At 35.8% G+C, this 144,179-nt stretch overlaps 6 protein-coding genes across 8 annotated transcripts; 5 read left to right on the plus strand and 1 right to left on the minus strand.

Moving 5' to 3' along the window:
* The first annotated feature begins 20,159 nt into the window (after nt 1-20,159).
* On the plus strand, nt 20,160-22,865 carry LOC128223198 (uncharacterized). Its single transcript, XM_052932489.1, has 2 exons — nt 20,160-20,473; nt 21,487-22,865. The coding sequence occupies exons 1-2, from the start codon at nt 20,160-20,162 to the stop codon at nt 22,844-22,846; spliced, it is 1,674 nt and encodes a 557-aa protein (XP_052788449.1). The 3' UTR covers nt 22,847-22,865.
* Nucleotides 22,866-28,430: 5,565 nt separating this feature from the next.
* Nucleotides 28,431-33,935, plus strand: LOC128224550 (uncharacterized). The gene is made up of 3 exons (XM_052934428.1): nt 28,431-28,875; nt 30,210-30,359; nt 31,284-33,935. The coding sequence occupies exons 1-3, from the start codon at nt 28,644-28,646 to the stop codon at nt 31,445-31,447; spliced, it is 546 nt and encodes a 181-aa protein (XP_052790388.1). The 5' UTR covers nt 28,431-28,643; the 3' UTR covers nt 31,448-33,935.
* Nucleotides 33,494-36,627, plus strand: LOC128223199 (mucin-2-like). Its single transcript, XM_052932490.1, has 2 exons — nt 33,494-33,502; nt 35,428-36,627. Exons 1-2 carry the CDS (start codon nt 33,494-33,496, stop codon nt 36,625-36,627), a joined length of 1,209 nt encoding a protein of 402 aa, XP_052788450.1.
* Nucleotides 36,628-39,144: 2,517 nt separating this feature from the next.
* Nucleotides 39,145-45,266, plus strand: LOC128222769 (uncharacterized). Of its 2 annotated transcripts, none has more exons than XM_052931886.1 (4): nt 39,145-39,253; nt 40,999-41,286; nt 41,867-42,016; nt 44,477-45,266. In XM_052931886.1, the coding sequence occupies exons 2-4, from the start codon at nt 41,013-41,015 to the stop codon at nt 44,659-44,661; spliced, it is 609 nt and encodes a 202-aa protein (XP_052787846.1). In that variant the 5' UTR covers nt 39,145-39,253; nt 40,999-41,012; the 3' UTR covers nt 44,662-45,266. The 2 variants fall into 2 exon arrangements, with proteins under 2 accessions (XP_052787846.1, XP_052787847.1); XM_052931887.1 differs by having other exon boundaries at nt 39,155-39,253; nt 40,889-41,286.
* A 4,056-nt stretch (nt 45,267-49,322) lies between these two features.
* Nucleotides 49,323-95,503, plus strand: LOC128223200 (neurogenic locus notch homolog protein 1-like). Its single transcript, XM_052932491.1, has 26 exons — nt 49,323-50,397; nt 52,056-52,213; nt 52,826-53,009; nt 55,967-56,104; nt 64,013-64,147; nt 64,728-64,853; nt 65,436-65,561; nt 65,870-65,995; nt 67,203-67,316; nt 67,834-67,959; nt 73,858-73,992; nt 74,392-74,520; nt 75,313-75,435; nt 76,319-76,435; nt 77,915-78,079; nt 79,283-79,396; nt 80,041-80,073; nt 80,155-80,280; nt 81,234-81,362; nt 82,146-82,274; nt 82,390-82,563; nt 86,741-86,865; nt 87,477-87,595; nt 88,157-88,435; nt 89,572-89,741; nt 93,888-95,503. The coding sequence occupies exons 1-26, from the start codon at nt 50,340-50,342 to the stop codon at nt 93,923-93,925; spliced, it is 3,396 nt and encodes a 1,131-aa protein (XP_052788451.1). The 5' UTR covers nt 49,323-50,339; the 3' UTR covers nt 93,926-95,503.
* A 2,462-nt stretch (nt 95,504-97,965) lies between these two features.
* LOC128224765 (uncharacterized) lies at nt 97,966-117,362 on the minus strand. 2 transcript variants are annotated; one of them, XM_052934789.1, is made up of 9 exons: nt 117,170-117,362; nt 115,340-115,432; nt 109,891-109,987; nt 105,904-106,031; nt 104,823-104,978; nt 102,010-102,159; nt 101,263-101,363; nt 98,959-99,014; nt 97,966-98,584 (listed from the first exon to the last, which is right to left on the minus strand). In XM_052934789.1, exons 1-9 carry the CDS (start codon nt 117,222-117,224, stop codon nt 98,215-98,217), a joined length of 1,206 nt encoding a protein of 401 aa, XP_052790749.1. In that variant the 5' UTR covers nt 117,225-117,362; the 3' UTR covers nt 97,966-98,214. The 2 variants fall into 2 exon arrangements, with proteins under 2 accessions (XP_052790749.1, XP_052790748.1); XM_052934788.1 differs by having other exon boundaries at nt 102,010-102,162.
* Nucleotides 117,363-144,179: the final 26,817 nt, after the last annotated feature.

Consider the following 144,179-nt stretch of genomic DNA (forward strand, 5'->3'; position numbering starts at 1 on the left):
AACACAATCTTGTAATCTAAAATAAACACAAGCTTTACATTGACTCAATGACAAGTATTTCCAAACCATTTTGTGATTTAAAATCCATAAACACCACCGACCGAACTTGTGAATCTAGGTCACCGGTGTCAACTTAGAAAATTAACTTTCGATTTCACCATTCCCACTTAGTGCACTGTTATTTGATATTTAACCATAAAATGTTATAAAATGTTTTTCTCACACATAATTTACAGATATTTGTGTCTACTAATTCGATGGCAGCCGCTGACACTTTTATTTTTTATCTATAAACAACAATATTTTCATGACCTAAATTTGCGGGGAAAAACAACAATCACGTGACAGCTATTGTTTGTGTCGGCTGTTAAATTTGCCAATGTTTATTGCTATTGTTATTTTAACAGCTCCTGCATATTTTAATTAATTATTTCATACAAAGAATGACTGCTATCGTCAATTCCGCCATTGCCAACGGCGCTGCCATAACAGTTGACTGGCTCACATACTATCACTATAAATTGGCGAATACGGCTACGGAACAACAAACCAGTCAAAATCGACTGCATTCGTACTCTTACCGTTCGTTTTTCTTTCGTTTCGCACCAAAATCAATACGGTCGGGAAAATAATTTGGAAAAAAAAGTGAAATTCATTTTTTATTTTTTTTGTACTTTTCGGAAAATTAGACCCGCCGGTTTTGTAAACCAATTTATATAAAAGTAGTGGCCTTAGTTGTGAATTCAATGAAACTAATCGGTAATAAATGTAATATTGTCTCTGAGTTACTTGAGAGAAAGTTCTTCGCCTCTCGGTATTCCGGAACCGTTTTCGTAACATTCTGAATGCCTTGGGTAGGTACGCCGCACCCTATGAATAAAACAAACTTGATATCGATTCGATAACGCACCAAGCAAACATAAAGAGGTAATTAAATACATTTCATTTACAAATTAATCATAAATCTGAGAATGTTTGAAGTTTAAAGGTCAGAGAAGCTGTTTTGAAATTGGTGATATGGTTCTTGTAAAGAATATTGGTCTGATATAGGGAATCACAAGTTAAATTCTGGTATGATTTGTAAAATCCTCAAAACCAATCTTTTCCCTTCACATGTGTTTATATGGCTTAAATGGTAAGGGATGAAGATGAAGAGGGTAGTTGAGTACCCGAAGTCGAATGATTGTCATGTTCAAAAGTATATTCTTTGTAACCATGTGTCGAATCCTGACTCCCAAGCTTAAATAACTAATTCTTACATAGTAATCATTAAAACAGTGAACATACGTTTAATAAATAAAACAAATTTTAAAAAAAGGAGAAAAAAATGCGCGAGTCCTATACCTGTCGTTGCTGCATTTTGTTGGTCTCTTCAAATGAATCGTCTATACGGTTTGCAAGCTGGACAAATGCTGCCGTACCGCCATAATTCGGAAACTGAAGTGTATAAAATATCAAAATGCGACAAAATTTTAACTGACACAGTATGTTACGGTGCGATATAAACAACTAATAGATCGAAAAACTACATGTGCATGCACTTCATTATTTCGCTCGCTTTGATCGTCATTTATATAATCTTTTTGAACCGAACACTTGATTATAAGAATGGTGATGTTTTTGTGCGTTTGGGCTATTTTTCGTACTCGATGTTTCCGGCCAATAGATTAAGTAAGCATTGATTGGTAGTGATGGAACTTATTGTTTAGGTAGCTTATGTAAAGAGATAGCATGAACTTACTAAGACAGTTGGAATCAAGTTCAAGGTCACTATCACTAACAATATAAAATTGGTTTCCGCCTAATAACAACCGTTTAGTATGATATATAGTGATGAAATTGTTCTGTAAATAGAGGAATTATTGATAGCGATGAAACTCAGTATGTAGGTTGCTTATGATAATAGCTTGCGAGGAAATGCTTTTGAGGGTGGCTTATTTTTTATTATATAAAATATCATATTCAAAAGTGGCGAATTGTTAGTTTGCACGGTAAATATGACATTTTGTGCGGTAAATATGAAATATTTTCAGTAAAATAAAAAAAAAATGCTTTAAGAAGTATAAAAATGTTAATTGCATAATTGATTTCTCCCGTTGGCCACCAATTGGATTTTAGGTCCCGCGCGGGGTTTTGACAAAATCCTATTTGAAAAGTTTCCATTTGAGCCGAAATTAGGAAAGAAATCAGTTATTTGAATTTGGGACAGAAATTAGTTATTTTTATGTATTTAGTACTAGATAATTAAACATTTTATAATTTATTAAACTTAAAAAAATGATTTTGTAAAAATGGTTCTCCAATTGGGGAAATTTCTCTATTGGGAAATTCCACAGTCAATTTCTGTAGATAATATCCATCCTATAGAGATAACAAAAGTTTGAGATTTACACAGTATAACACAATATATGTGAAGAATAAATGTATATTAAAAACTAACGTAGGATTGGGAGATGGATGGGTTCGAGGTTTTCGTTACTAAACAAAATCGCAAAAAACACAAATGTTTTCTGGACAATAACTTTTGAAGTTTAAAAAGAGTTGAAAAATGATGAATCGTGAATAAAGATTATGTGAAACCACAGATTGGACTTGTTTTTGAGGGTGGTGAAGGAGATCAAATTATTTTATTTGTTAGGTTTGAGATAAAACTAAAGATTTGTTCACACAGCAGACAACTAATTTATGAGTACTTTTCACAAGGTTTGATAACAGCGAAAACAGCCGTTTACTATTTTGAGCTTTTTCGACTTCCTGGATAATGATATTATCACGATGACACTGGTACATTAAACTCATATTTTTTTCTCGTCCATTTTTATTCACATTTTCAATCCGTCAGAATTCCAATATGGCGGCGGTGAGCCTATACAGAATTTGTTCTTCATGGCACTGTATTTTGTAATTTGTTGAATCCGGCGTATTTCAGTTATGTTTGAATATATCTTCCCAGTTCCAGGGTACTGATAGGAAAACATGTATTATCTAATTTAATGAATTTTGAAAGTAAATGTGATATTTACATTTTGTCCAATTAAAGGTTTGTGTGGTATTTTTTGATAACCCTCGGTACATTAAAATAAGGAGGGAGAGACAGATGGTTTTAATTTGTCTATCGATACTTAACATTGAAATTCTCTGAATAATTTTGTTCCTGGAAAACTAAAAACTCGTCTTTTTCAATAGCACTTCTCAGTCTAAAAATAAATAGACAAATATACAATACATAAACAATTTTTCCACTAAATGTAAGATTCACGCGTATTGGACAGTACGATATTAGTTTATGTCTCCCTCGAGGGAACAACAATATAATGTTCGTCTATCAGTTATGAAATGCGACAGGAAGTTGCGAGTGATATAATTACGACAACGATATGATATGATAACCACATTCAATGCTTTGACCAATTTTAGAGATTTTCATTATTTAATATGTTTGTTTGTTTATATTTTGACGACCATTCGGTAATTTATCATATTGTATTAAATGTATATTTGAAGAAATGAAACTTGATAGCGATGAAATCAGAACTGGGTATCGGAGCAAAAAGCCTTATATGAATGGCAAAACAGAGTGTCGTAGATCAGTGCAAAAATCATGTTTTGACTAAATAATTGAGTAAACTAAATGTAACGACGGTTTGACGATGATGCATGTAGTAAAATTATATTTTTATAATTTTGCACTCTATTTTGTATCATTTGAATCAGAGGCTATGTTCATTATTGTCAAACCGCTGGAGAATGAGATTGCCTGATGCAGAATGTCGCAAAAAGGTCATCGGTCGAATAGATGTTTCCAACGTCAAAATACCGGCCCCTCAACAATATGAGACGAAAGTTTAGAACTAAAAGATGTAGAACAAAATTACTGTATTGTAATACAAACCAAAAGTACTTTTCTGGTTGCAGTTGGACACAAACATAGTATGTGTTTTTAACTATTACAAGTGTTCACTTTAAAATAACCGAACGTCATTTCCTTACATGCTGATATGATTATCTTTAAGAAAAGTATACTTTTATTGTCTGAATAACAGAAAAAAAATAAACTTAACCACCAAAACGGCGTCAGTTTCATTGATAAATGTGACATAGAAAGCCGTTTTTGAAAAGCCAATTTCGTTACTCTGTTTTATCTGGTTGCATTGCTTTGATTTCACGACGTCGTATTCTAAAAGTAGAATGTCAAAACAACGAGGTAAACTTATTTAACTGGTTGCTAAGAAGTTCTAAGTTACCCACTTTCAAATGGATCTTTTGTCATGACTTAATCAATATTCCGCAATAATTGTTACAAATGACAGTAATTATATCAATATTTTGTTTCCGAAATACCTACATCTTCCTCTCCAATATCGACGTCCACAGCATTTGCGAGCTCCCCATCCATTGCCGTAAATAATGAATTTATGAATGAAGATTTCCCGGCTCCTGTGGGACCCACTATCACCATGTTATACCCTTTTCCATTCATTTCAAATGTTTCTAGTTGATGCAAGTAATGTCGCTCGCTCTACAATAGACAAGCACATTCGTGTAATTGATATACCCCACCTAATTTAGTAAAGTAGGTGGAATGGAAACATAAAGTGCGCCTGCAGCGTGATGATTATATTGGATTATAATCATAAAAAAAAATTTGCAATCGTTTAGAATCATTGAATATTGTATATAGTTTAGCACGTTTATCTAAGATTTGACATAGGTTTGGCTTACTTAATATGACCTAGTTTCAACTTGAACAAGATTTCATCGAAGCACATATTCTGATAAGGGTTCATGAAGATTGTAGCTGATAAATTGCCTTGATGATTGTTTCAAAAGTATGGATTGACCTCAGGACCTAGTTTTAATCCCTTGGGACCCTAAGTTACCCATATAACATCAACGTGAACATTCCGACCACAGCTTGAATAAAGTCGGATCAATCAATACAAACATTTGGTTCCCGACATGTAACCTAGTGACCTGCGTTCTGACCTCAAGAGACCCAACTTGAAATTTGTCCATGACTTAATGATGGAAGTTTTTTTAGATGTCAATTATCGCAGAAATGCCCTTGTTATAAGTAATCTGAAGCACTCTTGTAATATGTGATTTAAACATTTGTTTTAATGATTTGGTGTAATTCACCGTGATACCCGCTATGACATCGAAATGAATCAATATATATATGTGTGTGTAACCCGGTGCTAATTTGCCGTTTTGACTGTTTCCTTGATTTAATATTATGTTGTGAAATTAGCGTTTTCATGCACGGAGATTTTCGTGAGATGTTCTCACTTCAAACATTACTATTGGGAGACATCTTGAATTTTACCTTTTAGAGTAAGGAGTTTTAGCATTATGATATTTGCTTAACAGTTCACTGACAACATCTCAATGGGGTGAGATTGGAGACGATCAAGAGACTTTCTATGACATTTGGTTCCACATACCAGTAAGTGTTCATTGTGTTTATGTTAAGGTCATGCCTAACTATTTTAGCATTATATCTATTGGTACGGCCACTAGACGTATTAGAACTTCAGTATTATTTGTGTACAAGATTACCTGAGGTAACATGTTTAATAGTAAAAGTATAAACATGCAATGTATAATTATAACTATGTAATTATTGTTATTCCATTGTCTATTTTCAGTATGTTATATTGTAGAACGACACGGTTGTGATTGTTATATGAGTATCATGGAATACACATATGATGAAAAGATATTATAGTTGTCGATTTATCCGCTTCAACCTTAATCCACCTGGACATTAAACCCGAACCCTACACGTCGACTCTAACTTTATATATACTGGAAATGTCGGCCTTTTACATATATAAATTACAAAAACAAGCACAGTAGCCGAAATATTAAACATAAACCCCGTTTAAAGGGCACTGGGTAAATGCCAAAGACATAGAACACAAACAAACAATCACAAACAAGAAACATGGAACAACAGCACAAAACTCCACAAACTACACAAGGAACGGTCAGTAAAATGTAAATTTACTGGGGGTTTCAACCAGTTTGTGTGCACAACCCCAACAAACCCGACTTTTAGTTGGACACAAACAATTGCATGAAATTAGAATGAAATGAATGTATGTACTATTTTATTGTATTGATAACTAAAAGTTTTCCTTTAATGGTCTAAAGAAAGAACTAGATTTTTTTTCGGACTGCCAACATTACTAGATTCTTAGATATTTTTCATGAGAGAAGCCTTGTTATTTTATGTATTCACAGATAGTTAGTAAACATGCATCATTTCCTATTTCAATAATAATAGAACATGAACTTACCCCTCTAAATGACCATGCAGGCAACGGCCTCCATGGCTTTGAAAACGGTATTCCCATATTTTTGATCGTTAAAACACAGCAATAACGATCGAACTGTTATGATTAGATTGCAGCGCAATTTACACAAACTATTAGATATATATATATATATAGCTATATAAAGATAACGGGTTTTCTATCTGATATTAAATCGTTCGATTGGTTTAACTCAACTGTTAATGTATATCCATTTTTTCAAACCGAGTCCAATGATGATAATTGCAACCGCACCATAAGTTATTGAAAGTATACAATCATTCCTCAAGGCGAGAGTAAAATTTAACATTATATGTATTTGCATCACCGATCGTTCTCTTTACTTATGAGATCGCTTTTACAAACATGTTTGTCAAGTGAGGTTTTGTGCAACTATTTCAAATCTGTGAACTTTTAATTCTAACCCAAACATTTATTCATTAACCTTTTTTATGCATATGCGTGCTGTCTGTGGTGTCCTGCGTTGTGTTTCCCACTTTCACTGTCTTAGCTTAGAATGTCTTATTACATGGCCTCTTCCATGGTAGTAGTAGTATTTTTTTTGTTTTTGAGTTTTTTTTTTTTTTTTTTTTTTTTTTTTTAAGTTTTGGATTGGGTTAATAGAGGTAACGAATATCCTTGTTTATTCAAATGGACTATTGTTTGATGGTAGTCTTAAAGTCAATGACAACTCAAATACATAAGGGAAAATAACCTTTTTGAACCACACCGAAGGGCAATGGGAAATAAAGATAGTAGGCGTACGTTTGTTTGTGTGTGTGTGTGTGTGTGTGTGTGTGTGTGTGTGTGTGTGTGTGTGTGTGTGTGTGTGTGTGTGTGTGTGTGCGTTCGTGCGTGCGTGCGTGTGTGTATTTGTGTGTTTCCTATGCTTTTTTCGGAACAAATCTTTGTTCTTAGTCTCTCAATACCAGATTTTTTGACGTGCTTGCCATGTTAACGATACTTTGACAGCAACATCAAACTGCTATACAATTTTAAAACACTCGTTTTGGGATGTCGTATATGAATGCTAACATATTTACTGTGGTCTACTATAGTCTCATAAGGTAGAAATACCTTGTTTTATGCTCATTTTTTTTTCAAACAACCTCGATATCTTTCATAAGAACCATTGTTTTTGACATGTATTGATCCTTATTTGAATATTAAAACAATATTATTAAATGTGGTAAACTTTACTTGGGAGTAAAAGTGCATCTTTAACATTCTGGGGTTTATAAAAAAAACATCCGTCTAGTTAATAAATGGAATTGTATGCAAACTATGATACGCAATGATTTTTTCGTCCTATTAATTGAAAGGTAGATTTCGTAAAACTTAAAAATATATAATTATCCTTAAATCTGCACCTGAATCATTTCAAATGGGGCCAGACTGCTATCCCCTTCCTTTTTTCTTTTCAATATAAGGGCTGGATAATTGTAGTGCAGTAACCGTCATTCGGGACTTCAATAGAAACCATACCTTCAAGGTACGTATTTTACATAGTTAATGTAACAATAAAAGATAATTCGGTAACGGGGATAAACGCGGATATATTAATGTGTTATCAGGAAAAAGAGTTACAAAAACGTAATTGAGGAAAAACAAGTGGCTTATGATCTGCTCGTTAAGGACCATTAACATTACAAACGGAGAATTTCACAATGTTAACAACAGATTTCTGACTAGGACTTTAACATTGATGCTGTCATCTCAAAGGAACTGATCAATGAAGTCGACTCACCTATTTGCGGTATTTTTGTGTCTATTAATTAGACGTTGTTCACAGAGTCGCATAACAGCATGATACTTTATGTAGATTATATGGTTTGTGCTTTCGTATTCAAGGTAAAGGTCATTCATGAACATGGTAATATTCACGATTGTCTATTTTAATTAGACTTTAATCCATTGACGGATGTACGTCAAACTAATCAGTTGTAATATTCTGTACTTTATTGTCAGGGGAAGGGGAAATTGTGTCTTCAGTATTTTAGCCCATCAAATGGGCACATAACTTAAAGCGTCTTGCAGATCCCACAGAAAACCGTAGTGTCAAACTGTTGTTGAAATCAGCTCAACGAATTTGTTCAAAACTTCAGATATTGCAGCGATGTATATTTTAAGTCGGATCATATTGGGATATTTGTTAGAAAGAGCATAACTTATAGGTTAGGCAAAGTTTCTCAGTGTATTATCACAAAGGGTACAATATTAACGTGGATATATCTTATCTTGTCTATGTATATGTCAGCAGCCAGATTGACTGTTCAATCAGACGAGGATTTGTTTCAGCCAGCATCTCGTTAAAAACATGTTTCAACTCTCATTTTAAGAACAAAAAGCTAAGTCATGCTAGAAGAAATTAAAGTAAGTTCGTCTGGGTTGAAACCTAGGTAATCATTCATTGATCTGTAGCTCACCTGAAAGATTTCTGAAAGGACATGGTCTCTTCAAAACTATATCGGCCAAACATGGCTTTATTTTATACATATCAGAAAGCAGGCTTTCGGTTTCAAAAATACTTGTTATGTGATAATTCATCAGATAACTAACTGCGCTGCTGACTTAGGTCCAAATCTAAAAATAATCAGTAGGGGTTGTTTATGTGTGCCAAGTAACATGCTTTAAACCCAAAGTGCACGATTCTACCAAAATTGGCTTGTAACAGCCCCACTAAAAAGGTCTCCAAAAGAAAACAAATCTACAAATGCGTATTCTTATTGTTTGAATATTTCAAGAGCCACAGAAAACAAAAACTCTTGATAGGTTAAAATGTACAATTTATAATATAAAAATATAATCACCGACAAGGTTGAAACATGCATGTCTTTTTATAACACCGGTTATGCAGACAAAACTTTATGTTATTCCTTTCATATAGAACTATGTAAGTTGTAAAAAAAAACTGACAGCTCATGTATAAAGAACAATTTTAAAATTCCACAGACTCCCGTTTTCCTTTCAAACGTTATACGTAGATGTGTAAACTGATACTGTAGTGGACGTTATTGATAAATTATACGTCCAAATATCCAGGTTTTCATAAATAAAATCTGCGGTGGACCCAAACAATCCTTGTCTCACAATTTATAAGAATGAAATAGTTAGCTGCACACGTTATTAATATGAAAGGTGACATTGAAGTTGTGTATGCCAAAGTATTAATAGTATATAGTATATGAATTACTTATCAAACATCAACTCTCCGATATCAAACCAAGATGATCTTTGTTTTCCTTTTGGTTTTAACTGTTGTCCGGAGCTTCAAGACTTTCTCAAAACAAAAGGAGTGGAACACACAAATACAAAAACGCGTTAGACAGTTGGAAACCGGGGGTTGATTTAGCCAGAAATTTAATCTGTAATAATATTTTTTACACATTTTCTGTTATTTTAAATTCTTTAAAAAAATTACACTTATTTTTTTAAAAGCTTAATTATACATATTCGTATAAGTTTGTGTACCACTGTTGCAAAAAAGTAAAACTAGTACATGTAATCGTTTTGATTTTTTTTTGGTTCAGCGCAAAGCAAAGGTTGTTTCTCTGTTCAACTCAAAATTGAACTGTCTTTATAATGTTGATTAACTTTTTCACAACGAAAGTCATCAGTTCACATTATGTCAAGCTCGCATTCTTATTTTGTTTATCTCTTTCGGCATGCGGTTTATGATCAGCCTTTTGCCCTCGTTTATATCGTACACAGATATGATCAAAATAAGTGCGCTTAAACAGCTGATATATATCTTGACTTTCATAGGTTACAGTCATGTATGCTATGCGGAAGGACTAAATGACTTTCTCCTGCTTAAAACAAATATTATAATTAGTTTAACATACATTCGTATATTTTATGAATATGTAAAAAAACTTTCATTGTTGTTTCAAATTGAGACAAACAATGGCTTTTGAGCAAGAAGACTCAATTTTAGGTCATTATTATTTTAAAAACAAAATCCTGCAGTATAGATTGACCCTAAATGTGTTTAGTGCTCAAGGATCAAGATAGCTAATTCCCATCAAAGGAAACGTACAGTTTGAAGCGACCTAAATGTTATTTGACTTCTATCAAACAAGTTCAAAAAATGTGAATATTCTTTTTATCTTAACATGTACACTATCGCGTATTGTTGAACTATTTGTCTAATCGGTCAGTAACATATCACACGATGACATTTACATTTGTGTTTGTTTATTAACTTTCTAGTTCAAGTCTTTACAAAAATAGATGGTTGTTGACAATATCTATCAGTCATATATATATATATATTATTATAAATATGTTCATTTTAAACTATCATATATATATGATATAACGCATAACGCTGACTTACATGTACATTTTAATTATATATATATATATATATATATATATATATATATATATATATATATATATATATATATATATATATATATATATATATATATATTTGAAAGTTTAAAATGAACATATTTACAATTAAAAATCTTTGTTCAACAAATCAGCACACCATGGGAAGATTTTCTAAATGGGCATCATTTACATTTAAAAACTCCCATTACCATCCAGTTAAAACTGAATTGATGAACGCAGATTTTTCCTGGTTCAACAATCAAGATGTTATTTTTTTTATTACTGAATCGCTCGTCTTTTCTGCAGATAGTGTTTCACCATCTGAAACTTACACATTTACAAATAGAGATAAGCATTGCGCACAACGCTGACTTACATGTACATTTTAATTTAAGGAGTTAATGATATTGCATACCGGATTTCAGCTTCCCAGGGGGGGTTAATAGCTTCAACGTGTCCAGAATTATACTCAAATGAGAAAACAACTTTGTACGGGTAACGAAAAATCAAGGTCTAGAGAAACAATTCAGCATATTCTTGGCTACTGGTAAGATGGCTTTAAACATTGTAGATTTACACGGTGATGTCTTATGTGAGGAACGCTCGTCCATTTTCTGTTACATAACCATGACCCCTCCATTATAGCTACTGACCCATTTATTACAGGGACAAAATCCTGAGAATGTTTTTCATTGGAAGTACATTTTACCATAGATATTTGAAGAACTTTTAAGTTCTTTATAAAGAGAATACATATATAAAAGACAAATGTTGATGTTAGGCATCAAAGACGCGGCTGAATGGGTTTTATTGAATATTAAAAGATATCTATTGATGTTCATGAAACATTCTGATTAAGTTTCATGAATTTTAGACCAAACATAATGCCTCTAGTGTGTTCCAGATTGGACCTAGTCACCTAGTTTTTGACCCACGTGAAAAATATCGATGCCCAATTGGCTCAATAAAGTCATGTGGCAATATATACAATTGTTAACATACCGAATAAACACGGACATAGCCGAACTATGACGGTTTAATCAACTTTCTAGATCGTAGTTACTCGGTCGTCTCCGGCATGCGTAATTATTTAGACTGGTACATGCATTATGACCGATAAAATTATTGGTGTCGGGTCGATTCGGCCGAGATATCATTTCGGCCTAATCCTTTTCGGCCTACTTTTATTCATTAATGTTTGTTTTAAATCGTGTGAATTACGCTTTGAACTTTCATTTTATATCAGTTAAATTTGAATTGTGTTAATTTCGTTATTGCGACTTATATTTGTTAGTAAAATCGTATGAATTAAGCTTTGTACTTTATATCACTTAAATTTAATAATCAATTAATGTCGTGTTCAGGCACTTATTGTTGTTATCAAAAGCATAATTTAAACTGTTATTCACAATATGCCCGTAAATTCTCACATGCTTATTTACTACCACAGCTTGTATATAAATCGTTTTCACAGAAAGTACAGTCAATACAAAAACAGAGAGAATAACTTTTTTAATTTCCTGTTTTAAACATTAGGCTTATTCGTTTTATATGACGTTTTGGATTTTTTTTACGAATCAAAACGGTTATTGACGGCAAATTTTAAGTAAAGTTGAATAAGAATCGATATCATTAACAAATCTTTTTTTTCATAACTAAAATTTATTCGTATACACTTCCCTATTGACAATTGCAAACATGTATCCCTTTAGACGCGGCCTCTAATGATTGATTGTCGGACATTGTTATAAATTGCTGTTAGAACTTAAAAGTTGCAGTGTACTATCATAGAAGTTAAATGATTGAATTGCGAATAAGTAGGTTCCAGTAAAAATAAACTTAAAATGAATATATTGTTGTATTGATATTTATAAATGTAATACAGGCAATATAAGGAATAGGAGGTTTTAGTTTGAGTTCGAAATATTGCGAGTCCATTTATTAATGAATTTAATTCTAAACCTTCCGTCCGCTATCAAATTATTCGGTCAATGACACTTTATAGTAAGATGGTTTATACTGCTCGACAAAAACTGAAAGCGTCGACTACTAAATTGTTACAAAACATATATTTATAATGAACGTACAACCATGTGAAAATTATTTTCAATAAAATCAAGTCGAAATTAGTCCGATTTTACATTAAGTTGAGGTATAGAATGTAGGGTTGATGGCTAAGCATGAGAAGATCAAAATTGACAAACACGCGTAAATAAAGTTTAATATGAGTAGATAAGATAGCATGTCAAGGGCACAGTTGATTTAAGGATCCACATCCCTTATGTCAACCTCCAGTTGAATATATTCAATATGAAGGCTAACGCCCTTGTTGTTAAGCACAGGACTATAAATATTTTGAGAATTTCATGGTACAGGTTCGAATCCAAACTCTGTTTTTATTAAAAGGGACAGTTAAACATTTTTTGCACAATATTTGCAAAAAGGTTAAAGCAAATTATTTTTAAAGAACATGTCATACATATTTCGAGAACTTGTTGATTATGTTTTTAAACGTCGATGTTCAAACTTTTACATTGCATTGCATTGAGAGCTTAAATATTTCTTGTTACTCTAAAACCAAATTATAACCAAAATGTTGAATTTTAAATGAAAAGAAGGAGTTGTCTGTCTAGTGATGTCGTTTTTATCTGAAATAGGGGTATGGTAGTTAAATTAACATTGATTTTTGAAAATTATATTTTGTTTTTTAATCCAGGAAATAATACTCTTTAAGAAATCATCAAGCTGATATTGGTTTACAATGATACGCGTTATGGTCGTACTACCTTAAGACCGGAATGTAAACAGAATATATAGACCCTCTGTTATCAACGATTATCGGTTTGTAATTTATTTAAGTGTTTTAAATTTATCTTAAAACTAATAATGTACAATGTATTTGAAAAAAGATCGAATTTATAGCCAGTTATAATCGGTAACTAGTTCGAATTTACGACGCAAGCATCACTGGCCAGTCAGTATCAGTTTCGAATTATCAACGCAAGCTTCACTGACCAATCAGTAAATGCTTCGAAATAACAACGCAGGCTTCACTGAATAATCACTATCAGCTTCGTAATTAACAACGCTGGATTTACTGACCAGTCAGTAACAGCTTCGAATTTGAAACACAGGCTTCACTAACCAGCCAGATACAGCTTCGAATTTACGAGGAAGGCTTCACTAACTAGCCAGTAAAACCTTTAAACTGTCCACGAAATATTCACTGGTCAGCCAGTAACCGTTTCAAATTTTACTCGAAAGCTTCACTTACCAGCCAGTATCAGCTTCACATTTTAGTCGAAAACTTCACTAACCAGCCAGTAACAGCTTCAAAAGTTTACTCGAAGGCTTCACTTACCAGCCAGTAACAGCGTTAAATTCTACACGAAGGCGTACCTGACCAGCCAGTAAAAGCTTTAAATTTTACACAGGACGCTTCACTAACCAGCCAGTAACAAATTCAAATTTACATCGACGGCTTTACTTACCAGCCAGTAACAGCTTCAATTGCACCGCAGAGGCTTCACTGACCAGCCAGTAACAGCTTTAAATTTACATCGCAAAGGTTTCACTAACGAGACAGTAATACCTTCATTTTTTACATACAGGCGTCACTGACCAGCCAGTAACAGCCATTTCACCGCAGATGCTTTACTGACCAACCAGTAAAAGCTTCCACTCTACAAAGCAGGCATCACTTACCAGCCAAGGCTTCACTGCCTAGCCAGGAACAGCTTTAAATTTTACACGAAGGCTTCACTACAGTAGCAGCTACAAATTCAACGCATTATGGTCACTGAACAGCCAGTAAAATATCAACTTTACAAAGCAGGCTTCGCTGACTAGATTGTACTCCTTACTCCCACTACAGACAAAAATGATATCTATATATGTTAAACAAAACTTGCAAGATTTCAAATAATTGTTTAGCAAATATATACATGAAGAGTTCATTTTTAGGACCAATTTAATTCAAAGAAAAATATGAAAATACATGTTTCTAGTGGTTTACTTGACAAAAATAATGTTAGAATTTATAATTGAAAGGCTTTTTTGAATGCTCTTGAAATAATTAAAAAAAAAATCAATTGTTCCAATTGTTGATAAGGCGAATCACAGACAAGTTCTTTTCAATTGAGTTGCAATGTAAAGTAATGAGACTTGATAATCAATTAAAACCTGATCAATTTCATTTCAATTTGCACCTTATTTAGTTATCGAAAGATGACGCTTAAGCACTTACTCATACTATCAGTTTACAAAGCCGAAAAGCTTCAAATAGACTGTCCAAGATCCTGCTTTTATTTTCTAATATTAAATCGTTACCGAATTCAATTATTACAAAGTGGGTTAATTAAACTCTCGGGTTTCTTGTTGATATGAAGCACCACCTACAATATATTATCCGATCCCTCGCTATGCTTCTTTAAATATGCTGGGAACCAAACCACCAGTATATTAACTCTTGCGAACATTAAGCGTTGATCTTGCAGCTTTAATTTCCCCTGAAATGCATGAGAGTGTTTGTTAGTCGTATTAGTTGTTTTGGGCTGAAGTGAACAGACTGAGCAACCTGTTTTTTACGTGCACCAGCGTATAATAATAAACCTGAATGTACCCCGGAACATATCCCGGAACATACCTCGAAACGCAACCCGGAATGTACCCCGTAACATTGCCCGGAATGGACCCCGGAACGAACACCGGAACGTACCTCGGGACATACCCTAGAATGTATCCCGGAACGTTCACCGTAACATACCCGGAACGTACTCCGGAACGTACTACGGAACGTACTACGGAACGTACACCGGAATGAATCCCAAGACATACACTGGAACATACCCTGGAACGTAGACCGGAATGAATCCCGGACCGTAATCCGGAATGTATACCGGAACATACCCTGTTACGTTCAATATTTATGTTGTAAAAGGACATTTCCATAAATGCAAATCCTTTTTTTTTATCCAAATTCTGAAACAATAAATTGGGTTTTGTTTCGCTTGCAAAGTTATGTTACCTTTAAATGACTTCTTTAGAGTACTTTGTCATGATCAGTAGATGCCCATATAAGGTAAAGGGTTAATTGGTTAAAGGTCATAGTCGTGTTGATCTTTACTTAAAATGGCTTAAAATCAATAAATTGTGAACAGTTTGCTGTAGAGTTCTCAAAATCCGTGCGTTTATTATTTTATGATGAGTGAGTGTGTGCATTGGCCAAATACCAATGTCTTAAAATGACACTCTTATTCAAAATCAATGAATACACATCTATAACAAACATACATTTTGACTGATAAACCATAAACTACTTACTAAATAATGCATTTACGGAAAATACTTATAACTGATAACATGATTGTAACTGTGTATTTAATAGCAGAATGCGCAAAAATATTAAATGATTGGTGAATGCTAAAAGATTAACTGTGGTCTACTTTAGTCTCATGAGGTAGAAATATCGTGTGTTATGCTCATTTCTTTGAAATTAAACTTGGTAGCCTTCATAAGAACCATTGTTTTCGACATCTATTGTTCCTTTTTGAAATATTTAAACATTTTTTTAATTGAGGCTTCACTGACCAACCAGTAACAGCTTCAAATTTACCGCAGAGGCTTCACTGACCAGTCAATAACAGCTTTAAAATTACAACGCATGCTTCACTGAATAGCCAGTAACAGCTTCAAATCATCGCAGAGGCTTAACTGACCAGCCAGTACAAACTTCCACTCTACAGAGCAGGCTTCACTTACCAGCCAGTAACAGCTTTAACTTCACCGTAAGGCGTCACAGCCCAGCCAGTAATAGCTTTAAATTTTACACAAAGGCTTCACTTACCAGCCAGTAGCAGCGAAAAATTCAACGCAGAACGTTCACTAACCAGCCAGAAAAATCTTCAGCTTTTCAAAGCAGGCTTCGCTGGTTAGATTGTACTCCAATCTAAATTTCTCTTCATATACCTTTCTTAATATTATCCTCATGAATAAAACATGAGGTGCCCAGAACGAGGCTCGGATGGGTCAGGTGTAAACATTGCTGATAAGCAGAATGGCTTTCCATACTAATCCTGTTTTATTCCTTTCCTTTTCTTGAAATTTATAGAAAGAAAAATTGATTTTCTTCTGGGAATAAATCAATACATTCCAGCTACAATTTCTACATCGAGGTATTTGTCCATAGTCTTAAAGGTAAGTACTTTTTTAATCCTTAACATGCATACATAATGGAACTTCATTCACTAGAAAATCTGATCATATTTAGAGAAAGTAAATGTGTATTGAGTTGTATTGATATAAAGCTCTTATCTCAAATAAATACCATGACTTATAAGTGACCATTTACCATCTATCTGATGATCTATTTACAGTGAGTGTCTTGCAAATTGAAAATCAAGGATGTTTATCCTTCAATTAATCCAACATTAGAGTCTTGCATCTACTGTGTTTGTGTAAATAAATCAAATGTTCATACCATTCAAATACAATTTGTGTTATATCTTCCTTTCAGTTTAGCCACTCAGTCAGTATGGAAGGTAACTGGAAGTTGTTACAAATCAAGAAGAAATTCTAAAGATCCAGTTCAAGTGTACACGTAGAAATAATAAAATAAATTGAGCGCTAAAATTGTTTGATATATATTACAAGTGCAATGATACAAAATGGATTAAGCAATAGACTCAGTATATCATTATTTTAATTTCAGATAGAATTAAAGGAAAATGAACATGGCTCATGTGTAAATGTACAGAGTGAAACAGCGTCATAACCTTGAACGTTTGCTGTGGACATGACTTTTTTGTCTAATGTGGAAACGACAATCACAATGAAACTTTATACTTAAATACAGATTTGTGGGAAAATGTGAAAACAAAGTTGACATTTTCTTTTTCAATATCTTTATTTAGTTAGCTACACATCGCCCATGATTGAGCAGTGAATAGAAGTTAACGGTTCTAAACATTTATAAAATGTTAGAAACATAAAATATGAAGAGAATCCTGTATATAAGTTAGTTAGTTTGTCAGTAATGCTCAGCATGTCATAAATCTCTCTCTCTCTGTTGATCATTGCGTAATATTTAAATTGTATTTAATGTCAACTTCGATAATTATATATATATATAACAATGTTGAACAAAATATGTTTAAATAAATATGTGAAGAGGTCGCTGTGAGAATGTCCTCCCTGCTTCCACCAGGCTAAACATCTGATGTCAATGTTGCATTATCATCACCAATTTGAATCTGAAATAATAGTGAATTTGTCAACCAATGATGCAGTAATATATACCCAGTTCATGGATATAATTTATAGTGATACGATTGCAAAACATTTTACAGACTGTCATTTGTTTTTACTTATAAAAGATTTATATCGATGAGTTTTGGGTTATGATGTGGAAGTGGGCTTTCTCGTCATCAATATTATTAGGGTCGTTTCCTCACTCCAGTCAGAAACATTAGGAAGTGTTTCTTCCTTAACCATTGTGTTTTTGAAGGTGTCCATCCCATAAAGTCCTCTGTATTAAATTGACAGATGTGATAGCCAGCTAATACATATTGTCAAAGACATACAATATCCTCAATTTCATTAACCTCAAACAGTCAAATTAATTGCTATGTTATAAATGAGAGAGCTTCTTGGATTTCTTAGCCTATATCTCTTATTGTTTTTACCATCCATTGTTTTCTTTTTTTCTTCAAAATTTAGAATTGAAGACTTTATGAATGTTCTTGAATTAATTCAAAGTTTCAATTGTTCTAACTGTTGATAAGGCGGAACCCATACAAGTTCTTTTCAATCGTAAACTCTCGGGGTTTCTTGTTGATATGAAGCTCACATATGCATTTCGTACACTATCTCATCTGATCCCTCGCTATGCTTCTTAAACTATGCTGGGAACCAAACTACATAAGAATATTACCTCTTGTTGATATTCAGCGTATGTTTTGCGGCTTTTATTTCACCTGCACTTCATAAGAGTTTTAGTCGTATATGTTTTTGAAGCGAAGTGCACAGACAGAATGTAACCCTGGTTAAAGCAGCCCAGCTTTTTACGTGCATCGATGTCTGATGTGTTAGTCGCATTCGTTATTTTGGCTGGTATATCATAGATAGAGTAGCCCTGGGGGTTTTACGCGCACCAGTGTATAACAATGTAACACAGGACTATTGTTTGAAGTCCTCTAAGAAGGCGATTAGTATGCTGATGCGGGAAATCAAACCTTCGATCTCTTGTTGAAACAGCGGCTTGTGATTATGTTTTCAGGACCAATTGATGTCTTTATATATAGACTACTTAGCAAAGATGAATAACTCTTGCACTGACTAAGCGTATGTTCTTGAGACTTTCACTTCCCATGTACCGCAAAGAGTAATTCATATGGGTGTGAATGAATGAATTAAAAAATACGCTTATTTGTGATAAAACCTTTATAATGACCATAGAACCTCTTTGGTCATTTAACCATTTTTGCAATAAACAAAATATCACCGATATTGACGCCGATATGATATTCCGTACCCCGGAATATACCAGGTATTGATCCAGAAACGTATCCCGAAATATTTCTGGAACTCAAATTATATACAAAACTGTTGACTTATGCGTGGAGCAGTTGGATAGTACCTTTATCTATATTTTTGTAAGGAACAAAAGCAATTCATTTGAGAAGCGTTATACAATTGCAAGTAGAGATGTTTGTATACATTATGTCCTCTGTATGTATATTGTCAGAAACTTGAAACTTATGCCAGATTGAATAAAGTTGTTGAAAGAACGAAATACATTGTATATATACTATTTTAAAACTATTCAAAACTACAAAAGTACGTTCTTTTCCCTAAGAAATTCGATTTTAAATCCATAGCCTGTCATCTTTTGATGAAGTGCAATTCATATTTTACTATATTTCATGATTCCATATAAATCATAAATCTTTCCTTATGTCTGTATGCATACTGTTTGGGCTACTGACTCACAAAGCAAATTGGAAACATACTTCTGGTTTTCACAGTGTTAGTTCACTCCTACTCACAGTTTAAAAGATAGCCTTCCTATATGGTATCGAGTATTGTTCTCTCTGAACCAATCTGTGACCACTGTGAGCAAGAGTGGGTTCAAATGATCTCTATTTATTTTGTGGACAAAGTTTCCTAAAATACCCATCGGATATGATTTTCTGTCCCAAAAAAGGCTAAAAGGTTAATACATTATAGAATTGACAAACCCAGATGCGAACTATTTAACAAAGTTCCTGTTCACATTATACAGGCCTTACAAAACTAAACAGGAGACACGCACTGTCACAAAATAACAAAGCCAGTCTACTCATGCATGAAGTAATGTTGGTTACCGTATTGGAATACTCAGCGAAACAGAAGTAAATGATCAGCATAATGGAATAAAAATGTGTTGATATCTGTGACACAAGTAGTATGCAGAGTTTTTTTTTAATTTTTAATGAACAGTAATGTTATGATTAGAAGAAGAAAATGGCCTCTGGAGGATCATCCATTTATAAGGGATCTGACCTGATTCGTGACTACAATTGTTCCAAGTGTGAGGAAGATGACTTAAACACTGAAGCCCAACACTTCTGTCCACAATGTGAACACTATCTGTGTGACAAGTGTGTGGGCGTGCATGGGGTTTACTTCAAGAAGCATACTGTGTACGGGCGTAGAGAAATACAGATGTGGTCGGGGTTCTCCCTAGATAAATGTGACCAACACGGAGACAAGCTTAATGTCCACTGTGATGACCACAAGGAATTATGCTGCAGTGTATGTGTGGCTCTCAACCACAGGTGAGTGTTTATCGTCAGAAACTTATTGTTCCCTGAGTTAAATATCCAACCAAACTTAAATGGACACGGCATAGTTTTGAGATGTGTCTCTCCTATGTTTCGTTTATATGATAAATATATATTGCCATGAAACTTCGAAATAATTTGACTGGAATATATAGTACGTATGCATAGCAATTTTCTGCCGATGATTTTGTATTAATTGAGAAAATAAACTCGAATAAAGCCTGCCAAAATCGAAATACCCCCGGGAGCAAATCACGTTTAAACGACATCAAATATCAACGGTGCACAATCCCCCCCTCGGTATATTGCTTCAAAAGTTCAGGTTTTTCTTCAAATATCAAACGTTTCTGTTTCAACTCTTGATTAAAAAATACAGTGATGATTTCTGTATCATGACTCTATCTCTCTAATGGTTTTAATGGGAGAAAAAATGGAATTGATTTATTTTTCAATTGAATAGTATCACTACCACTCATGTAATTTAAAGTCTTTGATCAGTGACTTTTGACACACTTCTAGAGTCCTTACATTTAGTATGCGGTCAGAAAATGGTTAGTCAGATATAAATGCTGTAGGTCGCGTTGACCTTTACTAAAAAAGTCATTTGCGGTCAATAACTTCTAAATAATTTAGTGTAGAGTCCTTAAACATTTTAGGTTTATTTTAGATGACTATTGATCGTAAGATTTATTGGTCAAAGGTTATTTTCTTGAGATGTTCTTGAAAATCAATATCAAGATCAAACTAAAACATGTAATGTTGTCAGCAGCTACCACATTAAATTCACATTCTTTTATTTTATTCTTTAATGTTGTCTGCGATTTTTATCAGTCTTGTACGTTACATGATTACCGATCAAACAGTTTGACTGGTACTTTGAAGATGGATCGTTGCTAAATATCGCCAGGAAAATATGCTAAGATATACATGTTCAAACTCCAATCTTTTCCATGTGAAATTCATCCTGGCTAGGCTTATTGAGTAAGACATGCATATATGTATTCCAGGCTATGTAGCAGTATCAGTCACCTGCCTGACATGGCGAGGGGCTTCCTGAAAACAAAAGAATTCAAGCAGCTGCCAGCAGCAGTGGACCAGATGAGGAGCATGCTGGATGAGCTCAGGAATGCCAGGATGAAAGACCGAGCCTCACTAAGGGACTCCTACAAAAACCTCATTGCTGAAATCAAGGATCTCCGCAAAGAGATAAACAAGATCTTAGACGAGCTGGAGAAAAACACTGTTGAACAGTTGGATAGTTTGAGGAAAGATTTAGACCAGAGTTCGAAAGATGATTTGGACACTTGTGCCCATATGAATGACCAACTGAAGACCATGGTGGATAAACTACAGCAGATTACTGGCAAACTCAAGGAGACCAATTCTTACATCGGGTTTATAAAATGTCAAACTATGTTGAGTAAGACAAATAGTATGGTGCAAAATATACAGAAAAGGCCAAAAGAAGGAATGAAGTTCAAATCTGATGAAAGCGTTACGCAATTTCTACGAAACCTTAATAACCTTGGGAATGTTGAAATTGAACTTTCCATGTCAAAAACAACAGATACCGTCCATGTGTATAAAACTGAAAGTCAAAGTCGCTTTTCAGTGCAAATAAAAAAAGATGGAATACAATGCAATATTTCAGGTATTTGTGAGTTGCCCAGTGGAGAGGTGGTCATTTGTGATTTTATCAACAACAGAGTAAAGCTTCTGAACCAGCAGTACAAGATCATTGATCATAATGATCTTCCTGCAAGTCCTTGGCACATGTGTTATATTTCTGGCAACGAGGTTGCTGTAGCTGTTAATGATTATAATGTCCTATATGAGGTCCACTTTTTGACGATGACCAGAGGGCAGCTGCAGGCAGTGAGAAAGTTCACCACAGACTATCACATCAGTTACATTGCCCATCATCAGGGCCAGTTGTATGTATGCACCGAAAACGTCCTTTACCGATACACAATTGATGGGCAAATGAAGAACAAAATATATGATAGCAAGTCTTACCTCAACACATTGTCCAGTTGTGCTGTTAGTCCTGATGGGGAGAGAATTTATGTTACAAAAAGCTCTGACCATGAATTAGTAACACTGGATAAAGTCGGACAAGTGTTATATACATTTGAAGATCCTGAATTACAGACGCCCACTGCACTATGCGTCAGCCCCAGTGGCCATGTGTTTGTGTGTGGGTTTGACTCTCGCATTGTGTTACAGGTAGACCGGGAAGGGAGGCAGAAGTTGGCCACAGTTGTCACAGGGACTGTTTACCCTGAGTCAGTATGGTTCAGTGAAGCTACCTCCAGCCTCATTGTTGGGGGTAGAGACAATAATATCATTGTTGTCAAGCTGTGTTGAACTCTGAGCCAGATCAGGATATAATTTATTTGTATGTCCAGCTGATGTCATGTATATGTGTAAGATAATTGATTAATTAAGTGTGGTGTATACTGATCTTTTAGTTGTACATGTATCAGGTGACTTTGACGTGGATATTGTTAATATCATATTAGCATTTTTCAATGTAATTCCAGTTATACAATAGTGCAGTCATTTATTATACATTTTATTATTTCAATTGGATATGTTTATATATAGTGTATGTATTTAGAAAACAAAATTGGTACATATTGTCAGAAATATGATTGATATGGTTATTGTTTAAAATGTGAAAAACATGTTTAACATTTTAACTGCATGCACTGCAATGTCCATATCAAACATCCGCGCACACAGCGGTGACGTCATTTACGAATCGACGCGGTAGATAAAGCATATATTTGGATACATACAATTTCATTTTGCATAATTTCAAGCATGAATATGGCCAGGGGTATTATTGTGAGCACATTTATCCTAGATATTAATAACATTTTGAAATTAAATATGTTCTTTTTTGCTTTTTTCTCATTAACTTTGTAAAACGAAACATTAAGTTGGTGTGGTATAACTGAGTTTTTCATTGATTCTGAAATGTGATCACTGTTGTAAATAAGTAATTATAATATGTGCGTGAAGTTAGCACCGCAGCACCGCAACACAGCGGTAATATCACCGCAACCACGGTGCTAGCACCGAATCATCGGAATGTTACCAAAGCATATTTATAAGTATTATTTTAGTAGAGCATAGGTGTTGCTCTTGACCATGGCATAGGCCACTGAACTGCGATATTATGCAGTCTGCGGAATTTCGGTCGCATAATGTGACAATAAGCCCCGTGTTATTCAACTATTTATAGCTGAGATACCTTAAAATGAGAAAGGGTGCCACTATGACCTATACCACAGTGTAGCCTAGGCCTGAACCTAGGTCATGACATAGGTCACTGCTCTGCGATTTAAGGCAGACTCTGAGTGTTTGATACTTATACGCTAACACCGTAGACATTTCGATCAATTTTTCAATTATTTGTATTGGTGATACCTTAAAATGAGAAAGGGTGCCACTATGACCTATACCACAGTGTAGCCTAGGCCTGAACCTAGGTCATGGCATAGGTCACTGCTCTGCAATTTTAGGCAGACTCTGAGTGTTTGATACTTATAAGCTAACACCGTAGACATTTCGATCAATTTTTCAATTATTTGTAGCGGTGATACCTTAAAAATGAGAAAGGGGGCCACTCTTACCTATACCAGAGTGTAGCCTAGGCATGAACCTAGATCATGGCATAGGTCAATGGGCTGCGATTTTAGGCAAGCTCTAGGTTTTTTTTTATACTTTTAAGTTTATACCCTAGTAATTTTCCATAACAAAATCAATTATGTATAGGGGTGATACCTTGAAAATGAGAAAGGGGACCACTGACACCTATAACACAGTGTAGCCTAGGCCTTAACCTAGGTCATGTCATAGGTCAATGGGCTGCGATTTTAGGCAGGCTGTGGGTTTTTGAACAGAACGTAAAGTTTTGAATTATATTATTAATTAAATGTTGTATTAACCTTGTATTTATATATCTAAGTTTAAATTGATTGCCAGTGAAGTGTTTTTTCGTAAACATAATTAAGTTTTTCAAGAGTTAAGTCATTAAGTTTAACTGCTAAATTGAAATTACTACGCGATCTACGGCAGCGTAGTTAAAGTGTAACGATTTTTGACATTGTAAACCGTCCATATCTACCGAGGTTGTTTCGATAGAAAATGGCCGAGGAGTTCCGAATGAAGCATCACCTACACTATATAATCAGATCCGTCGCGCTATGTTTCTTAAACCATGCTGGGGACCAAACTACCTAAGAATATTAAGTATTACAAAAATGAAGCGTATGTTCTAGCAGCTTTTATTTCCCCTGAAATGCATGAGAGTGTTAGTCGTATTAGTTGTTTTGGGGGCGTAGTGCACAGACAGAGAAACCCTGGATCTTTTACGTGCCAATGTATACAAAATGCCGCTGAATGTACCCCGAATGCACACCGGAAAGTTATCCGGAACTTTACTATGACTGAACGCACACGGGGACATACTCCGGAACGTTTCTTAGATAAACCCCGAAACCTATTTCTAAATATACCCCAAAACGTACCTAAGAACGTACATTGGACGAACCTCGAAACGTGCTCCGGAATGTATCCCGGACCAAGCCCCGGATAATAACATACCACGGAACCGACCACTGAATGTACCCCGGAACGTGCCCGCAGTGAAACCTGAAAGTTACCCCGGAATGTTCCCCAAAACGTACCCCCGTAACGTACGCCGGAATGTACCCCAACATGTACGCCGAAATGTTCCCTAAACCATACACCGGCATGTACCCCGTAAAGTACCCCTGAATGTACCCCGTAACTTACCCCTGAATGTACAACGGTATGTATCACTGAACCTACGCCGGAACGTACCCCGGAACGTACCCCGGAATGTTCCCCGGAACGTACCCCGGAATTTTCCCCGAAACGTACCCTGGAATGTACCCCGAAACGTACCCCGGAAATTTCCCCGGAAGGTACCCCGGAATGTATCTCGAAACGTATTCCAAAATCACCCCGGAACGTACCCTGGAACATACCCCGGAATGCACCCCTGAATGTACACCGTCACCGGAGTGAAACCTAAAACGTACCGCGGAATGTAACCCGGAACGTTATCCCTAAATGTATCCCGCAACATACGCAGAATTCAAATCAGTTCATATACAAATGTATAGGATAATGCGTAGATTAAGTTCCTACTACCTTAATCTATAATTATATGTTAAGAAAAATAGAAATTCACGTGATAGTCATAATTTAATTCCAACAAGAGATGTATGTGCCATCTGTGTACTGTTCAATGTCAGAAACATATGCAAGATTGACGTTTTCTCACATGGCATGCTTGACCTTTGTCCTACTGACTCTCAAAGCAATTGGGAAACCAACTTATGACCTACTGTCCCCCGAAAGTCCCTTATGGACTACGTACTCCTCAAAAGCATTTTACTATTGACATTTCTTTATTCTTGGACAAACATTTCTTGGACTATTGTGTGGACACAATCTTTCCAAAATGCTTTAAATGAGACTTTGACCTTTTTCTTACTAAACCCATCAATAATGAATGTATTGGCCAAGGCCAACATACAAATACATTTTATTGGCCTTATGTCAATGTAATCTCGAACAGACATTAACATTTTAACAAATTGGTGTTTGAAAATTTTAACAATTTCTAGTCCGAAATGCTGCATTTTGGGCGTATTGTTTTACTCTTTTTCTCCTATATTGAAATAAAAAGTAAAATTGGGCGATGTTAGGGCGGCCGCCTGAGCCGCTAGTGAATTACACAAATTCAGTTACAAGTGTGCGTGTGGTGTTGAAGAAGTCTAATAAAAAAAACAAAAAAAACATAACAACTCTTCCGATTTACAATCTTAGTTTTAGTGGCATTGTCGTCATCGATAGCACACAGGATATTTAACCTTGCCTATAACTAAAGAATCGTTCAATATATTCAAATGAAACTTGGTACACACGGTGCCAGAGACAAAACACAGTTGTATAGGAAGGCCCACAGCTCCGGCTGTAATAACTGGAGAGAAATGCCCCCGTTTTTAAATGAAAATGACGAGCGTTGGAGTTCTCCCGACGACTCTCTTATGTTACGTATAAAATCATTGTTGATGCTCGACCTCAAGCCCATTTTGTAAAAAAAGTATTTATAAGCAAATAGTTAAGGCACTACAAATACAGTTGTTATATAATTATATCTGATATTGGCATTTGTCTAAGGTTAGTTGTTGTTTTTATTTTCTAAACATCGCATGATAAACTTGATCTATATTCAAAACACAAATCTAGTATTCACCGTATGGCGAAATATATACAGTCAAAACCCGTTGGCTCGAAATCGCTTGGCTCGATTTCCTTGTTGGCTCGAACTGGATGTCAAGGACAGATTTTTTTATACTCTTTATTAGCATTCCCGCTTGGCTCGATACTCGCGAGGCTCGAAGTATTTTGGCCGGCTCTTTAGATATCGAGCAAACAGGTTTCGACTGTTTATAAATCATGGTACTACAGTATTTCTCTATGTGTACCTTTAGGGAGTGATTGTGATGGTATCCAGATGCAGGGTCTACAAAAGCGATTATATAAGATGTAGTACATGGTGGATTGAAAAAAATAAGAACATGGAAAGGTATGTCTGGCACGGGTAATAGCCATTTACCTTCAGTCTACGTTCGTGCTCAATGTATATTTCAGGGCAAGTATGTGGTTTCAACCAGATGCAGGGGCTACAAGAGTGAGTATACAGTCGAACACCGTTGGCTCGAACTCTCAGATATCGACGAAATTCCCTCGAGCCTCAGGAAAATCGAGCTAAGCGGAAATGCTTACCTTTAGTATATAGAAATGGGCCCTTTACATCCAGTTCGAGCAATAAGGAATTCGAGCCAAGCGATTTCAAACCAACGGGGTTCGACTGCATCAGAGTAGTTTATGATGGGCTGAAACGTTAATATATCAGAACTAGTACAAGGAACATTGTGTAGGGATTGAATAGTCACCGTCAATCGTTTAAATTTAAAACAAATAAAGAAACTAGGAAGTTGAAAGTTCCACAACTATTTCGATTTTTGCCAAGCTTGACCTAGTCGTATTGACGAGAGTTGGGTCTTCGTATGTGTGTCTCTTCCATTCCATTTCTGAATAAGGGTAAGGGTTAGGGTAAAGCTTGCACCTTGCACTGATCATCGTTGGCATCGTATTACACATTAATGATATTTTTAAGATATCTTTTGTTTTTCTTTTCATGGGTATATTGGATTCAAACAATCGGTTATTTGGGCATTAACAATTAGTTAGTGGGCTGATTAAGAGTTTCTTTGTTTCACTCAAGGCCAAGATAAAACTTTTTGGTTTCCGTTTCAATGTATAAACATTTATTGCAAACTCCACGAGGACGTATCTGTAAATAGAAGATGACCGTTTACCTATTTAAAGAACAATGCAAGTTTTCAACATTCGATGTTAAATCTTCGAACAATGCAACGTCTCAAAACCAACTAATGGTGAGGTTGTTTTATTAAGTTGAAACATTGAAACCGCATATTATTTGTTCGTTTGTTCTTAACATGTCTGTATATATCTTTGTTTTAACGACTTAATAACACAGTAATTTCAATCAGACAAGTTTAAATCTATGTAGGTCATAACTTTCAAAATAACATGATATACTTGCAACGTTTATTTTTTTGCAAGCTTTTATAAACAAAAATCGCTCTTGTGCAGTAATGAGTAAATGAGCTGTTGAAAAATAACTGATTTTTCAAACGGATTTACTTTTATACATTTACTTCATATCGAAGAATCACGTCGAAAAAGAAGTGAAATATTTTTGCCTTGTTTAAGAAAGATCTTATTGACCAATGATATAACTAAATTAATTTAAGACGTAGAGAAATTTCTTCGGCGATGATATAAAGAAGTGAAAAGAAGTGAAATATATTTGCCTCTTACAAGGAAGAGCTTGTTGACTAATTATATATCTAAATTAATTTTAGACGTACATAAATTTCTTCAGCGATTTACTGACTTCAAAATGATATAAAGGGTCGGACATTTTAGTGGAAAAAAGGCAAATACATTGTATATCCTTATCTCAATACATCCACTTTTCGACCTATTGTTAGGTAACAAAGGAGCGTGGTTGAAATAACCAAAGGACAGAATGGCACTACTTGCGGTCCTCGTTCTAATAGCGTCCACCACAGCCTTTCTGACGGCAGTTGTCGGTCTTGGTGTACCGGTTTGGAGCGACACGACAAATGAAGTAGTGGAGACCCAGCAGACCGTCACCACCCACACGTACTCGGGCTTGTGGGCCCAGTGTACGTACAAGGAGATCAAAGTGTCGGAGAATTTCATATGCAAGTCTTACATTGAGACTGATGTCGAAGGGTGTAAGTATGGCCTTGTATTACGTCATGTATTACGACATGTATTTGCCATGTATAATGTCATGTATTACGTCATGTATTTGCCATGTATTACGTCATGTATTACGTCATATATTTGCCATGTATTACGTCATGTATTACGACATGTATTTGCCATGTATTACGTCATGTATAACAAAATGTATAACGTCAGGTATAACGTCATGTATTTCGTCATGTATAACGAAATGTATTACGTCATGTATTTTCCATGTATTACGTAATGTTTAATACATATGTTACTATATATATTAACACATTTTACAGGGATTTCGCGATTATTTGCATGACTCAGCGATTATCAGTTTTGCGGCCCGTAGAACGTTCGCACGTGAATTCAATTTTCGCCTTAAAATGAATTTTGGCGACTGTGAAATAATGTCTTGACTACATGTGTGTATTATATAATACGATTTTTAAAAATTTGATTGATATAAATACACGAAAAGGGCATTAAAGCATTTAAATCTGAATGCAATTATTAAATGCTTAAGATAGGAATATTGGTCCTTTCACCTTGTCCTTTATCCTTTGTCGCGTTTTTGTTCTACCAAAAGAATCAAATTAACAAATAATCAAGCATATCGGTATTCAACAAACGTAAACTAAGTATATACAGTCGAACCCCGTTGGCTCGAACTCGCTTGGCTCGATCTTGATGTAATGGACCGATTTCTTTATATCAAAGGTAATTATTCCTGCTTGGCTTGAATTGTTCGGGGCTCGAGATATTTTCCTCGGTCCCTGTGAGCTCGAACCAACGAGGTTCTACTGTATTTAATTATGAGGTGTTTGTTGAAAGGTATACTATTACAAAGAAAAGGAGCTTAAGATAATCCCTGCATTGTTACCGCACCTGACTCTCCACATGGTTTTCTGTCACTAGCTAATACGTCGCGGAACTCTCATATATTCTCCATCTTCGACACGGCGATGGCTGCGACTTAAGTTGTTCTCGCTAGTTACCCTTGCTTTTTTGTTTAAGACATGTCGGCGTTGCGCGCATCCCAAGCGTTCTCCATCCTCGACACGGCGATGGCTGCGAGTTAAGTTGTTCTTGCTTATATATAGTTACGCTTTTTTGTTTGTTTCAGACACGTCGGCGTTGCGCGCATCCCAAGCGTTCTCCATCCTCGACACGGCGATGGCTGCGACCTAAGTTGTTCTCGCTAGTCACCCTTGCATTTTTGTTTAAGACACGTCGGCTTTGTGCGCATCCAGGGCATTCTCCATCCTCGACACGACGATGGCTTCGCCTTATGTTGTTCTTGCTAGTTACCCTTGCATTTCTGTTTCAGACACGTCGGCTTTACGCGCATCCCAAGCGTTCTCCATCCTCGGCACCGCCATGGCTGCGACTTGTGTCGTCCTGGCTGTTATCAAACTTTGCATCCTGAAAAATAGCACTACCATTGCGAAGGTGTTGGCAGTGTGTGCCATTATTGGAGGTAATATTGAGTGTTGCTTTCCTTATATGAACACTAATAAAATACTATATCACTCCTCCAACATGAATGACGAAACGGACTGGTTACGCGGTGACCGCATATATTTCCATATTGGTTGACCAAATTTATAACGTACCTAAATGGCGGCGTCCATTTTCCGATTCCGTTGAACAAATGAAACATTTAAACAGGTTAACAGGTTGTCGACGTGATGAATACGTTACGGGTTAAGTAGGTGACCCGATATATGGGGCGCAGGAAACAATATTCGTGTTCGCTCTCACCCGATATGGTTTCCTTTGCCCCGTATATCCCATACCGGGCCACCTACTAACCCCGTAATTTATAATATTAATTCATGCTACTCATCGATATAGCTGCCGCTATAAGGTATTTTAAAGTTTGCGTTCTTTTTCCTTTCTTTCAAAAAATACGAGTTACTAATTTGAGTTGGGTTTAAAAAACGAAACTTAAAACTTGCTGACACATCTGATTAGGAAAACTCCACATGTGTTTTGTAGTTATTCAAATTCTTAGATCAATGATATCTCAATAAATAAGATGTGTGTAAGCTTATTTATACTCGCACTCGGGCCTTGCCCATTCGACGAGTGCTTCGATAAGATTGTAAGTCATTTTAGGTGTTTTGAGTATAGTGCACAGACGGGATATAGCCCCCGGTTAGAGTTACCCTGGTTCTTTAAAGTGCACCAATATATAGCACTGTCACACGGGACTGCCATTTAATGCTCCTCCCTGGAGACGATTATTATTTTTAATGGCGCGGTGGGGAATCGAACCTTTGAACCCTTGATTACTAAAACACGGATCAGCCAAAGTTCTTATAGGGCGTGGGCAAACCTTTATAAACTCAACAACAACAACAACAACAACAACAACAACAACTTTGGTTTCATTTTGCAGCTGTGTTCCTCTTCCTGAGTATGATCATCTACAGTACGAAAGTGTTGAGCGATATCAAAGCTACATTTTCCGGCGACAGCGACCTCACCGCGGGATTTGCCTTGACCATCATCGCAATAGCGTTGTTGATTGTTGTTGGAATCATCTCATGTTTTGTAAAATAAGTGAGTGAATGTTAGAAATTAAGCGTAATATTATCTCCTTGAAAGATGAGTTATTGTTAGCATATTTATAATATATTTTTTATTACAGTTACGTCATTAGTTCACTTGTTTTGTATATTTACAGCATTGATGCACATTTTTAAAGCTGCACTCTCATTGATGGACCGTTTTGACAACCTTATTTATTTTATTTATTTGTCTTAGAATGAGCCGATTTGTGCGTACATTTCTGAGAACCTTTGATATAAGACTGCTGACAGTTCGCAGTTTTTTCTTTTACGTTTTTATTTAAGCGTTAGTAACATTTTTGGCCACAAAACTTCAATGTTCGAACGTAAATATTAAAACCTGTGATCTGATATTTAGTCACCAGTCTTATTTCACAGGTTTTCAGATATTTACGCAAAATTTGGTTCATTCAAAGACAAAAACTTTTTTAATTTATTTTTTTGGCCAAAACAGTAAATCTGTGAGAGTGCAGCTTTAAGCAATATCTAACACAGTCACCGGCGGCTGCGACCTCAGAGCGGGTTCTGCATTGACCAGCATCACAAGAATTAATTCGAGGTGGTATTCGATATACAACTTATGTTTATCATACGGTCATACATCATTGACCTCATTCACTCCGTTGGCCAGTTATTAATAACAAGTTATCCGATTAGCTACATCGCTCTTAGATCTAATTAAGATCAATATTGAATACCAGCCCTGGTGTTCAGTAAAAAAGTGTGTGTCTTTTAGAAATAGGAATAATACTATCTGCTTTAATGTTGACTTTACAACAGCACTTTTACAATATACATGTATTAAGACTTATGTCAAAAGTCAACTTGTATTGTATATTTACTACATTGCTGCAACGTTTAGAGCGATTGTAAATTCATTTATTTTTGTAACACCGACCTTAAATGCTTATTGACGATGTCATCTTGTAGTCGATACATATATGACTGTTAGCATTCAACTTAAAGCTGCACTTTCACAAATTGAAGGTTTTGACAACTTTTTTTTATTTTTTGTCTTGGAATGGACCAAGGTTTGCTTGAATATCTGCAAACCAGTAATATAAGGCTGCTGACAAAAGATCAGATCGCAGAGTTTAATATTTCCGTTCAAAAATTAATGTTTTATGGCTAAAAGCGTTACTAACGATTTAAGAAAAATGCATTAAACATCAATTTTTGAACTTAATTTTTTTTCAGCACTCTTATATCACTTGTTTCCATGCATTTTCGCATAAATGGGCTCGTTTCAAGACAAACAATACAAAAATTGTCAAAACGGTTAATATGTGAGAGTGCAGCTTTAAGGAAGCAATTAGGTGGAACAGGGGTTTTTAGAATGCCAGTACAATACTTGTATAGATATACAAGACACAAGAATAATCCTATAGAGACCGCTACGCTCATTCCGTACATTCTTTTATCATTAAGATTTTACTTCATGCCATCTTTCTATAACTTATGATATGTATGCTTCAAATTGAAATTTGTGATTTCGTATGTTTTTTTTTCCATATTCTGGTGGATCGTAGTAACAGTTTCATTACGCTCATTCCGTACATTCTTAATCATTAAGATTTTACTTCATGCCATCTTTCTATAACTAATGATATGTATGCTTCAAATTGATTTTTTTTCCATATTTTGGTGGATCGTTGTTACAGTTTCATTATGTTTTGTTATAAAGTTTATATTGCAAACTATTGCTTCATTTTGCCACATCTTGATCAATTATTTCACTATTTGCATGAAATGCATACGTGTTTGGGGATAGCAATCGGAGCACCTTGGCCATTTTCCATTGAAGACAATATCTACTGTTTGCCAGTAAAAGTAGTTCGTAAAATATTTTGTGTAAATGTTTTGTATTGACGTTATATTTGTAATACTAAGTTCAAATGATTTCCCAGTGAAGTTTATTTTGGATAGATAATAAAAGTTCTTAAGAGGAAATAAGTTTTTAATTGAAATTACAACGCGTTCTAATTGCGGCGTTGTAAGCTTTCCATTACCCATTTACACCTGCTGCTTTCAATGGAAAATGGTCGAGGTATTCCAATTGTGGGGAAGAAAGATAGTAACTTATACGAGTTTCAGCCATGATCTACATGCTTATATTGTTGAACTGCCTTTTATTATCATTACCAACGTCAAGTTGATGAGACAGATCCCTATTTGAGAATATATTGCTTATTTATTTCCATAGCAACAACTTATATATTTATTTTTATTATTGTTTTCTTAAATTTCGGCAAAGGTCAATGACTATTATACTTCTTAAAAAGGTTTTGCATTTTTTAGCTTTTGGACAGCTTGGTGTTTCTTAAGTGAAATAATTTGTATTCTTTGCGAAGAAGTAAAAAAAATCCTTTGAGCAAAACATTCTTAATATGCGTGTTCAAATATCCTTAAAAGGCGTTTTAAATGTCACGTCATCCTTGTGTTGTTTGTGTTGGTTTCTCAAAATAAATTTCTAAACAGTTTTGTTTTGTCTGCTTAAATAAATCGTTACAATGCAAGATATCTAAATCCAAAGGCTTACATGACCGCACTGACGATGCTACTTCGAAATGCTTAGTGAATACTAAGAAGAATATACATTTGTAAGTTAGCTGCTTTTTTCACCCTCCAAAATATGACTTTGTACTAAAATAGGTCAATGTCAGATATAGTGTTGACCCATCAATGTAAAGGTCACACAACAATCGTATTATTCCGTTGTTTGAAATAAGGGTTTTCCCATAAATTAAAGTCAAACATCACGGCCTGTAAACGCCAGCTCCACCACTTTACGGTGGTGCAAAGAAAAAGAGCTGTCGACACTTCCGTGGTGGAGCTGTGCCCTATGTTTACATGAACAAACGTGAGTATGACTGATAATTTCATTTGACGGACATATTTCGAAAATTGGAGAATGTGGTACCGCGTAAGAACACTTCTACTGTAGGCTGGTTACTATGTCGTTTCATAGTTAAATTAACAGCACCTAGCCGTTTGTTTTCGAAATAGTTTTAAGTAAGGTTAAGATAATTCGCGAATAGTTTTGTTTCCGCAGGTAGTATGCATAACCAGCATAATGTTCAATTAATGATAAACATAGCAACTTCAGTATTTATTCCAAAAGCGTTAACTTTTTATATTATTTCATACGCAAAACATACTCGATAGCGCCATCACTACTCGACAGCGCCACCACTACGGCAACAGCGCCACCATTTTTATAAATATGTGCATTTTTCCTTTTTAAGAAGTGCTTATTAGTTTTGTTGTGTTCCGGCTTAGGTACAATACATAACAGTTATGTTTGCATGCGTGAGAATGTTCTTACGGGGTGTGTAAGCACCGAAATAATCACGTTTGTTTATATAAACATAGGGCACAGCTCCACCACGGAAGTGTCGACAGCTCTTTTTCTTTGCACCACCGTAAAGTGATGGAGCTGGCGTTTACAGGCCGTGAACATGTGTAAATGTTTTTTGAGTTTCAGAATGCATGTATAACCCAACCAGCACCACCATACCACAACATTCAGCACACCACCACAATCACACCAACACAATCACATCCCCACCACTACGACGACCACCACCACAATCACACCCCCACCACTACGACCACCACTACAATCACACACACCCACCACAACGACCACCACCACAATCACCCCCCCCCCCCACCACTACGACCACCACCACAATCACACCCCACCACTACGACCACCATCACCATAATCACACACCCACCACTACGACCACCACCACAATCACATCCCCACCACTACGACCACCACCACAATCACACCTCACCACTACGACCACCTCCACCACAATCACACCCCACCACAACGACCACCACCATCACAATCACACCACACCATTACGACCACCACCATCACAATCACACCCCACCACTACGACCAACACCACAATAACATCCCCACCACTACGACCACCACCACAATCACACCCCACCAAGACGACCACCACCATCACAATCACACCCCACCACTACGACCAACACCACAATAACATCCCCACCACTACGACCTCACCACAACCACACCCCACCACTACGACCACCACCAAAAAACATCCTCACCACTACGACCACCACCAAAACCACACCCCACCACTACGACAACCACAATCACACCCCCACCACGACGAGCACCACCACAATCACACCCCCAACACTACGACCATCACCACAATCACACACCCACCACTACGACCACCACCACCACAATCACACCCCACCACTACGATCATCACTACAATCACACTCAACCACTACGACCACCACCACCACAATCACACCCCGCCACTACGACCACCTCTACCACAATCACACCCCGCCACTACGACCATCACCACAATCACACCCCCAACACTACGACCATCACCACAATCACACCCCGCCACTACGACCATCACCACAATCACACCCCCAACACTACGACCATCACCACAATCACACACCCACCACTACGACCACCACCACCACAATCACACCCCACCACTACGATCATCACTACAATCACACTCAACCACTACGACCACCACCACCACAATCACCCCCCCACCACTACGACCACCTCTACCACAATCACACCCCACCACTACGACCATCACCACAATCACACCCCAACACTACGACCACCACCACCACAATCACACCCACCACTACGACCATCAGCACCACAATCACACCCCACCACTACGACCATCACTACAATCACACCCAATCACTACGACCACCACCACCACAATCACAACCCCACCACTACGACCACCACTACCACAATCACACCCCCACCACTACGACCACCACCACCTAAATCACACACCCACCACCACGACCATTACCACAATCACACCCACCACTACGACCATCACCACCACAATCACACCCCCACCACTACGACCATCACCATCACAATCACACCCCACCACTACGACCATCACCACCACAATCACACACCCATCACTACGACCACCACCACCACAATCACACCCCATCACTACGACCACCACCACCACCACCACCACAATCACACCCCCACCACTACGACCATCATCACCACAATCACACACCCTCCACTACGACCACCACCACCACAATCACCCCCACCACTACGACCATCACCACAATCACACCCCACCACTACGACCATAACCACCACAATCACACACCCACCACTACGACCACCACCAACACAATCACATCCCCATAACTACGACCATCATCACCACCACCACCGAAACCACCACAATCACACCCCCAATAACACCATCACCATCATCACCACCACAACCAACATCTCCAGCACCCTCACAACAACCTCTTCCGTCATTATCACCACCACAATCGAACTTCCACCGCAACTTTCATCACCATCACAACCACTAATACCACCACAATCACAACCCTAATACCACCTCCACCATCATCACCACCACAACCAACATCTCCAGCACCCTCACAACAACCTCCACCATCATTATCACCACCACAATCGAACTTCCACCGCAACTTTCATCACCATCACAACCACTAATACCACCCCAATCACAACCCTAATACCACCTCCACCATCATCACCACCACAACCAACATCTCCAGCACCCTCACAACAACCTCCACCATCATCATCACCACCACAATCGAACTTCCACCACAACTTTCATCACCATCACAACCACTAATACCACCTCAATCACAACCCTAATACCACCTCCACCATCATCACCACCACAACCAACATCTCCAGCACCCTCACAACAACCTCCACCATCATCATCACCACCACAATCGAACTTCCACCATAACTTTCATCACCATCATCATCACAACAACCCGTCTTCATCTCCATAATAACAACCACCAATGTTTAAATCGTTATCATCGTCATCATCATTACTATGTTAATAAAATATGTTATTTGGTTTGTGATATAATCTATTATCATTACTATTTTAATAAAATATATTATTTGGTTTGTGATAAAATCTAACAACGCCGTAAGTTTCAAACAAAATATTTATTTTTGACCTCTTCAATACCAATTTCACACAGAAAAAAAACACACATAAACTAAGCAGTAAGCACTAAATGAATAGTCGAGTCAAATAGAGAGCAAATATTATCAATAAATGGCAAAAGTGTCTGCAGTCCTAGTCAAATAACCGACTAGCATGACAACTGTGTATTGTCATTTCTCAAACCCTACGAATAAAAGAAGCCCCGCTCAAGAGTTCATGGAAAGGCCATTTTGTCGAATCTCGATCTCTTTGCTGCCTTGTCATCCATTTTCCAGGACATCAGAGCCGTCCTCTCCCGGAAGACGCCCTTCTCTGTGTGAATGATTTCGTCATCCTGATCACGTGATCCAAATCCAAACATGGCGACCCCGTAGCTTAGGTTAGGGGTGTAGATGTTTTCTGGGTTTTTCCATCGTGTAAGATGGCGGCTGTAGTTATTGACGGATCTGTTTTTTGTGCCGAATGCCGGGGCTGCTCGTCTGGCCTGTATCGCCCTTTCTGACGACCCACACGTGCACTTCGGATGTTTGGACGAATTGGCAGCGACAATGGAAGTGTGAAGGTCGCGCGATTTCACTCCCCCATTGTTCAAATCTACACACTGCACATTTCGGATTTTGTTCGGCAATTTTTGAATGGTGTTATCTTTACCGCCGACTACTATATCATGTTCATAGGACAATGGTCTCCTTTTCTCAGCAGCTTTGACCTCGCGTGTATGCTTCTCGAAAAGCTTTGACCAATTCTTCCTTGGTACCCATCCCTGGAACTTGATCTTCACCCCGTCTGCATTGAAAGTAAACTTCTTCTCTTCATACCAAGAGCCCGGGCTTACCAGCCTCTCCTCACAATCATAAAGGCCCAGCATCAGTACGTCTTCGATGGTGAGGACTTTACTTGGCTCGAAGTTCAGATAACGTCCGAAACAACTCCCAGGGATCTTAAAGAAAATAGTTGTATCTGTGTCGCTAAGCCTTTTAAAAGATGGCTTTTCATTGCTTCCGATGTTCTTAGGTAAACAGGCAAGGAAATATCTCCAAAATGACGGCATTTTTCTGCTGCAGCTAAACTTGCGTCTTGTTGCTACGACAGAACGAATGCTAATGACGTTGTTAACGTAAATACGGTTTATAAATACGCAATAGATATGACGTCATAATGGTTACGTATAAATACAACGAAATTACGTTTGGCAAAAAGCATCGTTTACCAGCATCTCAAGCAAATTTTAATATGAATAACATAGTTAATTCTCTTCCGCATCAATGAATCAATGAATCAATCAATCAATCAATCAATCAATCAATCAATCAATCAATCAATCAATCAATCAATCCATCAATCCATCAATCCATCAATCCATCAATTAATCAAACCACTAATCGATTAATCAATCAATCAATCAATCAATCAAGCAAGCAATCAGTTTATTAATTAATCAATCAATCAATCAATCAATCAATCAATCATTTAACAAATTAGTACATAATTATATATCTTCATTTCTTTTTTGTTTGGAGATAAGCTAAATCACTTAAAGTTCTACTTCCAAATCGTACATAATGTGCTCTTGTTTTAACAACCAGTATCAAATATCGCTACTTGTTTTCCTTTTATTGTTTTTGTCACGCGTAATTGGCGTGCGTCTAAATGATCATATAGAAAATCCATAAAATAGCACATGGCTGTATTTAATTGGTATGAGTTATATGATATCTTTAAATGTGAATTATAATTTATAACGCGAATAAATTTCAGAGGTATGAAATATATTATTTTTGGATGATGTTATTATATTGGATAATGATCATATGTGGTTGAATTCAACATTTGATTTCTCTTTACTTGTCGAATGAAAGAATACGAATAGGGACTTAATAAATACATTGGAGACATACTACTAGAGTGACAGACTTAATAAATACATTGGAGACATACTACTAGAGTGACAGACTTAATAAATACATTGGAGACATACTACTAGAGTGACAGACTTAATAAATACATTGGAGACATACTACTAGAGTGACAGACTTAATAAATACATTGGAGACATACTACTAGAGTGACAGACTTAATAAATACATTGGAGACATGCTACTAGAGTGACAGACTTAATAAATACATTGGAGACATGCTACTAGAGTGACAGACTTAATAAATACATTGGAGACATGCTACTAGAGTGACAGACTTAATAAATACATTGGAGACATACTACTAGAGTGACAGACTTAATAAATACATTGGAGACATACTACTAGAGTGACAGACTTAATAAATACATTGGAGACATACTACTAGAGTGACGGATTTAATAAATACATTGGAGACATACTACTAGAGTGACAGACTTAATAAATACATTGGAGACATATTACTAGAGTGACAGACTTAATAAATACATTGGAGACATACTACTAGAGTGACAGACTTAATAAATACATTGGAGACATACTACTAGAGTAACAGACTTAATAAATACATTGGAGACATATTACTAGAGTGACAGACTTAATAAATACATTGGAGACATACTATTAGAGTGACAGATTTAATAAATACATTGGAGACATATTACTAGAGTGACAGACTTAATAAATACATTGGAGACATACTACTAGAGTGACAGACTTAATAAATACATTGGAGACATATTACTAGAGTGACAGACTTAATAAATACATTGGAGACATATTACTAGAGTGACAGACTTAATAAATACATTGGAGACATATTACTAGAGTGACAGACTTAATAAATACATTGGAGACATACTACTAGAGTGACAGACTTAATAAATACATTGGAGACATACTACTAGAGTGACAGACTTAATAAATACATTGGAGACATGCTACTAGAGTGACAGACTTAATAAATACATTGGAGACATACTACTAGAGTGACAGACTTAATAAATACATTGGAGACATACTACTAGAGTGACAGACTTAATAAATACATTGGAGACATATTACTAGAGTGACAGACTTAATAAATACATTGGAGACATACTGCTAGAGTGACAGACTTAATAAATACATTGGAGACATACTACTAGAGTGACAAACTTAATAAATACATTGGAGACATACTACTAGAGTGACAGACTTAATAAATACATTGGAGACATGCTACTAGAGTGACAGACTTAATAGATACATTGGAGACATACTACTAGAGTGACAGACTTTTCAGAATTTATTAAGATAACTTATAATCATTTATCAACAGTTGAATGTGAATTTCCTTAAACAACGCCTTAGTAAGAAAATATAGTTTCAAATCAAAGCGCTAAAGGTATTGAATGCGGTAGGTTAATATCTGAAGTTTTAAAATACACAATCCACTCAATTGCGAGCAGTAAGTTTAATTGATTTAACTGTATTCAGCAACATCCCTCTCATTGGTCCATGAAAGGGGAACAGCAGATTTAAAAACTGGACTCCGATTCCAAGTTTTGTGTTGAATACAAAATTTATATAATAATATGCATTACAAGTAAACGAAGGCAACATGACGTCACAAAGTGGTAACTTCTTTCAAAAGAAAACTGTGGTCGTACAGCCAATAGTTTTGGTCATCCTAATCACAAGCATAACCGCATTTCTCCTGGCATGCGTGAGTCTGGGTATACCAACTTGGAGGGACTCCACAGTGGACGCAATTTTGACCAGGACGGTTTCTACTCATACTTATTCGGGGTTATGGGCGACCTGCTCCCACGAGGAAGTCCGTTCGTCACGGATGTGGAGTTGTTCATCATTTATCACGGATGGAGCAAAAGGCTGTGAGTAGTGGTCGTCTTTGTATTTATTTTGTAAAATTCGTTGCCACCTTTTGCGTGCAAATATTTAAACTTCAGCATGTTTTGGTCGTATGTTGTGTTATTTTGTTCGAATAAAAAGAAACTAGTTATTGTGCATATAACTAGTATCAATACCTCTTTTTGTGAAAACATTTCTACCAAGGCATTTTGGTCGTCTGTTGTGTTATTAGGTTTAAAGGCCAATAGCAGAGTAATTGTTCATAGATTTAGCAACGTTGCCATCTTTGCCGTACAAATATCTAAGCGTAAGCAATTTTTGGTCGTACATTTTGCATTTTGTGTCATTTAGTTCAAAGGAAAATAATAGAGTATCAGCTCATATAACTAGTACCGTTGCCATCTTCTTGGTGTAAACTTAAACACTTAGACATTTGTGGTTGTCTGTTTTGATCGTTTGTGAATTTGCGTCCGCAACAATATGATTGCAATGAAATTGGCCTAATGGTGTCTTAACAATCGCTGCTAAAACACATTAAACCCTAAGTATTACCTGAGTTGAAAGCATATACTGAAAGCAGACAGTTGTGTTTTATTTTCACAGACACACCTAGTCTCCGTGCGTGCCAAGGCTGCTCTGTCCTGGGAACGATGTTTTCCGCCGTAGTTGTTGCGGTTGTTGTCGCTAAGCTGTGCTGTTTCAAAAATGCGCAGGTCGTTACAATAGCTATTGCTGTCTGCTCGATCATCGCAGGTAAGTTTCATCGCTTCGATTAGTTTCATCGCTGTTATTAATAAAATCGCAGGTACATTTCGTTGCGGGTTAGTTTCATCGCTGAATTATTTTCATCGCTGTTATTAATATAATCGCAGGGTTAGTTTCATCGCAGGTTAGTTTCATCGCAACAATTAGTATACTCGCAGGGTTAGTTTCATCGCAGGTTAGTTTCATCGCAGCGATTAGTATACTCGCAGGGTTAGTTTCATCATAGATTAGTTTCATCGCTGTTATTACTATAATCGCAAGGTAAAATTCATCGCAGGATAGTTTCATCGCTGCGATTAGTTTCATCGCTGCAATTACCATAATCGAAGGGTTAGTTTAATCGCTGCGATTACCACAATCGAAGGGTTAGTTTCATCGTTGCTCTTACTATAATCGCAATGTAAGTTTCATCGCAGGTTAGTTTCATAGCTGCGCTTAGTTTTATCGCTGCGATTACCATAAACGGACGGTTAGTTTAATCTCTGCGATTGCCACAATCGCAGGGTTAGTTAAATCGCTGCGATTACCACAATCTCAGGGTTAGTTTCATCGATGCGATAACCATAATCGCAGCGTAAGTTTCATCGCAGGTACGTTCCATCGTTGCGATTTGTTCCATCGCTGCGATAACCACAATCGAAGGTTTAGTCTGATCGGTGCGATTACCGCAATCGCAGGGTTAGTTTCATCACAGCGATAACCACAATCGCAGGGTAAGTTTCATCGCTGCGATTTCCATAATCGCAGGGCAAGTTTCATCGCAGGTGAGTTTCATTGCTGCGATAAGTATAATCGCAGGTTAGTGTCATCGCTGCGATAAGTATAATAAAACAGGCTAGTTTCACCGTTGCGATAAGTATAATCGCAGGTTAGTGTCATCGCTGCGATAAGTATAATAAAACAGGCTAGTTTCACCGTTGCGATAAGTATAATCGCAGGTTAATTTCATCGCTGCGATAAATATAATCGCAGATTAGTTTCATCGCTGCGATTAGTATAATGACAGGTTATTTTCACCGCTGCGAAAAGTATAATCGCAGGTTAGTTTCATCGCTGCGATTAGTATAATGACAGGTTATTTTCACCGCTGCGAAAAGTATAATCGCAAGTTAGTTTCATTGCTGCGATTAGTATAATGACAGGTTATTTTCACCGCTGCGAAAAGTATAATCGCAGGTTAGTTTCATCGCTGCGATAAGTATAATCGCAGGCTAGTGTCACCGCTGCGATTTTCATCAGATGTTAGTTTCCTCGTTAGTTAGTTTAATCGCATTAGAAAGTGAGGAAATGATTAGGTGCAATATTTTTTTTTCTATTTTACGAAATAAATGGACAAGATGTGATAAAAATATTTAAAAATAAAGCGGTTAAATGTTTTTTTCGCTTGATACCTACTTCTGACTTACCATTGTATGTGCTATTTGGGGTTGTTGATAATATCGTTAACTACTTGAGCGTATACATACAACTTGTTACAAGAACTATCTTTAGTACAAAACTAATAAGTAATGTTTTGTTATTCCTGCCTTTTGCGTTCGAGATAAAAAAAACAACAACTAATTGGGCTTTTAGGATAGTCTTGCGATGTATTTCTCTGCTTGTCAAAGACGTCTTGGACTAAACTGAAAACAGTCGAGATTTGAACCAGCATTTTAAGCCTGATTCAGCTTACAGGCGTAGTCACAATCGATATGATATGAGCTCATATAAATTAACATTGTTAAGTTTGTGTCTATGATTATAAAAAAAGGCATTTAGGTGAACAATCAAAGATAAAAAGGCTCAACATCCCATTTTCTCCCACCTCAGATAAGTAGATCCAATAATGCTAGATATTCTTATCTTGCCCACGGGTGAAGATAAAATGCCCGTATGGAACTCTTTTTACCACATTGTAATTACCTCCCTTGTTGAAGACTGTCGTCAGTAGCATCAAGGAAATCTTGTCTTATGGTAATATTTAGAACGCTAATAATTTATTTCTCGCTTCAAATGTCACCATAAAACAGTTTTCAGGCACCATTCAAAAAATAATGCTTCATTCTCCTTAGAACTATTTAAAAAGACCGATTTGACTGTTAACATTAACTGGATCACTGCGCGTATATCCATGACAACCACGTGCTATCGCATATCCATACGCAATTATTTTCACTAAGCAAAAAAGAGTTCCAGCAAAAAATACATTTTTACTTAATTTTGTTTAACTGAGGTGGTAGAAAAAGCACCTACCATAGCCGCTCGTGTAAGATAGGTTCATCACGACACTCGCGCAGGGTGTTTTGCGGAAACTCGGTAAATCTCGTTTCCGTAAATCACCCTACGCTCGGGTCAGGATGAACCTATCTTACACTCTCGGCCATGGAAGATACTTATAGTCCTGCTAAAAATATGACATACCTGATTCATGTTTTTTTATAATTATTCTTTATTTTATTATTTTTCCAGCTACATTCCTGATAGTGAGTGTTGTAACATACAGCATACAAGTGCGGACGGATCAAGGTTTCAACGCGGAAGACTTCTCTACAGGAATTTATATAACTATTGTGTCGATCGTGTTTCTCGTGATTTCTGGAGTGCTTGCTATATTTGGCTACAGTATGGATAAAGGAATGGAATCCAAGTATTGAAACTAACATTAGAATGTGGCTGTGACTAATACTGTATATTTGATTATTATTGGATTAAATCAACAAAAAACAACAACAATCAAACAATGACCTTTATTTGGTATAACGGTGATTTTTATGTCTCAACAAAATAGAAAAAATATCAGATTGTATTGTATGGGATCCGAATGTTAACATAACATATTTTATCAAAAATAAATCTACTTTTACTTTTGACACAGGCAAATACAATTAGAGTTATGCAATACAGTCATCAGTTAAACGGCACCTTATTGAATTTAATGTATTATGAATAAACTTGTTTTAAGTTTGCCTCCTCATAAATGCCCTTGACAATATTCTGTTCGGGCTTTAAAATGGCCGGGTATAGAATCTGTTTAAAAGTAAACATACGATTGATATGCATCTATGGCTATGGAATAAACTTAAACCATTATACCAATGGTTAATGCTACTAAGTTTGGTAAGGATTTCATCAGTTATTCTAAGGTTTAGGGGAGTGGACAAGAAAAGGGGACGCTACAAAATACGATCACGACGTGGACACCGGTGACGCTGGATAACAGGATGGCCCCTGTGGGGCGCAAGCTGATGTTAGATCCTATATATATTCAGCCTTTTGATAACCCATTTTCAGACTTTGACGTTTTCAACGAATATATTAATGCAATTAAAATTTATGAATAATAGCTGATGTCAGATCAAATATATTTAGGCTCTAGGTTACTCTTGTTCAGACATTGACGATTTTTACGAACAAAAAATGCACTGAAAACTTAAAAATATAAACTTATAAAAAACACAGCGAAAAGCTTATTCAAGCATTATATCTGAATCAGAGGGAACTCCATCAATTTTTTTGTAGTATTCCTACAAGTGATTGTTGAAATTCTAGGTAGTCGGATTTCTAAATTATTTACATGTTATGATGGGTTTAAAGATAAACCGAAACATTACAAAGTCCAAAGCTTGGGGTTTATTCTGTTCTCATGAAAGTGTCCTGTCATACAATTGTAATAAAACGTATTAAATTCATGTTTTAACCGAACAATCTCACAAATTACAAAAAACGCTACGCTCATTCAGCCCGTTATTTACCATTAATAATTGTATTCATGTCATCTAACTTTTACATGTGAAGAAATTTTCACTTGTTTACAAAACATTAAAAAAACAGTTTCACGTGGCCACATAATCGAATACACTGGTGTTATTAGTATTACGCTTTGATCTGGAATATTGGACTCTCATGGATATTGCCAGATTTTGATTTGATTCGGCTGGTGCCTCGTGAAATTTGTATATGAAAAAAATCACTCGAGTTAAATACAACCTCCCGGATAAACTCGGCCATTTTCCATCAAAAACAACCTCCGGTGTATGCCGGTACATCAGTATAAATAGTTCGTAAAAAAATAAAAATAGCTTTAATTAATTGCAGTGTTTCAACTTGTTTGTTTTTTATATTACTTAGTTTAAATTGATAGACAGTGAAGTGTATTATTGCATAAATAATCAAGAATCATAACACTGAAGTCATTAAATAACTAGTAAATTGAAATTACTACGCGATCTTCTTACAGCGTAGTTAAATGTAAAGATTTTTGACATTGTAAATCGTCCTTATACATCCGATGCTGTTTCCGATGGTAAATGGCCGAGGTGCTCCGTATGTAAAACGCAGTGTTTATAACGCCAATATATTCGATAATGTGACCACGTCAGTTGCGCAGTACAAATAATGCGGTTAAAATGTAAACAAAAAGAAGTAGACCAAGTAGATTCAGAATATTCAGCATGTTTTAATTAAATTTAAAACCATTCATCTTAAAAACCTTTAATCTAAGATGGAAAGAAGTCAATAGTTTGAGATTGTAAAATGTACTTCGATTCCCTGTCATAGGCTTAAATATAGGGCGAAAACATGGATGTACACCAAGTAGTCGCTTCCGAATGAGTAATTTGCCCTTGAAATGTTCAAGGTCATTGGCGGATTTAGATTGAAAAAGTAGAACACGTTTATTTGTAAATTTTGCTTTCTTCGCCACAAGTAATTCAATAACGTTTTCATCTTTGAAGCTACAACATACAAGACTCCGATGTTGATCGAAGAATATGTTTTTCGCCACATACTAGACGCATAAATGTTTTCAAAATGTAAAGAAAATTCCACTCTTCGGGCAAAATTTGTTACCTGAATCGGTATTCTTCATTATTAATCCGCCATTATGTTCCGCCTTGAAACATTTTTCTCATGTTTAAACAAATAACGTCTTCCCCCTTGTCTGTAATAAATTCGACATGAATCGTGGTTCTGTCTTCAAATCAGTATCACACAAGTAGGTTTCTATCCCTCTTTGCATCGACAGGTTTATCTTTAATTGTGTTATTTCTGAGGGTGGGGATTGGCTATATCTACACCCATGCTCCGTGTGAGTTTCCAACTAATTTGGATCAACATTGTTATCGTTAAACCTGTCCATATGAAGCACCATTGTAACCACGCCCCCACCCCCAGGTCCGGGGAATAGCGGTCTTTGACATTCGGTCTAGCCCTGCCCGGAAAAAAAATCCCACGAACTCCTGATAAAACCCCCGCACCCTAGCGACCCTAGGTAAAATTGGGGCGAAGACAAAACCACCGCATTCACCCGGCACTGCTGGGCCACCTGGAAGGTAAAAACACGGCCCATTCCTCGTCTATCCCCGGTATGCCCCCGGACCGGGGCGTGGTTACAATTGACTGGTGCATAAAGCGTACTAAATTTGACAGACATAAAGTGTGTTCTTATTTCTGGGCAGAGGCTGGATAGATCCACATTGCCTCTGTTTTCTCCTCAATTTTTGTTCGCCGTGCTGACCTTTCAACCTGCCAATACACAGACAAGATATAACCCCCCCCCCTCCACACACACACACCGCCCTAAAATCGTGTTTTTTTTATTTCTGGGCAGGGTTGGAGCCTGGAAAGATCGACATTGCCTTTGTCAGATTCCCTAAATTTGTGTTCGTCATACTTACCTTTCAACCTGCCAATACACGGACAAGATATGAAAACACACCCCCACTCCCTAAAATCGTCCATATTTACTTTTTATTTTAATTTCAATACAGGAAAAACGTAATAAAATACGCCCAAAATGTACCATTTATGACTGAAATAGTGTTAAAATTGACAAACCCCTATAAAACACTTTAAAACAAATCAATATCGGTTCAGGGTTGTCCGGTTGGCGCAGTTCTTCGATTCCCAGCCTGGGCGCATGTGAGTTTGGTTAGTGGTCACCAAGCCGGACTAGGGGGTGTTCTCCGGGTACTCCGGTATCCCCCACAACACAAGACCACACTCTCGCGCAACATCGTGCCAACGTGAGTGACTTAGTATAAGCTATCATAGCTTTCTTCACAATCGTTGTAAAACATAAAACGCTTAAACTAAAACGTTTCGCCACCTCCGGAGTCAAATCTTGGAGCCGCACCTGGTTTGATCATCATGGTTATAAAAAAAATCAAATTCCTTCTTTCTTAAAACCCACCAATAAAGATCGTACAGGACATGACTTATACAAAAAATTTTGTCATATATTTTTGAAACAAAAATGGCTGACTATAAGCAAATTCTGCGTGATGGTCCTCTCGATTGTCTTATGATCCGTCGATTAAGAGTGGAAAAGGAGAGTAAACATTTGGCTTATTTCGACAATCGGAACACCTCAGCCATTATCCAACAATCAGAAAACCTTGGCCATTATCCAACAGTTATGACCTCGAAATTAATATAAAAAGGTCAATCATGGCGAAACCCACATTGAAAACGTGCGGTTAGTGTTTTCAATCGTTAAGATACATATTTAATGGTTCATGGAAGAAAGTAGTCACACAATACCGGGCCTTAATGTTATTTTCCACAGGTATTGAACCATTGAAAACATTGTTTACGTTATCAAATGGATCTACTACGCGTTACAATAATAGTCAGTATCACATTTTCGTAAACTTGAAAGCCTATTTACGAGGTCTAACCCGAAGATTGCCGGAGATGGTCGAGTTGTAACTATTGTCATTTATGGAGGCACGAGAATGAATAAAAAAATAAATATCTCTATGAGTTTCCCTCGATAATTTTGATACAACCTTGTTCATGAAATGCTTTCTACAAGACATTTATTTCGCAATAACACCTTCGTGTGTCTTCACATCGACGTTATATAAGCATTAATTGTCATCAATGAACTTACTTTGAAATAATTATTAAATATATAAATCATATAAAATATTAAAGACTTTTAAGTATGAAACCTTTTGAAAAGTATATTATTTTTCGAATTGTTATCCTATACTATTGCAAACGTTGCAATAATTTGCCCTATAAAAGTACAAAAATATTTGATGCGTCATTCTGTTTCCTATTTCCCATTTCTATGCCACGTTCCAGTCCGCTGCACACGCATTGTACTTTATTTTACCCTACTTAATGCGGTATCGAATATTTTACGGGTGAGTGGTGGTGAGCCATTTATTCCAAAAATAGAATCGATCAATGTTCACAGTCAGCTGAATACTTATAATAATTTATGAACCCTGTCCACTTATTATATTACAAGTCACGATTTTCAAATGAGTAATAATATGCAAACATATAGAAAGGATGTTTTCTTTGTGGTAAAAAGTAATAAAAAGTGAATAACTAAATGACTTCATTTGGTGAATTAGTAATATATTAAATTGTACCCGAAGCTTGAGTGAAAACAGTCGGACATTTATTGGACACCCGTTTTGTTTATCAGTGAAAAAAGATCAAAGGTTTCGATGACCGATGGCCGGTGAATATTAAGTTTTTAAAGTGTTTGAAGGCAATGAGTCCTTACTGAGATTGATATTTTCATTAAGTGTTCGTTATATGACATTTGAGATTTATATACATGTATTGAAAAGTGCGCCATGATCACTGAGCCGGAATTATCGGGATAAAAGATCTGAAACACCCGCCGGACATATTCGTTTATGAAACGGGAATACATTTTCACACAATGTATACTCTGACTAACAAAAGAAACTATAGATGAAAGTATTTGACATCGATTTATTGTGTTTTGAAACAACATTCTTGCAGCTTGTTGTATATGATAGTTGAATAATAAAATCTGTCAGTGTTTACAAATTAATTATAAATCATTAAAAATACAAATACACCGGGGATAAAATTTGGGATTTTCGGAATACCGTCGTTTGTTTTGCTGTTGAAGATTTGATTGGAAAAGGGATTATGTGCATTGGGAATTCTCAAGTGTTTGTCACGATTTAAGACTCGCTAAAGTAGTTGTAAATGTCATAGGCTTGGCTTGGTGTTATATTTTCCCAAATAATTCAAAATATATGAATCATAAGTTGGAAATAATACTCTGTTTATGAATTCTGTGGTGGAAAAAAACAGAATCAGTTGAGTTAAAAAACGGGGATTGTAAAATCAAATAATTGCGCTACGGATTAAAATAAACAAACAGAATATTCTTGATTTCTACGCATAAGAATATTATGGATACTATTGTTTAACTATTTATAATAATAAGAAAATAGAAGATTTAAAGCGATTCTGGCATAACAGAAAAGGAGGAATTTAATGACTGGATCCCAATGTAAATATTTGTACAAAACGCAAATTCAACAATAATTTGAAGATGAAACTTTTGTGGATTCTATGCTTGGCTGCCTCGTTGGGTCAAAACCTGCTATCAGGTAAGTAGTGTTATTTAAAGGGACTCGCTTATGTTTTTGTAAAACTGCTACGAAATAAAGTGTGGCAACTCATTAGGGGTGTTATAACTAAGATACTGACGGGTGGAACCCTTCAACAAATGTTGATATATTATCAAATATTGTTTTTGAAATTGATAAAGGGTTAGTAAAGCGATTCAACAAAATATTTAAAGGTTGAGTTGTCCTTATGGTTGTTTATGAATCATTGTGGGCGTGTGGTTTTGTTGTCAGTTTTCTAATTTTGCATTGGCTGTACCGGCGTGGGTTCCCACACCACTAAAACTTTTATAGTTTAAGTGTATTTTGTCTGCAATTTCGGTAGCAATAAGTAAAATAGTTCTAATATAAGAGTTTTCAGATGCATTACTGGAGAGGGGCAGGGGTGTGCAAAAACATGAGCGAGTCTCTTTAATTGTGTTTGTTATACATTATCTAGTAAGCTTTTTCATTCATTGAATGAATCTTTAATGAATGAATCCACTTATTTGCATAATTTTATTTTAGTTCTCAAGTAAATCAACCCTTAAGCACGCGATAAACACACTATGTAATACGATTGCCGGTAATTGTATGCACTTTCCTGATCCATGAATATGTATCCTTACCTACAGTTTTAAACAAAACTCAACTTTTTTGTCACTTATACATAACTTAGTTGAACATTGAAGGCTCCTGGACCGGTATTCAATATTGGTCTTAATTGTATCTAAGAACGATGTACCTAATCGGAGTATTTGTTATTAATAACTGGCCAGTAGAGTAAATAAAGTCAATGATGCATGACCATAAGGTTGACTTAAGTTAAATATTGAATACCACCCCTGAGTTAAGTTACAAACTTATATAAATTTAAGCTCCCACTATACAGTGGCATATAGCGGCATGTGTGATTTCCCCATGGCCACCACTTATTCTGTTACTATCTCGTTCCCACGACTAAGTTATCTCGAAGTCGTAGTCACGACAAAGTAAGTCGTAGGAACGCGATAGCAATTCCGAATTGCTGTCTCGTTCCTACGACTTACTTTGTGGCTAACCAAGCTAATGAAGCTAACGTTAAACTAAGAAACGCCCCGAATTGGACTCGAAACCACAACCCGGAAGTGCCAAGCAGTTAGATGAACGACGGCCTTACAGACAAAGCTAGCAAGACAACAGCAACATTGTTGAAAAAAGGATAAAAACGGCAAATGAATCAATTTATTATATACTTTCCGGTGATTTATATAGATTAATCAGTGAAATTGATATTTCACTGTTTGAAATTTTAGCCCGCTCTCGTTTCCAAATCAAACGCCAGCGTGCACAAGGCCGAGACACAATTTCAACGAAAAACTGTTTGTTTCAGTGTAAGATAGCAATAAAATCCAAACTAGCTATGTCGACGTCGGATATCTCGACTTTCCGGTTGTGTCGACTTTTATCTCCGCTCCTGAATTCTTCTTATTCTATATAAAATGAATATGCTTGAGTTGATTTTTATTTGTCGATTTTTTCGCTATGTCGACCTCCTATTTCAGTCCCTATGGTCGAATTTCACACATGGTCTTATGTCGAACTGTAGATCAAGTTTTAGGTGCGAAACAATTGTCTAAATTCTATATAAACTAAACCCCAAAATGGTATTTATATTTCAGTGGCCGGCGCCCAATACCGTCTTCTATACCTCCAATACATCCCGTTTGGAGCCGTGTACCGCTACCAGGCCCGATGCTCCCTCCCTTGCACCGGAAATTACCCACCGAACTCTTTACAGGTCACTATTATGCTTGACCGGATGTACAAGAACTTTGAGGTTGGTACTCTTATTACTTATATGTACATTGACATTTTGACAGACTCCGAACAGGGGAACTATTTTTGAGTTAAAATTCAATTCATCCTTTGATAATGGTCCAAGCACATGAGTCTTTTTAACATAAAGGTTATTTTGACAGTATTTAAACGTTAACAGAAATATAAATACATATGAACTGTTTCAATGTAGAGTTACATATAATCTGAAAAAAATGGTTATTAAACTCCGTATGATGAAATAGCAAAAAAGAAAAAAATGTCGAAAACTGACATAAACTTGGTATCAATGTGTACAATGCATTGGAACTTACTAACTGAAGTACCACATAGTTTACAAAAACATTATGTTTCGCTGTTTTTTCGTATTTTTCCATTAAAAAAGATTTCTAGGTATTTCTACCTAGTAGAATTCATTCCGTATTCGTGATTGGCTAGTGGATATTATAATTGTCCTGAGATTCGTTACAGAAAAAACTCTTATTTGGTGCCAATCTGGTGTACAGTCCCTTTAATAATCACAATCAATCGTAACTTTTTTCGGATTTACATGGTGAAACATGGATTACCCCCAAAAATGTGTTAATTATCAAATCGAACATTCTGTTTTCAGGGGTACAACTATTTCCGGGTACTCCAACGTTCCCAGAGTTTAATCTGGTATCTGAACAACACGATCACCATGCAGGAGAACTCGGCGGGCCTGTGCACGTTTGACGTCCAGTTTGATACATTAACGTCTACTGGGTCCGATGCCGGAACGCCGAGCGGCACGTGTCAGATCGGACATTTTACACGTAAGTTAGACGGAATAACGTGTCATATCGCACACTGAACGCGTACGTTAGACGGAATAACGTGTCATATCGCACACTGAACTCGTACGTTAGACGCAATGACGTGTCAGATCGCACACTGAACGCGTACGTTAGACGGAATAACGTGTCATATCGCACACTGACCGCGTACGTTAGACGGAATAACGTGTCAGCTCGCACACTGAACGCGTACGTTAGACGGAATAACGTGTTAGGGCACAGTGAACACGTACGTTAGACGGAATAACGTGTCAGATCGCACACTGAACGCGTTAGACGGAATAACGTGCCATATCGCACAGTGAACACGTACGTTAGACGGAATAACGTGTCAGATCGCACACTGAACGCGTTAGACGAAATAACGTGTCAGATCGCACACTGAACGCATAAGACGGAATAACGTGTCACATCGCACACTGAACGCGTTAGACGGAATAACGTGTCAGGTCGCACACTGAACGCGTTAGACGGAATAACGTGTCAGGTCGCACACTGAACGCGTACATTCTACGGAATAACGTGTCAGATCGGAAATTGTATCCTTACGCAAGTCGTCATTATGCGACACGCGGTCTTTCGTGGTTCTTTTAGAAAAAGCACACTATGCTTAGTATTGTTAATTCATCAAATTGTATGCATATGCAAATAAATACTTCTAACCTTTTTGACATTTCTAACCCCCAGGATGATAGAAATATGCATTTATCGCAATATCAAATATGCAGCAAAACCATTACTTTCGTAAAAGGCCCAGTATGTTTTAAGTTATGTTGACTCACCAAATTGAATGTATATCAACATAATTTCTCTTGACTTTTTAAAAAAGAAAAAGAAAAAAACCCCAACTAGGATGATAAAAAAGCATTTATCGCAATAACATACATACAACAAAACCGAAAGTATATTCTAAATTTATATCGCCCACGTATCTACCCCATTAGGATGTAACCGTTGGACATCCCATATATTTCTGTTTAATAAAGCATCTTTTGGATCTTGGGGTGGCTTATCAGACATTATATGAGGCTCTATCATTTTTATATTTGGACTTTTATTTGATCACTTTATCATGACACCCTTAAACACTGGGCCTTTGCGGAAACAACGTGTTATTTTTTGATTGATTTTACGTGTAAATTTAAGAATTCTTAAAGGGTTGGAAAATTTAAGGGGATTCGTTCATTTTGTTTGCAGATGAAGCTGAAAGTAGGCGGTAACCGGTTCGAAAACAAATGTCTTCTTAATTTTCAATACAGTTTTTATTACTAAATAATCGTTTCGTTTGAGTCTACGCCTAGCAACAGATATAACGAACATATATATGTTCTGTAACCATTTTATGACGACTTGAACTGCTCGTGTTCTAGTTATGACGACTTGAACTGCACGTGTTCTAGCTATTGACGACTTGAACTGCTCGTGTTCTAGTTATGACGACTTGAACTGCTCGTGTTCTAGTTATGACGACTTGAACTGCTCCTGTTCTAGTTATGACGACTTGAACTGCACGTGTTCTAGTTATGACGACTTGAACTGCTCGTGTTCTAGTTATGACGACTTGGACTGCTCGTGTTCTAGTTATGACGACTTGAACTGCTCGTGTTCTAGTTATGACGACTTGAACTGCTCGTGTTCTAGTTATGACGACTTGAACTGCTCGTGTTCTAGTTATGACGACTTGAACTGCTCGTGTTCTAGTTATGACGACTTGAACTGCTCGTGTTCTAGTTATGACGACTTGAACTGCTCGTGTTCTAGTTATGACGACTTGAACTGCTCGTGTTCTAGTTATGACGACTTGAACTGCACGTGTTCTAGTTATGACGACTTGAACTGCTCGTGTTCTAGTTATGACGACTTGAACTGCTCGTGTTCTAGTTATGACGACTTGAACTGCTCGTGTTCTAGTTATGACGACTTGAACTGCTCGTGTTCTAGTTATGACGACTTGAACTGCTCGTGTTCTAGTTATTTGCGTGTACGGATATTTATGTATTCTTTTGAATGAGAAAAAGCCATTCAAAGTTTGAGATTTTCTCATCTAGTAATGTAATAGATCGTGTAATTGTATACGTTCATATTCAACATTGAAAGCGAATGATTTACGGTATGGACTATACCTGGCTAATTTAGGAAACTATAGCCTTTGATCAGCATTTGTGTGAAGAATGCTCAGATTTTGAATAAGTTCACTGAAATAAATTTGAAAATAAGAAAATTTGGTTCGATGTACCGTGCAAAACGAGAAACGTGTATGGGGAGCATATATTGTGCACCTTATTATTTTCAAAATAAGCCCCAAAAATATATAAATATTGACGAACACACCGAACGAAACCCCGCGTTTAAAAATGCTTTTCAGCCTTTGATGTTATATTAATTCTATTATTATATTATACAAATCTATACCAAAAATATATATACTCATGATTGTTATATATATAAGTTATGCTTTCGTGAAATTGCTAAGTAAAATATACATGTGATCTAATTATTTTAGTATTCTTCTATTTTTATTTATTGCTTTCCAGTTGTTTACAGAGATTCATCAGTAAAATAACATTGATATTTTCACTGTTTGAAACGGTGAAAATATCAAATTGATATTTCTCATCGTTTTGAAATTATTAGCCCGCTCTTAGTTTCAAATAAAACGTGAGCGGGAACAGGGCTGAGATGGCCGAAATGGCGCATACAAATTGGCGCGTTCTTTTAAAAAAATATAATTTAATGATTTTTTTTCTCGAATTTTAGATAATAAAAAGAAAATCGTTTGTTTCAGTGAAGATATCAATAAATTTAACCTCGTGTACACCAAAGTGAATATTTCACTCGTGGCGGTGCTCACTCGGTGAAATATATTACGACCGTACACTAAACAAACACTTATCCTCTATTTAATTATCATTGTGATGATTCTTGTTCTACTACAGCGACGTCATGTTCACGAGGTGACACGAGCGACCAGTACTGCATCAACGTAGTGCGAGATCACCTTGACAACTGCTACAACCAGACGATCTTCTCCCAGTGTTGTGAAACATGTAACAACTACAGAACAGATATCGAAGGTAGGGTAAATGTATATTTTCAATCACTGTGATTTGTTGTAGTGACTGTTTTGTGCAATATTGTCATAAAGTGTATTGGACATATATCGATCCCGAATGTTGTATATATATATATGTATATATATTTATATATATATCGTATTTCTTAATGCTATAGTCTCCTATAACTCATGCAATGAGTAGCAATACTTCTTATTAATAAAAAGCTTTATCTATTATGTTGTTATAAGGTGTATTGATGAGACTCTAATAAACTATTGAAACTATAGTGTAATAAGTAGCGTGCAGATAAGGTATGACAATCAGGCAATGTTTTTAATTCAATTCAATTCAATTTAGTTCAGTTCAGCTCAATTCAATTCAATTCAATACGAAGCATATAATAAGCACAGCGAGTTTAAAGAACAACACTTCATCTCATTTTTTTAATTTCTATTCAAATCAACTCTAAAACATATTATATGTGTTCTTACATTGAGGTAACCGGCCTACAAACATGTCATTTGTTATGCATAGTGATCCCATATTATTTTTGGTAGTTTTAGACGCAGTATAGAAAAAAAACTTAATAAAAAAAAACAACAACTAAAACACCAGCATTTTTTGGACTTGAAAGATTGCAAAGAAGGTCATGTCACGTCCGATTTCAATTGAATATAAAAAGCAAAAATACAAATTGTAAGTACTTTTATAATAATGTGCATTTGGTCGTCTCGTTTACATACAAGTGAACAGCAGGTAATACCCGTTCAAATAATAACCTAAGTTGTATGGGGTCCCCAGGCATAAGAATTTAGCATTGTTTTAAGTTGGATGACCAGCAAATCGGCATAGTTGTGGGTCTGATATCTGCAGTATGTGACTGGGAACAGTACCAGTGGTACCATCCGTTTTGTTAAATTGCTTCCTTTAAAGCTGCACTCTCACAGATTAAAAATTTTGACAACTTTATTTTTATTTTTTTTTGTCTTGGAACGAGCCAATTTTTGCGAAAATGCATGGAAACCAGTAATATAAGACTGCTGGCAAAAACACAGATTGCAGGTTTTCTTGTTTTATATGTTCAAAAAATGATGTTTTATGAATTTTTCTTAAAGCGTTAGTAAAGCATTTAGCTATAAATCATTTATTTTCGAACGTAAATATGAAAAATTGCGATCTGATTTTGTCAGCAGTCTTACATCACTGGTATAAAAATATTTACGCAAAAGTTGCATCATTCCAAGAGAAAAAAGTAAAAAAAAGTTGTCAAACCAGTAAATCTGTGATAGTGCAGCTTTAAATGTCCGGACGTCCGTGCGTCATTTTGTTCTTTATTCTTACGTACTGCGATCCTTCGTTGAACATAATCATTACATAATATGTAATATATAATATGCTGTGTTAACTACCCACCAAGTGGACCAGCCACTTTTTATATCTACCGGTTCACCTGATTATAGTCACTAACGGCTGACTGCTGATTTACTGAAATAAATGTATTTGCAAAGACTAATCATTGAACAAAACTAAATATGTTGACCACATTTTATTTTTTTTAAATAAAATGCAAACACTACCATTTTCATTTATGTACACAATTGTAACCAAGCCAAAGTGATGACAGTACTCGTCTATCTTCGCCTATCTTGCATTATACTTTATAACCTCAATGTATCATTAACTTCCATTGTGAGTTTTACAAGCCAAAATTAATATCGGGTGTTAAAATGTTCCCACAATGTCATACGTATTTAATTTCATTTCATTTCATTTGTAGACTTAACGACAAAAGTTAGTCACGTTTTTTAATTCAATATTACATAGTGTATGATAACAACCAACTTCTAATGTAGTATGCCGATTTGAATGATGCTGCTTTTTGACAAATTGTTTGGCCATGTACAGGTTTACGTGGGACGTAATGGTTTTATGATTTCTGTTTTCCTGATCAAGCCATAACGGTAAATAATCTAATTAAGGGTCATACAAATAGTTGATTATATACGGAATAATCTACTGCCGATGTTCAAATACAACTGAGGGTTGATCGTATCTTTCTTGCGTTAATGCTGTATGAACGCAGTAGGGCACGCGAGCAAATTAATTGAAGCGCTAGCCCTACTGTGTGCATACAGTATAATTTACGCAAGAACGAATGTTATAAACACTAATATTTTCGTTTTAAATAATTATTCATTAAACTCTACGATTAAAAATTAGCGATTTATCACATGCTACACCTTGATTCCGGTTTAATATAACCATCACGTATTTTTTTTTATATTACACATGTGTAATATAACATTGCTCTTCATCTTCACTGCTAATTGGTAATATTCCTGTATACCAAACCTTCAATTCTTATTTTATTTCTATAATAAATATTTGTTTGGTTAGAGTAGTTGAATTTCTTTCTAAATATTAAGAGGATAACAAAGTATGTCGTCTTGATATCTTGAAAAAGCAAATTTAAAAGCGTCCAAAATTTAGTTTATTTTAACCGAAAATGAACATAAACATTATGACGTCACATCTACTAGATGACGTCAGGTTGTTAATGTTCACTTCCGGTATAACAGAAAGAAAGATTTCGTTAAAATTAAAGTGTTTAGAGTGTGATTTTTACTGGATATCATCTGAGAATGCATTCTTAAATAAACGGAATTAAAACGATCGGGTATATAAGCTGTTTTAAATAAATCCTGGTACTACATTCCTGCAATGCATGTAGCGCGGGAAATGACAACACTTGGTGATATTCGGCTCATCAGCCTCGCCATTCGGAACTCCTCGGCCATTTTTTCAAAAACAACCTCGGATGTATGCCGGTACATCTGTTGAAGTAGTCCGTATTTTTTTGAATAAAAGCATTAATTAAATGTAGTGTTTAAGAGTTGTATTCATTGCTCTCAGTTTAAATTGATTGCCAGTGAAGTGTATTATTGCAAACATAATTACGATTCCCAAGAGTTAAGTCATAAATTTTAACTACTAAATAAGATTACTACGCGATCTATTTGCAGCGGACTTAAACGTACCACTTTTTAAGTATGTAAACCGTCCATATACATCCGAGGTTGTTTTTGAAAAAAATGTCCGAGGAGCTCCGAATGCAGCCTCGCAGGTGAAACAGGTAGTTTTTTTTTGCCATTTTATACCGGAAAAAGCATGTGATAAAAAGAATCTGACAGTCGTTGTCATTTAATACCAATTTTTATTAAACTCGTCCAGGAAAACTGTTAGTAAGCTCGCCAAAGGCTCGCTAACTAACAGTTTTCCTGAACTCGTTTAATAAAAAATAAAATAAATGACAACTCATGTCAGATCCTCTATATCTTATGAAATTAAGTATTTGTTTTAAATGAAATGTAACCGACAACATACGTTTGTATCAAAGAATATCTGATTTTTGTAACGTCGAATATCATTGGTTAAATGACGTCTCGCTAATCCAATCGGATCGTATTATTGAAACAAACAATGACGTCACAAATCCTTATATATTACACAATATATATGTCAACATTTCTAACCCGATTTTGCTCAATATGTACGTTTTTCTAACGGCCAATGCTTTGAACATTGTTGCATAAACATGTTCCCAACTTGCCATATCACCATCACAGACATGTTATGTTTTGTCCTTGATGCTAAGAGTTCACGTCCGCTTAGAACTGGCAAATTGCATACATACGTTTATTTTACGTAATCTTTTTAACACGTTTTCTTAAACCTCGCATTAAACAAATAACGACATCCTTTGCGTGAATCCGTCGGCGATATGTCAGCACATGGGATCTGTTGAAATTAATTTATATTTATTACATCGGGTTAGATGACAAATTGAGGGTGCCAATGATTGTTCATCTTTAGCGTGAGCAAAAATGGGCTCATTTAAATTAATTGAAAATTCCTTCGTATGAAAAATCTTATTATGGAAAATCCATGCAAAATCTTTGTGCTGAAGTATATTACTGCCGCCATAAATTATATGTTTTCAAATTTGCATGGGTATTCTAATACTTCAATGATAAGATAAACTATCCAATTTTGAGATGTCTAGCATTTTTGAAAGCACAGAAGCAAATAAATGCGGTTTAAGGTTGATTTGAGTGTATAAGAAAGTATTTGGTTTCGTAAGACGAGCATTTGGGCAGGTTTACAAAATCTTAACTAGACCGTGAAATAAAACAAGCATGTCGGACTTGCTTTAAGAATGGGTTAAAGGTTGTTGGTATGTACTTACAAACATAAATGGGTTCAGTCAACGCAGTCACGAAATCAACGAAATCATTTATTTTGTGTAAGTACATACACTAAAGTTTAAGTTTAAAGCTGCACTCTTACAGATATACCGTTTTTACCATTTTTTTTTTTTTTTTTTTTTTTTTTTTTTTTTTTTTGTCTTGGAAAGTGCAAATATTGAAAAAAATTCTACAAACCAATGATAAAAGTTTGCTGACAAAAGATCAGATCGCAGATGTTCATATTTCCGTTTTATTAAATTAATGTTTTATGACAGACGGTTTAAGAAAAATGCATATGACATCAATATTGAACTTAAATATAAAAATCTGCGATCTTACTTTTGTCGGCAGTCTTATATTACTGGTTTCCATGCATTTTCGCAAAACATGGCTAGTTCCAAGACAAAAAATAAAAATGTTGTCAAAACGTTCAACCTGTGAGCTAGCAGCTTTAAGGGTGTTTTTGTTGAAACAAACTAATTTCAAATTTGGTTTCATGGGTTTTGGCGTTTTAGAAACCTAGTGTTAAGATAGTTTTGCTTGAAGTAACAAATTCTGGTTTTGTGTACAGTTTTAACAACATAGTGGAGTTCTTGCATGAGGCTATTACTTATAATTTTCTTCAAAACAATGATGACGCAGATAGTCGTTTGCCTGTTTTAACTACATGGTGTTTCAACACACGTGTTAGATTACTGTCCGCCATGTTGGTTTTTTCAAAGTGAACTAGTTTTCGGATGGAACGAAATTTTAAAGTTTCAGTTTTCGTAAAACAAACGATAAAACTGGTTTTAATTTTATTTAGAACTGTTACAATAAATACACAGATCATGAAACCGACATTAAACCAAAACTAGTTTATTATCAACAAAAACAACCTTAAAGTTCACGAATGGTCCCTAGAAACGGGCCACTTGGACTGTTACAACAAATACACTAAGTGGGCCAGCCACTTTTTATATCTACCGGTTCACCCGATTATAATCACTAACGGCTGAGTGCAGATTAACTGAAGTAAATGAACTGGCAAAATCAAAGTATACTGCCTTCTCATCGGACAAAACTAAATATGTTGACCACTTATTTCAGTTAAGGCTAACACTCGCTCACGTTAGCCTTTTTATGCCCCCGAAGGTGGGCATATTAAAATCGCACCGTCCGTCCGTCCGTCCGTCTGTCCGTCCGTCCGTCCGTCCGTCCGTCCGTCCGTCCGGCTCTGTAGCTCTCCCTTGTATGGGCAGATTTTAAAATAACTTGCCACATGTATTCCACATACCAAGACGACGTGTCGCGTGCAAGACCCGTGTTCCTACCTCAAAGGTCAAGGTCACACTTAGTGTTTATTTACAATGGAGTGCTGCATATAAGGACATAGAGTATAGGTTGTCGTGTCCGGGCTGTAACTTTCCCTTGTATAGACAGATTTTAAAATAACTTGCCACATGTGTTCCACATACCAAGGCGACGTGTCGCGTGCAAGACCCGTGTCCCTACCTCAAAGGTCAAGGTCACACTTAGTGTTTATTCACAATGGAGTGCTGCATATAAGGACATAGAGTATAGGTTGTCGTGTCCGGGCTGTAACTTTCTCTTGTATGGACAGATTTTAAAATAACTTGCCACATGTGTTCCACATACCAAGACGACGTGTCGCGTGCAAGACCTGTGTCCCTACCTCAAAGGTCAAGGTCACACTTAGTGTTTATTCACAATGGAGTGCTGCATATAAGGATATAGAGTATAGGTTGTCGTGTCCGGGCTGTAACTTTCCCTTGTATAGACAGATTTTAAAATAACTTGCCACATGTGTTCCTCATACCAAGACGACGTGTCGCGTGCAAGACCCGTGTCCCTACCTCAAAGGTCAAGGTCACACTTAGTGTTTATTCACAATGGATTGCTGCATATAAGGACATAGAGTATAGGTTGTCGTGTCCGGGCTGTAACTTTCTCTTGTATGGACATATTTTAAAATAACTTGCCACATGTGTTCCACATACCAAGACAACGTGTCGCGTGCAAGACCCGTGTCCCTGCCTCAAAGGTCAAGGTCACACATAGTGTTTATTCACAATGGAGTGCTACATATAAGGACATAGAGTATAGGTTGTCGTGTCGGGGCTGTAACTTTCCCTTGTATGGACAGATTTTAAAATAACTTGCCACATGTGTTCCACATACCAAGACGACGTGTCGCGTGCAAGACCCGTGTCCCTACCTCAAAGGTCAAGGTCACACTTAGTGTTTATTCACAATGGAGTGCTGCATATAAGGACATAGAGTTTAGGTTGTCGTGTCAGGGCTGTTACTTTCACTTGTATGGGCAGATTTTAAAATCACTTGCTACATGTGTTCCACATACGAAGACGACGTGTCGTGTGCAAGACCCATGTCCTACCTCTAAGGTGAAAGATACACTAAGTGTTTATTCACAAGGGAATTCTGAATATAAAGACATAACAGTGTAGGTTGTCAAGTATGGGTGGTATTTATTATGTTCAGAGGCAATTTGAAATAACTTGCCATATGTATTTGACACGTAAAGGCAAGATCAACTCTTCATGTACTGATCTTGTTCGTAGGTCAATGTCACATTCGGGGGCATTCGTCACATACTGTGACAGCTCTTGTTTATTGTTTGTTCTGTATCCCTTTTACATCGCAGCTCATATACCGCAAGCGGGGAACCATTGACAAACATCTTGATTATCGGAACACCTCGGCTATTTTCCTTCGGAACATAATCGGATATAAATGAACGGTTAACAATGTCAGAGTTATTTACACTTAATTACTTTGCAAGTAGAACGCGTAGTAATTCAGTTGCAAAAGTAGATCGCGTAGTAATTCAATTGCAGAAGTAGATCGCGTAGTAATTCAAATGCAAAAGTAGATCGCGTAGTAATTCATTTGCAGAAGTAGATCGCGTAGTAATTCAATTGCAGATGTAGATCGCGTAGTAATTCCATTGCAGAAGTAGATCGCGTAGTAATTCAATTGCAGATGTAGATCGCGTAGTAATTCCATTGCAGAAGTAGATCGCGTAGTAATTCGATTGCAAAAGTAGATCGCGTAGTAATTCCATTGCATAAGTAGATCGAGTAATAATTCAATTGCAGAATACATCTGGCTTTGTGCTGCTTCGGTATTTTGTTCTGGAAAAAATGTCGCCCGTGTGATACTTCAAATAATAACCGGGAATCACCACCTTTGTAGGCATCGCTGTTATTTTAATTTTACAAACTTCTTTTACTTATTCACCGGCATACATCCAAGGCTCGTAGTTTGACGGAAATGGCCGAGGTGTTCCGATTGACATCTGAAGTTTGCCTAATCTGAACTCAGGGCCGGTCTTATCTAATTTCATGTTAAAACAAGTTAGCATTTTAGGACCAATTATTACTTAATTGTATTAATAAAAGTATTTAAACATGAATGCTAACTATTTAACATGAATATAATTCTTGAAAAGAACCAAAACAATCTAATATTTTAAAATTTTGAATGTTTTATATGAATAAAGTACATTAATCATAACAGTTTCCATTTGGCTTCTTTAACCGCTTCCTCATAGGACGGCCAAGTCAGCCAACGTAAACGTTTTGATAAATGCAATACCCTACTAGTTCGGTTATAAAATGCATACGATAAAAACAAAGCAGTTCTAATTTTGTTTCAGATTGCCCGTTTGGCGACCTTGACCCTAGGGAATGCACGTCCCTTGCAGACAACCAGTGTTATAATCCAAACGTACGATCGTTATGCTGTCACACGTGTCATAATATAAAACAGTCGCACAACCAAGAAACAGAAGGTGAGGTTTCACTGTAGAGTCTAACCGACAATAGTCATGCAGTCACCTTGTGTCATAATTTCTATAGAATCTAACCGACGATTTTCATGCTTTCTGGCATGTCGTAATATAGAACAGTCGCACAATCAAGAGACAGAAGGTGAGATTTTATTGTAGAGTCTAACCGACACTCGTCATGCTGTTACCTTTGTCATAATTACAATAGAATCTAACCAACGACTTTCATGTTGTCACACGTGTCTTAATATAAAACAGTCGTACAATCAAGAGGCAGAAGGTGGGATTTCATTGTAGAGTCTAACCGACAATCTCTCTACTGTAACACTTGTCATAAAATAGAACACTTGTACAATCAATATGCAGGTGAGAATTCATTGTAGAGTCTAACCGAATATTATTATAATGTCAAACGTGTCATAATATAGAACAGTCTTAAATCAATATGCATAAGGTGATATTTTATTGTAGAATCTAACTGAAGATCATTATAACGTCAAACGTGTCATAAAATAGAACAGCCGCATAGTCAAAATGCGGTTTGTGTTATAACATATACATGTGTAATACTATTTTATTTCAGATTGCCCATATGGCGACAGGGACCCTACTTTTTGCAACAGCTACTTGACCAACGACGCCGCCTGCTACAACAACTCCGTGAAATGTTGTGATACTTGCCACTGGTATGCAGACTTAGAACAACCTGGTAAGTGTAATTTAATTACTACAGTCGAACCCCGTTGGCTCGAACTCGCTTGGCTCGAATTACTCGTTGGCTCGAACTATATGTAAACTAAAAGGACCGATTTCATTATATTGATGGTGATCAATTCCGCTTGGCTCGAACTTTCCGAGACTCGAGGTTATATCGCCGGTCCCTGGGAGTTCGAGCCAACGGGGTTCGACTGTAGTATATATTTACTCAGATACCGAAGGATCATATCATTTTATTAAGTTAGTGGTTAAGGCGCACTCATACGAAGCGGGGGGTCGTGGGTTCGTTCCCTGGCTGCTTTATACCGAAGGACGTATACAATGGTAAAAGTTGCTCTTGCCTAAGAGCCCGGCATTTAAAGTCTTGTTCTTGGAAAAGTGGTATACTCAGAACTGGTTAAACCGTTAAACCCAGAAAAGTTGTGAACACATGCATCGGTTGCCTTGATGATGTAGTGCACGTATTTATATTTTAACCAGCTTTTAACAATGTGAAATCTGGTTTTTAGAATGAAGTGCGTAATTTTTTCGCTGATAAATACGTTGTATTTTATGAATTCACTTTTTTTAACAGACTGTCTGTATGGAAACAAGCGACCGGAATTTTGTCAGGGAATCACTGACGCCAGCTGTTATGACGTCAATATTGCAAGGGATTGCTGCCGCACGTGCAATGACGCAAAGAATGAAAATAACCAGGGTATAATTACTAACACATCGTTTAAAATATTGACAATGATTGACCTCGAGGGTATTAAGTCTCAAAAAATCTCAACATTTTTGGCTGCATAAACCTAACTTTCACATACAGTCAAAACTCGTTATGTCGAAGTCGTTTGGACCTCAAGAATTATTTCGAGATAACGAAAACTCGATTCAACCGATAAACAAACAGTCCTGAACCCTATACATTCGGAAAAAGTTCGACATAACCATAATTGAAGTTTATTATATATTGTATATGGAATACAAGGAGCGAAGAGTCATAATTAAATTAATAATTTCTAGGTTGCGAATACGGCGATAAGAACACACTCTACTGCAGTAACATCTCGCGGTCGTCTTGCTATCGCGATAACGTAACGGACACCTGTTGTGACACGTGCGTCTATCTTGGCAACGATGAAATGACAGGTTTGTATTTTCTATCAATTCATATTAAACATTTATTTTGACACGTGTGTATATATATGGTGTGACACGTGTGTCTATCTTGGCAACGACGAAATGACAGGTTTGTATTTTCTATCAATTCATATTAAACATTCATGTTGACACGTGTGTATATATATGGTGTGACACGTGTGTCTATCTTGGCAACGACGAAATGACAGGTTTATATTTTCTATCAATTCATATTAAACATTCATGTTGACACGTGTGTATATATATGGTGTGACACGTGTGTCTCTTGGCAACGAAGAAATGACGGTTATGTTGGTTTATAAATTCACATTAAACATTATAACCATTACACGTGTCTCCCCTATCTCGCTTTCTCGACAAAGTAATATGTTCTGACACGTGTTCTATGTTCTCGATGACAAAATGGTATGTATTTCATGCTACGTTTACCTATATGTCGTCATTGACGTCACATCGAGCGCTTCGTGTGACACGTGTTTTCAAATTAGCTTCATTGGCTTCGTCCATGCAATGTATATAATTAAAGTTTATCTAACACTCTGTAAATTATGGTGGATCCGTGGTCTGGTGGAAACACACTTGACTGTTAATGCAGGGGTCGATTCCCCGCCGCACCTCCAAAAATACTAATTGTCTTCCGGGAGGAATGTTAAATGCGGGGTCCCGTATGACAGTGCTATAAACTGGTGCCTGTTAAAGAACAACGATGGCACAAATCAGGGTTATATTATTTCTGTGCTCTAAGCTCCAAAAACCTAAATTGACTAACAGTCTTATCAGAGCCCTCGCCGAATGGGCCTTACCCGAGTGCGAGTAACAATAAACTGACACACCAAACTCTGTGAATGTACTCACAATTACGAATTAAGGCCCACTATTGACGTCACAGCAGGAACCTTCTGTACATCTACCCAATTAAAGAGGCAGATCCAGGATTCGACGTAAGAGGGGGCCCCGTAACAAAGGGGCGTGACTTGCGCCCCTCCCTCAAAACCGAAACATTTTGGTAAAAGAGTTGACAGAGGGGGTGGGGTGGTTGGGGGTAGTCCCCCGAGAAAATCTTAACAATTTATAGTCCGAAATGGTGCATTTTGGGTGTATTTTATGACTTTTCTCTTTGAAATAAAAAGAAAACGACTTTTGGAAAGAGAGCTTGATCCGCTATTGTAATTTAGCTAATATTCCTAAATTTTAGATTGCAAGTACGGCGACCGTCGTGATTACTGCAGTAACGTCACAAGAGATGATTGTTATGACGTCACAACCCAGAATGACTGCTGCGAATCTTGCCAGTACTTCCAGACGAATGGTAATAAATAAATTATTACAACAGTGTGTGTATACCACGTGATAAATTGCGTCATATATGCTACATCAGAAGGCAACATTTTGCTTAAAGCTGCCCTCTCACAGATTTGCCGTTTTTACCACGAAAGAGCACATGTTTGCGTAAATATCTGCAGACTAGTGATAAAAGACTAATGACAAAAGATCAGATCGGAGAATTTCTTATTTCCGCTCTAAAATTGATGTTCTATGCACTTTTCTTAAACCGTAAGTAACGGTTTACGCCATAAAACTTTACATTTGGAATAGAATAATGAAATCTGTAAAAGCTTTCAATGTTTCATTTATTCATCGGAATCGCAAAATACACGCCATCTTGGAACGATTAATATTTGGTGACCCAATATGGTAAAATATGGGGTCACCACATGACCAGTCTTTGACCAATGGCGTTGCGTCATTTATGTTCGAGGCGTGATATATCTTTATATGGATTAATTAATAACAACCCACTTATAATCGATTTTTTTATATTTTAGACTGTCCTGTTGGAGAGGATGCCAACTGCTGGCAACATGACGCATCGGACTGTTACAGGGCTGACGTCCGACAGAAATGCTGTCAAACTTGTCTGCAGTATTATACAGATAATACTTTCCTTCCTGGTATGTGCTTTTCTCATTTTCTTTTATGAACGCTTTTTATGAAAAATGATTAAAGATGCACTTTCACTCCCAAATAAGATTTACCATATTTTTTAACAATTGTTTAAATTTACCAAAAAGGATAAATAAAGATTACAGTAGGTCTTTTAAAATTTCAACATAAAACATATTTACTGTAGTCTACTATAGTCTCATAAGATAGAAATACCGTGTTTTATGCTCATTTCTTTCATATTAAACTCTGTATCCTTCATAAGAGCCATTGTTTTCGACATTTATTCATCCTTTCTGGAATATTAAAACAATTATAATTAATTGTGGAAAATCTGATTTTGGAGTAAGAGTGCATCTTTAACTGTTTTCACAAAGTTTCCTACTCAAATTAAGTTATTATATCATGTGATAAGTGAAATTCTTAACTAAAACTAACTAAAATGATGATATTACTTATGATGTTCTATGAATAACAGCGTATGCAATCCTGTTCTCCGCAGCGCGTTTGTTGATCGGTGTTTTAATCCATATCTTTATACAATCGAACCCTGTTGGCTCGAACTCGCTTGGCTCGAATTCCTCGTTGGTTCGAATAGGAGTTAAAGGACCGATTTATCTAAACTGAAGAAAAAGCTTGGCTAGATTTTTTCGAGGCTCGAGGTATTTTTGCTGGTCGCTGTGAGTTCGAGCCAACGAAGTTTGACTTTAAACTAAATTTTGGGTTGACGAAATCGTTTAGTTCGTCAAAACGGCTGTACATGGAGTTGGTTTATTTTGTAGATAAATTTAATTTTGACTGTGGAAATAATAACACCCACCCAAAGTTGCTGTGAGGTCATATGTTACCATGCAAATATCTTGACGACATATGTTTAGTTCCGTATTCTTCAGCTGTTGTTAACGTTAAGGTATACGGTATAATATTGCATTATAAGATACCATTAGTTTTTAAACCATTGAAAGGTGTAACAAAGTATTACATTGTCAACTTGACGTCTTCGTTTGAATACTGTATAAACATTGCGCACTTTACGTATACGAAGGAATAGTGTATTACATTGCCAACTTTACGTCTCCGATTGAATAGTGTATTACATTGCCAACTTTACGTCTCCGATTGAATAGTGTATTACATTGCCAACTATACGTCTCCGATTGAATAGTGTATTACATTGCCAACTTTACGTCTCCGACTGAATAGTTTATTACATTGCCAACTATACGTCTCCGACTGAATAGTGTATTACATTGCCAACTTTACGTCTCCGACTGAATAGTGTATTACATTGCCAACTATACGTCTCCGATTGAATAGTGTATTACATTACCAACTATACGTCTCCGACTGAATAGTGTATTACATTTCCAACTTTACGTCTCCGACTGAATAGTGTATTACATTGCCAACTATACGTCTCCGATTGAATAGTGTATTACATTGTCAACTATACGTCTCCGACTGAATAGTGTATTACATTGCCAACTATACGTCTCCGATTGAATAGTGTATTACATTGCCAACTATACGTCTCCGACTGAATAGTGTATTACATTGCCAACTATACGTCTCCGACTGAATAGTGTATTACATTGCCAACTTTACGTCTCCGATTGAATAGTGTATTACATTGCCAACTTTACGTCTCCGATTGAATAGTGTATTACATTGCCAACTATACGTCTCCGACTGAATAGTGTATTACATTGCCAACTTTACGTCTCCGACTGAATAGTGTATTACATTGCCAACTATACGTCTCCGATTGAATAGTGTATTACATTGCCAACTATACGTCTCCGACTGAATAGTGTATTACATTGCCAACTATACGTCTCCGATTGAATAGTGTATTACATTGCCAACTATACGTCTCCGACTGAATAGTGTATTACATTGCCAACTATACGTCTCCGACTGAATAGTGTATTACATTGCCAACTATACGTCTTCGACTGAATAGTGTATTACATTGCCAACTATACGTCTCCGACTGAATAGTGTATTACATTGCCAACTATACGTCTCCGACTGAATAGTGTATTACATTGCCAACTTTACGTCTCCGATTGAACATTAACTGATATTTACACCAATAATTCATTATTTCATTCAAGAATTGTTAAAAAAAACTTAATTTCATTTAAAAAAAACAACTTTTCAGTAACCCATTCCTACCCATTCTGTTAATAGAACGACCCGACTCTAACCGGAAGCATTTTTTTCAAATGACGTCACAATATCGCGGGAAAAGATCAACCACACTTGAAATCACCTTTAAACGTAAAATTCAAACAGTTATGACAACTACACATTTAAAATTTAAAAAACTAACACTTTCTAAAATGTTGATTTTTATTTTACGGGACCTTCTGACACAATACAAACAATAACAAGATAAATATTTTTCATGTATATTGTTATGCGATGAATTGCGATCCGAACATATCCGAAGATGTTGCGTTCATCGATTGATGAACGCAATTGCCGAAATGACGTTCATTTAAGGAATGGAAGTTGAGGTGTAAATATGATATAATAGTGTATTACATTGTCAACTTAACGTCTACGATAGAATAGTGTATTGTATTGCGTACTTAACGTCTACGATATAAAAGTGTATTACATTGCTAACTTAACGTCTTCGATAGAATAGTGTATTACATTGCCAACTTAACGTCTTCGATATAATAGTGTATTACATTGCTAACTTAACGTCTACGATAGAATAGTGTATTACATTGCCAACTTAACGTCTTCGATATAATAGTGTATTACATTGCTAACTTAACGTCTACGATATAATAGTGTATTACATTGCTAACTTAAATTCTTCGATAGAGTAGTGTATTACATTGCCAACTTTAAGTCTTCGATAAAAAATGTATGATATTGTGTTTACTACATACATTTGCGATAGTATGTTGTATTAAATTGTTAACTTACCTCGAACTATGATAGAATGTTATATTACATTACTAACTTTCTTCTACGATAGAATGTTGCTGTACTTTGCGTGACTTAACGTATACGACAGAATATTGTTTAATATAGTCTTATCTTTTCATCTACTTTGCGATAGAATATTGTCGCTATGGCAACAGAAGGAATAGATGTTGGAGCATATCGGCGAAAAATTGCTATGACCGGAAAACAGAGCACGATTGTTGTGAAACATGTTCTATTTACGTCATCAATGACGACATCGATGAAGGTTTAAAAATGTTACAGTTCAGTTCAAATGTTCTGTGCCCTTGTTCTACTAACATGTCCATGTTTATTGTTTTGTTCACGTAACCTTGTTTTGCAGCCTTATATGTAGGTATGTCAGATGGTAAAAATGCTGACGTATACAGACTGGCCTGTACGGTATGTGTATACCACGTGATCAATTGCGTCATAAATGCTACGTCGAAAGGCAACGTTTTGCTTAAAATGAAGACTTAAGACAAAGATAACTTTTCTTTAACTACACCATTTTAAATATAACAAAGGGCATCCTATGCCGCTAATAGCGCTTTGTTTCATTTAAAATGATGAAGAAAAAGTGAAGTAATCTTTGTTTAAAGTCTTCATTCGAAGCAAAATATTGCCTTCCGACGTAGCATTTATGGTACAATTTATCACGTGGTATACACACACTGCTATAGATAATTCAGTTTAGTTAATAGGTAATTAAAGGCTGACAAAAGCTTCCATTTTATGGAATCATACGTTTATAAAGTTATTCTTATTTTCAGTTGCAAACATATAACGTATTGTTGTACATTTTTATGTTGCCAAGGACAATCGAGGAATTTTCGATTTCCGATTCATTATTTTTATGTAGATCGAATCTGACGAATACATCAATCACCGCTCTTTTGTTTGTAGCTCGCCATTATTGAACTCCTACTATTCAAAGTTTCGATTAAGCACTCCATTCCACTAATAGGGCAGTTCTGTTATTGTTACAGTTAACGTAATGTTAAGTTTTTTGAGTGGCGACCCTTTAACAATTTGTCCAAGTTTTATTTTTATTTCCATATATATATATATATATATATATATATATATATATATATATATATATATATATATATATATATATATATATATATATATGAGAAAAAGAATAATAAGATATTCCAAGAATGCACCATTTCGGACTAGTCAATGATATTTTTTTCTTGGGGGAGTACCCTCCCCCTCCGCCCCCCATACTCACGGGCAATACTTTAAACAGGACAAAAAATCGGTTCGGAGGGAGGGGCGCAACTTAAAAGGTTACGCCCAGTTACGCCCCCTCTCATATCCAATCATGGAACCACCATGGAAAACCTCTTCAAATGCAGTGTTCGAAATTCACGGTAGCCCGATAGCCCGAGGCTACCAAATTTCAGCTGGGGCTACCGATTTTCCACAGAAACTAGCCCGACCGGGCTACCGTTTTTTCCTTAGGTTATTTAAAAAAAACCTGCCAATTAAACGCGTTACGCATCATGTTTTTTATACGCAAAGCCTTATTATTCAAGAATGCGTCCTTCAAGGCGACTGGAGCGATTAAGTCGCCTTGACAACGGCGAAGTCGGATTCGCCGAAATTTACATTCAGGGCTCAAGCCATGTGCTCAATGTTTGTTTATTTAATCAATAAATATAAACACATGCCAAAATTCATTAACGCCCGAAGTGACATTTAATTATCGATCAGTTTCTAACCAATAACTGTGTCTATTAGCAGCAGTCAAACTCTATGACGTCATTAACTCCGCCCATTATGTAAATTAACCGATAAAGTCGGCAGTTTTCGACAACAACGATGGCTATGAAAATTGACAATGCTAAAATAGCAATAACAACATTGATATTTTATTTATTTCATTTAAATATATTTTATTTATTAGCTAATATAAAAAGAAAGATATTTAAATTTTTAATGCGAACAGAACATAATCATTCTACAAAAGTTGTCTTAAATGCGGAGGAAACAGGTGCTCGTTTACTTCCTGACAAATTTAATCAAAGTGAAAGGAGAACTGTCGGATATACAGTTAACTCGTTGCCTGTGTACAATACAGTAAGGTTCTATTTTATACCTTTAAATAGCTTTGCCATTAATTTTTAAAGAACAATTATAGTAATATTGGCAATATAAACATCGATATATTTTTGTTGTTACTTCTGAAACTTGAAAGTATGACTATAATTTATTATTGACGCATTGTTCAGATTGTGGAGCATTTATTGAAACTGTATCAGCGTGCTTGATTAGATATTCAGAATCGTTGCGGAATCGTATTTAAACTTCCAAAAAATATTCCGAACGAGTGATACTTTTAAGTGTTTAAGTTTGGGCTAGTGAAATTGGTTTCGGGCTTGTAAAATTTCCTATCTGGTAGCCCGAATGGGCTAGTGGATTCAAAGCCGAATTTCGTACACTGCAAATGACGTCGAAATAATATGGGGTCACGATTAGTGTCACCAGGTATCCGAAACACAGACACGTACATTTCGGATACTTTGATTATTGCTTTGATGACTAATATAAAGTACACAACAATTCGCATTGCTTCATTTCCCCTACCTTAAATTGAGATAGTTCGTGATAGTTTGTTCTAACTGTTATTCAAAATTGTGATTCATGCAAGAATGACTGGCTTGACTTTTGACATTTGCTCTCACGATGATGCATTAAAAAGTTATTTTTAGATCGAATTTTCTTAAAGATTACAATCATGACGGTTGGAAAATACCGAGGTCTAGACGATTTGATTTAACCAATTAAGTACAATTTAAAGGCCTTTTCTTAAACTAGTAGAGCCACTTATGTTAATAGCACCTGAACGTGAATTAATAATATGAATCAGTTTCGTATTTTCATTTTTATTTTATATCAAAAATTATCACACTACGTATTTTTTGCAGCGAACTGTAAATATGGCGACCGTGACCTCAATTGCTACAACATCGTAAGCAGCGGTGGAAATTGTTACGACCCTGGTACCGAGTACGACTGTTGCCAGACGTGTGCTTATTACAAAGTAAATGGAAATCCTAATTGTAAGTATCTTTCTAGTATAAAGGCCACTTGGGTCTATGAAATTCAGGTTGATGTTCATTTCTGTTCCATTACAAAAATCACATGCATTATATTTTGCTAGTAATTATTTCACCAACCAGACCATGTGCACGTGTCAGCTTTTGGCCGTACAAAACATTATTAGACAATGTATTTTTAGCTGTTCTCTTTTCATGCTTCAGAAGATGGTCCTTAATGTTGTTTTTTTGTAAAAATATAGGTTTTACAAGTGCAGTCCAATGGACATTGTTTTTAGCCCAAACGTTATTTCAACCTATGTAATATTCGGTTGGCACTGTTTTGACCAACCTCCTACCAACCACACAAACACATTGACATGCACTAAAATCGAATTCACCCCTGTTTTATTGCTCCTCCAGATTGTCGTTACGGGGATAAATCCCTGGAATGCAACAACACCGTTTCGTTTGAGTGTTACGAAGCGGAGTACAGAGATAAATGCTGTGACACGTGCTCGGAATATGACCAGGCCGATACGCTGGGAAATTGTAAGTTGGAATGTTTAGTTACAAAAATGAAGTAAATTGTTTGGGAAAGGCTAAATGTCCATCTAACGGATGAAATATAGTCCAACCCTGTTGGCTTGAACTCCAAGGGACCGGCGAAAATACCTCGAGCCTCAGAAAATTAGAGCCAAGCGGGAATCTTTACATTCAGTATGAAGACATGGGTCCTTAACCTCCAGTTCGAGCCAACGAGTAGTTCGAGCCAAACGAGTTCGAGCCAAACGAGTCCGAGCCAACGGGGTTTGACTGTAGCTGTAATTGCAAACACTGTTGTTTTCTTATATCATTGTGATCCATTTTAATTACTTGTTTAAATATATACGTAACATTTACTGATGTAATTTTGCTGCTTTGTAATAATAAAATAAAAGTAAAAAAAGACGTGTTTTGATTTCAAACTTTGAAAATAAGGCATTTCATGAAGGACTAAAATGGGTAACTCGAAACATCCGATACCTCGAGGTTTTAGGTAGGGCTAAGGCGTCCTCAAGTTATCGCAGTTTTACTGTATAGAGTCTTTCATAATAATTTTGTTATCGCAGTTTTACTGTATAGAGTCTTTTTAATAATAATTTTTCATTTGGATTATTAATCATAAATCGTAAAATTAAAAAGAAGATGAAATAAATAGAATTTGCAATTAAATTAATTATAGATACACGGAAAATAGTGTCACTTTTATAAAAATCATATTAAATTTATATTATTAAAGTTCCTACAGCATTCATAAGCCTTTAAAATACATTTTAACTTTCATCTCCTCCTCCTTATTAGCATGTGCATTTGGTGACCGGGTGGAGAGTTGTTACATGCGCCCCGCTTACGAGTGTTACGAGCCAGGAAATAGAGCGGAGTGCTGTAAGAGTTGCAAAACCATAGAGAACAAGAATAACGTTGGTAAGCAAGCATATTGATTATTGTGTTACATGTTCAAGCGGAGTGTTGTAAGAATTGCAAAACTTATTAAAATTAAGAACAACGTTGAAAAACAGAAAATTCGATAATAATTGTATAAACGGAGTGTAGTAAGATTAGCAAAACTATTGAAATTAAGAACAATGTTGAAGAGCAGACATATCGATAATGGTGATATTAGCGGAGTGTTGTAAGAATTGCAAAACTAGTGCAATTAAGAACAACGTTGAAAAACAGAAATATCGATACTGATGGTATAAGCGGATTGTTGTAAGAATTGCAAAACTATTGAAATTAAGAACAACGTTGAAAACCAGAAAAAAGGGACAATGGTGGTATAAGCGGAGTGTAGTAAGAATTGCAAAACTATTGAAATTTAGAGCAACGTTGAAGAGCAGAAATATCGATAATGGTGATATAATCGGAGTGTAGTAAGATTTGCAAAACTATTTAGTTTAAGAACAACGTTGAAAAGCAGAAATATCCATAATGGTGATATATATGGTCTTTTACCAGAGTTTGATTGAGAGTAGTTTCTCAACACACTTCGACAAACCTTTTCACAATACGGCCGTCTGACGGAGCACTGTCAAACATTGTTTTGGAAACAGATTTGTCGAAGAGTTTGATTTTGAGCTTTGCTTGAACGTTTTGTAAAGAATAATGAATACAAGTTACAACAATATTGTTCCTTATAATATTCGAGTTTGCTAACAATTTGTATATCACTTATACGACCATTCATTAAAATAAAATAATATTCTTTAAACACATATCATATTATTACCTATCAGTTCACCAAAATGGCCATTGTGATATAGCGAAGCCATTTATACATATTTACGAAAAGGGACCTTTATATCAGGTTGTGAGTTTGGCGACCGAGACGCTGAGTGCTCTGACATCAGCCCCAGCGATTGCTACGAAAAGGCTAACACGTGCTGTCAGTCCTGTCCCTCGCTAACATCCTCGTTGAATATTGGTAAGTTTTCTGTTGAATATTTTCCATTCGGAACTCCTCGGCCAAATATATCGAAAATGACGTCGGATGTATTTTGACGGTTTACATACTCAGAAATCGGTATGTCCGTTGCAAAATGATCGCGTAGTAATTTAATTCAGCAGTTAAACTTTATGACTTCACTCTTGGGAATCTTAATTATGTTTGCAATAATACACTTCACTTGCAATTAATTTAAACTTAGATCAACAAATACAAGCTAAAACACGACATTTAATTAATGATATATTTAAAAAAATAATACGAACTACTTTTACTGATGTACCGGCATACATCCGAGGTTGTTTTCGATAAAAATGGCCGAGGAGTTCCAAATGGAATATTTTCTAGTCATGTTTGTTCGAACAGTCCCACGCAAAAACTGACTAACTACTACTAGTATACCAAAACACGACGATAATGGGATGAATACATTATTTTAAATATCTCTTTAAAACTACTACAGCTAACTTTGATATCGTGGACAGCAGCTCAATACAACATTGGCAATGGGCAGGCATTTGAGTAGACCAAAATTGTTTGTTGTTTATCATTTCAGCTAGCTGTTAGTACCGTGACCATTAGATTGTAGGTAGAAACAACATTCGCGTATGCCACATGAGACCGTCAGTGTTCACATATGGGTTTATTACCATTCCATCTGGTTACAAATATAATGATAGGGGAGACTGCAACTCAATATAGCATTGGCCATTCGCGTATGCAACATTACACCGTTAATGTTACACAGTATTTTGTTTCTTCATCTTTGCAGTGAATTGCAAGTGGAATGGCAGAGTGCAGATGGAAATGCGCGAATGGTGTAGAGGACAGGAATTATTCACATATGATTTTATTTGTCACCATTTCAGCTAACTGTAAATACGGTTATAGAGAGGACAGCAGCTCAATACAACATTCGGAATGCGCGGATGGTACAGTTGACAGGAATTATTCACTGTGCGCCATATGTTTCAATTCTGCACCATTTCGCGGATGCTTCAGAGGACCGGTTTTGTTCACATATGACTTTTTTGTATTAATTCTACACGTTTTCAGCTACCTGCAAATACGGGCCAAGGCAGGAGAGCAGCTCAATACAACAATCGATATGCGCTGATGGTATAGTGGACCGGCATTGTTCACATACGTATTCATTCTCCGCCATTTCAGCTCATTGCAAATACGGTGATAGTGGAGAATGCAATTCAATACAACATTCGGAATGCGCAGATGGTACAGCTGCCAGGAATTGTTCACAAATATTTTAATTATTCACCACTTCGCGGATGTTTCAGTGGACTGGTTTTATTCATATAATGTTATGTATTAATTCTTCACCCTATCAGCTACTGGCAAATACGATGATAGTGAGGACTCAATACGAAATTCGGAATGCGTGGATGGTACAGTGGTCCGATATTGTTAACAGGTGGTCTCATTGTTTCTTCACCATATCAGATTACTGCAAATACGGCGATAGAGAGGACTGCAGCTCAATACAACATTCGGAATGCGTGAATGCCGAAGTAAACAGGAATTGTTGTGAGACGTGCTATATCTTGAACCTACACAACGACACATATACCAGCTCGACAGCTTTTCCGACGACCCACTCCGGAGGAGGTATGATTGTCCATACACTGGTTGAACGTATTTTTGAATAATTAACCAAGTTAATTTTGTCAGATTCATTTCATTCAGACGCCGAAAATTGCATTTCTTATCCTTAATAATGCCTCGTGCCATTTTCCATGCAGTGTAACGTCCAATTCAACTCCTGGAAGGAGAAAATTTAAATTTAAATTTGCTTTAATTTTGGCTTGTTTGGGTGGGGCCAAAGGTTGTGTTTGTATAACGAGGTATGCAAGAAACATAAGCTTCACCCAAACAATTTGAATGATATCTTTTCTCCTTCCGGGGACTAAATCTCCCGGTTGAAGTGTATTCAGGGGTAAATAAATGAGTTATCGGGAAGGACGGAAGGCCACAGACTCCTTTCAAAAAAACATTGTAACAGGACTAAGCTAAGCGCATTGTTTGTTTTTTGCCAAAATTTGTGAAATATAAACATTCTTTTAAGAGTTTTCTTATAAACAATAAGTATGATCGTAGCGATATACCAATTTATTTATAGGAAAATCTATGATATGTAAGAAATACAGCTTAATGAAATATGATACTAAGCTTATCAAAGCTTAAGAACATTCGATAAATCGGAGAAGATTTGGTCTTGGTGAAAACAATGCTAATGCGAGAGTGGTCTGTTAGTGGGGTGTGTAGGTTTGTGTCTATCGCTCCACCAGCGGGCCGAGTGATGCTCATCCGGCGCTCGCTCCCTCCCCTTAAATCGTCCAACTTAACTTTTCATTTCAATAAAAAGAAAACAAGTTATGAAGCCCGCCCGAAATGAACCATTTGAGACTGGAAATTTACTAGAGATTAACCTTAAACCTCCGTGCCAACATTTAAAAACAAAAAGTGGTTCTGAGGGAGGGGCGCAAGTCTAAAGGCTACGCCCTCGATTTACGCCCCTCTACCGTCAAATCCTGTGTTCGCCCTAACGATCAGTTTCGTATGGGCCATAACATTGAGCCTTTAAATAGACTCTATATTCGAATGTTTTACTACTGGGCTTAACCCTGCTGTTTTCACTGTATTCCTGATAGTTGTGTAATGTTTGTTGTCTTCTAGCACTTTGTCTCTTGTTTGATGATGGTTTTACCTGTCAACATGCTCTTCGTTGACTTTAAGGCTACTGGGTATGTCCATGTAGTTCCCAATGTTTCGAGTATTGAGATTGAAGATATATGTTGTTCCTTTCAACAGCCTGTGAGGACGAAAGCTTCTACTGCTATAGTATTCCGGCAACGGCTTGTTACAACGACGAAACAAGGTGTTGCGCCAGATGCGAATCCCTCCGAATTGACAATACAGGCATTGGTATGTAGACTATACTAATATCGGCGTTATGTAGAAATACGAATATTGGTATACATTTATACTATACGGATATCGGTATGTAGACTATACGGATATCGGCGTTATGTAGAAAGACGAGAATTGGTTTACATTATTACTATACGGATATCGGCGTTGTGTAGAAATACGATAATCAGAACACATCGGCTAGTATCCAACAGGTTTAACTCGAAGCTTGCCGGAGATGGCCGATTTGTTACGATTGGAAATACGAGTATTGGCAAACGTGAATACTATACGAATATCCGGTATGTAGACTATACGGATATCGGTATGTAGACTATACGAATATCGGTATGTAGACTATACGGATATCGGTATGTAGACTATACGAATATCGGTATGTAGACTATACGAATATCGGTATGTAGACTATACGAATATCGGTATGTAGACTATACGAATATCGGTATGTAGACTATACGAATATCGGTATGTAGACTATACGAATATCGGTATGTAGACTATACGAATATCGGTATGTAGACTATACGAATATCGGTATGTAGACTATACGAATATCGGTATGTAGACTATACGAATATCGGTATGTAGACTATACGAATATCGGTATGTAGACTATACGAATATCGGTATGTCAACAGCGGATTGCAAGTACGGTGATCGCCCTAACTGGTGTTCCAATATCTGAGCACGTGACTATTATGACGTCACCACTCATTGGGAATGTTCTAACATATTTTGCTATCTATCTTCAGTGGATATTAAGTACGGTGATCGCGCTAACTGGTGTTCTAATATCTTACCACGTGACTGTTATGACGTCACCACGCAAAGGGAATGTTGTCTCACGTGTGATAACTTCAGGCGTAATGATTTACCGGGTATGTTGTATCACTTTCTCTGTAAAACACACGAACATCAAGGGCCTATGGGTTTTAATGACATATGGATTAGGGACATTTTGGTATAGTTTCTATATGAAATGCTCATAAAAACACCCGCGTATAAGCTGCTTTTAAAAGAAGGAAACACCTTATAAACCATTAAAGTAAGTACGTCCGTGTAAACATTGTTTAGTTTTTGCTTGGCCTAAATTATCAGCAACGCTTAGAAGTCATGTTCACGCATTGTAATGCAGCAATTTTTTTTATTTATTTTTTAGAACGACCGATTTTATTTTGATAATAGATAATTTTGTTATGGGTGAGTTCATAGTGAATAATAGAGAAGAATATTATAGATAACATGTGATAGCATTAGTTTACTTAGGATTATGGCTCTAACACTGACAAAAAAGCTTTGACATGCATTTTACTGAATCGAGTATTTAAAGCTACAGCTATATCCTAGCTACAGCTGTCTCCTAGCTACAATTGTATTCTAGCTACAGCTGTATCCTAGCTACAATTGTATTCTTACTATAGCTGTATTTTAACTTCTGTGGTATAAAATCAAATAATTAACTACTAAATACGAACTGAAGTTTGTCAGTATTCAAGTTACCGACTTATTTTAACCTATAGCTATATTTGAGTTACGGTTGTTTTAGCTACAGCTGTATATAGAGATACACTTGTATTTTAGCTGCAGCTATATATATAGCTACATCTGTTTTGTTAGCTACAGCTGTATATATAGCTATAGTTGTATTTATAGATATAATTATATTTTAGCACAGCTGTATTTATAGCTACCATTGTATTTTTAGCTACCAATATATTTTAGCTGTAGCTGTTATGTGCAATAAGCAAAAGGAACAGTCATTGTTCATAGCTGTAGCTGTTCTTATACAGAACGGAATGCCAATCTTAATTATTTAATTTTATCTTTACAGACTATTGCCCGTACGGGAACAAGTTGACAGACTGTTACTCCGGCCAGTATCATCCCTCGGAATGCTATTATCCAGAACGGAATGCACAATGTTGCGAGGCTTGCTACAACTTAGAGACTGGCGACAGAGGTAACCTAATGTCAATACAAGGCACACAAAAACAATATTTTTCAAACATGTTCTTTGCACGTCTGTTTTTCGAAAGAAGCCAGATAATGTTAGAGACTTTGGGTCGCTAGTGTCGTCGTCGGCATCGCCATCTTCGGCTTCGTCGTCGGTGTCGAAGATGTCGTTGTCGGTGTCGTAGTAGGTCTAGTCGTCATTGTGGTAGGCGTCGTCGTCGTCGTAGTAGGTCTAGTCGTCATTGTCGTAGGCGTCGTCGTCGTAGTAGTAAAAGTAGGTCTCGTCGTCGGTGTCGTAGGCGTCGTCGTCGTAGTAGTAGGTCAAGTTGTCATTGTCGTAGGCGTCGTCGTCGTCGTAGTAGTTCTCGTCGTCACTGTCGTAGGCGTCGACATTTGTGTCGTCGCAAGTGTCGTAGGTCTTTAAGTCGGCGTCGTCGGCGTCGTAGTGCAAGAACGTAAACCTCTGCCATTTTTCAAAAACCGTTCAATATTCTTCTGAAGCTTACCAAACGTGTTTACAGATTCAATACACAAATGCATAATAAGGTGCATAATTCTTCTTTAAATCATTGTTGAGTTACCCCCCCCCCCCTTATCGATTTAAATACCGCAGACGAGCGTTATCCTTTTTTATTTAAGGCCCCTTAATAGCACCCCCAATTCCTGGATCCATTCTTATTTTTTACCTTAGTGCCAAGTTGTTGCATCACCTTTTGTTTCATACATAACCATATTGATATACAAATGAAATTGTTAAATGTATTGATTAACCGTAAATTGTTGCTTACAGAATGTGAATACGGGGATAAAACCCCCGACTGTGAATCCGTTCAGAACCATCCTGGCCGCTGTTACAATTACACCGTTAGCCAAGTGTGTTGTGGGTCATGCCCGGACTATAGAGACTCCTCCAATCAAGGTATTGCGTGGTACTTGTAAACGGCCGTTCATAAAATTTGAAACAGTGAAATATCACTGATGAATCTCTATAAACTACCGGAAATCATATCATTAACCATACCATTCGTTTACAGGTTGTGAGTTTGGTGACCGCGTGAACACCGGATGTTACGTGTCAATGTGCGGCCAGTACTCCCCCGGGCGATTGCGTGACTGTTGTGGTACGTGTGAAGATTATATCAACAACCAGCAAACCACACCTACCACTGAGGATCCATATCCCAATACGACGGAAAAACAAACATCTAGTAAGTTTGGTGTGTGTGTGGGGGGGGGGGGTGTAAATTTGATTTTAGCTCCCCAGTTTTTAAAGAATATTAGTTGGGCTTTCATGATAGCATTGGTGACGCTGTTGTCATTGTTGTTGCCGAGGGCGTTGTACAAAAACCTTAACATTGGCCATAAATCACTAACCGTTCAACCTATTCAAATGAAACTTGGTACACATGTTGCCACAGACATTAAGCATATGTTTAGTTAAAAAAACAATGAAAACGACAGGGACAAGCACAGTTGTCAAATATTCAAATATGGAGTAACTGAGGCTTAAATGTTCATTGAGTAATGCCCCTTGTACGATTGAAACGAAATAAAAAACAGACGGGCGTTTGGGTTTTCTCCGCGGCGCCCTTGTTTCTACCCCATGATCCAACGTGTATAATGCCCTTCCAATTCTAAAGCTGCGCTCTAACAAATTGGCAGTTGTTTTCTAATTTTTGTCTCAGATTCATCTAATGCTGGTATCAATGACTTCAATTAAGTCAGATCAGATAATTTACTATAAAAAAGATCTCTATTGTTTGGAAAACATTAGTAACGCTTTCAGCCATAAAACAAGAACTACTATCTGATCTTTTGTCAGTAGTCCTAATTGACTGGTTTCCAGACATTTACGCAAAAATGGCTCGTTCCAAGATAGACAATATTTATTTTTTTAAACGGTCAATCTTTGAGAGTGCAGCTTTAAGTATGTGATTGGAAAGTAGGAATGTTTGTTTCGGAGTAGTGTTTTGGACGTGGAGCATGTCACCATTGGCATACATGCGTCTCACAAATCGAGCACATGGGTTGCCAGTATCACATGCATTTTGTTTCAACCACAAGCTTTGCCTTACTTGCAAGTTTTCGTTATTCATGTTGCTTTTTAGCGCATCTAAGCGCATTAGCATAAGGCCATACAAATTTGTTTCTATGTTTAGCGTCCATGAACGGATAGGTTTAGTGCTTCACGATCGATTTGTGTTTTACAATCAATCTTTCCGAATATTTGTAATTTCCTTTTATTATAATTCCGACTACAGAACACAACTGTTAACAACATGATTCATACTTTGTTCTTGTAATATTGGCATTTAATAACATAAAAGTATGCTTTCTGTGTGATGCCTATGTTCAACACACTTAATTTACTTCAGTTTTATTTGAACTCATTTTGCAGTGGAAATCTATATAATAATTGAGAATGGTCCAAAATGGACTCAGAAGGCTCTGGTGTCTATAGTCACCTTTTTAGTGTTCGGGAAATTTCTGGGGTTCGTTTGTTTTTTACTGGTTATCAAGGTACGTTTTCGTACTAAGGGCTGACGCTAAACATAAGAAGAATTTGGTATGGCCTAAGCATGCGTACATAAAAGTACAGTCAAAATCTCGATATGTCGAGCTCTGTTATCTGGATATTCCGGTTATTTCGAACTTTTTTCGAATGTGTTGGGTTAAGTCATACACTCTTTGTATCTCGGATATATCGAATACTCGTTGTCTCGAAGAATTTCCTTATGTCACAACGACTTCGACATAGCGAGTTTTGATTGTATATTTAATTTATAATACCTGGCTTAACATTTTGAACCTGCTTAGGGAGAGCTTTGAACGCTTTGCTTTGAAGACTCCTGTCTTTTCTAACAGTGCAGCTTTATATGTTTCATTGCATTTGCTTTATAAATGTTTCCCTGGCTTAATTCATTAGCTTACTCACTTATATTTAGATATATTTCGGTCTTCCTTTTGCAAAAACGGCACTGTCCTAGATGATCTAACGTTGTAACATTTGTTTTAAAAAACACGGTATATAATGAAGGGTTTTGGTAGTGTTTTTTTTCCGAAATATCGTATTCGGCATGAGTTTCGGGAAATCCAAATCCGAAAAACAACAACACTCGAGTAAAAGACACCCTCTCGGATTAAACCGTTGTACTATTAACCCTGTTCTACTGAAATGTTTTTCTGGGACAGTGAACTTGGTACTTTTCACCTTCGTTTCGTTGAACACGCTTTACCATGACCTTTCAACACCTTTCATGCATTAATATAAGTGTAATGTTATGCAAATACCAGCAACCAGTATGCGGATTTCAACAACTACAACAAGAAGACCAACAACAACTTCTACCTCAAGACCAACATCGCCAACAATAACAACGACAACAACAACAACAACGACCTCAACACTAAGGCCAACATCACCAACATCAATAAAAACAACATCAACAAAAAGACCAACATCGCCAACAACAACAACTTCAACGTCACCATCAAAAACTCCAACAACAGTATCATCAACAGCTTTACCACCTCCAGGGACTACAAAAGCATCAAGCAGTCGACCACCAATAACAACTAAAAGGCCAACGACACTGAAGAGTACAGTGGGACCGGTCTCGACGACGCCGACGACGACGGAAGATGATTCGAACTCTGGAGAAACCAACGGACTTGCAGATTTAATAAGTAAAACATATTGAGATTGGGAAGGGGACTTCATAACACGCATGCCAAAAAGAGGTTGAGGACGCGTTACTTTCGAATTGCATGTTGATGGTGTTTGGACTATTATTTTATTAACATACAGTCAAAACTCGCTATATCGAAGTCGTTGAGACCTCGAAAACTTCTTTGAGATAACCAACATTCGACATAACCGAAATTCAAAAAAGCAAATAAAAACACAATAGCCAACGCATTCGACAATAGTTCAACAGAACCAACACATCGAGGTAACAAAGTTCGACATAGCGAATTTTGACTGTATATACTCGCATGCTTTTAACATATTTTTTATATTATTACCAGGTCTACTTACCTTCTTTCTATTATGGTATAGCAGGGATATATACGGCCATTCTCACTATCTTCCGATTTCATTTAATTTGTAATTACAAAAAAAAAAATTATTATTGTGAAACACTTTGTTTTATAAGACGCATCTAGTTTGAATTAAAAAAAATCAATATAAATTTGTCCTAAGGTTTTTATTAAATATATTCTAAAATTCTTATTCTTAGTTACGAGATATTGTCAAACCAGCGGTCCGTTTGAATGAAGGATTTTAGGCGTCACTTCAACAGTCGTAAGTCTGAAGTAACATCACATATGGCATACAGTCATTTTTTGTTTCTTTATGCTGTTCTTGTTAAACAGAAACTGTTCTTGTAAAACATATAGAATATTCAACTGCTTGTTGTACTCGCTAATGAATGATTATTAAAAAGAGATTGTTATCTTTCTTTGTGTTTATTTTACACATGTATACAATACTATATGTAAGATAAAAATTAGAGCCTGTGGTCGCATGTCCTGTAACAGTAACTTGTTAACACAAAAGGATTGTCGCTTTTTGAATGAATAATGTAATTTATTCAAAGAAATCTACAAACAATATTGTAAGGGAACATTGGTGCTTAAAACTGGTGCATGTACTGTATCTGTTTGCCTTTAATATGATGAGCAAAGATAATAATTAAATCGATTAATAATCGATCATTAATCGGTATCTTAAACCGATTATCTATCGTAATTTTTCTTTCCGATTCCCAACACTAGTACAAATGTTATTAAATTAAAAGAAGTAAATATATTTCGGACATGAGTGGTTTTCGGACAGTCACGATTTAAACTTTGTTTTTAAAGGATGTTTCCTTTGTTCAGATAGAACTACACTTTCGCCATATGTTCTAACAATTTTGTTTATATGAAGACATCCCGACCCTCGCTCAGGGTGTTTTGCGGAAACTCTGTAAACCTCTTTTCCGCAAAACACCCTCCGCACGGGCCGGAATGAACCGATCTTACACTCTCGGCCATGGAAGATACTCATAATCTAGAAGGTATTTTGAAAAATAACTTCAGAAAATGTCCAAGATCGTCTCTTCAACTGGTACTTCAACTGGTACATGTTATCTTCCGCATGCGTTGACACAATTCACTAACGATAAGTTTTATTATCTTAAAACAATATTATTTATGTCTTTAAGAGAGCACTTGTTCAATTGGAAATAATTACAGTTAAGTATATTACATTTGTAAAAATGGTACGGAAAAAGAAATAGTGTGGCAAACACTATGAGAAGCCAATTACGAATAAACTAAAACCTATCTTTGCTGATAATTAACCCTGTTTTTATAAGTGTTATTTTGTATCCGTTTTAGCGTCAGTGGGGCCTATTGTGGGCGGAGCTGTGGGAGGAGTCTTGTTCGTTGTCATAGTGATTCTGGTTGCCTGCTTCCTTATAAGGAGAAACAAACGGGACCCTGTGAAAGCATATGTTTCAAATGTAAGTAAAATGGAGAAAAAAAACAATTCTTAAATTATAATGATAATTTAAATCAACAATATGACAATGCATATAAACGATTCACGCATATTCTTCGAGTTTTAGATCGAAAAATGCTTTGATAATACGCTTTTTATGGTATATTCTTATGTAACGCTTCTAACTGTAACACTTCTAGCCGTACAATTTAAACGTGTTTCACATACGATTATCCCAACATATACTAGATGTCCGAAAAGCTTAGTGGTTAGCGCACTTGTACTCACTTAATACGGATCGAATCAAGGACTGGGCGTGTGTGAGTTTGGTTGGTGGCTACAAAGCAGGACAAGTGCGCTTTCTTCGGAAACAACGGTTTTCCCCATAACAGGAAAACACACCCTCGCGCATCATCGTGTCAACGAAAATGACCAGTCGCCAGTTGTTAATCAAATAATCAGTCGACCAAAAACATGATTATATTTTATCAACTAGTAAAAACACATGGTTGCATTGTCCCATGGATTAACTGAAAAACACATCTCGAAATGATACCAAATTGCAGTTATTGAACTGGTCAAAACATGTTTCTAAATCCACATAATATAATTTGTATTTTGTTGCTCTCACAGGGGTCGTACCCAATGAACCCAGGCGCAAACCCCGACCCCCGGAGTAGACCCCACACTGCCCCAATGTTTGATAACCAGGGATTCACCGCATTTTCAAACCCGTCTAGCGCCAGTAGCAGGTAAGAATATATATATAGTGCTGTTTGACAGAAGTGGCAGTAGTGCTGTATACCTGCGTCAAAACACACGATATTGCGTTAAAACTTATTTGAAGAGCATTTTGCGCACACGGTTTACCTTTTATATAAAGTTACATTTTATTTTAACAACATTTCAAAGCAAAGAATGCTATGGTTTTGACCTACTTTGTCATCCTCAGTTTTCTGTTATGCACCATCGAGTGTCTAATTTATTATAAAGAAAGCATATTGAGTCAATTATTTGAAATAATATCGAACATCACAGAAAATTATATACAGCTGGGTTAATATTCATTACAACACCTCTAAAATAAGTAATTTTCTAACTTAAGTAGATTTCCTTTATTTTTCAAAGTAAAAATAAAATTGAGAAAAAAGTGTGTTTGAAACAAAATTATGAATTTTATTAAAGTTAAAAGAAACAGGGTCCAGATATGATATAACACAATCAGTGAAATTAATTTATTAAGAAATTAGTTAGTATGTTGTTTTAACTACATTCTAATGAATAAATCAAATTATTTTTTCTTATAATTCTAGACACCCCCATCAATCCGCCGGATACAAAGCCGCTGGTCAACCAAATAATCGTAATAGCATGCCAGCTCATATGAACGGTCAACCTCTTCACTATGCAAGTCGTCAGGTGCCAAATAACATGTCGCTTCCGGTTGGTCACGCGCAAGGTCACATGACCTCAGCAGCAGGTCACATGTCTCAAAACCAGCAGCCGATTGGTCAAAGGCAACATAGGAGCCAGTTACAGAAATCAGAAAAGGACGAGGAAGTTTATGACTATATAGATGACAGTGATGTGAGGTAAGAATGAAAGAGCACTACAAATCCTGCCTGTTAAGGGGCATGTTTTAAATGTAGGTCAATGTAATTTATATGTTTTTGTTTTTGTTTTTTAAAGAATGTTTTTACAAACAATTTGGAGCCACACTATTAAGGCATTTGTTTTAAAGTGATACTCTTATTTAAAATTATGACATACACATGTATAACCTGCATGAATTTGAGTGATAAAACTACTTACTAAATAATGCATTTATAGAAAATAAAAATTACTGATAATAAGATTGTAACCGTGTATTCAGTAGTTGAAAAGCAAAACTATTAAATGATTGGTGAATGCTAAAAGATTTAGTGTGATCTACTATCATCTCATAAGGAAGAAATCACAAAAGGTCGACTGGTTCAGGCAAAATGAACGCAAATCTTAATCTGCAAAACATTCAAATGCAATTTTTTTTCGTACTCTCCTTAATAAGAAAACTCTAATATACGTAATCTTATTTTAGTGTTTAAAACTCTGCTATTTCAATAAAATAAAATGCTTGTTTCATGAAATTGAAACTCCATTGATGTTGATAATATTTTGCTCTAATTTTAGGAACACTGTAAATTGCAAACTATACATATGTTGGGCCGTGATTACGAACCGTCTCAAGTCTGAGTTCAGACTCAATTTGCAAATCTGAGTATCTTCATTTCATTGCAACTTTCTTTCTAGTTGAGTGTTGGTGATGAAATTTGTTGAATTTTATCAATATTCGAAATAGTACATTTATTGACATTTATTTTTCTAAAATGAATGGAATAAACATGATTCCTTGTAGTTTATTTCATAAAAAAGTGCTTTTCTGAGTCTAAGTCTAGACTTGAACGTAAGTATAAAAAGTGCTTTTCTGAGTCTAAGTCTAGACTTGAACGTGAGTATAAAAAGTGCTTTTCTGAGTCTAAGTCTAGACTTGAACGTGAGTATAAAAAGTGCTTTTCTGAGTCGTAGTCTAGACTTGAACGTAAGTATAAAAAAGTGCTTTTCTGAGTCGTAGTCCAGACTTGAACGTAAGTATGTTATTAATAATGGCCAAAGAATTTTAACAAACTACTGCGAATACAAATTGAATAACATTGTTAGTATTATAACCTTTGTTTTTATTGTACTATAGGACCGTGGTATCGGGGCCTGTCAGACGGCCTACATTACCGTCAAGACCGGAAGGAGCAGCAGGTACTGACGGCGTCTACCTTGAGCCTCTAGCGGCCGACGACTACACCAATCCTAGCTTCAATGCTGAAGGGGATGGCGATAGTCACCCGTATCACATTCTTGAGAAACGTAAGAACTCTTTATATTGTGTTAGGAGTTTGGAGATGGAGATTGTTGGTTGGAGATTTTTGGGACATACTTTAAAATTACGTATTGTACGACTGCAGTTTCAAATTGATAGTTCAATTAAACACCGCTATTCCGAACACCGTTTATCCGAACTTATCGCTTTTTATTATGTATCTTAGTTTAAACACTCTTAATGATTTGCCACACTTTATTTCATCATAAAAGACAGTGTGTTTTACAAAAAATACGAGCGAGTCCCTTTCAAGACTGCATTAGCATCTGTGCGAATATTGTTTTATTTTACGGCAGATAAGAAGTCGCTTATTTTACGGTAGATAAGTAATCGCTTATTAGTCGCTTATTTTACGATAGATAAGTAATCGCTTATTAGTCGCTTGTTTACGGTAGATAAGCAATCGCTTATTAGTCGCTTATTTTACGGTAGAAAAGTTATCGCTTATTAGTCGCTTGTTTACGGTAGATAAGCAATCGCTTATTAGTCGCCTATTTTACGGTAAATAAGTTATCGCTTATTAGTCGCTTATTTTACGGTAGAAAAGTTATCGCTTATTATTCGCTTATTTTACGGTATATAAGTAATCGCTTATTAGTTGCCTATTTTACGGTAGATAAGTAATCGCTTACTAGTCCCTTATTTTACGGTAAATAAGTAATCGCTTATTAGTCGCTTATTTTACGGTAGATAAGAAATCGCTTATTAGTCGCCTATTTTACGGTAGATAAGTAATCGCTTATTAGTCGCTTATTTTACGATAGATAAGTAATCGCTTATTAGTCGCTTGTTTACGGTAGATAAGCAATCGCTTATTAGTCGCCTATTTTACGGTAAATAAGTTATCGCTTATTAGTCGCTTATTTTACGGTAGATAAGTAATCGCCTATTAGTCGCTTATTTTACGGTAGATAAGTAATCGCTTATTAGTCGCTTATTTTACGGTAGATAAGTAATCGCTAAATAAGTCGCTAAGTTATCGCTTATTAGTCGCTTATTTTACGGTAGATAAGTAATTGCTTATTAGACGCGTAATTTACGGTAGATAAGTAATCGCTTATTAGTCGCTAAGTTATCGCTTATTAGTCGCTTATTTTACGATAGATAAGTAATCGCTTATTTGTCGCTTATTTTACGGTAGATAAGTAATGGCTTATTAGTTGCTTATTTTACGGTATATAAGTAATTGCTTATTAGTCGCTTATTTTACGGTAGATAAGTAATCGCTTATTAGTCGCTAAGTTATCGCTTATTAGTCGCTTGTTTTACGGTAGATAAGTAATTGCTTATTAGTCGCTTATTTTACGGTAGATAAGTAATTGCTTATTAGTCGCTTATTTCACGGTAGATAAGTAATTGCTTATTAGTCGCTAAGTTATCGCTTATTATTCGCTTATTTTACGGTAGATAAGTAATTGCTTATTAGTCGCTTATTTGACGGTAGATAAGTAATCGCTTATTAGTCGCTAAGTTATCGCTTATAAGTCGCTTATTTTACGGTAAATAAGTACTCGCTTATTAGTCGCTAATTTAACGGTAGATAAGTAATTGCTTATTAGTCGCCTATTTTACGGTAGATAAGTAATCGCTTATTAGTCGCTTATTTTACGGTAAATAAGTAATTTCTTATTAGTCGCTTATTTTACGGTAGATAAGTAATCGCTTATTAGTCGCTTATTTTACGGTAGATAAGTAATCGCTAAATAAGTCGCTAAGTTATCGCTTATTAGTCGCTTATTTTACGGTAGATAAGTAATTGCTTATTAGACGCGTAATTTACGGTAGATAAGTAATCGCTTATTAGTCGCTAAGTTATCGCTTATTAGTCGCTTATTTTACGATAGATAAGTAATCGCTTATTTGTCGCTTATTTTACGGTAGATAAGTAATAGCTTATTAGTTGCTTATTTTACGGTATATAAGTAATTGCTTATTAGTCGCTTATTTTACGGTAGATAAGTAATCGCTTATTAGTCGCTAAGTTATCGCTTATTAGTCGCTTGTTTTACTGTAGATAAGTAATTGCTTATTAGTCGCTTATTTTACGGTAGATAAGTAATTGCTTATTAGTCGCTTATTTTACGGTAGATAAGTAATCGCTTATTAGTCGCTAAGTTATCGCTTATTAGTCGCTTGTTTTACGGTAGATAAGTAATTGCTTATTAGTCGCTTATTTTACGGTAGATAAGTAATTGCTTATTAGTCGCTTATTTCACGGTAGATAAGTAATTGCTTATTAGTCGCTAAGTTATCGCTTATTATTCGCTTATTTTACGGTAGATAAGTAATTGCTTATTAGTCGCTTATTTGACGGTAGATAAGTAATCGCTTATTAGTCGCTAAGTTATCGCTTATAAGTCGCTTATTTTACGGTAAATAAGTACTCGCTTATTAGTCGCTAATTTAACGGTAGATAAGTAATTGCTTATTAGTCGCTTATTTAGCGGTAGATAAGTAATCGCTTATTAGTCGCTTATTAAACGGTAGATAAGTAATCGCTTATAAGTCGCTTATATTACGGTAGATAAGTAATTTCTTATTAGTCGCTTATTTGACGGTAGATAAGTAATCGCTTATTAGTCGCTAAGTTATCGCTTATTAGTCGCTTATTTTACGGTAGATAAGTACTCGCTTATTAGTCGCTAATTTTACGGTAGATAAGTAATTGCTTATTAGTCGCTTATTTAACGGTAGATAAGTAATCGCTTATTAGTCGATTATTAAACGGTAGATAAGTAATCGCTTATTAGTCGCTTATATTACGGTAGATAAGTAATTTCTTATTAGTCGCTTATTTTATGGTAGATAGTTATCGCTTAATAGTCGCTAAGTTATCGCTTATTAGTCGCTTATTTTACGGTAGATAAGTAATCTCTTATAAGTCGCTTATTTTACGGTAGATAAGTAATCGCTTATAAGTCGCTTATTTTACGGTAGATAAGTAATCGCCTATTGGTCGCTTATTCTACGGTAGATAAGTAATCGCCTATTTGTCGCTTATTTTACGGTAGATAAGTAATCGCCTATTAGTCGCTAAGTTATCGCTTATTAGTCGCTTATTTTACGGTAGATAAGTAATCGCCTATTAGTCGCTTATTCTACGGTAGATAAGTAATCGCCTATTAGTCGCTTATTTTACGGTAGATAAGTAATCGCCTATTAGTCGCTAAGTTATCGCTTATTAGTCGCTTATTTTACTGTAGATAAGTAATCGCCTATTAGTCGCTAAGTTATCGCTTATTAGTCGCTTATTTTACGGCAGATAAGTAATCGCTTATTAGTCTCTAAGTTATCGCTTATTAGTCGCTTATTTTACGGTAGATAAGTAATCGCCTATTAGTCGCTAAGTTATCGCTTATTAGTCGCTTATTTTACGGTAGATAAGTAATCGCTTATTAGTCTCTAAGTTATTAGTCGGCGCCCAGAAGGGCGCCGACTATATTTGATATTACTTTAGAAATATTCTAACTTAGGGACTAGTTCATAAAATGCAGAACAATGCTTTCAATAGTTTCAATGTTGCATGATAAAATATGAAGTTTAGTATGTTTTATAAAACTGTACACTTTAATTGATAATGAAACCTTAAATTATAATAGACCTGCTTATTATTTTGAATTTTTTTATTTTAAATACCAACTCAATCATAACAACTCGGCCATTTCCGAGATAGATACAGGCCGAGGTGTTCCGATTGATACCAATTCAATAGATGAAGGTTACACGGTACTATTACAATGTCCTTTATGTTTGTAAACCTTCAACGCAGTAATCTCACTTGGCGACAGCAAAAATGCCGAGTTTTGAAAAATTAACATTGAGCTTAATTGTTTGTTTTGAAAATGTCATTCGAAGGAACGAACTCCAGATAATTCCCTCTTGATGTATAGTATTTTTACTTTTTAAAACTTATTATCACTGAAATAATAACCATTTTTGATTTTCTGCATGCACGTTTTTCTTCTTATTTTATTGCGCCGACTTGATGCTATGCATCAACTTTTTTCTTGTCGCTTATTAGTCCCTTATTTTACGGTAGATAAGTAATCGCTTATTTTACGGTAGATCAGTGGCTTGGATCAAGTATTAAAAAAGAAGCAACGTGTTAAAACAAGTTTGTTTTATGTTTTCAGCGGAGAACCAGCATGCTCATCAGTACATGCAATTGTAACCTTTCTTCGAATGGGCATTACTAGAAGCGGACTAAATCAAGCCACAAAGCCAGAATTTGTGAAAGAAAATACCCAGATCTGCTTTACCTTTAGATTTGTATATAAACATGTGTCGTTTTGGGCAGATCATGATATGTATTACGATTCTTATCATAACTCTGAGCAACAGTTTTTATTAAGGAAATTAAGGCTGTTTCAATAACGATTCCAAAATTAAAGGAGTAAAATGCTTTTCAATAAAAAAATACCGTAAGGACATTTATCTCATCGATTCTGCCTGATCTGGTGCACTCATAAGCGATGAAACACATTCGGCACTCATCGGCCACTTTCCATAGAAAAGTAGTTAATGGACTGTTTACGATGACAGAAATCTAAACATTTAACCACGCTGCAAGTAGTGCACGTAGTGATTTCAATATTGCAGATAAACTTAATATCGATTTACTCTTGGGAATTCTAATTATTCATGCAATAAAACACTTCAATGGCAATCATTTTAGACTTGTAAAACACAATACACTTTGAAAGTCTATAATAAATGGATACTATTATTTAAGACTTTACGAACTACTTCTACTGATGTACCTGTATTCATCCGAGTTTGTTTTCAATTGAAAATGACTGAGGAGCTCCGAATGCAGTGAAATGGGGCACCGACCAAAATCAAGCTAGTTCTCTGATTCTCAACGTCATGCTTAACTCTGATGCGCCTTGACCCAATTTAATTTTAGTATTTATTTTGAGGAAGAAGCTTGCTGATAGCTTATATGTAAAATAAATGATGAACATGTATCAGACATAAAGTATATTAGAGTTTGTATATAAGATCTTTGATTTAACTAAAATTGAACGCGAAATAACCTATTTTGATTTTTTTCAAAACAAAAAAAAACCTGTTTGATATTTTTTATATATAATGCATGTATATTAATGTATGTACATAGCACTCAACTGATACCGAAATAATGTGGGGTCACCAAGACTCAAAAGTTAATGCATTTGAAAAACAGATACCTTAAATATATCTTTAAATCATCCATAGACATTAAGACTTATTCCTATGAGGCTATTATTTTTGAAATCCATTTTTTCTTACACTACTCATTCTATTTTAACATATATATACTCCTCAGAATGTAAACTTACATTGGTAACATTTTGTGTACACGTCGATACTTTTGTTTATATATAATTATGTTTTTATCATGAAGTTGGTTCCGTTTTTTTTTTCAGTATTGGACTGGAAATCCATTCTTTTGTACAGTTTTACATACAATACTGTCACTTATTATTGAAATAATTTTTTTGTAAATGAAATCCAACGATTGATGTGATAAATTTGAAAGGAATCTCATTTTATATTTTGTAAATACTATGTTGTTAATACTGTTTTAGAGTTTTGTATATTTATTTGTTTGTATTTTAACTCTATACCGTGTTCAGATGCATACATTTACTGTTGCTTTAAAAGTGAAAATGAGTTTACAAAGGACTTGCAATTTGATGCTCTGCAAAACTTACATTTCATTTAAAAAAAGTTTTTGTTTTGTAATCTTACGTATATTTATGCTGAAGCCAATTTAATACTCATTAAAGTTATATTTTATACGATCTTGTTGTTGTTGTTGTTGTATTGTTGTTGTTGTTGGTGGTGGTGTTGGTGGTGGTGGTGGTTTTTACAAATTATTTTTGCTCGATTTTAAAGACAGCTGATAACTGATTTGTATCACTCTCGAGTCCGTAACCAGTAATGTGACCTTTCTGAGAGGCCATGAAAAAAGTACCCCGGGTGTGGTTCGAACCCACAACCTCTAGGATAAGAGACGCACACCTATATCACTAAACCACTCACATACGGACCATTCTTTGTTAACGTTTAAGGACAAAGGTAGCGCAAACAGTGAGTGTAATATACGAACTTACCTCTATCTATGTTAAAGGACAACGGTAGCGCGAACAGTGAGTGTAATATACGGACTGACCTCTATCTATGTTTAAGGACAATGGTAGCGCGAACAGTGAGCGTAATATACGGACTGACCTCTATCTATGTTTAAGGACAATGGTAGCGCGAACAGTGAGCGTAATATACGGACTGACCTCTGTCTATGTTAAAGGACAATGGCAGCGCCAACAGTGAGCTGTGAGTGTTATATACAGACTGACCTCTGTCTATGTTAAAGGACATCGGTAGCGCCAACAGTGAGCTGTGAGTGTTATATACAGACTGACCTCTGTCTATGTTAAAGGACATCGGTAGCGCCAACAGTGAGCTGTGAGTGTAATATACGGACTGACCTCTGTCTATGTTAAAGGACAACGGTAGCGCCAACAGTGAGTGTAATATACGGACTGACCTCTGTCTATGTTTAAGGACAACGGTAGCGCCAACAGTGAGTGTAATATACGGACTGACCTCTGTCTATGTTTAAGGACAACGGTAGCGCCAACAGTGAGTGTAATATACGGACTGACCTCTGTCTATGTTTAAGGACAACGGTAGCGCCAACAGTGAGTGTAATATACGGACTGACCTCTGTCTATGTTTAAGGACAACGGTAGCGCCAACAGTGAGTGTAATATACGGACTGACCTCTATCTATGTTTAAGGACAACGGTAGCGCGAACAGTAGGTGTAATATACGGACTGACCTCTGTCTATGTTTAAGGACAACGGTAGCGCCAACAGTGAGTGTAATATACGGACTGACCTCTGTCTATGTTTAAGGACAACGGTAGCGCCAACAGTAGGTGTAATATACGGATTGACCTCGCGGCGAGTTTGACCTACGGACGTTTTTCTGTCAACCTTTCTGGACAACAGAGCGCCAACGGCGAGTTTGACCTACGGACAATTTTTATCAACCTTTATGGACAATGGTGGCGCCTGCAGCGAGATTGACCTACGGACAATGTTCTGCCAACCTTTATGGATAACGGTGGCGCCAGCGGCGAGTTTAACATACGTACAATTTTATGTTAACCTTTATGGATAACGGTGGCGCCAGGGGTGAGATTGACCTACGGACAGTTTTCTATCAATCAACCTTAATGGATAACGGAGCGCCAGCGGCGAGTTTGACCTACAGACGTTTTTCTGTCAACCTTTCTGGACAACAGAGCGCCAGCGGCGAGTTTGACCTACAGACAATTTTTATCAACCTTTATGGACAATGGTGGCGCCAGCGGCGAGTTTGACCTACGGACAATTTTCTATCAATCTTTATGGACAATGGTGGCGCCTGCAGCGAGTTTGACCTACACACGCGCAATTCTCTGTCTACGTTTAAGGACAACGCTGGCGCCAACGGCGAGTGTTACACACGGGCAATTCTCTGTCTACGTTTAAGGACAACGCTGGCGCCAACGGCGAGTGTTACATTTGGGCAATTCTCTGTCTACGTTAAAAGAAAACGCTGGCGCCAACGGCGAGTGTAGCACGCGGGCAATTCTCTGTCTACGTTTAAGGACAACGCTGGCGCCAACGGCGAGTGTAACATATGGGCAATTCTCTGTCTACGTTTAAGGACAACGCTGGCGCCAACGGCGAGTGTTACATATGGGCAATTCTCTGTCTACGTTAAAAGACAACGCTGGCGCCAACGGCGAGTGTAACACACCGGCAATTCTTTGTCTACGTTTAAGGACAACGCTGGCGCCAACGGCGAGTGTAACACACGGGCAATTCTCTGTCTACGTTTAAGGACAACGCTGGCGCCAACGGCGAGTGTAACACTCGGGCAATTCTCTGTCTACGTTTAAGGACAACGCTGGCGCCAACGGCGAGTGTAACACACGGGCAATTCTCTGTCTACGTTTAAGGACAACGCTGGCGCCAACGGCGAGTGTAACACACGGGCAATTCTCTGTCTACGTTTAAGGACAACGGTAGCGCCAACGGCGATTGAAACAAACTGACCATTCCTTGTATACGTTTAAGGACAACGGTGGAGTCATACTTATACTATGTTGTGACAAAAGAACAACACGTCAAAAGTATTAAAGCCCTAATGTATAATTGATAAGCAAATATGTCTTAACTTCATGCTCTAAATGTGATTTTAATGTATCATAAAAGGAAACAAATCAATGCATTTTTCAAGCTGGGCAAAACGGAAAACAAGAAACTGATGAACATTTTGGCTTTTCAACTGAAATTCACAAACCAAGTTGAAACCGATGTCGCTAACGCTACGCTAAAAGATTTGTCACTTTAAAACAAACATTTAGGAGTCCGGGTACTTTCGTTGTGACGTCTCGCAAAAGTGAAATTCCGACCATGTTTTCAATCATCATTTGAAGTTCCATCATCGTTTGCATCAGTGCTTATCTTCATATCGTTAGTTCTTCCCGTAGCATTCTCTTCTGCGTCAATGTTGACTTCAACTCTCGTGTTTTCTATCTTTCTTTTATTTCTCTTAAGCTCTATTCGTTCATATGATGACGTCATGATTTCTGGCTTGGTGTCACTCCAATCAAGTGAGTCATACTCTCCCAAAACTTTCCCTTGCACATTTACTTTACCATCCGCTTCAGGATCATGTATATCACTTGGATGTATTGAGTTGTCATATGCTCCGCTAACAATTTCGGCGTCGTAATCGGCATCTGAATGTAGCTCATGCAGAGCAGTTAGTTGTAATTCGTTAGGTTCACTGAAATGAACAGTACCATTGTATTGGTATGATACAATCCAATCAAAGCCTTGAATATTTAGGATAATTCATATTACACGTTGAAAGCTCAATTATCATTCAAATACTTATCATTAGATCACATTTTAGACCTGTCTCAACAAATACGCTTTCTATCCATAAATGTAGGCAAACTACTAATATATATCCTTTATTTTATTCTTCATTAAACTTACGGCCTTCTTATACACTTATATAGACATTTTTTTGTACATTTTAAGACTTGATATGGCAAATGCAAAAATCAACAACAGAATGACGTCATGCGGGAAATGGCGTCAAAATATATAAAAGTAGGCAAACGTAATTGGGACAGACGATCTACCAATGCTTACTTTCTAATCGTTCGTTGTGTCTTGTTTTTCTGACTCTTCTTCCTGATAAAATACAACTGAAAAAAATGAAAGCAAAAATATATCAATGGAATTCATAAATCATCAGAAATGTGTTCAGTAAAGATATCACTACATTTGAAAATGGTCTGGAAAAATCACGAGAAATTCGAATAAGACATCATTTGACAGAAACCCGTTACGGTAAGACCTATGGACCATTTCGTGGATACTGTTTATTTACTACGGACATTAGTACAATCAAACGCTAATCGACTAATAATTTCCTGATAGTTCGAATGGTGATGCCAATGATAGTCCGAATCGTGTTGTCATTGATTTGATTTTCGAAGCGAAACTAATCAGTTATCAATGGTAACAGCCAGTGTCTGCGACCATGACCTTTTGAGCGAACATTAACCAGAATTAATGGCAAACATAATAACTAGGCATTAAACCTGCTATCAGCAACATAATGGCAAACATAATCTCACAAGTCATAAGACACCTTCTATGAGCAACATAATGGCAAACATAATCTCACAAGTCATAAGACACCTTCTATCAGCAATATAATGGCAAACATAATCTCACAAGTCATAAGATACCTTCTATCAGCAACATAATGGCAAACGTAATCTCACAAGTCATAAGACACCTTCTAACAGCAACATAATGGCAAACATAATCTCACAAGTCTTAAGACACCTTCTATCAGCAACATAATGACAAACATAAACTCACTAAGTCCTAAGTCACCTGCTACCAACAACATGATTGTAATGATAAACTCACTATTCTTAAGACCCCTGCTGTCAGTCATATAATGGTAAACACATTCCCACTAGTCTTGCTCTGAGCCACATGCTTTTAGCAACATAATGACAAACATAGTGTCGCTAGTCCTAGGCCACCTGGTATCAGCAGCATTATGACAAACATATATTCACTCGTCCTAAGCCACCTGCAATCAGCAGCATTTTGACAAACATATACTCACTCGTCCTAAGCCACCTGCAATCAGCAGCATTGTGGCAAACATATATTCACTCGTCCTAAGCCACCTGCAATCAGCAGCATTACGACAAACATATACTCACTCGTCATAAGCCACCTGCAATCAGCAGCATTACGACAAACATATACTCACTCGTCCTAAGCCACCTGCAATCAGCAGCATTACGACAAACATATACTCACTCGTCCTAAGCCACCTGTAATCAGCAGCATTACGACAAACATATACTCACTCGTCCTAAGCCACCTGCAATCAGCAGCATTACGACAAACATATACTCACTCGTCCTAAGCCACCTGCAATCAGCAGCATTGTGGCAAACATATATTCACTAGTCCTAAGCCACCTGCAATCAGCAGCATTATGACAAACATATACTCACTAGTCCTAAGCCACCTGCAATCAGCAACATAATGGCAAACATATACTCACAAGTCCTTAGTCAATGAACAACAATTAGCAACATAATAGTTAAAGTAAACTCACTAACCCTGAACCATTTATAAATAACAACATAATGGCAAACACATACTGACTAGCCCTTAGCCTCCTGCAACAAGCAATATAAGGGCAAACACATACTGACTAGTCCTAAGCCTCCTGCAACAAGCAATATAAGGGCAAACACATACTCACTAGTCCTAAGCTTCCTGCAACAAGCAATATAAGGGCAAACACATACCCACTAGTCCTAAGCCTCCTGCAACAAGCAATATAAGGGCAAACACATACTCACTAGTCCTAAGCCTCCTGCAACAATCAACATAATGGCAAACACATACTGACTAGCCCTTAGCCTCCTGCAACAAGCAATATAATGGCAAACACATACTCACTAGCCCTAAGCCTCCTGCAACAAGCAATATAATGGCAAACACATACTCACTAGTCCTAAGCCTCCTGCAACAAGCAATATAAGGGCAAACACATACTCACTAGTCCTAAGCCTCCTGCAATAAGCAAAATAATGGCAAACGTATACTCACTAGTCCTAAGCCTCCTGCAACAAGCACAAATAAGGGCAAACGTATACTCACTAGTCCTAAGCCATCTTCTACTAGCAAAATAATGGCAAACATATACTCACTAGTCCTAAGCCTCCTGCAACAAGCAACATAATGACAAGCATTATACTCAGTTGTCCAAACCCACATGCAACAAGCAACATTATGGCAAGCATTATACTCAGTTGTCCAAAGCCACATGCAACAAGCAACATTATGGCAAACGTATTCTCACTAGTCCTAAGTCAACTGCAACAAGCAACACAATGGCAAACGTATACTCACTAGTCCTAAGCCAACTGCTACCAGCAACATAATGACAAACACTACGAGTACAGCAATGACAGCGCTGTGAAGTTTCCCGCCTTCTTCCACCGGTGGAGCCTCTGGAATTTATTATTTCAATGCGAATAGGGTACCTAATGGAACAGAATAACAACAATGAGTGATCTATATCATGCTTAATTAATAATACTGTCAAAACTCGCTATGTCAAAGTCGCCGGGACCTCAGGAAAAAACTTCGAGATAACGAACATTCGATATTACCGAAATAAAAACATGTTAAACTAAAGCCAAAAAAATCCAAAAAAAGTTCGACATAACCGAAACATCAAGATAACAGAGTTCGACATAGCGAGTTTCGACTGTACAATGAAAACAGCACGGACAATATATATGCAAAAAGCTACAGAAACATGCTCAGTAGCAAAACGTTTAAACACAAACCCGGTTTAGTGGCAATGGGCAAACGCCAAAGACATAGAACACAAATTCACTTTATAAAGGAAGAAGTGAAATGTACAAAATGAAAGAAAATATAGCAATGAAAATAACAGGATAAATCACTAAAAATCATATACAGTCAAGATTGGCTTTTTTGAAGTCGTCGGGACCTCAGAAAAAACTTCGAGATAACGAGCATTCGATATAACCGATTTACAAAACATGTTAAACTGAACCTAAAATATTCGTAAAGTTCAAAATAACCGAAACATCGAGATATCAGACTTCGACCGTAACACATACTTACCTGTTACTTTACGCGTTGAATGTGGCAAACAGCATGTAGGAATAATTCCTGGTGACTTGCTACTACAGCTACCGCTACACGTGGTGTTACAAGATGCAAAGTTGGCCGTGAATGGTAATATCTGCGGGGAAAAGCCACTGAGACAAGCGTCTACTGTATAGAACAGAAAGAAATATGAAAGAAAATGAACAAAATAATATTGGAAGTTGGGTCTTGCGAATACTCAGTGTGTGTGTACCACGTGATAAATTGCGTCATAAATGCTACGTCGGAAGGCAATATTTTGCTTCGATTGAAGACTTAAAACGATGGTAACTTTTCATTTTCTTTACCATTTTAAATGAAACATAGCGCAGTCCATGCCGCTTACGGAGCCCCGCCTTCGCTCCTTTACCAAATATTGATTGAGAGTTTAGTTTCATATAACACTTCGACAAACCTTTTCACGATACGGCCGTCTGACGGAGCACATCAAAACATTGTTTTGGAAACAGGTTTGTCGAAGTGTTTGATGAAACTAATCACCTTATCAAACTCCGGTTATAAAACAAAGATTGGGTTCTTTAAGCGGCATAGACTGGCCTTTGTTTTATTTAAAATGGTGTAGTGAGCGAAAAGTTATCTTTGATTTAAGTCTTTATTTTAAGCAAAATATTGCCTTCCGACGTAGCATACATGACGTAATTTATCACGTGGTATATACACACACTGAATACTTCTACAATATAAATGTGGTGTTACGAAATACCATCTGGTAAGTAAATAGAGCATTACCTTTTGTTTAAGCTTAAGATCGTAATATATTTCACCGAGTAGGCAGCAAAAATTATTTTTCACTATAAGTGTATACACGAGTGAACAATTTACTTTTAGTACTAACGAGCTGAAATATATAGCGATCTTACACTGGAAACAGCGATTTCCTTTATTATTACATGCCTTAAAGGATATGGAACGATAGTTTATTCTAGTTTTTCAAAACAACAACAACAACAACGTCAAATTGTATACAATCGTGACGTCATTTCGCCAATGGGATCGTTGAAATTGTGTTCCGGCCGTGTGTTTGCTGGCGTTTGATTTGCAAATAAAGCGGGCTTAATTTTCAAAATAGTGCAAGCTTTTAACATGTTATAACCCTCTTTAAACAATTGGAAAACATATTATATTAAATGGTTTTATCCACAGCGAAATAACCACTGTGATATGGTCCACCGTATAGTGAAGCCACTGTGATATGGTCCACCGTATAGAGAAGCCACTGTGACATGGTCCACCGTATAGATAAGCCACTGTGACATGGTCCACCGTATAGAGAAGGAAGAAATGACATTAAAATACAATTTGCCTGGAATCATGTTATGCAAATGTTGCAGCTACACGTGGTTTTACATAATGCAAGAAATATTACACATCACTGAGGGTCATATGACACTATAAGGACCGGCCAGTCAGCCCCCGAAAGTGTATATTGACCGAGGCGTTAGCCGAGGTCCATTCACGTTCGGGGGCTGACTGGCCGGTCCTTATAGTGTCATATGACCCTCAGTGATGTGTAATATTTCTTATATTATACCGAACATTTTGTATTACCATTCATTATTTTTAAAGCGATTTCGATGTGTTTTATTGAACAAAGCTAATAATGTTTACTTGCGACAAATCTTCGCCGTTGTGAAAATAGCAAGCCGCACTTACCAGTTGCCATTCGGAACTCCTCGGCCATTTTTTTTTCAAAAACAACCTCGGATGTATGCAGGTACATCAGTTGAAGTAGTTCGTAAAATTTTGAATTTTGAATCATTAATTAAATGTAGTGTTTTAGAGTTGTATATATTGATCTAAGTTTAAATTGATTGCCATTGAATTGTATCATTGCAAACATAATAAAGAATCCCAAGAGTTAAGTCACAAAGTTTAACTGCTAAATAAAATTACTACGCGATCTACTTGCAGCGGACTTAAACGTACCACTTTTTGAGTATGTAAACCGTCCAAATACATCCGAGGTTGTTTTCGATAAAATGGCCGAGGAGCTCCGAATGACCAGTTGCATGTATGACGTCACCGGTCCATATTACATTTTTGGCGAGGTCCGGACCGGCCAAAACTAAGATATGGACCGCTGACGTCATACAACTGTGTTTTATAAGAATACAGTGATATACGGACCGATCGACTTTATATATACAAAGAAGGGACACATTTATCTAAGGTATAATATAAATAGACAGTATCTCATTGGTCCAGATAGCTATCGACGAATGAGACTATATATCATATTAACTGGGTTTTTTTGGTAATAATCCTGATCTAATTATAGAAGGTTATTCTATAAATATATTCAACATTTTTCTTCCGGTTAAGATCTTAGTTTTCTCTTCATATTCTAATTGTATTGAAATAAATTGTCATATAATAAAACACTGAATGACTAGTGAGCCATTGAATGCGATCTGATTTGGTTTAACAGTCAATAATTGTATTGTAATATGCGAGGCCAACAAGGCCAACAAATCCCTTTAGAGAAAAGCATACTGAAGGGGTCGACTGATCTTTATATACAGTAAATTCTCAATCCACACTGAGACCGGGATTTGCTCATTTGCATATTACCAACCAAGTACATCAACGTCCTATGAACGTACTTCCGCCTACAGCGGAAAGTTACAACATAATATCTGCGGAGCAAACATTACATTTTTATCCAACAAAAAAACGAAATAAGAAATAATAAATTATTTTGAAAAAAACCCAACAACAACACACTATTGATTACTCTTCTTGTATGGGATATAAAAAATCATACGTACCCTGTGGGTATATCTTATTACTGACGCAACATATATCTGGTTTATTGAAATAATCATCCGAACTTTCTACGCATAGTTCTTCGTTGCTTCCGGTTTCATGACATTCCGTCATAAGACATTTTCCTTCGGTCCTATGATAACCGTGTTCACAAGGGCCTGGAATAAAAAAAAAAAAACAATTAACAAAGAACACAAGGCTCGTATGTTGCTGTTTTATAAAACCGAGACAGCGGTAGATAACTCAATAAATATTAAAGCCAGAATTATTGGCCTTGATTTGAATGTACGTATAGTTAGTGACAACATGTGTACCAAATGAGATGTTTATAAAGATTTGTCAGTGAAATAAAAATGATATGTCATTGTTTAACATGATTATGTCAAGGATCAACATCGTTGGATACCGTTTAGGTAACTTTCCGTAACTTTACATTCCGTTAGTTTCCGTTTAACTCCGTAACAATCCTTTAATTTCCGTAACTTTACCTTATATTCCGTTATACTCCGTTACGTTCCGTAACTTTTCGATTTTTTCTATAAATCTCCGTTACGTTCCGTAACTTTCCAGTAAATTCCGTAACATTTCGTTACCTTTGCTACTTTACGTAACTTCCCGTTGCATTTCGTAACTTTAGAATACATACCGTAACAGTCCGTAAAATTCCGTTAACATTCCATCCACCTATCAATGGAGGGTATCAGAATGGACTGATATAGGTTTCCGAGGATTGGGACAAAGCCATAAATGTACTTTCTGACTACTGTAAAATCTGGCCCTGTTTTCAAAAATAATCTCGTACGATTTTACTATTTAAGGTAAACATATGAAGCGGTCGCCTGTCTAACGCAGGGGGGGGGGGGGGGGGGGGGGCAACTTATTTTTGATTTGATCCCATAAAGACATTCAAACACCACTTTTAACAACCACTAGAGAAATGGTAAATTTTAAATGATGATGATGATGATGATGATGATGATGATGATGATGATGATGATGATGATGATGATGATGATGATGATGATGATGATGATGTTGATGATGATGATGACGACGACGACGCCGATGATGATGATGACATACATTCAACCGGGTTGAACCCTGCGATTGAGTCCTTGTGTTCTTTGAGCAACGCAATCATGTGACGATAACACTCGCCCGCGGTGGAGTTCCTTTCGATGGCAATGTTTTTAAGGGAGGTTTCGATCAAGCTGCAAAATGAAGAAAACAGGCAATCCATTATGCGGCAATAGGACCGAAGTTTAATGTAAAATGATGGCAAAGTATTTAAGGACGGTTTCTATCAACCTGCAAAATGAAGAAAAAGGCGGCAATAGGACCGAAGTTCAATGTAAAATGATGGCAAAGTATTTAAGGGCGGTTTCGATCAAGCTGCAAAATGAAGAAAAAAAAACAATCCCTTATTCGGCAATAGGACCGAAGTTTAATGTAAAATGATGGCAATGTTTTTAAGGTCGGTTTCTATCAACCTGTAAAATGAAGAAAAAGGCAATCCATTATGCGCCAATAGGACTGAAGTTCAATGTAAAATGATGGCAAAGTATTTAAGGGAGGTTTCGATCAAGCTGCAAAATGAAGAAAAAGGCAATCCATTATGCGGCAATAGGACCAAAGTTCAATGTAAAATGATGGCAAAGTATTTAAGGGAGGTTTCGATCAATCTGCAAAATGAAGAAAAAAGCAATCCATTATGCGGCAATAGGACCAAAGTTCAATGTAAAATGATGGCAAAGTATTTAAGGGCGGTTTCTATCAACCTGTAAAATGAAGAAAAAGGCAATCCATTATGCGCCAATAGGACTGAAGTTCAATGTAAAATGATGGAAAAGTATTTAAGGGAGGTTTCGATCAAGCTGCAAAATAAAGAAAAAGGCAATCCATTATTCGGCAATAGGACCCAAGTGCAATGTAAAATGATGGCAAAGTATCTAAAGAAGTTCCAATCAGACTGCATAATAATGAAATAACAATTTATTACAGGGCAATGGGACCGAATTTTAGTGTAAATTGTGTCAAAGCTTTTAAGGTCCTACCGAAAAATGACAATCCACCAATGGTTAATGGGTTAGAAACTTATTGTAAAGTGTTAAAAAGTGCACTCTCACAGATATACAATGGAACAGCGTTTTATATTTTGTCTTGGAAAGGGCAATTATTTACGTAAATATCTACAAACCAATGATAAAAAACTGCTGACAAAAGATCAGATCGCAAATTTTTATATTCCCGTTCGAAAATTAATGTTTTCTGGCTTAAAGCATTACTGACGGTTTAAGAAAAAACCCCATATAACATCAATTTTTGAACTTAAATATAAAACTCTGAAATTTATTTTTTTGTCAGCAGTCTTCTATTTCTGGTTTCCATGCATTTTCGTAAAAAAACTGACTCGTTCAAAAAAAAAATGTGTCAAAACGTTCAATCTGTGAGAGTGCATCTTTAAGGAAAGCTTCGATCAACTTGTAATCTGATTAAGAACAGAATAATTCATCATAGGGCAATGGGAACGAAGTTAAACGTAAAATAATGGCAATGTTTTCAAGGGGAGTTTCGAACAACCAGCAAAATGAGGAAAGACAATCAATTACAAGCCCATGAAACCGAAGTTCAATTAATTTTAAATGATGGCAATGCTTTTAAGGGTAGTTTTGATTAGGCTTCATAATAATGATAATACATTCCATTGTAGATCAGTGGCACCGAAGTCCAATGTAAAATGATGGCATCGTTTTTAAGGTATTTTTTTATCAAACTTCAAAATAATGAAAATACAATCAATTATAGGTCAGTGGGACCGGTTTTCAATGTAAACATGTAACAACAGGGTAGTTTCGATCAAGCTACAAATGGAGAAATGTGTATCCATTGTTTATCCTGTTTAAACATCGACCTAAAAAATCACTCGCCCAGAAAGTTCAATTACTCTGCATAATAATGACACTGACCAACAAATTCGGCCAGAAAATTGACATGTGAATTGTATTTGGTGTATTTGGTTTTTAGTTGTTAGAAACCCAATATATATCGGTAGTTGTAAGAAATACAAGAACTGATCGCTAGGTGTTAGAAATACAAGAACCGATCTCTAACTGTAACCGGATCGCTAGTTGTTAGAAAGGCAAGAACCGATCTCTAACTGTAACCGGATCGCTAGTTGTTAAAAATACAAGAACCGATCTCTAACTGTAACCGGATCTCTAGTTGTTAGAAAGGCAAGAACCGATCTCTAACTGTAACCGGATCGCTAGTTGTTAGAAATACAAGAACCGATCTCTAACTGTAACCGGATCGCTAGTTGTTAGAAATACAAGAACCGATCTCTAACTGTAACCGGATCGCTAGTTGTTAGAAATACAAGAACCGATCTCTAACTGTAACCGGATCTCTAGTTGTTAGAAAGGCAAGAACCGATCTCTAACTGTAACCGGATCGCTAGTTGTTAGAAAGGCAAGAACCGATCTCTAACTGTAACCGGATCGCTAGTTGTTAGAAATACAAGAACCGATCTCTAACTGTAACCGGATCGCTAGTTGTTAGAAATACAAGAACTGATCGCTAGGTGTTAGAAATACAAGAACCGATCGCTAACTGTAACCGGATCGCTAGTTGTTAGAAATACAAGAACCGATCGCTAGGTGTTAGAAATACAAGAACCGATCGCTAACTGTAACCGGATCGCTAATTGTTAGAAATACAAGAACCGATCTCTAACTGTAACCGGATCGCTAGTTGTTAAAAATACAAGAACCGATCGCTAACTGTAACCGGATCGCTAGTTGTTAGAAAGGCAAGAACCGATCTCTAACTGTAACCGGATCGCTAGTTGTTTAAAATACAAGAACCGATCTCTAACTGTAACCGGATCGCTAGTTGTTAGAAAGGCAAGAACCGATCTCTAACTGTAACCGGATCGCTAGTTGTTAGAAAGGCAAGAACCGATCTCTAACTGTAACCGGATCGCTAGTTGCTAGAAATACAAGAACCGATCTCTAACTGTAACCGGATCGCTAGGTGTTAGAAATACAAGAACCGATCTCTAACTGTAACCGGATCGCTAGTTGTTAGAAATACAAGAACCGATCTCTAACTGTAACCGGATCGCTAGTTGTTAGAAAGGCAAGAACCGATCTCTAACTGTAACCGGATCGCTAGTTGTTAGAAAGGCAAGAACCGATCGCTAACTGTAACCGGATCGCTAGTTGTTAGAAAGGCAAGAACCGATCTCTAACTGTAACCGGATCGCTAGTTGTTAGAAATACAAGAACCGATCTCTAACTGTAACCGGATCGCTAGTTGTTAGAAAGGCAAGAACCGATCTCTAACTGTAACCGGATCGCTAGTTGTTAGAAAGGCAAGAACCGATCTCTAACTGTAACCGGATCGCTAGTTGTTAGAAAGGCAAGAACCGATCTCTAACTGTAACCGGATCACTAGTTGTTAAAAATACAAGAACCGATCTCTAACTGTAACCGGATCGCTAGTTGTTAAAAATACAAGAACCGATCGCTAACTGTAACCGGATCGCTAGTTGTTAGAAAGGCAAGAACCGATCTCTAACTGTAACCGGATCGCTAGTTGTTAGAAAGGCAAGAACCGATCTCTAACTGTAAACGGATCACTAGTTGTTAGAAAGGCAAGAACCGATCTCTAACTGTAAACGGATCACTAGTTGTTAAAAATACGAGTACCTATCGCTAGTTGTTAGAAATACAAGAACCGATCTCTAACTGTAAACGGATCACTAGTTGTTAAAAATACGAATACCTATCGCTAATTGTTAGAAATACAAGAACCGATCGATAGTTGTCTAAAATACAAGTACCTTTCGCTAGTTGTTAGAAATACAAGAACAGATCGCTAACTGGAACCGGATCGCTAGTTGTTAGAAAGGCAAGAACCGATCGATAGTATGTGGAGTTGATAGCTGACGACTCCCGCCATTTCCATACGACCAGTGAACAGCTATTAAGTTCAAATACTAGCGATAACTATTTTTCTAACAACCAAAACAAAATGCATTATCGAAGATATTTAATATAGAGCACAAACCTGCAAGTGATCTGTTGCCCAGATGAGATGTTTTGAATCTCTGAACTAAGTTCCTGAAGGCTGTCCCGTAACGGCGCGTCGTTTGGAAAGCAGGACTCTAAAGTAGAAAGCCTGTTTAAAATGACTTATTCAACGACCTGCATTATGATATATAATCAGGGGTGAAAAAACACTTTTTTGACAAAAAAAACATGTTTCATCATCGGCGTATTTATCGAAGTACTGTTAAGCACCGCTTGATGGGCTAATTTTTAAATGAAACAACTAATTAAATGATTTACAACAAATAAATTAACATTAGTAGCCTCTTTGTCGCTGGGGACCGTTTTAACGAGGGATTTTAGTCGTACATTAGTAGCCTCTTTGTCTCTGGGGACCGTTTTAATGAGGGATTTTAGTCGAACATTAGTAGCCTCGTTGTCTCTGGGGACCGTTTTAATGAGGGATTTTAGTCGTACATTAGTAGCCTCGTTGTCTCTGGGGACCGTTTTAATGAGGGATTTTAGTCGTACATTAGTAGCCTCGTTGTCTCTGGGGACCGTTTTAATGAGGGATTTTAGTCGTACATTAGTAGCCTCTATGTCTCTGGGGACCGTTTTAATGAGGGATTTTAGTCGTACATTAGTAGCCTCGTTGTCTCTGGGGACCGTTTTAATGAGGGATTTTAGTCGTACATTAGTAGCCTCGTTGTCTCTGGGGACCGTTTTAATGAGGGATTTTAGTCGTACATTAGTAGCCTCGTTGTCTCTGGGGACCGTTTTAATGAGGGATTTTAGTCGTACATTAGTAGCCTCGTTGTCTCTGGGGACCGTTTTAATGAGGGATTTTAGTCGTACATTAGTAGCCTCTGCCGCTGGGGACCGTTTTAATGAGGGATTTTAGTCGTACATTAGTAGCCTCGTTGTCTCTGGGGACCGTTTTGATGAGGGATTTTAGTCGTACATTAGTAGCCTCGTTGTCTCTGGGGACCGTTTTAATGAGGGATTTTATAATTAGTCGTTACTCAAATTATCTAAAAGCTGCACCCTCACAGATTGAACGTTTTGACAACTTTTTTTATATTTTTTTGTCTGCGAACGAGCAAATTTTTGCGAAAGTGCCTGGAAACCAGTCATATAAGACTGCTGACAAAAAATATCGCATATTTTTGTATTTTAGTTCAAAAATTGATGTTTTATGCATTTTTCTTAAACCGTTAGTAACGGTTTACGCTATAAAACATTAATTTTCGAACGGAAATATGAAATCTGCGATCTGATCTTTTGTCCTCAATCTTTCTCATCGGTTTGCACATATTTAAGCAAACATTTTCTCTTTCCAAGACAAAAAATAAAAAAAAAAGTTGTAAAAACGGTATATCTGTGAGAGTGCAGCTTTTAATAAATGTTAGCGTCACAAATGGCAATACATCGATTTCATCAACTTAGAGTTTATTTTCAATATTGGCTTAAGTTTAACTTACACAATAATGAAGCAAAATAATAAAATCTGGCAGTAATATAATTCTAATTTGCGACTCAATTGATTAAGATCTTTATGGAAATGGCCTCGACCCACAAATAAATTAGTTTTTATCTAGATGTCCCCCTAAAAAATCATGTGAACCTTTGTTCCCGTGGACCCATATCATTACGGTATCATTTGGAAAATAGTTTCTTGCTGATAATTTATATGTATTGTTCAACCTCACTTCTATAGAACATAACTATATTGTAAAAACGATTGGGCAAAATTTTCGCATATCATCCGGCACTTTCACCCTCTGCCGCACTGTTACCCTCTGATGTCATGAAATTGACAATACGCTACAAAAACGCCGCCATCTTGGATTTTATTTGAAAATTATGTTTATCTTTTAACTGGCATTGCAATCTAAAAATACACTAATTAGTCTACCTCACTTCTATAGAACATATTACTTTTAATCTTGATTATCATGTAAATTTTAATTACTAATGTAATGATATTGTTTGGTATAATAAATATATATTGACTGCCTTGAGGGCAGCAGTGCCTAGTGTCAACTTTTTTGCCTCGGTCGACTGTATTTACCTCAGGTTGACAATATGCACGGTCACCCTCAATGAGGACAATATTTATAAACTATAAATGACAAAAAATAATCTTACATAAACAGTAGTTTTAGTTTGGTTAACTAGTTTGGCTTGGTCAATATTTATTTTGATAATATGATATATTCAGTTCACATATAATAACAAGTAGAATGGTAATTACAAATTAATCATGGTTGTCAATATTTGTAAGTATGTGAAAGCAAAAATCCTACTAGCAATTAAAGTACAAATTTACAGAATTGAGAAGAAAGCATACCTGATGTTTCTAAGTATCTCTTCCGAGAAATAATTACTTTGTTTACTTGGTCTTTATTTCAACTTATATCTGATTCATTTGGAAATCATTCAATATTAAAACTGTTCGAGCTTTTTAAATTTTTGTTTCATTATTTTAAGTAGAATGAATATTTTCTATTTCTGTAATACTTATATATGGCACCAGGCATAATGTTGTACCTTTTTGTAGGTCGGACACATTAAAGTGACTAGACACCAGATTATCTCAACATCAACAAATACAGTATTTCCTTAAAATAAGCCTAGAATTATCAATACGAACTAGTATGAGGACGATAATACATCATTTAACATGATTAAAAGAATATGCTGTTGCTGTCTCAGCTAAATTTACCCGTTTAAAAATAGCACATAATGGTTTCCCAGTTTATAGTGTGTATATTGAGCATATAAAAGTCACAAGATAAGTACAGATACATACACCGACGCTATTTTTAATTTTACTGTGATTTACGTGGATGGCAAACCCAGTTAATTTCAAATGAGAAAATACGCAAAAACTGCGGAAGATGCATGTGTCGTAAACAATGTGATACATCAGTTAGTGTAATGCAATGTGCTGTACACATTGATGTCGATTTCATTGAAATTTTTAAAAATGTTCTTTCTTTATTTGCAATGATATCATCTGCTGTCTAGTCCCTTTAACATTGGTTCAGAATTAAGATGACAGAAAGATATTTCGCCAACAGCAAGTGAACTGCAACATACTTGGGCTCTAGCTACACGTGGAAAAAAAAAGAAATACAAACATGAGTTGGTAATTAGTAATGTTTTCAACGAAATATTCCCAAAGTCAAACTCAAAACTCGTTTTATTTACCAATTCATGTTACAAATGAATGCAACAACATGAATAGGATTTATATAAAAGGCATGTTGAATTATTGGTAATCGGGTACAGGAACTCAAATAACTGATTAATAGTACGTAAAATAATAACCATCTATACATGTACGTGTATAAAAGCTTAGCAGGGCCACTGTTGTTTTATCCCGTCTGCAATATAGAGCAGTCTCACACCGTGTCAATTATATTATTCAGACAGCGGTATAATACATCAGGGGTTCTCTTTGACTTTGACTATGTATTTTTTCGTGGAAACATACAAGTACACTGTTATACAGCGTTATAGTTATATTCTGATAGTAATTTGCATGTCACACAAGTAAAGGTAATTATATATTAGGTAATATCAATTATGTGACAGAAATATTCAATTCAAACATATATCATAACTATACTGAAAGTCAATTTGGGGACAAATACGTTTCAAGGGTAAGCATCAATAGTGCAATAGAAATATTCTTGTATGGGCAGGACATTGCCGGGGGAGGTTGGGGTTGTTCATTTTGGATAAGATATATACAATACTAGACATTTGGGTTAAGATTGAGTTATACCATAGTGAATAAGGTTGCAGTTATAAATAATAAACAGCGGGTGAGTGAACAAAGCGCATCGCCAGTGGGGATGGTATTTGTGCCTCGTTTTCTGCCTGGGTTTAGTGCGAATACATGATTGGGAATATTTTGATGAATGAATAAATATTTTGATTGTACATTTGACCATCGGCGACTGAGGAAGCTTAGGATTGATTTTTAGGGTAAGTTTTTTTTTATTTCTTTCAATTAAGTGTTGTGTTATATTTATTTTAATTTCTATTTTTTTTAAATTTTAAATGTTAGGATATGATGTAAGGTATTGTTAAATTTCGTTGCATGATTTGAGTATTGTTCGAATTAACTTACACAAATTTTCGAGAGTGTCAGTATCTGTACTTGTCATTAATTGCTTATATTTCATTATATAAGTGCGGTTAAAATATAACGGTAAAATGTATTTAATTCTTTGGTTTTTAAATTTCTTATAGTCTAAGACTAGTAGCGTGTGAAATTCATCGCCAATGTCTAATGGCCAGAAATCACACCCTTTTTTCGTTATAAACCTTGGATGTGCTTTGCCATCTACCTCTTTCAACAGCTAATTTGTGGTTTGCAGATATAAACCTAGATAAAGTAAAAGCAACATTTCTGTTCAAGATATTTAGGTAGGGGGCTTGATCACTGTCTCCTTTAAATAGGTTAACATTTTTGCTTTTATTTGTATTATTAATGCTTGCATGCCAGGACTGTTTAAATTGGTCAATTAGAATGGGTTTTACCTATTTGCCACTTGACTTAAGGTTAAAAGATGCTCGTTGGAGCCAAACATTTAGGAGGTCTGCATAGTTTAGTGTTTTTTTGTATGTGAGCTAACCGTTTTGACTTTAGTTGTGTATGTACCAAATAGTGATAACTTGACGATACAAATTTTTGAGTTTGAATCTAAAAATATTTACTAAAATTTTATCATTTTTGAGCGTATAATTATATTAAGGGGAATTTTTCCCGAGTTCTGCGTAAAGAATATACATTGGTGTACTTCTCCTGGAGTTAGTGATTTTCCTTAAAAAGTCTTTATTTACTTTCTCAAGACAAACAGCTGTTTTCACAGTATTGACCTTAATAAATTATTCTTTATTGATCTTAATTGGAACTAAGAATGATGTAGCGAATCGGATTACTGGTTAATGATAATTTAACAATACAATGAATGAAGTCAATGATGTGTGACCATAAGATTGTTTTAAGATGCATATTGAATACCACCACCTCCAAGGTCCGGCTTTGCTAAGATTGTTTCTTGGTATTTTGTTTTAAAGTGACACTTTTATTCAGAATCATTACATATACTTGTATAACAAACATACATTTTGAGTGTTAAACCTTAACTTACTGACTATATAATGCATTTATTGAAAATGTTTATAATTGATAACAAGATTGTAACCGTGTATTTAATAGCTGAAAACGCAAAAATATTAAATGATTGGTGAAAGCTTAAAGATTAACTGTGATCTACTAAACTTAATTGCACTTTTTCCAAATTAAACTCGGTATCCTTTGTAAAAACCATTATTTTCGACAGTTATTCATCCTTTTCTTGTACATTAAAACAATTGTCTAAATTGTGGTACCACTTAATTTGGAGTAAGAATGCATCTTAAGGTGGCTGAACAAACAAAGTTAAACATACTAAGACAACAGTTGTGCTCCTCGCATTGTTCGTAGCATGAGTTTACCGTACAGGATGATCCAGTTGGAAAGTCATAATAACCTATACCACAATCTGCAAAAAGATAAAAGAGATTCGATTAAATCTTGAGCGCATGACACGTCTTTTTCGAACATCTATGAAGGTTTAGAACACAATCTACATTTTACGCCAATTAAATTGCAGAAAGGCAACCATTAAGTAGTAGACTTAATCATTAAGAAGTTCAACTTTCGCGCGTGTTAAAAAGTCCGCCTACTGCCAATCATTCGATAAGCACTCCCTGCATCAGTGTTTGCGTTGATTATGTATCAGCCAATGATGTTGTATTCTAAGTCAGTTAGATGACATGAAGTGAATTCATAATAATTAAGAAGGGCTCGTTCGCTACGCTCACTCCGCCCATTCTTAATCATTAAGAAATCACTTCATGTCATCTAACTATTACTTAGAATTATGAATTATACTACATCAATATCAATAGGCGATCATAATGTATTCATGTGCCTCTTTGTATAGGTTAGAGTTAATTAAGTAATTTCTTCGTGAATAAGTGACCTCAGGAAGCGGAGGCAGCGAAGCGACCGTGGTTTTTTATTCACGAAGAAATTGCTTAATAAATTCAAACCTACTTCGTGTGAGCGACTCCCAAATTGCATCAGCTTTAAAATTAAGCCGTGCGCCTATCAAAAAGACCTGTCAATCAATGCAAGATATTGTGACGTCATTTAAATCAGCGTTGACACTGAAATTGCGCCGTTGCATATGCAAACAGTGGGCGTGGCTATATGCGCATGCGCAGTTATAGCAATTTACTTAGTCCTGACGAGTCGCCCTCAGAAATAAGCAACAATTCTTCACAAATAAGAAACGAAACATTTAAAAAAATCTAGCACCCCTGATTGGCTGACAATGTAGGGCAGACACGTTTCCCACTTATATCCGAATTCTACGTTAAATATTATAACGGACGTTAATGCGAGTCTGCATACCAGATAATGGGAAATTGTGGGTATCAGCGTACCACGTACAACGCTTTTGAGATTCGCGTTCTCTACAAATAGACGCCGAATTCAGCATACCAGAAAAGGTCGAATAATACTCCCCATTATTTTTCGTCCCTTTTTTTCAGATTTGATATGAGAAACGTTTTAATCGCTTCCACTCGGAACAATTGTTTTGTTTGAACGTGTTATTTGTATTACAACTTCAGACTTATTCCAATTCAAGTGTAAAACAGCATAAATAATTAAGATTCCAAAGTCTTTTGGTTTGAATGCTTAATTGAAAATACTATGGGATCTGCTCGCAGCGTAGATAAATGTAGGGGAATCTGGCATTAGAACCAAGACAATGATACAGTGCGGATTACATGTATACCAATAATTCGATCAGTATCCTACACGAACAAGTGTTATAGTGTCATTGCTGTTCACATTTAACTGACTGCAGAATTAGCGATTGTAATTTGTGACCCTTAATCTGAAAGATACAGCGCATCAGTGAGTCACAGCAGATACAGTTATGTCAGTGCAAAAATAGCATTTCAATTGTCTCAAAAGTTGGGTATGAAAGCGTCCCGGCTTCAATTCCCTGCCCAGTCATATGTGAGTTTGGTTGATGGTAATGAAGCCGGACAAGTAGGTTTTTCCAGGGCAACTCCGGAATTCCCAACAATGCAATAATACAACACTCTCGCGCATCATCCAAGAGGTTGTGGGTTCGACCCCCACTGATTCCCCACCTTTTGTTGCCAACATTAAATCTGTGAATGAGTCCGACCAAGTAACACAGTATAGAGTAAACACTTACCGGATCTTATTGTTTGAAATCCTACGAATATAATGAGCAACAATTGAGTCCACATTGCAATTGTATGTTATATTTGATTTGCACTTTTTTATATTCTTTTCGCTAAAATAAACCTTTTCTATTGAGTTCGCGTCATAAAACAAAACGATATGAATTAATATTGATTGGAGCGTATTCATTTTATTTTGTAAGACGAGAACGACTTAAATTAACAATAAGCGATTTTATTTCATTTAACAATGAATGAACTGATTTCAAGTAGGTGATAGTGCTTTTACCAATTGAAAAGTATTCCAATACTTAATATAACGTTCCTTTACAAATTCATGTATATTCAGACTGTTTTAGCGCTTTGTTTTTTGCTAAAATGGTTTTCACAAAACCTAGTTATGTCAGTGGCTCTTGATGATTTAAAGAGACTCATCAGTAAAATAAGATTTATATTTCACTGTTTCAAACAATTTTATATACTTCCTTTATAAGTTAAAAAAGTTCTGTATGAAGTAAGCACTTATGCTGTATCCTCTATGTAATAGCTGGTTTCACAATTTTGTCAATTTCTGATGAGACTATTAGATCGACGTCTCATAAGGTAGAAATACCGTGTTTACTGCAACTTTCTTTCAAATTAAACTCGCTATCGTTCACAAGAACCATTGTTTTCTACATGTATTCATCCTTTTTGGTATATTTAAACAATTGTATTAATTCTGATAAATCATGTCAGAGAGTAAGAGTGCATCTTAAAGCTTTTCCTTGAATATTATGTTTGAATATTTGCATTGAAATTTCAACATTTTTCTCTTCACGCTTTTTTCTCTTTAAGACTTTCATTGAAAATTAATTATGGTTGAACAATTGCATTGTATTTTCTATATTTTTCTATTTAAGCTTTAACTGGGAGAAAGACATGTTTTAAGATTTTAACACAAACACCTTGAATTGCTGGGCATGTTCTGATCCTCTAAAAACCGTCATTACCATCCGCTTACTTTTAAGAACTAGGTACCATATCTTTGATTCTAGCACACCGGATAGGCATTTCTAGCACATCGGACAGGCATTTTCGGCGAATTCAGCCGTGCTTGTAAATTCCATCTGGCACCCCATGCCAAATGAGATACGCGCTGTCACGTAATACTTTTTATTTATTTTATTATACACTTTATATTACCATAATTATGAGATTTCAATACATGAGTTCCATAAACATTACCTTTACAGAAATATACCTTCAAAACAAAACAAAATTACCCTTAAAAGACGTGATACTGAAGGAACTTCATGACTTATGCAGTAAATAAGGATTACTGCGAATCAGACGTCAATAAACATCATCGCACGCGCTTTTTGTGAATACAATACAGTAATTTACCACTCAATATAGGTTGGAAAGTTTTGCTGATAGGCAATGATTGATAGTACGCTTCAGACTCTTTCCTGAAACTAAATGCGACAACAAGTCAGATTTCACGGCAAAAAAGATTAAGAACTTCGCTTAATGTGCCTGTCGAAGTATATATTATACTTTGAGCAGCTGACCACATATTGATTGCAATTTTGTCCGCAACAAGAATCAATCCAAAGTGTCACCTTTTTAACACTTGACATTTCACCTACAGTTGTTTTTAAATAAAAAAGGCATGCATGTTCCTCACAAGAGACTATTTTACCTTGAGTTTCACACCACAAGTAACTGGAACCATGCCAGATAAAGAAATGCATACAAACGTTTTTGTTTGTAAACTACATGATGATATTAGGACAGCTTGTAGTGTCTGGCCCAAGACCACAGTTATTTTTACTGTATGTTCCATGTAGACACTAACCTGGCTACTTACTTTAAAACAGTCCAAATTAAAAAAAAAACAAGGAACTTACTGCTGTAGAACAACCAAGGACACAAAATTTAATCACAAGCAACATAAGGTTGACCAATGCGGTGTCTCACAAAAATGAGTAGAAATACACGACCCTGAGGTCAAGACGAATTAAGGCTACAAACAACCAATTTACATAGTTCCACAGGCAATGATTTTTCAATTTTTTACACTGAACACTATCACTTTTGCAATATGGTGTCAAAATATGTCAAGCTCTTTGCAAAGAGACCATCCGTTTCTTCTCTTTCATTCAACTTTTATAAAAGGGCAGATAGATGTGTTCTTGAGCCTTTTCATGTTCTTTCTATGATTGTATCATTTTGTTCCTCGTTGCTTCGCCCACCTCCCTTCAGATTTCAAACTTTCGCAAGGGTTACAAACCTGGTATTGGTCTCCTTTTGTGGGGTTGGTGGTGGTTGTAAAAATATGACAATACTTTTTTATATATATTTCTGTAGACTGGTTGTGTAATACAGTATTTGGGAAGTTCTTTTAACTTTTCCGATAGAGTGCATACTTTGTTATAATCTTTAGATAATGTGTGAACTATTTACTTTATGTGACTTTGCTGGCGTACTGAGAGTCTACAGTTGAAAAAATCCTCAATATGTTCTCCAACAAATGTTTTTATTTCTTTCCTATATCATATTTGCTAGAAGTGTCCTCTCACTTCTATATAATCCAGAAAATCTACAATATAACCTCTTTTGTTATATTTTGTTTTGTCTTTTTGCCGGTGTCCAATGTTTTCGAAACATTATTTTTTCAAACCCTCAAATTTCCCTCTCCAATTGTAAAGAAATAAGAATTACTGACATTACATATTTTTCTGGCTCTTTGTTTTCGAAATGCCTTCAAAGAAACTGTCTCTTGTTCTCATTATCTCTGAATGCCAAGTTTGTTTGAAAGAAAATCTGAATACTTAAACAGTAAATATAATGTGCGTGTTGGATGGATCGAGGTTTAGCTGCATTCCCTGCATCTATTACTGTATTAAGCATTGGAATGACATTTTATGGCATTCGATGTCCCTTGTTGTTTATTGACAACTCGTTTTCGACTCAAACATCTACGTCTTGGCTTTTGTAAACCGCATCTTCATGTGAGTGAGTTTGAATGGAGTCTTTTTTAAGCTATGAATGTGTTTCTTTTCGTTTTCTATAAACTGTAGCCAGTTTTTTTTTGTCATACTCATGGTCAACAAGAATAAAGCCCGTTCTCATTGGTAAAAGGTTGTACTAGAAACAATTAACATGTTTTCGCACTGAAAGTACCAAATGCACTTGAAACCTTTTACATGGGCAAACTTTCTTCCAAAGACGTTGCCCCCACCCCAACACACAAAAGCAAATTTACGATTGATTTATCTGGCGCGCTGACATTTTTATTCACTGAATAAGCTATTAAATTGCACACAAATTTCAGAATTAATAGTTTCAAAGCCCTGCATCATTGGTGATAGGAATGCATCAGAGGACTTGGTGGAATACCCATGAAAGATGTCATGAACAAACAAATTTCTCAAGTAACCAGTCTCACGATTTAAAAAGTACTCCAGTCATAATATACACCAGGAGGTTTTACAAGGCGTAAATACAGTGAAGCTGCTGGGTCTTTTCTTCCTTCTTCCCTTTACATATGCAAGCCATAGCAATGGTCATGGTCTTCACAAAACCTTAAAAATAATGAACTCGTTCATGGTGGTGAGACATTTCAAACAGGCGTATGAGTAGCATTTTTACCAGGAATGATCTGTGACAGTGATTCACGAAGACTGTGTGACCATTATGTGATTTTAAACATAATTTTACAACCTGGTTTAATTCTACCATGATCTTTTAGTACACATATCCTATGTAAACTGTTTTAGACTATTGATACAATATATAAATGCAGTTTAGATGTCAGGCGTAAATTATATTAATATCATTTTTATTTTTTTTCAAAGTTTCGCTAGACTTTTTTTATCGTATGATATTGGTATTTATTGTTTTTAATTCAGACGACCAGTTAAATACCACATTTCATTTTATTGTGTTTCATATTTTTTAGTATGTTGTACATTTATTGTTCAAAAGCTGTCTAGTATTTTAATGATATTGCTTGTAGTTAGCTATTAGATTATATCGTTGTAAAGCGCCTTTGAACGTGTATATTTAAAGGAAGTTTGGTAAATAATAATAATAATAATTTCAATTGATGAAAAACTTGTTCCAGCACTCAAAGTCATGAGCCAAATCATCATGGTCAGCATTTTTTTTTGACATGTTGTTAATCAATTGACAACTCCCTGATATTCCTTACTTTTAAGTTAGACTGTATACCATATTATTCTAGATTATAAGTACCTGGTTGCGGAACTGCTTCTTCTGAATCATAATCACTAACATACAAGACCTATTGCTGAGATATTGAGGAATCGGCATCTGGATTTAGATTTCAAATCCTTTAAATAGACTTTCCAATCAATCATGGAGTTCAGGCTCAAAGCGACATACCTGGCTATGTTGGTTGGCGCTCCTTCAAAGTCTTACCCTGATTATACTTATCTAGCCACTAAGCAAAGCAATCGCAATAACCCTACGGACCAGATTGAGAGAGTTCCATCCCAAATACACATCCGGTTGCATCTCTCTTGCAATTAGAAGTTTGCCATGTGTCTCGCTGACGGGTTCTATGACTCCATGCTTAATGGGAGGATGAATGCTTCTTAGTACTACTATCACTGCTACAACTACTACTTCCACTAGTACTAATACAATTTCAAATATTTATACTATTTCTACTTCTTCCAAATCATCAGGTCTCCATAACCAGCAGTATCTTCAAACAGTGCCGTAATTGTGATTTCGGAAGAGTTATATTATTACAAGCCGTTGAGCAAGTTGCCAACATATTTTTATGACCTTTTCCAGCTTTTCTGGCACAAGTCGCTATGTAGGTTCCCTTTCTTTTAACATAAGTTAACATCACCAGCTAAAACATAATACTTCCGCATGTCCTCACCTTTGTGCATTTTACCTTGCGAGTTTCCGTCTTATTATAGTCATTATTGCACGAATATGTTTGGCTCGTCATTGCCCACTGCCATGCCATTTTTTTGGAGATACGCTACAACAAACCTACAATGAACGCATGTTACACAATTAGCTGCCTGAGTATCCAAACCCACACGTCCATTTTCGTATGTTTCTACTTGCCATCTGCTTTTACATTGTCACAAACAAATCCCCATCCTAGATATAAACTGTCAGTTTGGATAACTACTTCCGGATATCCCATATCAATTAGTCTATTCTGACTTTGTATATTTCTAACTCACCGGGAAAAGTAATCTCGCATGTTACTTGTAATACTCATCTTAGCTTTATAATTTCCAAAGTTTTGTCTAAATGTAAGATATGTTTCCTTTTCTTAGTTTCTTTAATGCCAACTACCATAGTATACAGTGGGAAATGCCGCTTCCAACAATCCAATCGCTTGAGCAACTTGACGAATTGTTGCTTTAACTAGCGGCTATAGAAGAGCAGTGACATAGAAAGAAATCTTGACCGCATTTAAATATACTACCCGTCAATTTCCTAAAGACAGATCTGCCTAACCCGAAAGCTTTTGTGCCTTATGGTATTTTCAAATATTCCGTAAAATGCAAAGTCATCATCAACAATATCATTGAAACAAAATGGCATAATTGGAAAAGTAGTAACTTCATTAAACACAAACACCTTCACACAGATATTAGCTTATCAATACTTTACATCCGCAATCTTTGAACAAGTAAACTATTCAAAGATAAATCGATGTTGAATGTATTAAAGAATTACCTTGCTTTTTGAACAAACATATTTGCAAAACATTATACTGGACTATTATGTGAATCTGACTGTTTTTGTTTCCTTTACTTTTTTGAGTTTATAAGTGAAAAGACATTTATTTATGGCTCACATATTTTGATTTATCGACCAACTTCTTACCTTTTTCATATCTAAGAATTCGATATTTCATATTCAAGTTATTGCAAACGGGTTATGAGTACGTGTAAGTGTAGTTTTGGTAATACATTAAACAGGCAAGTTATTGTCTTCCTTCTAAAAACACTTATAATGCCTTAAACATTGAATGGCATCCGTTCAATTAATCTAAAGTAAACACCTGTAGAAATCCTCGATCTTACTCAATTCTCTGGAACCAAGTTGAAGGTAGTAGATACTGCAGAAATCCTGGAGTCTCACCACTCTCCAAAGTCGACAACGGACAATATTTCTGTCAGTAAGGTATCGAGCATCTTAAAAGCAATAACAAATGCATGATGATGACTTAATAATATGTGCATTGGTCTGGCAGCTTTTTCGTAAATAAGTGTCTGGTAGCAGGTTCAAACATTCTCGAACCCGACTGTTTATTTTCGCAGATCATTTAATTATGACCATTTTGCAGGTCGCACTGTTTCACACACGCATAGGCTATTTCTGATATTCAACGAAAAAAAGGAATGTGAAATTCGCAATTAATGATAGTGTTATAGTCAACGGATTATATTTTCAGGTAGTGAGAACAGTCTCCCAACATGAAGAGTCTTTGATATTTTGTGTATCAGGAAGTTGTGTACTCGAGACATTTTGTTCCAAAATATCATTGACATAATCAGATTTTGAACTCAAAAGGAAATTAAGGACTTAAAAGATGTAAACAATAGGTTACTAATGACTGAGTTATCAATGTATGTTACTTATGTTGGCATAATGAAGTCAGTTTTAAGTATGTATTAAACTTACCTGACAAGGCCAGGATAGACAAATTTGCTTCCAAAACGAGTTTTGCTCCAGTTAACATTCTTTTTCCAGCCACCAGAATAGCTTTCCCTTTCCAATAACCCTGACCTTATCTAACATATTGCCAATCATGTGATTTCTTGAAAAATATAGTACTGGTTTTTACACAAAGAATCAAACTGCGTCCGACCCAAACGCGACCCAAATTAAGTTCTGTTTGAATTTCCAAAAGTTAACCAATTAAATACCAAGTTAACCAGCACAAATAGTAACCTGCTCTGATTGGTTAGGTTTCATCTTATCTCGTTCAATGGAAACTGGCTTTATTTTTCTTGTTAGATTTGTGAGCCGACTGCAGTTTACATATGAAAAATGAAGCAGACAAAATCAAGAATCCCTCGTACCTTTATTTCAAATCTCAAACATAGCAATATTACAGATGAATATGAACCAAACAAACACTATACCCGCAAATAAAAGAAATGGTATTATCAATGGTATTTGTCAGTAAAACGATCGTTCGTTTATTACATTTACTTTGAAACACTTGTAGCCCGCTGTGACCTAACATAACATATATAAATAATACAATAAAATATACAAGAACAATCCCAGTATTCTACAATTGAAATATAAACCCTCTTGAGAAACACAAGACAATGGCCCAAACGATACTGAACAAGAGATATAGCCCTTATAACAACACAAACAGACTTACAATATCAAAAGACACATGAATGCTGTCGAATATTCATCGAGATGAATACATTCTGGACGACTGGTCCTTCGGAATAATAAATCATAATAGTTTCAGTTTGATCGATTGTTCAAAACACTGTCGATCAACGTTTCCCAGAAACCTACCATGGGTTAATGGTCTGGATACGTACTGAAGAAACACAATCTGCTGCATTAGCTCATAGCCTGGTGATACAGGTATAACTAGAACATACAACATTGGCTTGATCAGCACAATCAGAGCTGGTCAGGCAGAATTGCCCAAGGGAGGCTGAAAAAGGGAGTGTATAATCCTACATAATTGCGTAAAATATATGAGTGATCTTTTTACTGGCCCTTGAATTCATTGAGAAATACAACTCATGTATAACAACTTGACAATTGATACTATTATAGTCCTATCACATTAGTTGTTTGTTAAAATACCTAAGTTACTATGTCCTCAAAGCATGCAGACGACAAGGAGATGACAAATGTAGCATGGTCATTTCTTAGGCTTTAGATTTGTTACTTTAACTAGGCTTCCTAGTAGGTAGTTATTTTAACAACTTGATGTCAAACCCTCTTTTTTGAAATGAAACTCAATCATAGCATAGACATTTCTTCGAGACGTGTAAATAAACACATATGCAACTGTATCTGAAAATATATGTATAAAGTATTTGAAGTATGATATTAAAGCGGTTAAATACTGGTGTCTTGAACAGAAAAAAATGAAATACGATAAAATGCTGACATGTCCATTTACATGACCATGCGAAATTCGCAACTCATGAACATATGTTTTTCTATGACACTCGTGAAATTAAATACGATCTTACACTAAAAACAACAAATATCCTCTATTTCATATACATACTATATGAAATGCTATGATACGTACCTAAACAGGTAGAAGTTGATAAATCGCGTTCATAACTCTTTTGTTGAGCGCAATCATCGCTGGTCGAACATGCTACCCCAACGGAGACTTAAAGAAAGAGTATGTATAATTCTACATTATTACGTTAAATATATGAGTGTCCGTCTGTTTAATAGTCTTGTAATTAATTGAGTAAAAAGACGTATGTGTCACAACTTGTCAGGTGATACTATAATAGTTGTATCACATCAGTTGTTTGCAGATTTATCATAGTTACTATGTCACCAAAGCATGTAGATCCAATGCATACTGCAAGAAAATGACAAATGTGGCATGGTCAACTTGACGTCTCACACTTTTTTATAAAATAAAACAGATCATATCATAGGCATTTTTGAATACCTAATGACCAGTGAATAAACGGATAAACACATATCAAACTGTATCTGAGAAAATATATGCAACCTGTCTTTAAAGTATTATGTTAAAGCAGTAGGTACTACATACTGGTGTCGTGAACTAAAAAATCGAGAAACGATATAATGCTCATTAAAATTCATTTACATGCAAAATGAAATACGATTTGTGGCACATAAACAGTATGAGCGTTTTGATAATGCTGTGTTGGCGCAATCATCCCTTTCTTCCAAATAGGTTTCAAAAGAGGATCGAACGAACGAGACATGGTATTCGCCATCCTCGCATAAAAGACACAGACGGAAACCACATGCATTGAAATAGTTTTAAATGTACTTTTGTAAGGGGTTAATTACAAATTTAATTCTTAATATCTTGAACGGGAAAATAACAATACTACATATACATTTGTTTAATTATCATGTACATACAATATAAAATGATATATCACGTACCTGAACAGGTGAACGTTGTAAAATCACATACATAATTTCCGTAATCAGCTTTATATCTAGCTTTGTGTTAACTCTAGTATTTAATGATTCATTTGATTTAACAATATTTTTCCAGCTGGCTGGTAAAGATTTTTTAACGTATAAAATTCTGCCATCCAATTTGTTTTGTTTTTAAGATTATTCAAAATTAAATGTGTTTCTATGTAACCGCTATTTGAAATTATGTCATTAATGAATATCAAATCTGAATAAATCCAGGTTTTGAAGAAGAGAGTTGTTATAACATTTTATGAATTTATTACCCCAGATTATTTCCTTCCTAATATTATAAAATGTGTTAGACATTTTGTCTTGATGAACAGACATTTGTGAAAAGTGGATCCATATTGACAGTAAAAAAGGCTCAATTTGTTTGTAAGTGGTTGTAAGGACTTGATAGAGTCAATGTTCATGTAGAAAATTAGGAAATTCTTGCCGAATTGGTCAAACATAAGAGATGATATTGTTTTCCAGCTTGCGCTTGTTGTACTGATAAGGTGGGTTACCCATTTTATTTTTTTGGCTTTAGAAAATAACATGAAATCTGGCATATCTAGACCACCTTCAAGTTTGTTACCAATAACTGTCTTACGTTTGATTTTATCTTTTTATCCGTTCCAGAAAAACTCGAAGATCATTGAATTAATTATCTTAGAAATATTATCGGGAGTTACAATATTTTGAGCTAAGTAAACAAGCTTGGGAAGAAGTAAGGTTTTTATGACCGTTATTTTTCCAAAGTATGTAAGTTTTCGTTTACTCCAAGTGTTAATTAACTGCTGACACTTTTTGATTTTGTCGGTCCAACTTAGGTTTACACAATCATTTTATTATTTCCAAAGTAGACGCCAAGAGATTTAACATGTTTTGTAGTAAATTGTACACCATTTAACATAGTGACGGGTTGATTTTTCGATTTACCTATCCAGAGACCTAGCGTTTTCATCTTCTTAAGTTTAAGACCCGAATGTTTTCCAAAGAGGTATCAATTATTTTTAAAACAATTGGTATTTCTACATGGTTTTTAAGAAATAAAGTAGTATCGTCTGCAAGTTGGGTAACTTTAATGTTGTTTTCTCTTATTTTTATACCTTCATATGTTTCGCATTGTTTCAGTTTAATTGATAAAACTTCAACAACTATAATAAAAAGAAGAGCAGGAAGAGGGCAGCCTTGTCGAACGCCACGTTGTCAATAAAATGAGTCTGATATCCATCCATTGTTTGCTATTTTGGACGTAATATTGCAATAAAGAGTCTTAACCCATCTAATATACGATTTCTTAAAGCCGATGTTTTTCAATATGTCGACCATAAAAGGCCATTCTATTGTGTCAAAGGCTTTTTTGAAGTCTAAAAATAGAATCGCACCCTCTTTGTTATAAAGATCAGTATAATCTATGATGTCATCTATAAGTCGTATATTGAAACCTTTATTTCTGTTCTTGATATAGCCTTGCTGATCAAAACTGATAATTTTCGGTAGGACTAATTGCATGCGTTTTGCTAAAATCTTGGCCGCTAGTTTATAGTCGATATTTAAAAGGGATATTGGACGCCAATTTTCAAGGTTTTCGGGATCACCCTTTTTATACAATAGCGAAAAAAAAACTCCTTGTTTTTGAGTAAAAGATAATTCGCCTTTTTCATAGCTTTCGTTAAAAGAATTAATGACAAGATATCCAATTATAGACCAAAAGGCTTTATAACATCCAACTGTCAGACCATCAAGTCCAGGACTTTATTCAGTTTCAGTTCATTGAGCGCTGCTGTCGCTTCCTCGTGAGTTATTTTGCTTTCGCATTTATCAGATAAATTTGGTTCCAAAGTGGTAGGTATGTTATCATCGGTTATATATTGAGTATATTCCACATTGTCTTTATATTTTGTGGTGTACAAATCCGTATAGAAATTAACTTCTGCATCTAATATTTGTTTTGTTTCAAAGACTCTGTCTCCATCAACAAGTATTGAATTAATAACTTTTCTGCTTTGACGTGATTTCTCTAGATTAAGGAAATATTATGGGGAATAAATTTGTTTCGCCTTTCTCAATAAAGTCTATTTTTGAGCGTATTTGAGCACTGGTCGCCTTACTTTTATATATTTCATTTATTTCTGATTCGATCATGTTAATTTGTATGCTAGTTTCTTCATGTGGTTCTTTATCGTTATCCTCGTACAATAGTTTAAGTTCTTTTTCTAATTTAGTCAGATGATTATGCTTTTGTCTTGAAAGACGTTTACAAAATTGAATTGTTTGATTTCAAATTTCTATTTTACAAAATTCCCATTTTGCTTGAGGGTTAACATTCGATTGAATTTGCTGATTAAGAATATTTTTGATGAACAGCGCTAAAAGACAACAAAACCCTAGGCCAAACCTAGCTTGATGAACAGTGCTACAAGAAAACTAAAACCTAGGCCAAACCAACACCTAACTTAATGAGCAGTGCTGGAAGAATGCATAAACCTAGGCCAAACCAACACCAAACTTGATAAACAGCGCTACAAGACAACAGGAATTACACAATTATCAAACTACAGTTTTATGAAAATAATTTTTAACAGCTGTTGAGGTTGAAACCGGTTCCGAGCACTCAACGTGTTTAGCTCTTTAACGACATTACCACTGAGAGAATTAGGTGTCATATTTAAGGTAAAGATCCGTTTTTACTATGTTCGATTTTAGATACGCCATTCCAGTAATTACCGTAGGTTCCTATGCCGCTTATCCTTACAATCAGGACAATTCTGCAGATTACCTTTGCGTGACCTCGTAACGTATTTGTTTTTGACAATTCGATTTACGCCTTGGCACCCAAAACCAGACAACCAAAGAATTTCGTTTTAGGGAGTTTGGAAGAACAGCACACGTTTTTTCAGCGTAATGTATGGGGGTTGGGTGTGGGGGCAGCGAAGAGACTCACAAATTGTTTCGACCATGTACATCAGTTTCCCGTTGTTGTCTCGGTTATCGCCAATATCTACATCAGCGTTAGAATCAAGGGAGGCGTAGTTGGTTCCGGAGATATAAATAGGAGTACCAGATATTATTTATACTATATAACCGCTGTATCATTTTGTATACACCTGTGTGTAGATAGACCTGCTCATTAAAGTGTATAATGCCCCATATATCCAAGCTATATATGAATTTCGAGTCGCCGTAAACAGCCCAAGGAGGCTGTGATAGTAGGCATATATAGTCAGCTGCTCTAAGATCAGTGAATAGATTTTCAGCGTTGTAACCTATAGAAATAGAACACGAAATTTATTTAACATTTATAATCATTTCTTTTTATACAATTCATTTGATGGGAAGCATAAAACGTCATTTTAACAATGAAATATTGTTGTTGTTTTTTCAACATAAATCATAACTACCGTTGTAAATGGGTGCCACAATTACAATACTGATATATAACCTGTAATTGCAATATTGAAGCTCTATTGATAACAGAAATGTTGCCAATTTCAAGCAAGGGTCATAATCCAGTCAGATCTAGCTTTGCAAAAAATGAGGCCTGATGTATACTTAACAACTGTTCGGTAAACATTAAATGAAAACTAGAGGCACTGTTCTGTTCACATATTCTGAATAACAGATATTTAGTCAATTGCAAGGTGCCATAACCCAGTCATGAATGGGGGTTTCTCGCTGGTTTTTGAAAAGAATCGTGAGTAGTTAATATCTTACTACTGTATCAGTTAAGTGAATAAATGAAAGCCCTAATGTGGTCATAAGCTATATTGTAACAATTTTGACAAGTTCACGAGTAATTATCCAGTCATGCAAGGGCTGACCTGGCTGGAATTCTTAAAGAATCGATGTATCATCAATACTTAACTTCTGTCCTGGTTCTATGTCAATAGGAAATAAATGGAGGCTCTTTTACCATTTTTTTATTATTTAAACACATAATCCAGCCATGTATGGGTGGATCTGGTTTGTGTTCGAAAGAAACCGTAATTGAGTCAGTATCTAATTACTCTATAAGTTAACTATACATTGGTTGATAAAACAATTACTCACAAAAGATCTATCAACCCACTTTAACAAAGGCAAGGATGAAAATCGCCTGCATTTCTGAGTACAGGTTGTCTGTCTTAGACTGTCTTGTTCACCTCTTTAACAAATGCAATGGAGTGAATAACAAAATGTAGCTGCATTTTTGAGTATAGGTTATCTCTCTTAGACTGTAATGTTTACCTCTTAAACAAAGACAAGGGTTTGCATAACCACAAATAACTGCACTCTCTGAACACAGGTTGTCTCTCTTTGACTGTATTGTTGTACTTGGCTACAATGTATAGTAATTTCGATAATTTCAATGTATATTATCTAGTAATGCATAAACGGATATAACTGGTTTTGGAAAGCAACCTAGCTCTCATGGAAACACTATAAGAGCTTGATTAAAAGATAGAATCCAAAGTGAACACTTTTTCGCGTTCACAGACAGTAATCAACACACGAACGACGGGCAGTTTTATACCAGAAGTGCTCGAAGGTAAAAACAAATCATATAATTTCCATGATTTAAACAAAAAATGCTAGTTGAAACGTATGTCGTATAATGAGGGAGTAAAACAATTTAAATTTAGGCGAAAATGATTAGTCTATAGTCTTGAATATACCTGAGATACAAAAGAGAGCCTTTTTGTACACAACCCTTTTTGATGTTTTTATTGAATTTTAATCGAAGCTAAGAAATGTTCTTCAGGCAGTTTAGTCTAATTTAAAATGTAATCGAACTGGTTCAAGCTGGTTCATAAGAAATAATCTATAAGTAATTTGGTCTTACATAAAATGCAAAAAGAAATTTGAATCAGAAACATAAAGATTATAACATAATGGGAACAATTTAATTGAAACCTTATGACGGTCGGAATCTAGGGGTCATCACATTAAGAATATAAATTCACAAGGAAAAAATTCACTCATCTAAGGCTTCACTAAAACTAGTACTTTTGCAAATAATCAAGTATAGTACAATAATATTTTTGATTGGAGTATACATTTACATGTTAGAAAAATTATTTTCAATTTATGACTTAATAATGTGACAAAAATAGTATTAATTTTCTAAACATAAAGATAAAGCATGATCTACATATTAATCATTTATCCCAATACTAGCTTCAAACTTGTACCATCATTTACTCCAATACTACCTTCACACTTGTCCCATCATTTATCCCAATACTAACTACACACTTGTCCCATCATTTATCCCAATACTGACTACACACTTGCCCCATCATTTATCCCAATACTAACTACACACTTGTCCCATCATTTATCCCAATACTAACTACACACTTGTCCCATCATTTATCCCAATACTGACTACACACTTGCCCCATCATTTATCCCAATACTGACTACACACTTGCCCCATCATTTATCCAAATGCTAACTACACACTTGCCCCATCATTTATCCCAATACTGACTACACACTTGCCCCATCATTTATCCAAATGCTAACTACACACTTGTCCCATCATTTATCCCAATGCTAACTACACACTTGCCCCATCATTTATCCCAATACTGACTACACACTTGCCCCATCATTTATCAAAATACTAACTTCACACTTGCCCCATCATTTATCAAAAGACTAACTTCACACTTGCCCAATCATTTATTCAAATACTAACTTCACACTTACCCCATCAGTTAATTCAATACTAGCTTCATACTTGTCCAATCATTTATCCCAATTTTACCTTCACACTTGCCCCACCATTTATCCCAATACTAGCTTCATACTTGTCCCATCATTTATCCCAATACTAGCTTCACGCTTGTCCCATAATTTATCCCAATACTAAATTCACATGTTGCTATCATGCATCACACTACTAACTACACACTAGTTACATCATATATCCCACCAACCAATTGCTGTATATGCTTGGTTCAATTAATCTCAAAAGGCTTTATGTTTGAATGTTCGACTACAGGGCTTGTCCCTGTAGTTTTAAGTATATTATGTTTTAAGCGACACACGCTTTTAAAGCCCTGCAAAATTGTCCGATAAAAGGAACCATTATGATAAAATTTCAATATAGCATTACATTCTTACATAATCAAGGAAGGGTTCAATTTATACCTTTACTGTAAATGTCTTATATTTATAGCGTCTATGGATTGCATTGTGACATATTTTCGTCTAAGCACAGGTGGAAGCTTTTAGCTTTATTCATCTCATTCAATTACCGCTAATACAAATCAGGAAGCTTTGGTCTAGAAAATCAGATGACACCATTAATTTATAAAACACACTTTAAAGAACATGCTACAACCAAAACATTGAAGATCCAATTGTAAGTGATATTTATCCAGACTCACAATACAAGACCATTGTTAGTTTAATTCGTTACCCCTATAACATAAAAATGTTTTTTTTTATTCTGAGGGTTAAAAACCTATCATATTGATTGAGCTACACAAAATGTTAATATGGCATGATTTTATCGAAGCATCTCCATATCCTGCAAAGAAGCAATATCCTATGATCTTCAATGAAAAATAACCCCCATTTATGTTAGAAGAAACTACACACTCGCATATTTCAAACTGTTGAATCCTACCTAATGTTCGAAAATTGAAATAAAACAATGCATGCGCCAACTTAACACGCTGAAATAAAGCAGCGGAGATTTATGAAGTTGCCGATCAAAGAAATGTTACGACTACAACAGAGCAAACCAAAACGAAACAGCCAAGACACTGAATTGTTAATACAAATATTATACTTCGAGTTGAACTAAATCTCATCGAACGATTCCTTGGCAGCCAATGTTTTGATTTGAACCTTGTGAAAAAAGGGAATAAGTGTTGTGCTTGCATTCATTAGCCTGTCACAACTTCACAAACATTCATTTACCTAGAAGCTAGGATCGAGCCTTACGTTTTTGCCGGTAATACGAATGGACGTCAGTCTAAATATAAAAGAACAACAAAGTCCAGACCAAGACACTTTTAGTATCAGCACTTAGACGTTATAATTCAAAGTATTGTTGTATGTGTGAAATCGGTAAGTGCATAAAAACGGTTCATCATATAAAATTCATGTGATTATGTCGACCTTGAACGCAAATGGACCTCACTTTAACACTCACTTTAAAAGAGTGCCACTAGAAATTCAACACAAACCAAATTATGAATGCTCAGAATAAAGCAGTTATGGACGACAGTGTTTTTGCAGTTTCCTAGAACTTATTTATGTCTATATAAATACTCACTGACATAAGACGTTTAACATGGTAATAAAAATAAATCAGTAATCAATTCCTTAAGCCGAAAATCCGAGGGTTAACCTCCCTCTTTGGTATTCTATTTTCAGAGGGTACTCAGGGCTAAAGAGAGAAGTACACGTTACGAAAATATTTTAACGTTCATTATTTATTATTAATCAGACTCTCAAAATAAAGTATGATTTGGTTCGCAAGATTCGGATAGGAATTGAAAGATTTTTTTTCTCGGAACGAAGGGGTGTAAGGGAGGGGTGGGTACTTGGGTTAAACCATTAGTCTATGTAAATAATTTCTGATATAACAAGTTTAACATGGTAAGAATATGATCAGTTAATAAACCCTTAGGCCGAATATCCGAAGGTTTAACCTCACTCTTTGGTAGCAGATGTATTATTTCCATGCGGATAACAACAATATTTACTTATAACGCAAGCTATTGATTGGTCGTTGTCCTAGGTCGCATGATACAAAACTGCTTCGTCACCCACAACCCGAGTAATTTAAATAATACACAATCGCTTTACTACTAAACTAAATTAACGCCTAATTTGACATGTCGCCTGTCAGCACTCGGAGCACCTAGATCATATTCGTTCGAAAAAAACGTCAAATTTATATGGACGGTTTACATTATCAGAAGTTTTAACATTAATCTACGTTGCAAGTAGATCGCGTAGTAATTAAAAAAACGATTACACAATACGCCAAACTCTGTGCTCCTTTTTTAGGCAAAAACGTCGCCGGTCTTACACTGAACATGTAGAATTCTGTTTGCGTTATCGCCATTTTATTTCTACAAACTACTTTAACATCCAAGGTTTTGTCGTATGGCGTAAATGGCTAATGTTCCAATCGGCCTGTCCGGACAATAACATCAATTTACATTTGAAAGGTGTAATATGTGTTTAAATTCAAAACTTTGTCTCAATGTAAGAATGTATAAAGGGTATAACTTTCGTGTTTCTAAAAAGGCAATTCATGTGATAATAAAATTTGAGATGGACATTGACACTTTTACATACTATTTTTAATATAATGTGCTTGCTTCTTTGGTAATGTTCTGTGGGGCTAATGGATGGCTCAAATGCGTCAATATAAATGCTAAAACTTGAAAATGATTGATATCATTAGCATTCTGAGTGTTTTAAACACATTACTATGATTTTTTTATTGAATTACGATACAAGAATATAATCATCGACATGAATGTAATAAAATAATCGAAAAATCCTGTCATTGTGCGATATGCTGTTCCACTATCTAGTAAACGAACAATCACACCAGAAAGAGACGTCGTTCTAAAATGTTGCAATATATTTTAATACTTACAACAGCTGGGTTTACGTATGGCATTAGAATTCAAAGAACCGTGTGTGAAAGTCAGGGTTCAACACAGTTCTCACACAGAGGGATGCGTCCACAGTGCGCCAGCAAATGTGTCATGCAGCTTCGGCATTCTCAGTCAAGTGGCGTGAAATATACTGGCTTCACTACAGGGCCTTGTTTTTGTTCATCGGTGGCCATTTCTGAAGACAAAGAACCCGGAATAGGATACGCTATGAAAAGAGAAGTTATTGCACAATATGATCCTCCGGTAGGATACATGTTTATAAGTCTTTTATCTTATTGTGCAGTATTATTTTTTAAGATTTGTTTTATTTGTAAATCATTTGAATACTATTCCAAACACCAAACGCAACAAGGCAAGATAAACCAGCAAACACAACGTTAACTGTCACAAAATGTTTTCATTGATCCTGGTATTTTCGAATGTCTACAAATCTAAATCCACATGAAGTATTGAACAATGTATATCAGCACTATTTAAAAACAACACTTGTATTCTGAACTGTAATCATCATAGAAGTATTTATTTTTATTTAAAAAAGACGATTTTAGAAATGCTCTATCACCGGTGATTTTTTTAATTATTTGTTACGCTTTTAAAGACCCTTTAATTTTACCGAAAAAATGCTCAGAGAAATTTGCCCTTATAAATGGTAAATACTATTATATACACAATAAGAATGTTCCAGAACATACTACACACATCATTTCTTTTGTTGTTTGCATATGAGGCTTTTGTGCGAATTTTTATTTTACAAAATATGCTCTCCGTGGATCTTTGAATAACACTTTACACACTTTAGTCAAGTAAATCTAACAGGATCTGGTTCACAATTTTCTAATTCATGATAAACGCTTATAGTGCATGGAATGATAAACAATGACTTTGAGAATTCGGGCATTTGTCTTTTATAGGCCATTGCACAAAGAGTCAATAGAAGGCATAATCGCCTATTTGTTGAGGAAGTACCTCTTCCACTGGTAAACGGAAGTCGAATGGCCGTCAACTTGAATGCAACAGACAAGTGGTAATACTATTTTTTCATTTTTTTTATACAAATGCAATCTGATAATGTAATTTTGTGTCAATGTCAGCTGCTTCTGCAGGTGTCAGTGGTTTTCCCCTCATTAGTAATCAGAAAGTACTACATCTTCAAAGATACCAAAAATAAGTGGTGTCACAAGTCATAACATTGATTATTATCGCCAATAAATATAAGCTCAGCCATGCTGACACAGACATCAGCAACCGATCGTATAAAACTTGATAAGCTATCCAAAAGAAATACTTTGGCTCGTTTGCATATAAAAGCAATTTCATGGTCAACAATAATTATTAGATAAAAAATGACCGAAAAATATACATCTTGGTCAACATTAACCAAACCAAACACTTAACCAGTTTTGTACAATTTGCTACGTATATCTTAAGCCTGGCACTATTTTCAATACTGTCAATGAGCAGTTTCAATCCAATTCATTATGTTCATAGTGTATGTGCTTTTATAGAACCTACCTTCCAGAATGCAGTCATTTGAAATAGAATTGTGTTTTTTTTCAACATTTCAGTTATAGTTTAAATTGGGTTGTAGACGATTCAAACACTTTGTTGCATATTCTCGCCGTTTGGAACGGTGACTTCAGGGTGGACAGATATGTTAATAACACATGGGTGGATAGGCAACCTTTAGGGCTTCACCTTGCAAATTCGACAGACTTGCAGGAGTTCAGTGTCATCTTTCATACAGACTTCGTTCATGTAAGTTCAACAGTTTCCCTTTTTCAATATATCATTCCCTATTGTAGATAGTCCTTCGATATACACAAACAAGTTAAAGCAACTCTTTCATTTGAGTTTGTTTAATACTATAACATACTAGCCAAGTGCGCACATGTACATATTGAATCATATGTGTACCTGTTTGAACTTCATTTTTAACGCATATCTATGCATTTAGCTAAACACTATATATAAGTCAACATAATTTATGAGCCAAATCCCAATACTACCTATTGAGTCAATATATAATATATATATAATATCAATTTAATATGTTTGCACTTTCTGCTTTTAAATACACGGTTATAATATTGTTATCAGTAATTATCAGTAATATTTTCCATAAATGCATTATTTAGGAAGTAGTTAGAGGTTTATCAGTAAAAATTGATGTTATTTTTTATTTTTATTAAGTGTTTGTGTTGATCTTGAATAAGAGTGTCACTTTAATAGTATATTTCATTTTCTATCACAAATTATTTATGCTAATGAGTACTCGTATTATTATGCCTTCGTTTTTACTCAGAATGTATTCGGTTGTATGTGTCACGAATTACATCAGGTTTACAAGATACATTTAAATTTCGTTGTATAGCCGTTGTAAGCCGTTGTGTTAGCTAGTGACCCGTGAAAGCAATGTTTTAACTCTTGATTAAATAATTTAATTTGATTACGAGTGAAAAAAATGATGTCACACGAAATTACATAAATGTATCTTTTATGCTAACCTATAAAAATGCAATTTTAATTGGCGTTAACTGGAAAATCTCTATAACAGGACGTCGTTATGCAATTTTATTGAAGTTATTTCAAACAATTATATTACATGTATTAGACAAAACGGTCTCTGTTAATAGTAAGATAGTTAAAAATTTGCAGAAATATCATCACAAATGTATAAATATTATATTCTGTTATCCTTGCACTTAAAACGTCTTTAAGTATCTTTGTAAAATTAGGTTGTATTTACTTCAGATATTTTATAACGGGAAGTTTCTGAAAAGATATAAAATTGCGATGGACAGTTCCGCAGTTACAAGGTTTGAAGTCCATGCTGACAATTCCATTTGTCCTCGAGCACATAATACAACTTGCTATATCTACCGAGTGGAAGTCAGAAGTCCGGTCGGTAGTCAAGACAGTAGCCCAGTTGGTAGTCCCATCAGTACAACACCAACACATGTATCGCCTCCCAGGGTATAAAGGTTGACTGACTAACCATTGTACGAATGGTTAATGAGGCCTATTTGACTGTTTAGCCCATAAATGGAGGAGTGAATGATGTAAGGAGCTTTTATGTTTCAACATGTTACCCAGTGATATTTAGGCCTTGAGACAACCCCTGCCAACATGTGCGATTTTGTTTTATTTTATCTCATTGATTTGTTTTACTATAAGAAAAATAAATTTTTCATATCGCCAAAACAGATTTAGAATAAAATTCGCTTTACAATATTGAACGATGTCACCTGATTTTGACCCGCATCACGTTATAACTGTACCGTAAAGGGGAGCAACCGCAGCGTGGCAATGAATTTAAACTTAGAAAAACAAATACAAGCTAAAACAATACATTGAATTAATGATATGATTCAAAATTGTACGAACTACTTCTACTAATGTACAGGCATACATCCGAGGTTTTCGATAACAATGGCCAAGGAGCTCCGCATGTCACGGTCGTAACGGCCAATGTTGACTAGCATATGTATTATACAGATGTAATTTATTTCTACGACTGAGGAGGGCTTAAAGTTTTAAGTTGTTTTACATAATAAAGAAAAACAAATAAACGTGTTCATACAATAACACGCATATATACGTACTATTCCAGAGTGATTTTCACGCTCGTCTTATAGAAAGCAAATCCTAATTATGAAACAATGCGTTAATGAGAATCACGCCTAAATATGGATTTATACACGTGTTCAACGAATGCCTGTTTTGTATTCCCTTGTAAATTATATTGAATATTGAGAATGTCTATATAAATATTGCTTTGTATGCAAGGATGCATTATGCTGTATTATGCTGTATATATTTGTATTAACGTGTAAATCATGTTGAATATGTTTGTGCATTCAAGTCTAACATATTTTGAATATTGATTTGTATTCAAGGGTAAATTATGTAACACAGGCACTGGATTTTCAACAGGAATAAATAAAAAATGTAGTGTCTATATATGTGAGAATATATAGACATTTCAAAATTCATATTTATTAAGAAATCAAATCATTTTTTTTGCGTCGTTATCTTTTGTTTGGAATTATATATTTAGTTTTTTTTTATAAAAACAAGTTTGAAAGTCAGGGGTAAGTGTTATGTTTATGTAAATATTGATTTGTTTCAATTGTGAATTATGCCTGTATAAATATTGATTTGTATTCTGACGAAAAATATGCCTGTTTTGTCATTTCTTTATTGTATTATTTATTGTCTGAACTATGTTGTGTTTTTGGCTATAAAATAAACATTACAAATTGTTGAAGTTTATTGAAAACCAATGACTTATCAAATAAACAAATAAATGTTACAGAAATCTATGCATATGCCAAGTTATAAGTAATTCAACGTTATGTATGGCATTTTGCCGAATGAGAACAATTGTGTTTTTCGATAAGTCCTGCGTAGATGTAGAATGTAGAAGGATTTTCATTTGAATACCATAGCAATTGGTTTTATGCAAATATAAAACTGTCGAAGATACTCGCACATGTCCATTGTCGCAGTTTAACTTGTACCTCAAGTTAGCATATATGTATCAAATATATGTCACTTGAATTGCTTCTGACTGAATAGACTTGCCAATCATTTTTATCTGAACCCACAATAACCAGATTTGAATGCAGTAGAACAATTTTGAATTTCGATTTGTGTGCATCATCAATGACATATTATATCAAAAGTAAGCCTAAAATGCTATAAAGTATCATGATATTTAAATTTTAAACCATGGACGCAGCTACTGAACTATATCATATATTTTATAACTAGTCTAGCTATCTTCGCTGATATTCATCTGGCTAATTGACGTATACATTCTGCTTGTGAAGATAAGTGCTGGGAATTATAAATGAAGTATGATAATTGCATACTGAGTGCCTAGCAAACATTATCATTAAATCTACATTGAATTAAGAAAGTATCGAACAATTTTCAGATGGTTTTAACATAAGGATTTTTGAAAATAAACTCAAAACAGGATATGTTTTACCCAAAATATCATAAGTATATTGTATAGTGTAATTAAAAATGAACGGTATGATTTCAGATCTTTCTTTAAAGTACACACCAATGGTTTAAAAAGGTCCGAATTCATGGCATAACTAATCCTTAACGTAAAAGAGTCTTATTAATGTTTGCATTTTTCGAGTGTCAGGTAAGGATTCTTTGGTTTGTATCTTTAAAAGGCTGCCTATAGTCGTAAAGTTTTCTATTAATATCGTTTGTTCTATCTCGAAGGAGATTCGACAACATTTGTATATTATTGTTTTTTTATACAATATTTCCACTGTACCCTCTAGTATTCATAGTGATGCTTTCATTATTAGAGTATTTGAAAATATTGTTTTAAACCTTGCTTAGGGTAGTTATGCGGTAGTTTGTAAATGACTTTATCGTACCTTTTAAGGGCTAGCCCTGTTGCTCCGCTTTGATTTATACGTCTATTGGTGATTACCTTATCAGTTCATATTGTTTACCTTATCCTTTACTATTTTAAAGTTGATGTTGACTCTGATGAGGCTTCAATTATTAATTGTGTATTCATTGATAAATATTAGGACAAGTGTGCGGTTATGGCAACACAAACTAGTTTAAGACCCAGTAAACGCGTGATTTATTGAACCCGTGTTTTACTGACCGTTCAATGACGAAAATCTCATTATTTATCCATGAAACCATGATACTAAATTGTTTCGTCACCCATATCCCGAATTATTGAAATTATACACAAGCAAACTTACTACTGAACTAAATTAACGCCAAATTGGACGGGTCGCCTGTCAGTATTCGGAGCACCTCGGTCATATTCGTTTGAAAACAACGTCGAATGTATATGGACGGTTTACAGTGTTTGAACATTAGTCTACCTTGCAAGTAAATCGCGGTGTAATATAAAAAAAAACGATTACAGAATACACCTGACTCTGTGCGCCTTTTGTAGTGAATAACGTCGCCTGTCTGACACTGATAAAGCATACACAAACTAGGAGTGTAGGAGTCCTCGCCAAAGTATTGTTACGAACTTCTTTAAATAATGCACCGGCATACATCCAAAGATCGTCGTATGGCGGAGATGGCCAAGATGTCCGATCGGCCTGTCCGAAGCAACGTTTTTAAATCAAAACATCAGTTTTGATAAGGAAGGAGCGATATGTGTTAAAATTTGAACTTTGTCTCAATGAAAGACAGTATATTGAAATGTTAAAAGGGTATTACTTTTGTGACACGAAGAAAGGCAATCCATCTGACAATAAATTTTACATGGACATTGACACTTAACATTACAGTTTCAATTTCTTTTTTAGCTTATAATGTTCTATGGGGCTAATGGATGGCACAAATGCGTCAATATATATGTTAATGCTTTTAAATGTTTGATATGATTTGCATACTGAGTGTTTTGAAAACGTTTATATGAATTCTTAATTGAATTACGATATAAGAAAATTATCAACAATCGACTCGAAGATTATAAAATAATCAATGAAACCTATCTTTGTGCGATCTGCAATTCCACTATCTAATTTTACGAACAATCACACCAGAAAGAGACGTCGTTCGAAAATGTTGCAATATATTTTAATACTTACAACAGCTGGGTTTACGTATGGCATTACAATTCAAAGAACCGTGTATGAAAGTCAGGGTTCAACACAGTTCTCACACAGAGGGATGCGTCCACACTGCGCCAGTAAATGTGTCATGCAGCTTCGGCATTCTCAGTCAAGTGGTGTGAAATATACTGGCTTCACTACAGGGCCTTGTTTTTGTTCTACGGTGGCCATTTCTGAAGACAAAGAACCCGGAATAGGATACGCTATGAAAAGAGAAGTTATTACACAATATGATCCTCCGGTGAGTGAAGATATATTATTTATGCTATTCGGGTGTTAAATGAAACTAATGGGGATTATATCCTGAAAAAGTGAAACAGTGCTTTCATGCACATATAATTACACTGATTCTCTCATTTTAGCCCGTTTCACTCTATAAAAACTAACGTAAACAAACACAGTGCAGGGAAGCAAACCATTTCCATTATTTCCTGTATTCCGTCATTTTGGCTATAATTTGCAGCATGATTCCAATATCACTTAAATATTTTAAATGATTATTAAGAACTCTTGAACTCTAAAATTAAAAGCATTTAACTCGTGGTGCACACCCGGTGAAAGATATATTTATATCTTACACGAAAAAAACAACAATCAGCGTCTATTTGATAACTCTTTTCTCGTACTGTGCATTTATAGCTTTATAATATTTGCTCGTTTTCTCAGAACTGACAATTTTAGAATTTCTTTGCATCAGCGGATACCCACAACTTACCCATTCCCTTACATCGATGAATGGAGGGTTACGGAAGGGGGCACAAATTAATGTCATCGGAACAACTCGGCCATTTCACATCGAAAACAACTAATGCCGGTGCATTCTTAGAAGTAGTTCACATTTCGTTTATAATGATAATAATTAGTACTGCTTTATCGTGTTATTTGTACTGCTTAGTTCAAATTGATTCCCAGTTAAGTGTAGTAGTGCATGTATAATGAAAATGCCTTACAGTAAATTCCCAAGGCTTAACTGCTAAATTGAAACTACTACGCGATCTTCTTTCAGCGTAGTTAACTATAAAGATGTTGCCATTATAAACCGCCAAAACAATCCGAGGTTGTTTTCGATAAAAAAAAGCCAAAGTGTTCTGATTGAAGTCATGTCCGACGATGCCATTTTCGGCCGTAAGGCCGTCTGAAATCGCCCTGATTTAATATGAATTTAACCGTGAGATATAAACCAAAAAAATAAACATTTTTATTAGTCATTATAAACTTATACTTGAAATCCCATTTGTCATTGTAAAATTAGTCAAATAAAATTATGCATTATCGGAAAAAGCTCCTTAGATCTCTGATTACCAGATCATCTGTAAAGAGTATGAAGAGAGAGCAGAACGTTAAAAGTAGTATACAAATTGTTTTCTAAATGAATTGTTGTTGGTGTAATACGGACCTGCTTTTTTCCTTACTTGCGTTAAGACCTACTTAACGAAAAAGTCATTTCGAGTCGTGTTTAAGAGCTTAGCAATCTGCTGGCGATATATAAATAGACAGTTACTGCTGACCATTTCCTGACCATATAAATAGAGAAGAAAATTCTTATTAGTGCAATGAAAATAGTATGAAGAGTTATTTTATGTTGCATTATATTGTTTTTTAAATGATATGTTATCAAAGTTGATATTTTTATATTATTATATAAAAGCGATTAGTGTTGCAAGCCACAATCAAACTACCTTACTTTTACCAAGGTTGATCATTATAGTCTAAACGAATGTTCGCAAGCACTCAGTTCCTGTTGGTCACATATTTGGACTCCCTTAAATAAAGTTAATAATACAGCGTCTGGTCCTTTCTTACCGTTTTAGGGATGAAAACATTTCTCTATTGCAAAATAACACGTGTTTAGTCAGATATTGCAATACTGTAAAAATATGCATGGCCATGATATTCCTTTCCAAAAGGTACACCGACTCAGGAATCACCCAACGACAAGTAAACCAAACACAATCTCTATGACATGTTGAACATTCAAACAATTCGCACTCTAGTCATCTCCCTGGATTACCATGGCCGAGTATCTGTTTAAAGATACTTCTTGTTGTAGCTACATTTATCATCTAACAACACTAAGAACCAGACTATGATTCTTTTGGCCTGCTCCTCAACTTTCTCATATCCATTCTAGGTTTCATACTGCAATAGCTTATGGTAAAATTGCAATGGACATATTCCTTTTTAATCCTATAAAATCGGTTTAGTAAATGTCCACTTGACTTTTTTTTATATTTTTAGGCCATTTCACAAAGAGTCAATAGCATAAAAACGGACGTGTTTATTGAGGACGTACCTTTTCCATTGGTAAACGGAAGTGAGATGGCCGTCACCTTTAATGCAACTGGGAAACAGTAATACATTGTTTTATATTTATACAACTGCAAGTGTGGTAGCGTAATAGAATATACTTTACAATATGTAGATTCTACTGTATTTATTTCATTGCTGAACATATTTAAAATTATTCCATTTATTAGGTTTTCATTATTAAATGAAAAACAATCTTAAACAAAAACTCATAAAGCTACAAATAAGAAAGTCAATAAATGAAAAATTGAACCCAATCTATTAAAACGAAGATGTTTACAACGTAAGTAAATTCATCA

The sequence above is a fragment of the Mya arenaria genome, chromosome 17 (assembly GCF_026914265.1).
Source record: "Mya arenaria isolate MELC-2E11 chromosome 17, ASM2691426v1".
NCBI lineage: Eukaryota > Metazoa > Mollusca > Bivalvia > Myida > Myidae > Mya > Mya arenaria.

What these genes read in the sequence shown, in the direction of transcription:
- LOC128223198 (XM_052932489.1), top strand. Translation starts at nt 20,160, where the DNA reads ATGGCCTCTGGAGGATCATCCATTTATAAGGGATCTGACCTGATTCGT. An exon ending in TGTGTGGCTCTCAACCACAG is followed by an intron (nt 20,474 to 21,486) that starts GTGAGTGTTTAT and finishes TATGTATTCCAG; the next exon opens with GCTATGTAGCAGTATCAGTC.
- LOC128224550 (XM_052934428.1), top strand. Translation starts at nt 28,644, where the DNA reads ATGGCACTACTTGCGGTCCTCGTTCTAATAGCGTCCACCACAGCCTTT. An exon ending in TGAGACTGATGTCGAAGGGT is followed by an intron (nt 28,876 to 30,209) that starts GTAAGTATGGCC and finishes TTTCTGTTTCAG; the next exon opens with ACACGTCGGCTTTACGCGCA. An exon ending in AGTGTGTGCCATTATTGGAG is followed by an intron (nt 30,360 to 31,283) that starts GTAATATTGAGT and finishes TTCATTTTGCAG; the next exon opens with CTGTGTTCCTCTTCCTGAGT.
- LOC128222769 (XM_052931886.1), top strand. Translation starts at nt 41,013, where the DNA reads ATGACGTCACAAAGTGGTAACTTCTTTCAAAAGAAAACTGTGGTCGTA. An exon ending in CACGGATGGAGCAAAAGGCT is followed by an intron (nt 41,287 to 41,866) that starts GTGAGTAGTGGT and finishes TTATTTTCACAG; the next exon opens with ACACACCTAGTCTCCGTGCG. An exon ending in TGTCTGCTCGATCATCGCAG is followed by an intron (nt 42,017 to 44,476) that starts GTAAGTTTCATC and finishes TTATTTTTCCAG; the next exon opens with CTACATTCCTGATAGTGAGT.
- LOC128223200 (XM_052932491.1), top strand. Translation starts at nt 50,340, where the DNA reads ATGAAACTTTTGTGGATTCTATGCTTGGCTGCCTCGTTGGGTCAAAAC. An exon ending in CTACAGAACAGATATCGAAG is followed by an intron (nt 56,105 to 64,012) that starts GTAGGGTAAATG and finishes ATTTTGTTTCAG; the next exon opens with ATTGCCCGTTTGGCGACCTT. An exon ending in TGAAAGCATATGTTTCAAAT is followed by an intron (nt 86,866 to 87,476) that starts GTAAGTAAAATG and finishes TTGCTCTCACAG; the next exon opens with GGGTCGTACCCAATGAACCC.
- LOC128224765 (XM_052934788.1), bottom strand. Translation starts at nt 117,224, where the DNA reads ATGTGGACTCAATTGTTGCTCATTATATTCGTAGGATTTCAAACAATA. An exon ending in TAATAAGATATACCCACAGG is followed by an intron (nt 102,163 to 104,822) that starts GTACGTATGATT and finishes TGTTCTATACAG; the next exon opens with TAGACGCTTGTCTCAGTGGC. An exon ending in TTCAACGCGTAAAGTAACAG is followed by an intron (nt 101,364 to 102,009) that starts GTAAGTATGTGT and finishes AATAAATTCCAG; the next exon opens with AGGCTCCACCGGTGGAAGAA.